The sequence below is a fragment of the Exophiala oligosperma genome, assembly GCF_000835515.1.
Source record: "Exophiala oligosperma strain CBS 72588 unplaced genomic scaffold supercont1.1, whole genome shotgun sequence".
Taxonomy (NCBI): Eukaryota; Fungi; Ascomycota; class Eurotiomycetes; order Chaetothyriales; family Herpotrichiellaceae; genus Exophiala; species Exophiala oligosperma.
Window position 1 is genome coordinate 2978291 of NW_015622818.1, and position 118061 is coordinate 3096351.

A 118061-nucleotide genomic window follows, 5' to 3' on the forward strand; every position below is an offset into this window, starting at 1 on the left:
TACGGAATAGCGAGCAAATTTAGAAAGGTAGGCCTTTATCGTCGTTGCTGTCTACAATCTCTTGCATCAGGACTAACGTGCAACACAGTCCGGCTTCTACAGCTTGAGCGTGCCCTTCTACGAAGGCAAGCCCCTCGACAACATGTTCACAGCCGTCGACCCCGGGCTGCATCGGGCTCTTCGAGCTCCGACGGTTCAGGTCTTCTCCATGACCAATCTGCGCAACTACGAGAAACCAATCGACGAATGTACAGAGATTCTGATGAAAATGCTCCATGACGTCGACGGTCAGGTTATCGATTATACCGAGTGGTTTCAATGGTATGCCTTCGACGTGATATCCAGCATAACGTTTCAGTCACGGCTGGGCTTTCTGGAGAAGATGGGCGATGTGGACGAAATGTTCGAGGGAAGCAGTACGTTTGCGTACTACTTTGGCGTGTTGGGTCAGTTACCATGGTTGCATCCATACTTGCTGGGTAACCAGCTTCTCTTGAAGGTGATGACCACATTGTTTCCCGATGCACCTGACCCGACTGGCAAACTGTTCACGGTAAGTGTCTGGAGAGACCTAGAGACATGTCGCTCGCAAAGACTAACCAAGATCGGCAATTGCTAGAACATTGAACGCGAGATCCAACGCTACGATCAGGAAGAGAAGCTCTCCGATCGTAAAGACTTTCTGTCTCAACTTCGAGCCAAAGACGATCCAGATCGAGAAGGGCACAAGCGAGATTTGATGAACTCCTTGTCTAACAATATGTTGGTTTGCCCTTGGACTCTGTTTCCGCCCTCCACTTCCAACATATGTCTTTTCACGTAAACTAGAGACTGACTTGGGGACGAACAGCCTCGCTGGAAGCGAAACAACCGCCATCTCACTCCGCTCGATATTTTACTTCCTTAGCAAAACACCACGAGCCTACAAGACGCTTGTCAGCGATATTCTTGAAGCCCAACAAGCAGGTCGTTTGTCGAGTATCATCAAATATGACGAAGCCCAAAAATTGCCATTCTTGTAAGCCTGTGTCGCCCCTCATCCCAAATATCGTGGGCTGACTTCGACGTATACAGACAAGCGGTGATAAAAGAAGCTCTGCGCCTGCACGCTCCAACCTGCTTCCCACTTGAGCGCATCGTGCCAGCTGAGGGTACCCAGATAGGAGGCTATTTCGTGCCCGGAGGCTGCGTCATAAGCACGATGGCTCCGTTGATGAACAAGAACAAGGAAGTCTTCGGCGCGGACGCTGAAGAATTCCGTCCGGAGCGATGGTTGAACCAGGATTCGGAGAGACTAAAATTGATGGAAAGGACATTCTTTACTGTATGTTGCTGCCCCTTGTCTTACGATGCAGTATTGAATGCCCTTACTTACCGGTCGCACAGTTTGGCCATGGCTCCCGTTCATGCATAGGCAAGAATATCGCCTTGTTGGAAATTACGAAGCTTGTGCCGCAGATCTTGAGGGAGTTTGATGTATCGTGGGCGTCGCCCAAGAAAGAGTGGACGACAGAGTCATATTGGTTCTGCATGCAGAAGGATGTGGTGTTTCGGTTTACTGCGCGGGATGGTGGTAAGGCGGAAGAATGAGAGAATATTGTTGGGAGTATTCAGTGCTCTGTACCAACTCTGATCAACATACTCCTGAATGGTGGTTGTCTCATCAATTGTGGTGACAGACCTGTATGTAATGCGTGTGATCTTCGCTCTGGTTGAGCCAGAGATACTCCGTATATAGAACCTCGTTGTCGTCGATGAACATGACTTGACTACAATCGAACCTACGACGGACACTACGAGTACAGAGTAAATGAAGTCATGGAAATGAAGTACAAGATGAAACAAGGCCACTTCAGGGCGATAGGTATTACGCACACGGACCTCTGCATTAAGCACAAGGCTATAGTTCTCGCTGGAGTTACCCCCAACTGCCATTCGCTATAGAGATACCTTTGTAAAAGGCACACGACTGAGTAACCAATAATTTAGTCGCTATTACTGTACTTGTTAGTGTCTCGGTGCTCGTCATTCACAATATTCTCAAGGATGTCTCTTGACCTAATTGGATCTTGTCGGTAATTGTTTCAGAGGTGGGTGTGCGTAATACCTACCGCCCTGAAGTGGACTGTAGGGAGGACTGTACAGTGGGGACGCGCTTATTCCCAGCCTCGCGTGGCTTGAGCTTCAGGCCCAGACGAGGCCCTAACAAAGGCTCCAAAGACCCTGGACAATCCACTCGAAACCCCACTAAGATGCCAACCACGTTGATTTCATCTTTGGACACTTGATTGTTTGGAAAATAGAAAGGCAGGCCATCGCACGGCCTCGTCTATGTCTCTTGCGCTTCTCCTCTACTCCGGAAAGACATTCGCTTGCGCATAGACGAACACCAACCTCATGTACTGTGGTTACACAGATCACCGGTTGAACATCTTCTGAGGATCTGTCTCCAAGGCGGGCCTTTCCGTTCGCTATCTCGTTATCTCCAACCCACCGTTCAGCTACTTGTACCTTGGCCGCTGTCAGGAGAGTGTCAGGGACAGCAGGAGGCACAAACTATTGGGCTCCGAGCAAAAGACACAAAGCACTTGACAGGACTCAAGGTGCCGATTCTGGCAGTGAGTCCAGGAAAAGGCGCAGATCAAAGACCACCCCCGAATCCTGCAGGCCTGAATCCGGCAAATTGCATCATCCGACATGTCTCGAGACAACTTCCAAGGTGGTCTAGGTCAACCACCACAACGCCTGTCGCCGTGTCTTGATGTGGACGATAATACCACTGCAATATCCCTTCCTCCTCCACTTCCCACCAGAGGTCATCAACGATCACGAACTGCCGTAGAGCTACCGCCTTTGTTTGCCCGAACCCAATCATCATCACCTACACGAGCCTCGACCTTTCTGCCTTTCCTACGCCCTCAAAGTACTCGCTCGTTGTCTCCGGAGAGGATTTCTGTCGCAGAGACCACTGCAGAGTCGACTGTCTCAGGAGATCCGTCAGTCACAAAGAAAAGAACAACAGGGGCAGTGGAGAGGCTGGCAAGTTGGTTCGAAGGAAGTTCAGAACCAGTCAATATAACATTGGTCCCATCGCCGAGGAAAGAGAAGACAGATCCCCTCGTCGAAACAGAAAATATGGACAATATATTCTCTGCCAGTCAAGGCTCCAGAGAAGACAACCTCACTCGCCGGCGCCCCCAGGAGAGGCCAACGAATGCGAGCACTTCGAGATTCAGTTTCTTTCGCAAGTCCACGGTCTCAGTACCACACGAGACTCTTGGAGAAGATGAGCTGGTGAATATGAACGTCGAGGAGGCGCTCTACCCACACGGGCGCCCAGATGAATATTCACCCGCCGCCTTCAAGAACCTGGAACAGAATGCCGAAGGCACCATACGTCGATTCCAACATGCCTATACAGAGCAGCAACTGTCTCTCAGGCAGACCACATCAACCAAGAATGTGCAATCGGATGAGCTGGAAGCCGCACAGACGAGGAATGAACATTTAAAAATGCAATTACAGGAGATGGCCGAGAGGGCGACAGAGCAGGAGAGAATGATCGCCCAGCTACGATCAGAACTGGCGGCACAACAATCATCGCTGGCTACATTTAGGTCTCAGCAACAACAAAGTGTCAGGATGGTTTCGGACGACGGTTCAAATGAGCCCGATTCCACCACGCCCAGGTCAAGGTATCGAAGAAAACGGTCATCCGATATCTCGACATCTGGTGAGTCCGAGCTGGGATCGGACGTCAGTTCTGTTGTGAGTGTGTTCTCGGAGCCACTATCGTCAGTTCCGTCACGGACGACTTCCATCATTGCAAGTCCTGTATCGAAAATTTCTACGATCGGTGGGAGGGAACAGGATTGCCCAAATTGTCATGGCATGCATACGAACGAGGCATGGGATGTTATGAACGTGATGAGAGCAGAGTCGACGGCATTGAAGCAACGAATAACCCAGTTGGAGAGCGCTCAAGATGATGCTCTTGATTTCTTGAGCGGATTGAGATTGACAGGAAGATGAGGAAAGAGGACATGAATTGCGTACCGCGCTCTGGATGCGGTACATTCATTCTGTCTGGGATTGGGGCGATGGCGATGACTTCTACCGTGTAAATCTAGCATTCATTATGCACATTTATGGCTATTATATACACAAGAGGTTTTGCAGACAATACCTGGAGTATTGCAGAGTGTATATGGAGTATCTATGTTTACCCTTTTCCTCATGCGTAGACTACCAGACATATCTAACTCCTGAGTTATTGTACTCTATACTGCGGCAAGGCTGCGCTCGCTGCGCCCCATTCCCCCCAGCCACCTAAACCAACAAACACCAGCCACATCTAAAGACGCGTTTGACGTGTATCCAATCAACAGGCACTTCAACCTCATCATTTCGGGTTGAATATCTTGTCACCACCAGGCAAACCACTTGCCTAACTACTTGCCTACGACAAGCCCATCTCGTTCTGGACCGAATGATATTACGGGGTACTCCGTATCCATCCTGCATTTTCTCTGCAAATCATTCCGAATGGCATACCCTGTATCTGTGTCTGCAGTTTGAAGACTTGCAGTATTTTGACCAGTGCTAACAATCCCACTTCCGCTTTTGCTTCAACAAGTACATTCACTTTTGACTTTGACTACAGACATCCAACATCTCACATTCTTCCTTTTGTTTTTACCTTGAGAACAGACTGATCCGACAGACAAGAAAGACTCCTTTGAACAATGTCCTTCAGTGGACGCACTCCTGAATCTCTACTCCCTCGATCTGACTCGAAGAACCCCGCCACGACATGCAGAGGCATAACATCCACAGGTCGGCCGTGTCGAAGAGCCCTGGCTGCATCCCCAAAGACTTCCCCGGCACCGTCACCGACGAGAAGTGCCGGTGTCCTCGCCGTGTTGGAGGAACAGAATGCAGCCGCATTCTACTGCTGGCAACACAAAGATCAAGCTGAACGATTATTAGCCTCCGCCAAACAACACAAAACGACCCTACATCCACTCAAGGAGAAGTCGAGTATTGACACCTTGGTTGAGAGAGTTGGAGTGTTAGATTTGGACGAAAGTGTACTGGATCAACGCAAAAGGCATCGTCGACGACACGAGTCAACCAAGCACAATGTTGGCGGCCCAATGACGACAACGAGACGTGAGACTCTCCCGGCTGGATGGACAGATATGCAGAGTCCAATTATGAAAGTACCTGAGAACATGTCATACCAAAAAATTCACCATAGACCGACACCGCCGCCGCCGCCGAGATCGAACGTAAAACTATCATGGGCATGTTGTATCCAGACTGCGGACGATGATGATGACTATCCACCTCCTCGAACGCATCGACCTCGAGAAAGACAGCCTTCAAGGCCTCACCCATCGAATAGTAGCCATGATTACGGCTACGCCAGACCATCTACAAGACCAGAACAATCTGCACCTGTACCTGCTCGACCGAGTATGACCCAACGCCCAGATAGACCACTCCACACCACCACACAGTCTTCACCGTCAGCTACATTACCGCGCCCACCACTTACTTCGTCGCTTCCATCCCACAAGACCAACTCGGAAACAAGAGCGTTGTTGTCTCTGATTCCATCAACACTCTCTCCACAGACCACATCACTTTTGCTTACCGAACTTTCCCGACCCATCTCCCCCGCCGATGAGACAGGATACATTTACATATTCTGGCTCACTCCGGCCTCGGAATCGTCGAAGCCTGACGATGAGACGGCATCTTCATTACTCGACGATGGCGACGCCGCCGAAGTGTATACGCGCTCGACACAAGCTCAAGCTCAAGCTCTTCAACGGTACGCTTCCGTCCGCCGGCCCTTGCACGGTCGCGTGCAACGAACCGTGATGCTCAAGATCGGACGGGCGGAGAATGTACACCGTCGTCTGACACAGTGGACGAAGCAGTGTGGTCAAAACATTACTCTTGTTCGATATTACCCTTATGCCACGACCGCCTCGCCTAACGGAGCCACCAAATCTCGATCGTCAGGTCCTGGCGGTGGTGAAGACCCAGGTAAAAAAGTTCCGCATGTCCATCGCGTCGAACGTCTGATTCATCTCGAACTAGCGGAGAAGAGGGTGGCCAACAAGGCCGAGTGTGAAGCCTGTGGTCGAGTGCATCAGGAGTGGTTCGAGATTGAGGCCACGAGGGCAGGATTAAAGGGTGTGGATGAGGTTATTCGACGGTGGGTAGGGTGGGCTCAAAGACAGTGATGATGATGATCATTTACGAACAGCATCCTTACAGAGTAATTCCTGCTCGCTGTGATGAGACAAACTTGAATGACTTGAACGACAGAAGATGAACATATTATGCATGACCATTTTCCATAAACAAGGAAATGAAAACAGAGATACAGTGACAAGAACATAAAAGACAGAGACAAATCCATACGCTAGATGCAAACATTTTACAAGCCATGTTGTACAGAGTAGCTATCCTACCACCATCAGTACATGTCCGCTTTCTTGATGATAATGTACAACTTTAGGCCACCTATATAGACAATATTGTCACCCCGATTTATTCTGATAGATACCAAGTCAATGCGACATTGTCTACCTTATATTTATAAACGAGGTTCAGGGAACGGCTTCTTGTCGGAACCGTCCACTGACGAAGACGAAGCATCCACGTTTTGGACGGGCTCGTCATAGTCCTCAAACTCCGCCATCTCATCCCCCGTCTCCTGTTGAGGTGGTGCTAGCATATCCTCCATGTTCCCCTGACCGTACAACATTCGGGCATCTTCCCATGACAATTGTCGATCGGCGAGGACGTTTCGAATTTGGTACATTGTTTTACGGATCTAGTAGTCGAAAGAAGCGATTAGCATCTTGGAAATGGAAAGAAAAGACGAGTTGGCTTGCTTTGTGACAGTGGGTTAGTGATATGCTATTGATAAAACGTACCGTTTTGACTCGTTCTTCATATTCGGCGACACCGTAACCTGCTCTCAGTCGTTTCCTCTCTTTTTCTCTGGTCATTACGACGTTTTGTTCCTTGACGCAGACCCAGTATAGCTTGTGTAGATCGTCGTAAGATTTTTGAGCGAGTTCGGTATGGGTCCATGACCGGCCTAAGATTGAGCGGTGATTAGCATAGTGTTGCTTCCGGCTTTACGTCGGGCAAGGGGAGTCAGAAGAAGGATAAGCATCCTTACCGTGACTTGACTCGACATCTGGAGCAAGCATAGGTTTTCTGTCGTTGTTGAAGAACCCCCATAGTCCGTGGTCATCAGATCCTGCGTATTGTGCGTCCGTTCCTCTGTGGTCCCTTGCGACGGGCACGGGAAGAGGGTGCATCCATAGACCTTGTGTCGTTCTTGGACCTGTTCGACGAATCGCAGAGACACCTCTTTGCTTGTTCTTCTCCCCACCTGCGGCCTGACCTATCTGGTGCGCCTTGTTGCGCTTCGGTTTGCTGGCGTACGATCGGGAAAAAATTGTCGCTGTAGGAGCTGCTGCTGCCGGTCTTGCAAAAGCTGGGGCGAGGAAGACCGGAACGCTTGTCGAGGTGGAAGAGGAGTAGGACAAGCTCCTGGCGATGGAAGCCATGGTTGAGGCTTCCAATGTGACCAATATTTACGTCCGTGGTACGACTAACAGGGTAGGTAGTGTGGGTGGTAAGCTATATGATATCCAGCGCCATGTATTGGTACTCGGGGAAATGTTTCTTGACGAAGCCTCTCCGGAGAAGAGCCAAATCGCGCCAAGGCTGCGGAATTGAGATCCTCGCTTCACCTGCTCAATTTTTGGTTTTTGATTGGAACTAACCCTGAATGGGAATGTCAACAAGACAAGACCACCATGAGGATGCGCAACATTCATGTGAGCGTGAATTTGGAATTACTGGTTCTGTTGTTTGTTGTTTGCGTGTCGACCAAGGGAAAAAGGGTAGACAGACAAGAAAGACAGCAACCATGAAGATTATCGAACTCATTATCGATGGGTATGTTTTCCGCGAGAGGGTCACTCACTGTTTTGCGACACCTGGCTAACGCGCGCATTCTCTACACAGGTTCAAGTCCTACAGTCAGAGAACCGTCATTTCTGGCTGGGACCAGAGTTTCAATGCTGTTACTGGCCTGAACGGTTCGGGAAAGTCGAATATTCTTGACTCAATATGTTTTGTCCTGGGTATCACGAACATGTCCACTGTACGAGCGCAGAACCTTCAAGACCTCATCTACAAGCGCGGTCAAGCCGGTGTTACCAAGGCCAGCGTGACCATTGTGTTCGACAACAGCGACAAGAGTACGAGTCCGATCGGGTTCGAAGAGTATGGACAAATCAGCGTAACTCGACAAATCGTCATGGGTGGAACGAGTAAATATCTCATCAATGGACATCGAGCACAACAAACGACCGTCCAGAACCTTTTTCAGAGTGTCGGTCTAAACATCAACAACCCGAACTTCATCATTATGCAAGGTCGAATCACAAAGGTCCTAAATATGAAGGCGGCGGAAATATTGGCCATGATCGAAGAGGCTGCTGGTACGCGAATGTTTGAGGATCGAAAAGAAAAGGCGCAGAAAACCATGGCCAAGAAAGAAATGAAAGTCGTTGAAATTGAGGGTTTGTTGAGAGAAGAGATTGAACCTAAACTCGACAAACTTCGTGGTGAAAAACGAGCGTGGCTAGATTACCAGAAAACACAGAGTGAACTGGAACGACTGACGCGTGTTGTGGTTGCGGCAGACTATGTTCGCGCCGGTGACAAGATGAAGTCTGCCAACGAAGAACACGAAACAAAGCGAGCCAAAGTTCAACACCTTGAAGAAAATGCCATCAAGCTTAAGCGCGAAATTGAAAACCTGGATGAAGACGCACAGAGAGTTCGGTCGGTCCGAGAAAAGGAGATGCGTAAAGGTGGCCGGTTCCAAGAGCTTGAGAATCAGGTCAAGGAACTCAGTCATGAACTCGTACGACTGTCAACTGTTCTGGATTTGAAGCAGTCGAGTGTGGCAGAAGAAGAGCAGCGAAAGAAGGACATTGCCAAGAACGTCAAGAACCTGGAAAAACAGGTCGCTGACAAGAAGAAGAGCTTGGAGAAGCTCCAATCCAAGTGGGACGGCGCAAAATCCGAACTCGACGCACAACATGCCGAAGTTGAAAAGAAGGAAGAGCTTTTATCGACGCTACAGACGGGTGTCGCGTCTCGAGAAGGACAAGAAAGTGGTTACCAAGGGCAACTTTCAGAAGCACGAAACCGTCTGACGACAGCCGGTACTGAACAAGAACAAGCGAAACTAAAAATCTCACATCTCGAAAAGCGCATCAAGGAGGATGAGCCTCGAGCGAAGAAGGCGAGGGAACAAAATGCTGGCCTGCTGAAAGACCTGGAGGTTCTACGAAAGCAGGCCCAGAAACTCGAAGCTGATCTACAGAAAATGGGTTTCGACCCTGGCAGGGAAGAAGCTATGCGAGAGCGAGAGGTTGCACTTCAGAAGAGCATCAGGAATCTGTCTCAAGAGGCGGATGGGCTCAAGAGGAAGGTTGCCAATGTTGATTTCCACTTCAGTGATCCTTCGCCCAACTTCGATCGATCTAGAGTCAAAGGTCTTGTTGCTCAACTCTTTACGTTGGACAAAGACAAGTCAATGGCTGGGACCGCCCTGGAGATTTGTGCTGGCGGAAGGCTCTACAACGTTGTCGTCGACACAGCCGAGACAGGTACACAGCTGCTGCAGAACGGGAAGCTCAAGAAGAGAGTCACAATCATTCCGCTGAACAAAATCTCTGCTTTCAAAGCATCAGCGGCAAAGGTTGGCGCTGCGCAACGAATCGCGCCTGGAAAGGTTGACTTGGCTTTGTCATTGATCGGATTTGACGATGAAGTTTCGGCTGCTATGGATTATGTCTTTGGCACGACACTTATATGCCAGGATGCAGACACCGCTAAGAGAGTCACATTTGACCCAGCTGTTCGGCTGAAGAGCGTTACGCTCGAGGGCGACGTGTATGACCCATCCGGCACCTTGTCTGGTGGCAGCTCGCCCAATTCAAGTGGCGTTCTTGTCATTCTTCAAAAATTGAACGAAGTCACAAAAGAGCTTGAAAAACATCAGGCTGAGCTACGAGAACTTCAGGAGACCATGAGGAATGAACAAGCCAAATTAGCCAGCATCAAGACCGTCAAGGAGGAGCTCGACCTGAAGACGCACGAAATTAAACTTGCCGAGGAGCAAATTTCTGGTAACTCGTCGTCTTCCATCATACAGGCCATTGAGGAAATGAAAGCTTCAATCTCGCAGTTGAAGCAAGACATGTCTACTGCGAGGACAAGACAAGAAGAGGCGGCCAAAGACGTCAAGCGGATCGAGAGAGATATGGAGGACTTTAGCAAGAACAAAGACAGTAAACTGAAGGAGCTTGAAAAATCCTTGGTAGAGTTGAAGAAGTCTCTAACCAAAACACAAGGAGCCATCAAAGCACTTCAGAGGGAACTGCAAGATGTCAGGATCGACTGTGAACAAGCTGAGAGTGATCTGAGTGCTGCCGAAGAACAGATGGTCGAGGTGACCAACGCCATTGAAGTACAAAAACAAGAGCTCAACACACTGCGAGAAGAAGAGGCTAGCGTCAAGAGCAACCACGACATTGCACAGGCTGAACTCACAGATGAACAAGCCAAGTTGACAGGCTTCGATGACGAACTCCGCGAACTCGAACAAGCAAAATCCAAAAAATCAAAACAAATCAGCGAAGAGGCGCTCGAAGCACAGAAACTCGGCCATGCCGTAGAGAAGGCTCAGAAGGACGCACAGGCAGCTTCGCAATTGGTGACCGCTCTGGAGAAAGAGCACGACTGGATTGAAGACAACAAGGATCAGTTCGGTCGGGCCGGGACACCGTACGACTTCCAAGGCAAGAATCTTGCCGAGAGCCGGGCCACGCTGAAGAACGTGACGGAGCGTTTCCAGGGCATGAAGAAGAAGATCAACCCCAAGGTCATGCCCATGATCGATAGTGTCGAGAAGAAGGAAACCAGCCTGAAGAACATGCTCCGAACGGTGATTCGCGACAAGAAGAAGATCGAAGAGACGATTGTCACGCTCGATGAGTACAAGAAGGAAGCTCTGGTCAAAACCTGGCGCAAGGTCACGGAGGACTTTGGCAACATCTTTTCAGATCTCTTGCCGGGCAACAACACGGCCAAACTTGTTCCTCTTGACGACGACATCAATCGAATTCAGCAGGGCCTGGAGGTCAAGGTGTGCCTGGGCAAGGTATGGAAGCAGAGTCTGACTGAATTGTCGGGTGGACAACGGTATGATTGATTTCCAATTTTTTCTTTGTCTTTTGCATTTGAATGTGGACTAACAAGGTAACAATAGATCGCTTGTTGCGCTCTCGCTTATCCTGGCATTGCTGCAATTCAAGCCGGCACCAATGTACATCCTCGACGAGGTGGATGCCGCACTGGATCTGTCGCATACGCAGAATATTGGTCGCATCATCAAGACGAGGTTCACCGGGTCACAATTTATCGTGGTCAGCTTGAAGGACGGTATGTTTCAGAATGCAAACAGAGTGTTTAGGACAAGATTCTCAGAGGGAACGAGTGTGGTGACTGTCATGACGCCTGGGGAGATCAAGGGATAGTTGACTGGTGTTGTTTTTGGTCGCCTTGTGTTTGTGGCACGATTTCTTGGAAATTTGTTCGAGAGTACCTTGGTCTTTGGTTGCTTCGGGTGGGCATGGGTAACGACTTGATGAGCGTACGTGTTTGTATATTCTTTTTTGATGGTCAGATAATGCTATCCATATGGGTCACCAACTTTGCCATCCCCTTGAAGGGGTTTCGAAGATGCGATATTTCCCCCATTGACCAATGTCCAATCCACGTGCATCTCTCAGCGAGGCTTCGAACGACGAAGGAGGGTTCCATGCCAAAAGGTACCTGGGTAGTCATGGTACGCAGATGGAAACGTCGAAAATTGACACGCGAACATGAAACGGGAAAAAAACTTCAGGGGATTGAACAAAAAAAGTCGTCTCATCTCCATTCGTGTTTTTTTTCTGGGTCGCTTATAGCTCTCCAAACTGTTGCTCGTACTTTGAAATATCGGCGACCTTGTCGGCCGAGGCGCTCTTTTCGTCGAACCTCAACTCGACCCACTCGTCGACGAGCTTCTTGGCCAACTCGAGGCCGATGACTCGCTGCCCGAAACACAGGACCTGGGCGTTGTTGGACAGGACGCTCCGCTCGACGCTGTACGGGTCGTGGGCGGTGACGGCACGGATGCCTTCGACCTTGTTGGCCGAGATGGCGACACCCAGACCGGTTCCACAGATCAAGAGTGCACGGTCGGCCTAGAACATTGTTTTAGAAGAAAAAAAAGAAAAGAGGTTGAGTAAGTGAGTGAGAATGAAGAAGATGGGAATGAGAGTGGGAGGGGAAAGAGAGAGAAGGAGAAAGATGAGGATATAAGTGTCCAAGGCGGTAACTTACCTCTCCTGATTTGATCTTTTTACAAGCATCAACCGCCAGATGAGGGTATGCTGTGGCATCATCGGCGGCCACCACGCCAACGTCGAGAACTTGAGTCACACCAGAATGTTTCTTGAGAGTCTCCTTGAGAGCAGTCTTGTAGGCGTGGCCGGCATTGTCTGAGCCTACGACGATGCGGAGGGGTGTTTTGGTACCGTTTGTCGTCATTTTGTTTTGTCTTTGTTCGCAGACCGCTATACTTTGTGATGCTATACGTGGCGGGGGTGGGAGTAAGTAGTGGGCGTTTGGAGGAGGTATGTATGTCGATACAAAGTCGCATAAAAAGAGGGCAAGAAAGATATTCTTGTAGGGGTATTGGAGTATTATTAAATCATGCCCAGATTGTTTCTCCATACAAAGGTCACTGAGTCGCCACACTGGTTCGTCGTTTGAAGATCTAGAGGTTGGTACGGGATGTTAGTTGAGTCCAGTACTAGAGACACGCAAATAATGCCGTGTCTTTGCCGGCGGCGAATCTGGCGTCATCTTGTAAAGTTGTAGCCGAAGTTTTTTTTTTCCTTTTCCCCCAAATGGTGGCTTCGGCTTGCCATCTTGGGTCCTTCCGGTCGGTCATTTTCAGCGGGACACACCAATTGAGAGGAGAGACGAGAACGGCCATGGAGTTCACAATCCCGATCTTGATATTCAATTTACTATTCTGTACTAGAGCTGTCAGTGCTGGACAGTAGGTGTTATGACCAAGATAGATACGCGACAAGTCTCCAAAGAATCAAAGGACGCAAGTGTTATTGTACTGTAAGAGGCACGAGTGACGACTGTTGGAAATACCACTGCCACCTCATACTCTTCCTCCTCCCTACAGAACCTGCTACTCTACAATCCCACACATACCTAGCAAACAACCTCACCGTCACCATGTCGTACCCCAAACTCCCATCAAAACTAGTCCTCACATCCACCAAAGCATACTTCTCCCCCTCGAGGACGATATCCTACTTAAAATCCATCCTCGACCCGACGGAAAACATCCTACCACCTCTTCAGAAACACTCCGATCAAGTTCTCTTCGTTCTCATCCCCGACTTCCTCACCATCTACCCTTGCTCCGAGGTCCTCTCGTCCATAAATTCGAGTCGACCGTCGTCGTGGCCTATAGCTCTCGGCGCCCAGAATTGCTACCAAAGCACGTCGTACGGCGCGTACACGGGCGAGATCGTCACTCCCGCCCTGTCGTCCCTGGGCGTCAGTATCGTCGAACTCAACCACGCCGAACGTCGGCGCCTGCTGCACGAGACCGACGAGTCATCCGCCGCCAGAGCTGCGGCGGTCTGCGCCCAGGGCATGGTCCCTCTCGTGTGCATCGGGGAGCTGGACCGTCCTGACCTCGCGGGACCAATGTCTCGGGCGGTCGGCGATGCAGTGACTCAGTTAAGCCCCCAGATCGGTACGATCCTCAAGGCCATCCCCAAGGACGCCCCGATCATATTCGCCTACGAACCCGTCTGGGCCATCGGGGCAGCACAGCCGGCGGGCGTCGGATACGTGGGTCCCGTCGTGCAGGCCATTCGCGAAATCGCGCGTGGTGTCGACAAAGGCCGGACGGGTGAGGTCAAGGTTGTGTACGGGGGAAGTGCTGGGCCGGGATTGTGGAGTGGAAAGGCAAACGGTGGGGACGGACTGGGAAAGTACGTGGATGGTTTGTTCCTGGGGAGGTTTGCGCATGAGATATCTGGAGTCAGAGGAGTGGTTGAGGAGGTGGTCGAGAGTCTTTGAGGCTCAGTCTTACTGTCCGTACCATTTTGATGACCACGTGCCCCCGAACAGGCATTGTCTCTTTGTGACGCACTACGGGATACGATCTCGGATCATTACCATGCTCTGATCACCCACATGGCCCTTTTCCTCTTGGTGCTTCATGGACGGCGAGACTCGGGGGGTGTTCGTGGTGCAGCAAGTCTATTGATGTCCTCCTCAGAAGGGAAAATATTCATGTCTGACAGCACATCTGACTAAACATCATCTATACCGTCCCGGTTGTCAGACAAACGATTTCGGCAGTTGCTTGGGTGACGAGTGACAGTTTTGAGTTGATCAATGGCCCCGCATCTTTTTCTCTTTCTGCTGCCTGCGTCTCGTAGAAACGTGGCAGTTCATTGTGTCGCCAACGAAGCCCAAGTCATTATTGAGGGAGTCACATTATTGTTCTCACCTTTTTACTCCGTTCCTTGTTTTCATACCCATCTCCGATCCATCTAGTCATCTACGGTGTATCCGTCGATTACCTCAGGGCAAATGCCATCAAACACCACGGCGACCTTCCTACACTAGACTTGAACTTCCAGCACTGCGATACAATCATGACCACCATCCTAGATACTCCTAGTCCTCTGCCGGGCTCTTTTCTGCCTGCCAACGAGGCCACCTTCCGATGTACCAACTTCAACGCCTCATTATTTCTTCCTCCGACACCTGATCAATCTAGATCGACCCCGACATCATCCAGTCTATCTCAAAGCCTCCGCAACAAGACATCTGCGCAGACCGCATCGAGGAAGCGACCACGTTTAGATCCCGTGTCTCGTCGCGACGCCACCTCTCCTCCCCCACTGGTCAACACAAATTACCGTATCGCCGGAGGACTCGACACGCCGACTTCACTCAGCGTGCAGAGGGAAGAAGAAGAAGACCGCGATGAATTCGAAGCAGATTGTCGGCCAAACAGGTACACAGAGACGACGAGATCGTCGTACTTTCCTCAAACGCCGGCGGTCAACGATGACAACAAATCCACGAATGGCAAGCGCAGACTATCTCAGTCCCCACAGACTCCTGGAGGTTGGGGCAAGACTGTCTGGGCCCTGACGGGAGGCATCGCCGGAAAAGTCATCAACTTTTGCTGGAACACCACATTCAAGGGTTTCCACGCAGGAGGCGGCAAAGGCTATGAATTCGACCTGAGCACTCCAGACGTATCTTCGCTCACGATACATGAAGTCGATGCGGCACAGGATGTTTTCCACGACGCCTACGAACGTCCAACCAGAGGAGATCGGGATAGGACACCCATTCCGGGTGGTTTCCCGGAAGAGCAAAGCTTCGTGTTTGAAGGTTTCGAAACGGCACGAACCAAGTCTTATGAAAGGCGGAATGACTGGGTCATTGTCGATGGTCCAGAGCACGACAGAGACGCCAGCCCGGTGAGAAAGAAGTCCAGAGCCAGTACGGCCAACCTGTACGCTCGGCAACCAAATACGCGGCAGGCAAGCAGCACTCAACATCCTCCTCGGCCTCGGCTCGCGTCTAGAACCTCTTCTCAGAAACCGTCGGCCTCATATGCCTCCCCGAGATCGTTGGCCGTGTCTGCGGCCGCCGCGAAACCGCAACACCGTCGGTCCGTATCTTCCTTTGAGCCAGCCTCCAACACCCCTCGACCGAACAGTAGAGCATCGATGGCGTCGCCGCGTCGGCAGTCTTCCCAGGTCCATACCACCGCCCAACCATCTCCTGAAGTTCGCAAATTCGAACAGAAAATGCGCCGGAAGGAAGCCAAACAGGATCAGACGATGAACCGTTTCAACGCACAATTGCAAGCCATGATCCGGGAGGGTCAGCAGGCGTTGGGATCAAAGATTGAGGTGGTCGACGGTGGTATGAGTGATGTCGATGTTGATGAGGGATACGAAGAGGGCGGTGAGATGATGGAAAGTTGGAGGAGTTAGTACCTAGTCGTCCCAGAAAACAAGAACAAAGGTGATCGGCCAAGTAACAACTGCATTTGGTGTCGATAACAGAAACAAGATACCCCTTAGTCGTTGTCTTTTTTGGTGGTCCAGACACTCGAGATGTCCGTATGAATACTCCATTCCATTCAATGTACAGAGAATTTTTACACGCTTATTCTTATGATCAACTTCTACTGTCGCTTACCCCGATCGTTTTGAATCTTTTGTCGAAAGTAAAAAATACGCTACCATCTTTTTGTACCCTTGCCCGTTCCTTTTCTTCTTTTCATAGAGGTGAAATGTCATATACAGTCATGATATCGTGATGTCGTGAGTAGTTGGGATCATCTTCGTCGTAGTGGTAGCAGTGGTACAGGTCTAAAAGTAAACAAGTTCCATGAGCGGGATAACCCTGCTTGAGCCCGAGAGAATCTAGGTAGAGAGGGCTCCTAAGTACAAGGCTTGATGTCTACCGAAACGCACTGTCTTTTGGGTATTATTATGGTTGACACTGGCCTCATCGTCATGTCCAGCATCGGCCAGAACAGCAGCAGCGGAGAATTTCCCAGAGGGAATGCTATGCCTCGTCGTCTCAACCGGTGGCGAGCGATGTACATTATCGCGAAGACGCCTCAATCGCTCAGTATGCGATCGTCGGTCCTCGAGCGACTCGAGAAGTTGTGTCATGGGTTCATTCGACGTGTCCGCGTCGTTTACAAACGTATCATTCCTTTTATCGTCTGGGTATTCTTGTGATGATGTGTCTGTATCGGACAAGGCCAGCCTAGGAGCAGTGGTGCCTTCAAGGAGGAACGTTGCCCATCGCCTGTCCATGGCAAAAGCATGATTCAGACGATCTTTCAGACCTTCGTCTTCGTCGTCATCCTCATTCCTAAACTCGTCCTCGGGCAGTGTATCTTGAGTCAGGCTTTGTATTCGTCTTCCAATATCCTCGCGCAATCGTCTTATCTCGTCCGTCTGGGTGGCCGCATTCTCTTTTAGGCTTCGTCTCTGTTGAAGTGTGTTTTGCAGAGATGTCCTGTGAGCCAAAAGTATTGGTATTATTTGTTCAGTGTTTTTGTTAACATCTCGTAGCTTTAGATTCTGGTTTGGGTTTGGGTTTTTGCTCTTCTTCCCGTCTCGATGGTCGTCATCCACTTTCTTTCGAAGAACGAGCATTCCGAACGAAGCGAGCAATTCTTCAAACTTGTCACCCTTGCACTCGTCTAGCATTGTCTTGCGTAGTACCGTTTCCTTGGGTAACGAGCCATTCTTTTTCAATTCCGTCAACGACTTGTACAAGGCTGCGCGTAGGTTGAGGGAATCCCTCGGTGTCGATGGTGGGAAGTGAGGTTGTAGTTTCTCCCTGGTCTCGACGGGATCGTAAGTCTCAAACAGTCGGTACAAAGCCCACTCGACACTCTTGACGCGTTGCTGCAAATTTGTTGGAGGTGCTGCTTTGGGCGAACTGTTGCGCAGAGTGGATTCGGTGAGTGTGGGTGGGAAGTCCGGGAGGAGGTCAAGGTCGAGTAAGTGCAGGGTGTGGATGAAGATGGAAATGTAGTCTCGAGGTCGATATGGGAGTTGAGATTTGTTTGGGCTCGAGGAGTCCATTGTAGAACATGTTTCTGTCGAAGAAAAGGCTGAGTATCCGTAGAAGGTTTGTTGTTTGAACTGTACGGACCAAGTTGTTGCAGTGGTGACCTTGTTAAGTTATCATGGAGAAATAATGGACGCCGATTGGCTCAAATGACTCGATGTGAGCCTTGCAGATAGAGTGACGAGGCTGAAGATAGCACGGAGCATGCACTCGAGGGTACATCATCTCATCCAACAATCTTCATCTCGTTTCACTTCTGATGTACTTCACCAAATCGTCTATGGTTGCCACATGGCTTTTCGAAATTTTTGAAATTCAACTCCACCGACAACACCATCAACAAGCAGTGGTAGGTTCAGAGATGAAAATGTTCTTTGCGAAGTTATTAGATTTAAAAACAATCATACTTCCAGGCCTGAAGAGTTTTGGCAGTCTGGAGAGATATGGGATTTTAATCAGTGAGTCAGGAAAACTATGTTCAATCAAAGTTTCCATTAGGATCTGCCTGTTGAATATTAAAGACTGGTACAACCCACACTTTTCACATACACACACGAAGAATTCCATAGATATTCAACCTCTCTTCTCCCTACTTCTTTCTTGTCATTATCTTGAATCCTTCAAAAGAAAGAATCAGTTTCTCGAAATTTCTCGACGCTACGCTTTACAGCAGTGCAAACAAACCCCGACCTCCTTGTTAACAACGTAAGACGATAACAGACGACAGCAGACGGCTCAAACTCTGCCTATATACTCGACACAAACGACAATTGACGACACAAGTTCTTTCTATATACATATCCTCGACCCCGGCGAATCAGATTCGAGTTCTCGCTTCAGACAATTCTCTTCTCGATTGACATAATCCAACATCACACATACTTATCAATCACAGCCAATTATTTCCTTTCTTCTAAAGAATATAGTTCAGAATGGGAGCGAGGACGACAATCCTAACCAGAATTCTCATTCTATCCGACACCCACGGCGAAGATTTTAAGCCCGAAGATCGACCTAGGCAGTATGCAGACGTGGCCATCCACTGTGGTGATCTCACTGATGGCTCCAAGCTAGAAGAATTCCGAACAGCACTCCAGACACTCAAATCCATCAACTCCCCTCTCAAACTAGTCATCGCAGGAAACCACGATTTCACCATGGACATTCCCGCCTTCGAGGCCAAGGTCGCAGAAGCAACACCACCATTGGACCCCGAGCTTGTAGTCAGAGAATACGGGACGCCAGGCCAAGCGAGACAAGTGTTCGAAGATGCGCGACAAGAAGGAATTGTCTTCCTAGACGAGGGAACTCACCATTTCGCGCTCCACAACGGAGCCAGACTGAAAATCTACGCCAGCCCCTGTACGCCCGCCTTGGGAGCTTGGGGTTTCCAATACCACCCGAACAAAGGCCGCCAATTCGATATCGAGCAAGACACAGACATCGCCATCACGCACGGTCCACCAAAGGGGATCATGGATTATACTCATGGTCGTGAACGGGCAGGGTGTCCTGATCTTTTTGGAGCTGTCGCTCGAGCCCGACCTCGCATCCACTGTTTCGGTCACATCCATGAAGGTTGGGGTGCGAGAGTGGTGACATGGAAGGATTGTGGTGGGATCGTTGAACCGTCTCATTTTACCGCCATTGACAACGAAAAGTCTCCGGTCATTGCAAGACTGGCCACTCTTAGAACGCACACGTCAGATTCCGAGGAGAGGGCTGAGGAAAAGAAAGCGGAACTGGAGGAACTGGAGCGCAACAAGTGCGCCGTGACGAGCCATCGCAACACCGTGGATCAGCATCCTCTCGAGTCGGGCAAACAAACCCTATTCGTCAACGCGTCCATCAAGGGGGACGGAGAAGAATTTGTGCAGAGGCCGTGGTTGGTTGACATTGATCTTCCGAAGCCGTGATTGGTACTGTCTTCAAGGCAAGAAGGGAGTTCATTTTGTTATATGTATAATGCTATTGAAGGTGAGTGAAAGATACTGTACGACTAACATAGAAACAATTGCCTGAGAAACGTAGTCGGTATGGGTAAATATTCGTGACATCAAAAAAGGACTACATCAGCACCAGCCACACGAGGTAGTGATGATGTTTGGGCCCTTTTGTAACAAAAGCAAAATATCAAATGAGCAAATGAAAACTTACATAAGTGTCAACAAAGCAAATAGACCCGACTCCGTGACACCCATTCCATTCCATACCAAACCATATCATACCATAGAGACCTTCCTCTCACACTCCACCGTCATCCCTCCATCCGAGAACAATTTCAATATTCCCTTCATCACCAGCCATGACCATCCCCGTCCCACCTCTCAATCAGCGTCGTCGGCCAGTACAGTGCCGGGTCGGCATCAGACTGACATTCCAGCAACGGGTTTGCCAGTCACGTTCCATTTCTATCTTGACGCCCATTTCGGCTATGAGGGCACAAAGTCCCTTGAGGTAATCCCCACGGAGAGCAAGGTAGGAATCGACCAAATCTGGAACCACCAGGTACTTCATCTCGTTCATGGCAGTGACCGCCCAGCTCCACGCGTTCCTGCCACGGAGCTGGAACTCCTTGTTGATCCAGCCTTGCGGATAGAGATCCACGCCGTTGACCCGTCGGTTCGCCACACCGGTGGCCTGGTCCATGTACAGCTGCGCCTTGTTGACGATCAGACACACCGGGTTGAATTCGACGTCGAAACCAAAGTAGACGACCCCGGCGGGACCGTCGTTCAAGTCGCCCGACAGGTCCAGAAAGATCCCTTGCTCGCCGTCGAGCATGTCGACTTTCCAACAGCGGCGCCCATCCTCGGCAAGTTCCGAATCACCGACATCACCGGAAGAGCAGCAAAAGTCAAAGTTGCCACTGCCGTCGACATCAACAAAGACGAGAGGGTTCGACACCATGGAAATTTGAAAGCCGTGGAAGAACCGCTGGATCAGCTGTTGTTGCTGATGCAGTTGACAGAGGCTGTTGCTGGGTCGGGGTTTGTTCAGAATCAGAATCCGTCGTCGCTGGAAGCCTGAATGGACAACCTGGAGTTGGTTGCTCTGAAAAATGTCCTCGCCGAGGTAACGTACACGATAGAATTGGCCATCTCTTCCGGCCGGACGGAGGTAAATTCCAATCCAGGTCAAAGGGGTCTCAGAAGAGTCGCCCGGTGTGCCGGTTGCGCCCACGATCGCAACGTACGTCTCGGTCGTCCAAGGCTTGGTGTACAGAGAAACGGAGAGTCCGAGGTTTGTCAGTGCCGAGGGTTGGGGACTGCTTGTATTTTCGACTTGAATGTCCTTGCACTCGTAAAAGAATGGAGGCTGATCAGCCAACAGCTTTCCAAGTGCATAATCGGGGCCGCTCCATGCCAATATGGTTTGGTCACTTGTCGATCGGATGATCTCTTCTTGAAGCCTTTGGAAAGCTCTCTTGCCCTCACCGTACATCACGGTCAGGTGCACGTCGAATATACCGAGAAGGCAATATGCAAGATCCTCAGGCCTGGTGGTCACCCGATTGGCCACCCAGGACATTTTCTGGGCAATGCTGCAATCACTGAGAGGATTACCGTTCAAATAGTTTTGTGGTATCCCTGTGAGGTTGCTGAGTCCCTCAACCATGTCAGACTTGGTTCCCAACGGCTGCCAGTGAGCATTGAAGAAGGCCATCTTTCGGGGAGCCTAGAGTTTGTCGTCGTTAGATATCACCTTTGTGTGAGTTGGAAGCTCGGGGGTGTACACATACTATGAGTTCCTGAAGAGTCCATCCTCGAGTGAACCAAGCACTCTTTGGTAGATCGTGAGTCGATTCCACATCAGACAGGTATGCGTAGCATTCCTCGGCTTCTTGATACCAATGGAACATGGAGTTGATGGCTTCCTGAAGTTCAGCACTACTCTTTTTGTCGATGCAGCAGCTATCGACCCAAACATAGTGAATGCCATTATCGGCCGCGGTCTTGCAGCACTGGTGGATCTTGAAGTTTCCTCGCTTTGGCGATGCTTCACTATCCTCTGAGCCATTGTAGATGTCACCAGAGAGAAATTGTTCGAAGCTGATTTCGTCTTCTTCCCATCGGTGAGAGAGGATGGCGTAGATGACATTTTCGCAGGTCTGAAATTCCTCCATCTCCATTGACTTGGTGTTGATGAGTCTGATCATCCTGAGGATGTGTGGAAGCCAGAGAGCCTATCTATTTGTCTCGTGAATGGTCAATTCTCAACAATATCGAAAGGTCTGGACTAGGAGACAAGTACGAAGGGATGGACCCGAGGAGCGGTGTCAAGTGTCCAGACATAACTTCCATGATGGGGGGATGGAAGTGATTATATGTCAATTCCACAGTCATGGGAGCAGTTAATCATCGAGGCTGCACATCCAAGCAATATAGGCAGGCTGAATGTTACCTACACGTCGGAGAGGCAGTATATTGCCTTTCTCCATGCTGATCCGTTGACCCTTGTGATGGGGGTAAGCAATGTTTTATTGCCTTTCACTGGTCATGGTATCTTAAGCGCTCGCTAAGCGCCAGCATGAACGGCCACATATGAGGTCAACCAGCACTCAGACCTGGAATCAGAACTAGAGTCAGGCTAGACCAAGACGTGCCGCTGAGTGACACGAGGTCCTTGTTGTGATTATATCCAGAATGTGCATATTGCTTTGGTTGTTGCGTTTCTCCTCCCAGGCAGGGTGTAGTCAGTCAATTCACTCTCACCACTTTGACTCCTGCACTGTACTCGGTATTCGTCTTTGATATATTATGATGTCTTTTCTTAGTTTCCTCGATATAATACGAGCGATTTTTGCTGTAGTGCCATGGTATCAACACAGAGAGAACAAAAATACAGAGTACTTGTGCAGATGAAATGAGGTAATCATCATTGGGTGGCATTCGCAAGGCTGACGAGGCTGTGTTGCTGCCCTACGAAAACTGGAACGAGGCTCCGTCGGCACAACGTCACTTGGTAAACAACAAACTTGCCCGGCATCAGCGGCAGTTTTTGCAGCAGACTTCCTGGCAGTTGGTTTTTCTTTGTCTCTTTCGCGCGCAAGTTTGTATATACAATCTAGAGATCAAGTGGGAAATATTAATTGTCCATTTCCTCTTTTCTCTGCTTGTTTCAATTCCCTCTTCCTACATTCATCACCACAACTCCTTTTTGCAATCAAGAATTTCTCATTCGTCCGATCAGCCAACATGGCTACAGATACACCACAAGGTAAGCAAACATTGTCACTCCGCAGATCCTTGCAACGTACTAACATTACACAAGCTCCTGAATATGTGACGAGACAAGAACACACCTCTCAGCTACCCAAGCCGAATCCCTGGTCGGTCAATGCGGTTCTGAAAGATCTCCCAAACCCGCCGACCGAAAACGCCTCTTCTCCGATCCCCTTCTTCCACTATGTCGAACGACTCAAGGTCGAGAAGCGCGAAGGATGGCGAAGATTTGGAATCTTAAAGGGCGAATCGATAGCAGATCACATGTACCGCATGTCGCTCATCACCATGCTTGCCCCTCCCGAATTAAGCAAACGACTAGACGTCCCGCGGTGTACCAAGATGGCACTCGTTCACGACATGGCGGAAGGCCTTGTCGGTGATCTGACCCCGGTCGACGGTGTGCCCAAACCCGAAAAGAACCGAAGAGAGGCAGCAACCATGGACTGGGTGGCGCAGTCTTTATTGGGGAAAGTGCACGGTGGTGTCAATGGGCAGGACATCCGTGCGGTTTGGCAGGAGTATGAGGACAGCGAAACCCTGGAGTCCAAGTTCGTGCATGACGTCGACAAGATCGAGCTTATCCTGCAAATGGTGGAGTACGAACGGGCCAGCGATTGCAAAGTTGACCTGAGCGAGTTCAGCTGGGTTGCTAGGAAGATCTATCTGGACGAGATGAAGGCTTGGGCGCAGGAGATTTTGGACGAGAGGGATCAGTTGTGGAAGAGCAAGCATATGGAACCGAGGCAGCCGTCTACTGCAGAGACGATCCAGAAGCAGCAGGATCAGTATTACGGCAATGGCAATGCAGAGACGAAGACGAACTGAACGAGAGGTCCCGACAAGTTCCAGTTGGACATTTTGCATGAGGATACGATGAGCAGGATAATGGAATGATGGAATGAGAAGAGTTGAGGGCAGTCATTTTGCAATTGCTGTGTACTTGTAGACAATGATACCCAGAATTCAATAGATAGACATTTTATGGTAGCAATCACCTTTAAGAAGCATTTCATGCCTATGTGATGTTTGCTCTAGGCAGCGCCTTTATGCTCAACGTTTTAGCATAGTATGTGGCGTCCCAAAGCCGGTAACGAGGTTCCTCTATCCCCCTTTGCTTTCATAGTCCCCCGCAGGATATAAATTTGGCTCGCAGGGTCCAAATTTTTGATTGTCTTGACAGGCAGAGATGCAAGTCTTTGCTTCTGACGACGTTTTCGACGGTGCATAAGATTGTACCTACGCCATGTATATCGAAGCGTCATGGTGATGGCGCTAGCAGAACTCCTTGAAGGTCTCTCTGACACGAGAACTTCGATCTTGTACAACGTGACTGAAGATGGTCAAATATCGGTAACAGTGTGAAGTATCAGTAGAGCGATTCCAGTTCAGCCTTCTTCATCGTCATCTGCTGTCCGGTCCTTCTCCATCTCACTCCTCAACCACTCTGCCTCTTTCTGCATGACATCTGCACTCCTTGGCTTTCTGTCACTGTCGGGTCCAGCTGAAAACTCCTTTCTGTGATTCATACGGTGACTCCTCTGGCTTTGCATCTCGAGAAAGGCCTTTCCAACATTTCCCTCTTCACCGTCCATCGATTCATAAATCTCATCGCCCCCTCCACGGTGGTCATAATCCCCTTTCTGTCTTGGGATGATGTGAACATGTACGTGTGGTACTGATTGGCCGGCATCTACACCATCTTGAATGGCCACATTGAGCGCACTGGCAGAGTAGACTCGTTCCAAGGTTCGCGAAACTATCCGTACAGTGTTGAATAGGTCGGAGGTCTCTGCAGCACTGAGTTGTGATATTCTTGGAACTACCCGCACTGGACAGATCAAGACATGCCCGGGAAGAATGGGTTTCAAGTTGACCAATCCGAATGACAATCGACTTCTTGACAGGTGAAACACCTGGGACGCAATGGGAAAAGGTCCGAACTTCAGATTGGGAGGAAGTGAAAGCTGAGGCATACTGTCCTGAGATTCCGAGGATATCTGATTCTCCTGTTGATCATCCACTTGCATGCTCATCGTATCTCGCCCATACGGACACGAAAAGGAACTGGGAAGTCGGCCACCTCGTCCTCCGTACCGCTCGCTCACAATGACTATTTACAGTCATACACGTTGCTCGGTGGTCGAACCCAGCCAAAATATCGCTCAAATTGAACTCGCGATGTCGCTTGCTACTTCATGTCAGCTCGTAAGAAAACACCAACTTCGTCCCTTTGTTGACGGACTGCTTTGGGATTTGCTGGGCGCCAAGAATACGAGGACAGTACGGAGTAATCATCGTGTCTATTCAGCATCAACTTCAACTCTGCTTCTCACACCCCATTGCAATAAATATTCTTGCAGAGTGAAGATCCAGCAATTCCATATGTCCAAATAAGGCCACCCTTATGCCTCGATGCGTCTAATTGATGTCAAGGCTGCGCTGGGTCACCGTCTGGCCTGGGTTATGCTTACGTCTCAAGCTGTGCCATTCGATTGCTTGTCGGCCATAGAACAAGCCCCGTCAGGCTGACAATTCTCCTTGAAAGGCCCGAGTCGATCTACATGCTCAATTCCTACAGAGGTAAGTGACTTTGACGATTTGAGATGAACGACGCAACGCCACCTCATTCCGAGGTCGCTGCATATCACACAAGTATGACCGTCGAGTACGCGTTCAGGGTCAATATTCCAGGTCCATGACGGATAATCTTTACGAACTTGTCCGGCATTTTACGGACGATGGATCATCAGGCCTCTTTCGAAACTCTCACATCCTGTCATGCTAGAAGCACAACCAACATCAAAGGTATAAGTAGAGGTGAGCCCCGATCACGTTCTGAAAGATTCAGTCTCATTCCGATCCATTGCCTCAAACTAGACTATCACTATGCATCTATCACTTCTTCTTATGCTGGCGCTACCTTACCTGGACACAACATCATGTTCTCCTTTGCTTGAACGTGCCCCAGACTTGGACACCAGTGGCTTTCAGCTACCCACCATATCAAACTCATTAGGAGGCAGTGCAATTTGTGTCTCTGGCCTTGTGGCCTTGAATGTCTCGACAAATGTCAATACCGAGCTCGACCTACCTATGAATGTCAGCCAAACTCAAGCAGTTGATCTTGTTCTCGGACTCAACACTGCAAATTCGACTTTGGCGACATCAGTGTCGAAGAATTCCCCGGACGTCGTTGACCAGACATTCAACATCGGCGCACAGCTATGCTATCCTGTCTCGCAACAGAATCAGACCACGATCCAGTTTTTGACCCACGGTATCGCCTTCTCAAAGACATACTGGGACTTTGCATTGCCGAACAACAGCTACATCGAAACGGCGGCCAAAGCAGGTCGGGCGACATTTTCTTATGACCGATTGGGAATCGGCAATTCTTCACACCCCGACCCTGTTCAAGTCGTGCAGAGTGGGATCCAAGTGGTTATTGCAGAGCAATTGGTCGGATTACTGCGTCAAGGACGATTAGCAAATCGCAAGTTCAGCCACGTTATCGGCGTGGGTCACTCGTATGGTTCGCTCATCACGACGTCCGTCGCAGCATCTTCGCCTGCTACCTTTGACGCAGTTGTCGCCACGGGGTTTTCCACCAACAGGACAGGAGGGAATCAATTTACATCGGCCCTCAACCTCCAGCCGGCCAACCTCTTTGCACCACGACGGTTCCAAAATCTTCCCTCCTCGTACTTGGTCCCCAGTACGAAATACGGCATCCAGTATTCTTTCTTCCGGGCTCCCAACTTTGAACAGTCCGTGCTCAACAAGTCGTTTGACAAGGTCGAAACGACCACGTTGGGCGAGACTTTTACCAGGTCTGCTTTCGCGACCAAGGCCGCCAACTTCACCGGACCAGTCTTGATCGCCAACGGTGGTCGGGATTTGGATTTTTGTGACGGTGATTGTTCGTACCCCAATGATATCAGTGCGGCTACACTGAAGACTTTTTTTCCAAATGCGAACAATCGATCATCAACAAGCTATAATCTACCTGATAGTGGTCACGGGATGAATCTCGCCATGAATGCGCCTTTGGCGTTTGACAAGATTCAAGAATTCATTTCGTCACTCGAGTTTTAGTATTTGAACTTTAGTTCTTGGGCGTGTTTCTCGAACTGCAGAACGAAAGGAATTTCTTGGGCAAAAGGTTTCTGTATAGGTAGAAATGAAACCATGTTTTTTGGTGTAGTGGTGTCTTTCGGGATGAACCACAAAGTACAGAATATTTATTTCCCCCCCTTCGACCTCGGACATCTCCATCGTCCATCGCATGTCGGTTTCTGTCTTTCCTAAACTTCAGCGTACATCTTTTGTTCTCCCCTGGGGGTTTATGTACTTTGTTTCCTTTACATTTATCCGCAGTCATTACGGTACCTCAGTAAACATTCAGACACCACTAGACGAATACTGTCTCTACGATACTCGACTTGGTCTGCCGATACAACATAGACACCCATATAAACGTACAACCCACTACCACAAAAGAGTATCCTTTTAATAAACAACAATGACACCTCAAATAAACAACAAGAACAACAACTACTACAGTGACGATAACGTTGGTCGTCTGACCACATCTTCCACGACGGGGACGTTTTATTTCGCCTACGGCAGTAATCTATCCCCGGTACAAATGTCACTTCGGTTGAGACATTCTCCGTCCTCGAGTGTCCCCGTGGCGATTGCCAGACTAGACAATCATTCTTGGATCATTTGTAAAAGGGGTTATGCGAATGTTGTTTCTCTGACGCAACCATCTCGGTCAGAGTCACAGGATCCTCTCAACGATTCATTACAACCTTTCAAATTTCCCGAGTCAGAGTCGGAGTCAGAAGAAGATTCTGCCGACTCGGTGGTTTGGGGTGTCTTGTACAACATGCATCCCGCGGATGAATCGAGATTGGACATGTACGAAGGTCATAATGAGGCGAGAAATCCGGAACCGCAGCCGAACCCGGACGAAGAAACCAAACATTTCAAATCACATTTGCAAGGTGGTTGGGATTACAACAAACATTATCTACCCGTCACCGTCACCAAATGGTTGACCGGCAACCCAAAAGATTATGGTGTCCAAGTGCCAAATCCCACCGAACCGGGAAACGATTCGACCACATCCGGTACAAACACGACCGCGACGGTGAGGGCGTTGGTGTACGTCGATGAATACCGTACGGAACCGGGGACGATAGTACACGAGTACATCGGTCGTATGAACCGAGGGATCCAAGAGAGTGTCGGTCTGGGTCTTCCGGCCCCATGGGTTGCAAAGGTCATGCGTAAATTCATCCCGGAGGGGATTCACGTCGAAGATTTGGCCTACGTGGGTACCGACGAAGGTTACGTCGAAGATGTGTAGACAGCAGACCCTTGAGAGGGAAAAAACCTCATCTAGACGGGCAAAGAAGTAGAATCTTCTCCGGGAATGGTTTGGTAAACACACACACACAAGGTGTTATACCTTGCCTCCCCAAGGGGGGTAGTACTCCATAGGTACCTCGAAGCATCCGAGTATTGATTGACCAAGTCTGTTCGTTTCAGAAGAAAATATCAACACGTTCGAAAATTCCCTACGGAGGGTTTCCCCTAATTTGATGTACCTTATTTACTCCTCACCACTCCGTATTACTCCCTGGCAAAAACCACAAACCCACTTTATCCGATCCTCGCTATGCTCATAGGAGAGGAACCCAAAAGGCGCGCACACACATCATATACATAAACGTACTCCCGTAAATCACACACCACACCCAAAATACCTTGCAAGTAAGGTGTATTCCAACAAGGTGTCCCTCCTTACTTCTTCTCTCTTCTGACTCCTCGTTCATCCATTACCACACCCTCGTTAAGACCGAACCACTTCTCACTTCTGTGGGTCTCACTCAATAACCAAATCTTCCAGGTGCACTCGCCTGGCTAATTTCCCTTCTAACATTCTCTTTATCCCTTCCAAACAATGATCCCATCACTTTCGGTTTGGTCGGACTACCACCACTACCACCCTTCAACCCACTGGCGACCCTATTCTCCTTCCCACTTGCAGACTTTAGGTTCACGCTTCTCGCTCGGTCTCGTCTTGCTCGGATCTGTGCTAGAGCCGCTTCTCGAGAAATCGGTGTACCCGGTACATTCCCCAAGATGGAATTCGGAATCATCCCCGCCTGTGACGCGCGGTTTGACCACGTGTCGTTGCCACTGGTGCTGCCGTTACTCGCTGTACTGCTCCTCAACGGGTTTGGTATTTGGTTCATGTCTATGTTGAGAACCTCGGTATGAGCATGACCTGGCTTCTCTAGACTAAACACATCGTCTACTCCAACAACATCTCCCAAACCCTTGAGTGGGACCCTGGTCGTGGTGCTTGTAGTCACGGGTCGAGGCTGTGATTGAGCATGTTGCGCCAGGTTCTGTGTCGACTTTGACTGCTTGTGCAGTGGTGTGATGGGAAACATTGTCCCTGGAGCTGGCGAGGCAGAAGGGGCACGTGATTCCGGTTGGTGTTCGCTCAAATGTGACGTGGCCGATGAGTGTAGGGGGGAATGACTTCGAAGGTTGGGTCTGGACTGAGACCGTTTGTGCAAGCTATTTCGCTCCGGCGAGCCTTTCAAGGCAACCTTCGTGGTCGTGGTGATTGTGTGGTTGTACTCGTACGCATGGGTCGGAGAATGCTCAAACGTTCTCACCGAGCGTGGTGAGTCAGGAACAAGGCGGATTGGGGAGTTCACCGTCAAAATACCCATGGCAGTAGACGGTCGGCGGGGTGGTGCTTGCTTGGGTGGTGAAAGATCGAAGAGGTCTCGTTCGAGGACGTCCGCTGCACTCTCGGCATGTCGAAGGGATGGAGTCGCAATCTTCAATGCCGGGTTGCTCGTGGTCGAAGTTGAGAAACAGAATGGTTTTGAAGTGGTGCCAGGCTCTACTATGACCTGCGTGATGTCTTCGAGTTGAGCGGTCAATTCTGGAGTGCAATCCCGAGAGTCGAGTTCCATGGGGTGAGGCTCAGGAAGAGGCACTTCAGCTGCTTCATCAAGAAGATTACACGATGGCTCTTCTGAGATTCTTGAAAGGTGTTCATTGGTCGGATCAGGGGGCAGCCTACCGGCTTCTGTACTTGTTGTCTCGGGTAGAAATTCAGGAACCTCCTGAGATGGCACATTGGGGGCCTGGTGGACATTCTCTGCAGTTTCGTCGGCAGTGCTCTGGGCAGGTTTCATCTCTTCGTGTTCATCAGACAACTTTCTTTTCTTTGGTGCTTGAACAATTTCGAGAGTCGTGTCGTAGGCGTAATCATGCACGAAACGTTCACCCTTCTCCTCAGCCAACCGGCATGGACAAGCCTTGAACTGACACTGCATGTGCATAAAGTGGATCATATCAGCATCCTCGGCGTGTTTCTGTCGAGCGCATCTCAATTCTTGCTTGAGGAACCTGATCTCTTCTTCTGGTGTGAGTTTCTCTCCCTGCATACGTTTGTCGTGAACGTCAACAAAGAATTTGAGCATGTCCCGTGAAGCCTTTAATCCAGGGACACGTGCTGGCTCTCCTGCAGCGTCCATTGGTCTCTTCAGCGACACTGGCGCTGCCTTTTCAGATTGTTCCGTTTGATTTCTTGGTTCGGGTTGCTCCTTCTGTGGTTGTTGCGAGACTGTTTCAGCCTTTTCATGTTGTGGTGGCAAGACAAACACTTCAACATCGTTCGTCTTGGCCTGTAGAAGAGCAGCGTCCCTCTCCCTCTCGACCGCCCTCAGACGGTCCTTTAATTGATCAACTTCGCCCACCATCCCAGCCAGAGCATATGCTCTCTCGAAACTTTCCTGTCTGCTCTTTTCCTTTTCCGCCTTCTCATGTTGCACTTCGGCCTGGCTTCTCTTCAACTCACCTCTCGCCTCTTGCAGGTCTTGCCGCACCTCGACGACAGCCAATTCAGCCCGATAGGCCTCTTTACGACATCTTTTCACCTCTCTCGCGTAGCTCTCCTGGTCACGGCTTCTTTTCTCCCTCTCGGCTTGAATTTCCCCCAACAGGTCTTCCACCCGTTGCGCAAGCATCCGTTCTCGCTTCTTCCTCGAGATAAGCTCCTCACGCACCCGTTCCAGATCTGCGGTCACCGTGGCCAGACTGGCCTGGGCCTCTTCGTACCCCATGACGGCCTGTTGAAGAGCGGTGTTGCTGTTCCCATTCCCTCTTGGGGTCCTCGTGGGCGACGACTGAGCGCTTCCGGTGCCATTGGCGAGACTGTTCAGGAAGGCGACTTTGGATTGAACTTCGGACGTGAAAGAGTCTCGAGTGCATGGTCGGTCGTTTTCGTTGAGGAGACCACCTCCCATCGGAGGCGACTGCGGTGGTAGTCGTTGTTGATTGACTCTCTCGGGAGAGAGCAGGTGCAGAGGTTGTGAGAGGTGAGGAGGGCATTTGAGAGGATTTGGACTCGCATGTTGTAGTGGTTCCATATCCTGTTCGATAAGTATTGCTGTGTCCATGCTGAGTGTGCTGTGGAAACTCAATGGACAATTCAAGAAAATGATGCTGCTTCTCATAAAACTCTCATGTTTTAATGCTTGTGTGACAACATACAGTCCAATCCAAGGCAAAGGTAAAGTTGCAACGCAGGCTAGTGTGAGTATCTTAGGTACTGTTGTCGTCCTGCACGGCTGGATTTGTTTACTCTTTACGTCCCAATGGGGTTTCTTCGGGATGGAAGCGCTCTTGGCAACTGTGGTCACGTGGGATACCTTTTCATCCGAAGGTCGACCCAAGTACTTCGTATGCTAGGAACTAGGGGCAACATCAGAATATTTCAAGCATATCTTTGATTTATTGTCTAGCACATCTCGTCGACCGACGATGATAATCTAGCATGATGGATGCATATTGCAAGCAAAATTTTCCGCCTTCTGCAGTGTGCGCCGACTCCTGCATTCTCACAGTATCCCTTTGTCTCAAGGGACTTTGCGACCTGTAAAGGTCTGTAGGTCTTCCTAGACTCTTCTCAGACTCTCCTCTCACTCGTGTACAATGACGAATTCCGTCCCGATGTCCAATAACAGTAATGTACAATTCGCAACCCGCATCTCTGGTCGGGTACTTCTCTCTCTTGTGCTGAAACCTGAGGCTTTCCTTCTGGACGGCAGCCTCTGACATCGAAAACCCCCTGGCCGTCAATTTAATAATGATAACAATAAAATTCATAAACACAATGCAATGCAAGACATGAATACAGTTTTAATCATGAAAAAAAAAGCCCGTGAACTTTTTTAACAAAGTCAAGAACAATCCATCTCGACGTCCTCTCGGCGCTGCAAAAATGGTGCCTCTCCAAAATCCATGGCTTCCATGCCACAGCTCATCATCCTCTTGTGGTGTCCGAAGCCAGCCGTGTTCTGAGGTTCAGGCTGTGGTGCTTGGAAGTTGGCAAATGGGTTGAAGGTAGAAGAAGTGGATGCTTCCGTTATTGACTGAGGCAGGCGATTGCGAGACTTGGGCATGGCGATCCGACGACCATTGTTTCTGTTATGATCACCGATTTGGGTCATCGGGCTCACTTCGCCCATGTTGTCCACGTCAATGGCGAGGTAATCAATGGGCATTCCCATACCAGAATCTGCGATCAGACTCGGGGTTTGTGGCTGCCAGTCCTGGCTCTCGTCGCTGTCCGAGTCGGCTTCGTATCCTCGCTTGTGGCTGGTAGAGTATGACCAGAGTTGTTGTTGAGCGACAGCTGGATCTTCGTACTGTGACAAGAAGGAAAGGCTGATCCCACAGAAAGTCGCGGTGCTCATGGGTTGAACCTCAGAGGCAGAATAAGGTGACAACTCGTTGCCGTTTGCGGCGTTGCCATTCGACAGTGCTGCCTGGGTTTCTGGGGACAATCTGTGTATGTCGAAGAATGGACGGGGGGTGAATTTCTTCGCCTGGGTCTTGTATCCTTCGGCAACCGATTTGCGCACGCGCATGCCCACCTGAAGCAACTGAGCTTCAATTTCGGCGCGATCGGGAGCTTGTTCGCACAGTTGGAACATCAACGGAGAATCAAAGGTGTGGTCTTCAATGGAGGTGTTGTCGGAGACAGGAATGATGGGAGGGAGACTCTGGGGACCGAAGCGACGGCGCTTGGTCTGAGGAGAGGTAGACTCGTTCGAAGGTGCAGCGAAAGCTGGGAAGTCTTGTGGGATACCCATGATGGACGGTAAATGTTGTAAATGTTTGAAAGAGAAAGAAAGTGGTGAGGCTGGAAGTAGATGGATGTGGATGTGGATGTGTAGGTAGGTGAGCTCCAGGGACAGCGAAGTCGAGGAGTAAGTAAGACAAGGCGCGACGAATAGAGAGAGAGAGAGAGAGCCGAATCCTGCTAAGTGAATAGCAAGATGTCTGGTGGTTTGTCGAAGGGTAAGGTAGGTAGGTGATTGAAGGTTCGAGAGATCAGTGTGAAGGAGAGGAAATTAGAAAGTAAAGAGGGAACGGACCGTGCTGAGAGGCTTTTGGTGAGCTTTTCCCTCCCCTCGTATTATTACTGGGTAGCGAGTAATGAGGCGCGCACGGGGCAGGGGAGAGGAGCAGGTTGAGAGGATGGAGGAGGATTCTGAATCCGGCTATCAAACTTATCTTAAGCCTCGTCAAATGGTGGAGTTTCCGGAGCGACTGGGCACAAGCGAGAGACAATCCACACAACTCCGTACCATACACAAGTATTATGTTCTTGTACGACTGTGAGGACAGAACATCCCGTACGGAGTACTCTGTACAGAGTAGCTATACAGAGTACCCTTTGATGTTGTTGGTCTTGTATTTTTCCATCTTCTCTCACTTGAAGATAGCATATCACTCCTAATAAGCAAACTACATACCTACAGCTAACAGAGGTACAAAATCTACGGAGTATACTGTACTGTATATCCTTCATAAGCCCTTCACAATAATAAATCCTCTCTGTCTCTCTCAACGCCACATCTTGGCTGTAATAATAATAAATCTCCCTTACTTTCGTAGCCTACGGACCCATACGGAGTACCTATTGCACCTCCATTACTCTATGTAGGCTTAGGTCTTGGGAGGTGGCTGCAAGGAGGATGGATATTAATAGCGTCCTCGCTTCCGCCGCTAACGACACAGCCATCTGGCATTAGTTCACGGACTCTGTATGCAAAAGTCCGGGGGCTGGGAGTGAAATGGGACTGTGAAACCAGTTCTTCCTCCCTTGATTGGGCCTCATTTTTCCTGCGTCCCTTGTTCCTGCATCTTCCTATTTAAATTATTCCCACATTGATTTGCCCATTTAAAGACACGACCATGACGCGCCTGTGCGCGTTTTGACAGCTTCTAGCCCGCAGAAATGGAGATTGCTTCTTAGCACTTCCCAAGGCAATCTCACCATACTCCTGTACGAGCGCACAGAATACCGAAAATCGCTGGGCACTCGTACTTTCAACGTACGGATTATGACCATCGTTGTTCTTGTCGTTCTGTCGTTCTCTATATCATCGATGATGACTGCGTCGACATCGTAACGCCCACCCACTAAAACTGTATGGCGCAATGGCAGGATGAAATTCGCTGCACCCGCCCAGGCCTGCACCAAAAAGAATAACGACAACAGCATCATGTTTACTCCATATTGAATAGATTCATCTTCTACGACACTTCTATCCTCGATTCCCTCGTTTTCCTCCTTTCTTTTGCCTGGCAGCATGCGCCTTCAGAATCTTGCGATGCTCGACCAAACTTCTCTTGCCCTTGGACTTGGCCTTGCCCAAAGTCATCAAGAAATTCTTCTTCCGAGCCTTCTCCTTGTTGGTCGTACTTTTACCCTCGCTCTCTTTCCTCTCCTTCTTCCGAGCAGCTTTAGACTTGTGATCCTCCCGATCCGCCTTGTGCTCTTCGAGGAGAGCCAACTTCTGGGCTCGAGTCGCTTTACCTCGCGACAAGGATGCCAGACCTTCAATCTCTGCAGCCGTCAGAGGATCATCAATATGTCGTTGGGCATTCGTCTGCTCCGCTCGTGCACTGTGGTGCGACTTGTGGTTCTTCATCAACGATGACACAGATGAGGTAGTCCTCAATTCCTGCAATTTTGCCAGGTCCGCAGGCGTGAGGATCCGGGTAGTGGCCAGATTCGATTTCGACTTCTCCGAAGCCTCCACGCCATCCGCCTTGTCTTCATCTTCGGCCCCATTCTCTTTGTCGTCGCTGGTCGAGACTTTGGCATCAAATCGTACCTTCTTACTCGAAGGCTTTTCATCTTCGCTGTCGCTGATGTTGATTTCGTCGTCACTCTCAACATTGATCCACCCACCCGAATCATCGCTATCGTCTTCTTGCACGTCCCAGGCATTCCAATCTTCTTCATCTTCGTCCTCCTCCTCATCCTCTCCATCCGCGGGAAGACCCTTCTCCAGCCGTTTCCGCTGTTTCTCTTCTTCTTTCCACTTCTCTAATAGTTCTAGACCTTCAATCTCACCGACCATTTCCTCACCAAATCGTTGTTGTTTCTGATCACCAGATCGGAGGCCAAGTGAAGCATCCTTTCCTCGATCACGCTTCTTCAGCATCTCTGCCCCAACTTGCCGGTACAAGCCCAGTAGTCCTTTGGCTGCCATCATGACACCCTTGTCCTTGCTCTTCCTGTACATGACCAAGTCTTGGAGCAGAGTGTCATTCATCGCCAACGGCTGCCGTACGCAAATTTCACGGATCGCATTCAGGCCCGCTGCTGCAACCTCCCCGGCTGCGGCTTCTGACACAAACTCGTTCGCAATCTTCTGCACAAGAGGCTCCAGCACATCAGGTGGCACAAGGTTATGTGTCGACTGTGCCAGACTTGCCAGGAAACTCGTCACGCTTGGCTGACGCGGTGTCAAGTACTTCAAAAAGTAACTGTAGAAACTGAGAACGGTCAACTTGTGCAACCCGATCAATCTCGATACAAGCTGCAGCACCAACAACTTTTGCTCGAGATTGAGCCTCGATTTGGCCGCTTGCAGGTGCTTCGTGAACAGCGTTTCCGCGAATCCCTGAGGGTCATGTAACAGGTGCAGTGCCGAAAAGTTCAACGGATGCGGTTGACCCTTTTTCTTCTCCTTCCTCCGCACTGTAGCGGCAGCCTTCTCGAGCCTCCGTTCTGCCTTTTTACTCTTCTTGTTGACCCCGATCTGATGCCGTAACCGACCCATATCCACCGCCTCGTCGTCCGAGCTCTCGTCCTCGAGTTCTTCCCGCTCCTTGTCGCCTCCCAAGAAGAAGCGCACACCGCCGACGACGCATTTCTCGTTATCACTGACCGCCGCCTCTTTCATAATTTCCACGGCCTTCGCATCCGTCCATATCTGTCTCTTCCACATCTCCCTCGTGATCTTGATGGCCCAGAGCGCTTTGGGACTCGTCCTGTCCTCCGTGACGAGATTATGCAGCGTCGTCTGCACGCTCTTGTTCAACTTGTGATTTGTCGTCTTTGCGTTCGCACCACGCAAATCACTGATGATTTTCTGAAACAGCAGCGCCCGTAGACTCTTGCTCGGAGTGGATATGAGGATCGGGAAGAAGCACTGTAGCAGTGTCAGGGAGTCTATGATCTCTTTCTTCCGCAGCAACACGAGGCTGCCCAAGATCTTCTCGCGCAGTTCGGGCTCGAGGCTCGCATGGTGCGTGGATAGGATCTCGATCAGTTGACCGGGAAAGTCTTTCGTCTCGATCTTGTAGCAGTCCGACACGTGGGCGACGAACTCGATCAGGTCTCGAAAGGAAATGACGCCCGTGTTGTCGGAGGCCGCGGTGGGCGCCTGCATGAAGATCTGCCGTTGATTCTCATACTGGATGTACTGGTGGGAGAAGTCGGTGTGGTAAGATCGAGGGTCGCGCTTGATTTTGTTTTGTAGATTCGCGAGGTCGGCGTCGACCTTTTCAAGGGCGCCCAACTTACGTTTCACCATTTTCCTCCCAGTATCGATGAGTTTGGGGAGGTCGTAAGTTGTGGCAGGTTGTCGTCGAAACTACTATTCATTGACCGCAGGCGAAACTTCTGAACTTTTTTTTGCCCGGAGTTGATCTTATCTTATCACTAGCCCGAGTTAGATCTCAGCCTTGTGCATTCATAGGGCCGCCGGCTGGAACTCGGGCGCCCGCCTCGCAGTGAACTGTTGAAAACTGTACTCTGTCAGTGAGGTAAATGTACAACCTAATACCGCTTTTAAGAGACAACGTTGATCCAAAGCATCAGTTTCTATATAGTAAGTTGTACAGATCATGTTCGTCTTGTCCACATGTGTAAATGTGTGGCGAAACCAATTCTACATATAACGCCAGTTCGTAGATTCTACGTAGTACGTCTCCTATGATTACAGCAGTAAATAACGATATGGAGAAGGGAGCGTCTGAGAGTACGAGGAGGGGTACCATGGTTGTCAACAAGAGCAAGCATTTTGCGTGCTTCCCCGTCCGAGTCTTACACACAGCCTCCCCAGACAATAAACTAGCATTATGGTGAATGGTGCTAAAACCCATACGATGTCAGTAATATGACCATCACCATCCAGACCAGGACGATGGCAAACATGTCTCAAGCGTCATGAGCTGTTGGATTAAGATAGGTCGCTGCTATTCATCTCTGTCATATGACCAAGGCCTCCAATTGTTTCACCGATCTGTTTTCGCAGATCAATATCGTCTTCACGCTCATCTAGCCAGATGTAATCGTGAACTAACTGTGTTCTTTGAGAATTGGGAATAGGAGTAAATCTGCTAAGTTGTACTGCCAAACGTTCCCGACCGCCTGACAGTTGTCGATTGAATACACTGGTATGTGTGTAGCGGCGATGTTCTGGTGGCCATACCCCGACTTCGGAAGTTTCCATCTCCACAGAGGTGTAAAGCCTGTCTCGACCTTCCTCCTTCAGAATAACCCTCTCTGCAACTCGGTCTGGAGTGATGAATGCCCATCGGCTCGTCGGTTGTGGAGCTACACGCATCAATTCGAGCGCTTTTCTCCTGAGCACCGGGTCTCGGCACTTCATGGAACAGAAATACAGCGGTGGGACGCAACCCGGATCAAGCTTGAGAGTCTGCTGGTCTGTGGTAGATTTCGCCGCGCAATGTAGATAGACTTCCGCGTGGTGAACGATGTCGAGGAAATGCTCCCTGTATTGGTCGTAAGTCGCTTCCAGGCGGCTTGAGCATGTAGCCAAAGAGACGTAACAGACCGCCCAATACATCGAAATGTATGAGTGCATCCATCCGGCTTCGGGATCAGGCGTTGGGCTCCAATCTCGTTGAAAGATGGTCTTCCAATTCAAAAGCTTCTCCAACAAAGCCCTTCTTGTCAACACAAATCTCTGAAGTCCTGGGTCGTTGGGATCATCTTCCGGGACCAATTCAGCAACTCGAATGACCTCGTAGCAATGGTATACTAGACTGTGGAACTGGACTCTAGCTTCGTTCAGTGCTGGTAGCCTTGACAACGCCATCTGTAGGGCCGAACTTGATTGTACATTCGCAATCCATTCAGCTGGCAAGACCGTGCCGAGCGTGGCCATGAGGACCGCTTTTCGTAAGACAAAAGGCCCGACCACCTGCTGGATAGCGAGACTTGTTGGTGAAGCCCGCTGCTGTGAAAGTATTTGGATCAATATTCGACAGCCCCGTTCGACCAAATCTCTCCCAGTCTTAATGTTTCTCTGTTGAAATTCCACAGTGGCGAATAGCACACAACTCAGCAGAGCAATAGAGTCATCCATGTCGTCTCTTTCAGCGAGGTCTCGCACGTGGGTAATAGCCTTGTTATAGAACTGCAGCGCATGGCGATGTTGGTGATTGGTGATTACTGGAGCCGAGACGGCATCGAAGACTGTCGTCAGTGAGCCATAAGGGACATGCTCAAGCAATGAGCTGATGCAAACTACCATGTTCCAGACGAACTCATGGCTGCGAGCGAACCGCGGTACCAGGTCTTTCCAGAAGCCGGTATCCGAAGCGCCTGCGAAAATGGGCGCAGCTCGATCGAGAAAGTAGTTGAACGCTCGACGCTCATACTCATTATGACCGGGTATTACGAGCGAGACTTCTGGCAGTATGATGGAAGTGTCCGATCGGTCTTTTGGGCGATCCTGAATGAAGCGGAATTGCTTTACAACAGGGCCTTCACATCGTCTCCCAGACTCAATACATCTCCGACAAGAAGGTCTTGTTTCATCGCACTTTATTCGCCGAACTCTGGCAAGATTTCAGCTCAGAGATAGGAAGCAGAGAGTGAGAACATGAACCTACTTGCAAGATAAACATCCATTGCGAGATTTCTGGTGACCAGCACGCCGCAGTCGTAATTGTTCATTATGCTGTACAGTCATTGGCCTGACCTGGGAAAAATATATGAAATGGAGATGTATATCACCAATCTGGGTGGAATGGTCACCCGCCCCTAACACGGGACCCGGTTATCTTAGGAATTCTTCAGGCGTAGATGCAACAGGACAGGGATGCTGACAGTTCGACCGGCGAGCTCTGCCAACATAGAAAATTACTTCAGAGGTGTTCCTGCCAAGAGCCTCAGGGATTGCTACAGTGTCCTGCATCAATCATAAGGCGAAATGCTGATTCGATCCTGCAAGGACGGAGTAAAGTTGGGAGGACTTGTGAACAAGTCAAATTTGCTGGGAGTTGTATGGTATGTGGAGCTTGTCGCCAGTCAAGGATGTTCCTCATTGGGCGTGTCGTGTTGCTGGCCATTTTGGGCTTAGTGGGAGGATAATCTTGGAAGGACACTAGCCATTTGCGGAATAGACGGCCGATAGTCGAGGGTGTTCGAGCCGCTGTAACAACGACAAGCATTGTTCCGTACTCCGTAGTTGATGTACCTGAAGGAAATGCTTGACGACGAGAGGACAGGATGTGCTTCGAAATCAAGTGACACATGGGTCTCAGGATTGCTTGTCGTGTGGGTCGGAATTGCCTTAACAAAAATGGACGTGAATACGAGGAAGTCGCATGGAGGGCATCACTACCATAAATGTCTTCGTGCCGTCAAAGCACGCTGCCACATTCAACCTCTTGTTACTGTTGCATCTACTTACGGTCTTCGCGTGTGGTTTGTTTCTACGCTTGTCTTGCATGACCTACTGATATCGTTCTCGTTATTTTACCTCAACATATATTTCACACTCGTTTCAAGAATTTCTGCGCACGCGGCGCGCATTGTCTACTTCGCCAGCTGAAAACAAAGCAGCCTCAAACGCCCACATTTCCGGTTCAGAACCAACGACCATAATCCCAGTCCAAACATGGGGTTACCAGATACAGTGGTGGTGCTTCTAGTCATCATAGGGGCCGCCTTCTCGGTCTGTATGGGTTATGCAGTCCATAGGACTTTTGCAAAATCCTTTTTTGGAGACGCTCCAACGTTCAATCACGGGCCATCTCAACAAGAATACATGAGAGAAGTGAGAAGCAGAAACCAGATGATGGCATTTTCCGACGCCAGGCCTCCAAGATATCCTCCCCCAGAAGTCTAAGACATCAACTTGGGTATACTGGAAGATCAATGATCGATGGAAGCACTCGTCAGACCACAATCCTGGATTACCGAAGGCAATCATATCTTGCAGCAACCTATGGCGGCTGAATGCTATGTGCTCCAACTCAGCCCAAGTTCTAGTTGAGTAGAATATTGGAGGAGACAAAAAATGCAGAAAAAAGTCAAACCTAGTCATATTGCGTCGGTGTTGGCAGGTCAAATGGCGTTTCAAGAAGTCAGTTCACAAGAATGACCCCATTCGCTTATGGCGCAGGGGCAAAAGCAAATGATCGTCGGTGTCGGGTTGAATGATAAACGATGGTGTGTATGTCTTTTAGCGCATGATGGACATGGTAAACGCGGGCGTCATCATCATCTCAGGCGTTGGGTTAGAGGGATACAATTTTGGTCACCTGCACGTCGTTGTAACAAACGGTTCCAGATTGTAGTGCCACCACACATGGTACTCTGGACGGCTAGTAATAGTTGATACGTCCCAAAAATTCACATTGTTCAGGGAGTAGCCCAGAGACATCTCGTGCGGCATTCTTTCGATCCAAGTAACTCACAGGCCTTACCTTTTGCTAAGAGCACGATTGAAATCGCACGATAAAATGCAGCCAACACTCGAAGTTGGTTGAGGAAATTCAGATCCAGAAAATATAAAACATGGGAGGAAAATTTGCCGAGAAAGGCTTGGATTGTGTTAATGTTCATTTTTTTTGGCACATCACCATGTTGCAAAGCGCTGCCATCTGGTTGACCCAGCCGAAATCATAACCGACCGGAGGCGACACTGCGTAATATCTGTAAAATAGGTAACACCACCTATCTTCTCTGCATAGGTTGCCATAAAAGCAAATCCGCCCAGTGCTTCTGTCCGTAAACCCCGAAATCTGATGAAACCTTTATCGGTTGCTCTTGGCCACACGCTCCAATTCGTCCTTCTTCTTAATGGCGTAGGAGTTGCTGCTTCCCTTAGCAGCGTTGATCAATTCTTCAGCAAGGCACTCTGCGATGCTCTTGACGTTTCGGAAAGAAGCCTCACGGGCACCAATGGTGAGCAGAGCGATGGCCTGGTTGACACGGCGAAGAGGAGAAACATCGACGGCTTGTCTTCGAACGGTACCGGCACTTCCAATTCTGGTGCTGTCTTCTCGGGGACCGCAGTTGACAATGGCGTCAACGGCAATTTGGATGGGGTTCTGATCGGTCATGATGTGAATCTGTATCATCGGTCAGACAATTTCTCAACGCTGTGCACATCCATTGACACATACGATCTCAAAAGCATGTGCGACGATTCTGATAGCCATGAGCTTCTTGCCGTTGTTGCGGCCGTTCATCATCAGGGAGTTTGTCAATCGCTCGATGATCGGGCACTGAGCCTTTCGGAATCGCTTCGCGGCATATCGACCAGCAGAGTGAGGAAGGTAGACGGGAGCTCGGATTTGGATGTAGTCGCTACAAATAATGTATTAGCACTCCCTCCAGTGATTCTTCGATCGGCGCGTGTTCCCTACGTCAAGGAGATATCTCTGACTTCAACATCGCTGTAATCCCACTTGTTGAAGAGACGGATGCTGCCCAGCTCAGCAGTAACATCCTTGGGAAGGACTTGGTAGCCCGAGACGGGGTTTTCGACTTCGACTTCTCCGGAATCAGACATCTTGAGTTGTCGAGATCTAGTGGTCGTTAGAAGGTGACTACAGGGAGTGAAAGCCAGGCGACAGGAGAATCGTGGCCTTGCGTTTGTGTGGTGCAATACACTTACTGTGTTGGCTGTCGAAAACTTGAAACTGGAACTTCGTGAGGCTGCGATAGTGGTTGCCAAATTTCGATGTGTGGTGCAGGATTGCCAAGATTGAAAAACGCCAAGTCGTGTATCACGTGCCCGAACCGACTTCCGATGTTCTGCCGGGCTTCACAGGACTAGCCTAGGCAAAGCCTTACCAATACATTCATGTCAGTGCTTTCTTTTCAATATGTTTGTTCACAGCAGCTATTCATATTTGCTTTGAACTATTAGTGTATGATAATGCGGTGAGAGTCTACTCAATCACAGGTACAGCAATCAAAGCCAATTAATCCCTCCATGTGCTATGCGCAGGACAACGCGCACAATGGAGGCTTTCGCCAGTCTAATACTACTACATCACACACTTGCTCTCTTCGTGGTGCTAGCTCTCCTTACTTGCTCAATCTCAGTGTTGATTCCTCCAGTGGTCTTTGGTCCAACATAGCGGCTCTCGCCAATGAACCACCAAATGGTCACCAGAACCGTCAAACCTCCCCAAATCAAGCATGCATAATTCATGGATTGTGCAGTTGTTGGCAGGGCAAATGGGAAGCAGTAAATAACGAACCATACCATCAAATACCCACAAGCGATGAAGTTGAGGGCAAAGCCGATCTTCTTCAACTGGAAAGGACCGAATTGAATATTTTTACGGCCTGTCAGCAAGTGTGGCAAGATTGCTGCAATGTATCTGAGTTCTGTCAGCAGTGTCACTTCTCTGAATATGAATATTCACTTACGAGGAGCTACTCATCAGCACGAAACTTCCGACAAATGCATTGAAGGCTGTTGTACTGCCAACGTAGATGCTAGCCAAACGGTGAGTCTGAGTTTCGACCATCAAAAAGAGGAGCTTACCATCCCAGGATAGTTGCAATACAGCCACAGGTCAGAGTTGCAATGAGAGGCATCCCCAGCCGCGGAGCCACCTTGCCCAGATGGTGAGGGAAAGGTGTTGCTCCATCCCGTGCGAGCGCCCACAGCGTCCGGCCAGCCGTGATATATACGCCTACCATGCATACTCCCACACAGAAGAGGAGTAGACAGAGCAGACCGATTGCACCACTAGCTGACCCAGTCGCCTGTCGATAGATCTCCGCAATGGGAAAGGCTGAGTCGAATAGAGCATCATAATCGCTGATGGCATACATCTACAACATGGTTAGAAAGCCGTTTCCAACTGCTTTGAGCTGAACCGGAGCATGATGAAGAATGAGAGACTTGCGATTGCAATGATATAGCACAACCCGGTGAAAAATCCGATTGCCATCTGGGTCCCGATCGCGATAGGAACATTCTTGCCCGGGTTAGGGACTTCCTCGGCAATGTGGCTGACGAGCAAGTGTCAGACTCATAGACGGTAACCGTCGCATATGTTTATGGGTGCTTACCTGACAGCATCTGGAGTTCCGACTGCATATGCTCCGTTCAACATACCGGCCACGAAGACAAAACTGCTGATGTCAGAACACTCCCAGATCTTGCAGATCTGTCTGCATATAACTCACCCATTGGGATATCCGATGTCTGCAGTCCAGTCCTTCCATACAAAACTTGATGTCGCATGTGGCGGACGTCCATCTGAGCCAGGCATGGCCGCACTATGACAGTTAGCACAGAATGTGGCGTCGACGAAGTCATGACTCACACTACGACGATTGTAATGAAAAATCCGGAGAGAATGAGGACTATCCCCAGAGTATTCAAATGCGGCATTCCACTGTTGAACAGACAGACGCATGCGCAAGCAATCCAAGTCGCGATCTTCACAGAGGTCAGCATGTCTGCGAACTTCCATGGACTGTCTAACAGCTAGAAGGCCGTGGAACTTACGAGGTAGGTGACGAAGACATGCCATTGCTTGGCCTCAAAGCCACTGTGAGTGACACCATACATCTGGACGATCGTGTTTGCTGCACTGCATTAGTTGCTGGCATGTTGCACCTTCACAGAAACCGACCGAAGATGAAGCTCATGGAGGCACATCCAAACACCCAAGCCAGCCAGTTCCAGTACCCAGCATAGAACCTGTGACAATGTTAGCCAAAGCTGTGGTATTTGAAGGACCACAAAGAATATCTTACCCGATTACACGACCCCATCTCTTCCCTGGTGTCACTGATGCCCAATGGTATATGCCGCCACTGGAAGGGATGGCCGATGCCAATTCAGCTATCGAAGCCGCAACAATCCAGTAGAACACCGAGACAGCGATGAACTCATAGATGACACCAGGAGGACCTCCATTGAAGATTGCAACCAGGATCGAACCTCCCACAGCGGGCCATACATTGCCAACCACTAAGCCGACACCGGCTGCAGAAAGCAGATTGAAGTTACGGTCGAGTTCTTGGACGTGACCCGATGCGTTGATTAGATCCGAGACTTCACCGTCCACTGTTGGGATGATTGCGTCCTCCGGCGCAGTACTGGGACTTTTTTCTGTTCTGCCCATGGCGATCCGATATCGAAGACGAGGAGACAATTAGGGACGGTAGGCAATTCGAGGTATAGGAGCAAGGGGCCGTTGAAGGCGTAATATACAGTAAAGACGATACTCTAAAGCACTGTACCCGACAGCGATATTGAACGAATCTGTGCTACCAATGCCACTCTAAAGGACAAGGATCATTAACCAGCCTGCGACGAAGAAACGTGTGCCGCTGCTTCGTAGATATAACACCAGCCGACATCCTGCCTTCATCGTAAGAAACGCCTAGAGGCCAATCTCCGAGCAAAGTCTCCCGTTGATTGGCAGAATTGCAACCGAAACACGAATAGACGTTGATAAGGAACAAAGAGCTGACAACAATCGACAAGTAAGAAAACGTCCTACATTCTGGTATGGACTATTTCGGATTCGTTCAACTAGCTCCAACGAGGCAGGAAGATAACAGGGCTCCATTTCTGGCCCAGGCGCTCGGTACTGTACTCGTCCCTGGGCATTCACGACTCGAAGCCCCAAATATGTACCCACGAGCGCCTATCTCCTTCGAGCGAAGTACCTAACTCACTGTGTCATACTTTCTAGCCCCGGTCAGACCACATGGCTTTGGCGCTTATCTTGAGATCAATATAAGCCGAACTATGGGTATAGCTGTCTCCAGAGCCTGTAGTGCCGCCAAAAGAAGTAACCGTGAAGGATTTCGTATTCAACCACGAGGTCAGAGTCGGGCCTTATGGCCCACTTCAGGCCCCTTCTCGAACATATTGGGGAATAGAAATATCAAAAAATATCGTTGGCGGATATGTCCGACGAACACGAGATCCCTCTAACTTGACTTCTTGAAGAGGGCCATAATTCTGGGACTTGGACAGCCGCCGTTGTTGATCATCAGCCGTGGCAATGTCTGAAGCGAGATATTCATTTCTGGGCCTCGAGAGGCTTCACGTGTTCGTGACCGGCGCAGGTGGTGGGATCGGTGGTGCAGCTGTCAAAGAATTTCTTGGTACGTGAAGACTGTTGTATGATGTGCGAGAAGCAAACATCATCTCTGACGCCATTCCAGCCTTGGGGTGCCGTGTCACAGGGTTCGATAAGAGGGCTATCGAGAGCTCGAGACTATGTTCGAGCCCGGAAGAGCAGTCCAGATTCAATACCGTGCAAGGTGATCTGACTGTTGAGGAGTCTATTGCTGCTTCTTTCCGGTCTGCAGTCGACAGGTTTGGCCCAGTGAACATTCTCGTGGCCAACGCAGGGATTACCGATGAAAGTGCTCATCCGCCAATCTGGGAGGTCGATGCCGCGCTTTGGGATAAGGTGAGAGGCAACTGTCGAATAATGATACGCACCATGAAACTTACGGGGCCAAGGTGAACACCAACAATGTCAGGGGCACATTTTTGACTGTCAAGCACTTCTTACGCTCGGTAAAACAAGCCCAAGAAAAGCAGGGCGGCGAACTTGACAACGTCGCTATTGTCATCACAGGCTCGGAGACCGGCAAGTTTGGTCAGGAAGGACACTCGGAGTTTGTTTTTACTGATCAAGATCGGACTAGAAGGAGGAATCGCTAACTCCATTCAGGTATGCCTCGGGAAAAGCAGGTCTGCAATATGGCCTTGTCCGAACAGTCAAGAACGAGATTGTCAGGTTGAACTCGAAAGCTCGCATCAACGCCGTAGCGCCTGGTTGGGTCAATACTTCACTCATTGGGGATCGCCTTGACGATCCCAAGGAGATGTGGTCTGAATGCCAGGCAACGGTTGCTCTCCGAAAAATCTCAGAGCCCGAGGATGTGGCGCGAGCAATGGCATTTTTAGCCAGCCATCGGGCTGCAGGCAACATATCTGGAGAATGTGTCTCCGTAGATGGCGGTATGGAAGGCAGGCTCATTTGGCGGGAGGAGCAGGTACTCGGTTCAGGCTCCAAGCCTGGCAGTAGCGGAAGCGCGATTCAGACGACGACTATTCCTACGTCTTTGAGTCCGCCAAAGAGACAGCGGCGTTTGCGAATCTGTCTGTCTGTTGATTTTGACGCCATCTCAGGATACCTGGGCACCGGTCATGACCCCAACAACACGCTTGCCGACTACTCGGCGGGTGTTTTCAGCGCCAATGTCGGTGTTGGCAGACTGCTGGGTTTGTTCAAGAAACACGGGATCTCTGACAAGCTCACCTGGTTCGTGCCCGGTCACAGTCTGGAGACATTCCCAACCCAGGCACAGGAGATAGTGCAGAGTGGTGCGGAACTTGGACTGCATGGGTACAGTCACGAAGGGGCCTATGCCATGACCGTTGAACAAGAAAAAGATGTGCTCGAAAAGTGCATCGAGATCATCACGAAACTGAAGGGGGGAAAGCGACCGGTGGGATATCGGGCACCGTTATATCAAATTCGCGAGACCACGGTACGGCTACTGCAGGATCACGACTTTCTGTATGATAGCAGCATGAACGCACATGACGCACTCCCTTACTTCCTGCCTAAGCCATTCCCCGATGAGCCACCGCATGTGCCTGATTACAGCAAAGATGCCAAAAGCTGGATGGTACCAACGCCTGTTCCACAACAGCCTGAGGCAGGTTCGGCAGAAGCAGAGAGAGCGCTTGTTGAGATTCCAGGAAGCTGGTATACCGAGGACATGACACCGGTAAGAATGATCGATTTGAAAACATGGAGCGTTTGCTAACTTCCACAGCTTGGATTCTACCCGTATGCAGCCAACACGCAAGGCTACATTAGCGTCGATGTAGTCGAAAAGATGTGGATTGATCGATTCAACTGGATCTGGGAGAACGAAAGCTGGTTGGACGAGGGTCCTGGCAAAGGATATGGATCCGTCTATCCGTAAGTAAGATCGATCTATGTGATGTGCTGATTACTGATTGAATGTCCGCCAGGATGATCTGGCATCCGGAATCAGCTGGACGTGCACACATTGTCGGCATGATTGATCAATTTATTTCCAAGCTGGTGGTACGAATGAAAGAAGCCGGCGAAGGAGAGATTACCTTTGAGCCCATGGAAAGTGTGGCTCGAAGCTGGAAACAACGAACATGAGCGGATTATCTCAGATCTCAGCTCAGCAGATGTGGCGGCGTGGAGAACGAAAAGCAGTAAAGGTTTTGAGAAGGGGTGTACTTGTAGTTTTTCGAATGAGCTTCCTACAGTACAACTGAGAGCATTCCATTCCTTCGTGGCAACGCTCTGTACCACTCAATGATGGTCGTCAGCGTGATTTAGCCTTAACGCTTGAATCCGACACCAATGCAGCAATGCCTGGGAGTCATTGAGAGGTAACATACATTATGGATACGGGCCAAGTTGACAGGTCAGTTGATTGGGCCTCGAAGGGCTGGAATGGTCGATGAATACGATACGAGAGTAAGGTAGTGGGTGGGAACAAAGGATTGAAGCAAGGGCGGAAAGGCGCAGGCTGATTAAGCGATGTGGTCATAGCAAAGAAATGCTGAGTGGACAATCAAGTCTCGTATGTGGTAATGATGCTAGTCGAAAGTGGCATTTGCTCGACTTTGAAAACGAACCGCCTTGAATCGCCCAAAGCCAAACAAGTTGGTGATCACTGATGATGATATTTCTTTCGCTGGCCCTCATGATGCAGCTTCACCTGGGATTTCACCCTTTGCCACGTTAGGTTTCTTCACCTTTTCCAAGTGCTTTTCTCTCTATCTGACCATAGGCATTTCTTCTTGTCTTTCCCCAGCTCATAGACACATCCTGTCCCTCGTCTTGGAAATTGTTCCTTTGGCCCCCTCCAATACACATGTTCTTTGTATTCTGTTGCCTGTCTCCCTTCCCTTGGAGATCTGCATGGCCCAGACCCAGTTACGCATGTGCATATGGTCCGAGCTTAGGATCTGTAGTCGACTTCGTTGTGCAAACGGCCGCTCTTACGAGTACACATTGAAACCTCCTATGAGCTGAACCAGAATCACCATGTCTACCTCCAACCCTCTCCCCGATCGGTCGCAACAGGAGGAACAGATTCCTCAAGTTGTCCTCGAGGAAGCCACCGCAGTGGCGGCAGCAAACCAAGAGGAGGCAGGCGACTTGGGAAACATAAACACCGCTGCGTCCTCGCCAGAGAGCCATGTTCGACATCATGGCGGCACATCTCCCCACCTAGACGAAGTTCCTGCGCCAGCCTACAATGCCGACCAGTACGAACACTTGGACATCAGTCAGAATGGGCTGGATACGTCCGCCCAAGTCAGCAGTAATGGCAGAATCAACATCAATATCAATCAGCGGAGCAAAAAGCTCACGAACCTCCTTATACCGGCCCTACGGCACCAATTGGACATCCAGAAGCAAAAGGCGACCGCTCAGCCGCAAATACCAGAGGGCCTCGGGGAAACAGACGATGGATTACCTCCATCTCCTATGAACATTGTGATCCAGATCGTGGGTAGCAGAGGAGATGTCCAACCCTTTGTCGCATTGGGCCAGGTGTTGAAGAACAAGTACAACCACCGAGTCAGGATAGCCACGCATCCCACATTCAAGGAATTTGTCACCGAAAATGGCCTCGAATTCTTCAGCATTGGTGGAGATCCAGCAGAACTCATGGCGTTTATGGTGAAAAACCCTGGGTTGATGCCTGGAATCGACTCTCTCAAAAGTGGCGATGTAGGCAAACGAAGAAAGGGCATCTACGAAATCGTCACGGGGTGTTGGCGATCGACTATTGAAGCTGGAGATGGAACGGGCGTGCAGGTGTCCGATGACACCCATTCATTCGACAGCGCCATCTCCTTCGGTGCAGATCCGAACTTCAAACCTTTTGTAGCAGATGCCATTATTGCAAATCCTCCCAGTTTTGCTCATGTCCACATTGCTGAGAAGTTAGGTGTTCCCCTTCACCTCATGTTTACAATGCCATGGTCTCCAACACAGTCCTTTCCGCATCCACTTGCGAACATTGTCTCCTCAAACACCGACGCCAATATGGCCAACTTTGTCACATATGCTTTGGTGGACATGCTGACTTGGCAAGGATTGGGAGATGTTATCAACCGATTCCGAGAGAGAAGTCTCGGCCTGGAGCCTATCAGTATCATGTGGGCGCCAGGTATGACCAGCCGGCTTCGGATTCCCTGGACGTACTGCTGGTCCCCCGCTCTTATACCTAAGCCGGCCGACTGGGGAAGCTATATCGACATCTCGGGCTTCTTTTTCCTGAATCTTTCCACCAATTATATGCCGGCGGAGGAATTAGCAAACTTCCTGGCTGCCGGTCCACCTCCTGTCTATATTGGTTTTGGCTCAATTGTCGTTGATGACCCCAATGCGATGACTAGGATGATCTTCGAAGCAATCAAGAAAACAGGTCAACGAGCCCTTGTGTCCAAGGGGTGGGGTGGCCTCGGCGCAGACCAATTAGGCATTCCAGAAGGTGTCTTCATGCTGGGCAATTGCCCGCATGATTGGCTGTTCCAGCACGTTTCATGTGTGGTTCACCACGGTGGTGCTGGAACAACTGCAGCTGGAATTCTTGCCGGTAGGCCGACTGTTGTGGTGCCTTTCTTCGGTGATCAGCCGTTCTGGGGCTCGATGACATATCGTGCCGGTGCAGGACCTAAGCCAGTTCCCTACAAGACCTTGACTGCGGACAAGCTTGCGGAGTCAATAATGGAAGCTTTAAAGCCTGCGTCTCTGGAGCAAGCGAAAGAGCTGAGCATGAAAATCAAATCGGAAAAGGGCACAGAGGCTGGCGCAGAATCTTTTCACAAGCAATTACACCTGTCTGATCTGCGATGCTCGCTAGCTCCGACTCGGACCGCTGTCTGGCGAGTAAAGCGAACGGACATTCGCCTTTCGCCACTTGCAGCAATCGTTCTCGGAAGCGAAGGTCTACTTGACTTCTCGGACCTGAAATTATACCGACCTCGAGAGTATGAAACAGAAGATGGTCCATGGGAGCCAATCTCTGGCGGCGCTGCAGCTTTGATGGGAACAATTGGAAATCTCTCTATGGGTGTCGCCGATTTCCCAGTGGAGATATTGAAGTCACTAAAGACAGCCAGTAGTGACCTAAAAGATCTACATGAGCGAAAAAACTCGCCCCCTGGATCGTCCACTCCTACTACAACTTCTGAACGCGTATCAAACGGAGATGTATCAAGCACAGTTGACGCCGCCTCTGAAGACCAGTCTGGCGTCGCCTCGAGTGCAACCACCCAAGTAGGGCAGGAAACCCCCTCTGGCTCATCACGACCATCAGCCATGTCGACTGTATACGCGCCAGATGGCAGCACAAGAAGCTCATCCCACCATCGTCATTGGTCTCGCAGTGGGCGCCATTCACGGTCCAACTCTGGTTCGCCGAAGCCTGGACATCGTACACATTCACCCGCTTGTGAAGAAGTAGGGCAGATATCACTAGACACCGCTATGACTGGAGCAAGAGCCGTGGGAAAGATTGTGTCTGCTGGTGTCAAATCGCCAATGGACTTCACCTTGTCGCTGGCAAAGGGTTTCCACAACGCTCCGAAGCTATACGGTGATGAAACGGTTAGGAAGAGCGAGAAGATTGTGGATCTCAACTCTGGTCTGAAAGCGGCTGGCAAGGAATTCGGCTACGGCTTCTACGATGGTATCACCGGCCTAGTGACCCAACCTCTGGCGGGCGCGAAAAAGGAGGGAGCCGCGGGCTTCTTCAAAGGAGCGGCGAAAGGCATTGGAGGCCTGGTCCTCAAGCCAGGCGCCGGTATATGGGGTCTTCCAGGATACACCGCAAAAGGCATTTATGCTGAAGTCGCCAAGCACTTTGGCAGTTCTGTACAAAACTATATCATCGCTGCCCGAACAGCTCAAGGTTTTGATGAATGGAAGAACAGTACGCCGGAAGAGAGAGAATCGATTGTTCGAGCGTGGAAGGATGGCAAGCTCGAAACCCGTAAAGGTGGGCGGTTGTACGGGGAGGAACGTAAAGTAGCCATCGAGCAACATATCCTCACCAAGACGCACAGCGATTCCGTTGAGTTGATCCACGGATTCAAGAACACCAAACATCTCAGCTGGGATGAACGGAAAGCTCTCGACGAGAAGCGGCAACAGCTCAAGAAGGAACAGAAAGAGCTTGAGCGTCGTGAGAAGGCAATCAAGAAGGAGGAGAGAAAGCAAACAGGCAGAATCAAAAGTCGGTGCAAGTTCTGCCCCTTCGATCACGAGAGTAGCCAACACCTCAACCATACTCGATCATTGTCGAGTATCAGTTCCAGTCTTGATCATCCTGCGAAGAGTCAGGAAAACATCGGAGATGATCCAGAATATGAGGAAGCCATCCAGAGAGCAATCACGGAAACCAGTAAAGGAAATCGCTCAGAGGATGCAGTCATTGAGAGAGCGCTGCGTGCCAGTCTGCGCGAGCTGCACAATGCGCCATACCGAGGTAGTATCCAAAGCGACGAAGCTTTCAAGACGGCAGTACGGGCAAGTCTGAAGGAGTTCAAGCGTGCACAGGCGGAACGGTCTTCTCAAGAGACTGGAGTTGTGCCCATCGAGGAAGGAGAAGACGAAGACGAAGCAGAAGCCGACCATCACGATGCTGTACTCGAACGGGTCTTGACGAAAAGTCTGGAAGAGTACAGGGCGGCTCAATCGGCCCAAGAGGGCTCACAGCACCCGTCTGCCGACCATCTAGACTACAGTGATTCGGGGATTGACACGGACTATGATGAGGACTTCAAACGTGCTATCGAAGAGAGCAAAAGACTCCACAGTGAAAACGAGCAAACGAAGAAAGATCTTGCCGTGAGGGAGGCGAGGCTGCTCGAGAATGAAGGTGGTGGAGAAGTGTCTTCGGGGTTGAATGCTGAGTCTGCCGAAACCCACGGTGATGAGGATGAGCTGAAGAGAGCCATCACTGCATCTGAAGAAGATGAAAAGGCGCGACGGGATGAGCTGACCAAGCAGCAGACCGAGGAACAAATTGTGTTGGAGTACGTCAAGAAGCAGAGTTTACTGGAGGAGGAGATAAAGAAGAACAAGGACGCCCAAAATGTCTCTACTACTTCCGAGTGAGGATGTTTCGAAAGGAACGTGGCTTGTTGTTTACTTTTTGTCGGGCTCGGAACGCGAAAGGAAAGGAATGCCAAATGCCAAATGACAAATGACGACGATACCCAACGAGCATATAGCAGTGCTATCCCTATTTTGCTTTTAGATATATACACGAGGGTCATGGGCATACGACGCGATCATGAACTAATAACGAATGAATTGAATGATGATGATGCTGCTAATGCTGAAAACGAATGTGATGTTTTGTCCTTGTTTGGTTTCACTAGACTGTGCGGAGCATGCTGTATTTTTTGTGTTGGTCGAGTTCAAGAAGTCTAGTACGCACCCACGCGCCGAGGGGAAGGGGCTCCCATAGCTATGGTTTCCAAGACTTGGGTTCGTCTCAGATCAGTTCATCACCCAGACACTGTCATGTTTTGGATACTTTTTTGAGGAGTTATATAACAAGCACGTGGGTGATGGGTATATCGTGTTGGAATCCACACTTTACTCATTTAATAAACACCGAGCGGATACTGGGTCGGTATGTTGTGAAGAGATTTCACTTTCGGGACTCGGGTGTAGGTGGTGGTGACTTCGACGGTCTCATTCAAGCCGTTGGTGACGGGCACCTTGCGGGCGTGGAGTCGATCGTCGATACTTTTGGCCAGCTTGAGTAGTGTCCCCTCGGCGAATGGGAGACCGAGCAGTTCCATGCCGATGGGGATCCCGACGGGGGCGGAGTCCGTGGCGGGAGAGAAACCGATCGGGATGGTGACGACGGGGCTACCCGTGAGGGCGGCCAGGATACCGTTCCGGCCGGACTGCGAAGGGGACCCCACGGGGACCACGAGGTTTTTTTGCTCCGGGTAGATGACGGCGTCGAGGTCGTCGGACAGAAAGGTCGAGTGGAGGGTGCGAGTCAGGTTGGCGATGAGGGATTGTTTGTTGAAGTAGCCAGGGTCGCCCGTGGACGAGCGTAGACTCGACTCGAGGTAAGCGTACTGACTCGGGATGACGAGGAATTCGGGTCTGGTGCGGTTGGGCGTGTACAACTCGGGCATGCTCGGAGGGTGCGTGCCCCCCAGGTCCGGAGAGGACAGGTAGGAGGTCAGACCCTCGCGGTACTCGAAACTCTGTACGTCCATCGCCGACGATATGGCCGTGGCGTTGTAGATGGGGTCGGTGATGTTGACGACGGTCGCGCCTTGAGACTGCAAAAGGCCAATCACCGCGGACATGGCCGAGGTGACGGGTGTCGTCTCGTTGGTGTCGGTCCGGTCGATGAAACCTTCGAGCACGCCGATGCGAGTGCCGGTGAGGTTTTGGAACGAGGTGAGAAAGCTCGTGTAGTCCGTCCCGACGGTCGAGGGAGGCGCCGCGGAGGTCACGTTGTCCCGTGGGTCGTAGCCCACGCTCGACATGACGGTCAGGGCCGCCGCGATGTCGTACAGGCACCGACCTATGGCGCCGACCGTGTCTTGGGTGTAGGAGATGGGGATGACCCCCGCGCGCGAGATCAGACCCCTCGTCGGACGGAACGAGAACAAAGAGTTTGCGCTCGCCGGGGACCGTAGGGAGTTGACAGTGTCGGTGCCGGTGCCGAAGACGGCAAACGACGCGGCGACGGCCGCGCCCGTGCCTCCGGAACTGCCGCCCGGCGTGCGGCCAAGGTCGTAAGGGTTCAGAGTCTGGCCGCCGAGACTGGACACGGAGAGCCCTTCCAACGCGAGTTCGTGGAGGTTTGACTTGCCCAGGATGACGGCACCGGCGTCGCGGAAGGCCGCGACGGTGGGTGCGTCGTGGGCCGGCGTGGACGAGTTGAGGGCGATGCAACCTCCTGTGGATGGCATCGGGGTGGCGTCGTAGTTGTCCTTGAGCAGTATGGGTATGCAGAACAGTGAGCCCGTGGCGTTCCCGCTGGACAAGGCTGCGTCGAGCGAGTCGGCAATCGACAGAGCGTCTGGGTTCAGTGTTATGATGGCATTGATGTCGGGATCGAAGCGTTCAACGCGAGCGATGAAGGAGCTCACGATGTCGCGGCATGTCGTGACGCCGGAGAACAATGAGGCGTGCAGAGATGGTATGGTAGCCTCGCGGACATCAAATGCCAGAGACTGTGAAATAGTGAAGGGTATTGTGCATGCGAGGATGCTGAGCAGTCGCATGGTGTTGGTACTATGCATTTTGTTTCCCCCCCTCTGCTTTCGAGACTCGTGGCCCAAAATATCTCAAGGTACCTTCTCGTCTCAGTATCCCTCGCAGATGTTCTATACCTTCATGCTCGTCTTCAACACCTCGAGCCAGGGATGAAATTTATCAGATCATGGTGTCCGATGTCAAAGGCCCTCACGAAATGGTTCAATGGAGATGCCCACCTTATCAATGGTGAGTTTTCGATACCTGTGACGGCTATGACCAAACACCTTCCTGATCAGAGCAGATCTTCCACTGATCAGTATAACCCTTGTATATGCATCAAGCTCGGCACCGGAATCTGACCGGATAACGGCGGAGAGAATATTGTAATTTCTTTAGGCGTTGTGATAAATCGTGGATGGGTATCCATACCTGGTAGGAAATGGTGGTTGATGTTGGAGCTACCGCAGCCTTGGCCGGATAAACCTTGAGCCGTTCCGACACCATTTCGTCTCAAAACTTCCTCCGTGGACTTGCTGTTCCATGCTCCTTGACGGTCATGATGGCCGCATCGGTTGCGACGCATTGTGCGCCTATGTCCGTGAGCTGATGATCAAGGGAAAATCGACAAGGTCCTCGTAGGTCCTTCAACCACCCCCCAGAATTCGTCGACAGAGTGCTATTAGAGCTGGATCCCGGCAGCATCTCCAATATCCCTTCACGTCTTATTGCTCCTGCTGGCTCTTATTTGCTTTGGATTCGTTCAACCGCTTTTCCGAGATCTCAATGAATCCATCTCGGGCCATGCGTCGAATACCTCTGCTCTTAGGCGTCTCCAGAGGCTGATGAGTTGTCCGAGGTTGCATTGATGGAGATATCTCGACCTCTAGAAGCTTACTCGCAGCCTTGAACCTCAAGGTCTCACCGGCCGTCAACACTTTCCCGCTCCTGGGTCTCTCAATGTCAAGTTGACGTTGTAACGGAAATTCCCACCGTCGAAATACTGGCCTTGATCTCCCTTCGCCTTTGTTGAAAATTGTGTGGGACAGACAAGCATGATCTTCACGGACCCGGATGGGTGTGAATCAGGTAAGCTCGCCAACAAGGAAGCTATGGCTTCGACTCGACGAGGCTGCGATATATGTGGGGCTTCACATTCACTGCCTTGAAAAAATGAGTGGTTATATATTGGAATAGTGAAATTATGTCCTCAATGGCGAGTCTGGCGTGACCTCTCAAGCCCCTCCTATCAAAGCTACTGTTCGGTAGAACCCGTTTAGCGGAGGCGAATTCGAAGTCACGTACTGAAACGGACCAGACTCCTGGTGAAGTGAGTGCTCGCAAACTCACAAAGTAACTCTGGATGAAGGAAACCGCCATTCGCAAAAAAAAACCGAGTCCAATGATAGCATCTTCTGAAAGAATCTCTGCTTAGGCCTTCTGTTTTCGCTTCCTCCCAACCTCTGGCACTAACCACCCAGGGCTTGGGAAGAAAGAGTTTTTTTGTCATTTTTCCGAACGGATATGATGTTCAAATCCCATCGTGGTCGATTTCTTTCTGTTTCTTGCCTTTCGGCATGGTATGCGTTACCAGCAGAAGCGGGCGGTCAGCCGGAGTGAAGTCATTTCGGCAAAGTATCAGACTCTGACCACTTCAAGCAGGATAAAGCAGTGGTGCGTGGACCGAGAACAGCATTCCTCCCACAACCACATAAAAAGGATATCCATTTCATACGCTCGGTTCTCTTCAGTCATCCTCGGACCCTCTTCAAACCTCGCCGTTTCTTGTCAAGATGGAGACCTTCTCCGAAAGCACGTTGCGAGTAACGAGTCAAAGCTGAGCAAACCTCAACGAAAGCAGCGTAGGGAGATTTGCTACATTGGAATTCCACTTGTTTCGAAGGCCCGACAGTCAGCGTGATGGCTACACAAGCGGAGACAACACTCGTCGATGCCACATTGAATAAAGAAACATAGAAGATGTTGTTGGAGTTTGACACTGTTTGATTTTTCTCTATGCAGTCTCCTCAAGGTAGATTGCTGTCCACTCCGACGTCGGGCTGACTTATGGGACTGAGGACTGCCTACTTGGAAGTGAAGACGGTGGTGCAGAAAGCCTGCGTTCGTCCAAATGAATTGAGAATACGCTATGGTAGTTGTACGAAGAATCTCGAGAGATATTCATCCTAGTTCGCCCCCAACGTGGTGTGTCTCGTAGCAAAAGAAGCCCCAGCAGCCACTTTAGCCACGGGGGTAACATTGAGCGGTGAAGGAGATTTGATGCATCTGGTGATACTTTGACGTCGGAAGCTTCCTTCTAGTGTCTTTGCGGGCCGGTGAGAAACGACAACCTTGTTTCAACAGCTGTATAGTAGTTGTCGCAAGGGTTTTTTCTGTCGGGAAGTAGATGTGACATGATCAAGTCTCTGGTGGTTTGAAGGTACGTTGGATACCTACAGTGCGTACGGATACGGAGTACTCTAGACTGCCGTGGCTGTGACGCCACTAAGTACTTGCTCCCTACGGAGTAAGTGCCTGTTGAATATGAGGGGGGCCCTTGCGTTTCACACGGGTCGGATTTGGGCCCCTATTTCCTCTTTACAATATCCCTTGGGCGAGAGGTTGAGCCTGATAGTAGGGTATGGAGTAATAGGGGCAGATAACTCTTTTCTATTTCGCCCATATACCGGGTTCTTCCTTGCTCTACCAATGCAAAGAGGCGTCACACTCCTGCGTACCCCTGTCGTTCAATGAACACAACGCGTGCCTGGGGAGCACAAAAAGAGGTGATGCAACCAGGCTGGTGGGTTCAAATGTCCCAGGCTCGTCAGGCCTATTACTGGGTTATGTTCAGCCACTATTTAAGCCCTTTGCAACCGTGTCTCTCGGTCGGAATTCAAGGGCCGAGATATTCCTCTGTCTTGTTGTCTCGTCCTCTCCAGTCGGTCCCTCGTCGCCTATAAACCACCAAACACGGACGGGACACTGTACGAGATCGAACTGCGAATCCGAAGCCGCTCCCCTCTCAATCATCCACTTCTCACATCCACCTCAGATCGTTATATCCAGCAGTCGTGTGTACACATGTCTAGGGTCACCGCTAACCCTGTCGCCGGCAACGCTTCTCTTCATTTGCAGCCAGACCGGTCGTGCAACGGAGAGCCCTCAGCGCCCCCCTCGACCGTTGTCTTCGGCAGCATCTTTAACATGGTCGCTTCTTCATCAGCCCCCGTCCCTTTCCCTGCCAGACGGTACAAATCCTCGTGCCAGCGGGTGAAGACGACGCCATGGCGGGGTAGTCCAGACCATCCGTTGCGTTCGCAATCATGTGTTCGCCCATCCGTCGTCTTCATTCGGCATACCAGGCTCTTCCCATGCATCAGCCCCATTCCGTGTCGTTTTCTTCCCACTCACTAATGCACACCGGGCTCATTCTTGCCTTACTTAATGGGCCTGACAAGTCATCTCTCTAACCACATGCCCATCTGAATCGCTTCTTGAGCGCTGGCCTATGATGCATTGGTCTCGGCAGCAGCATTGAAGAAACTGCCGCAATTGGCATCTTCCTTGGGTGGTTCTCACTGCTACAGCATCTCGTTTTCCCGACCCGTTTCTGCCTCTCTCTGGTCCATCGAATCGAGGTCCCACCTTGTCTCTTCCAAGCATGCTCATTCGGCCTTGTGCTGCGTCCTCTTCCAGTTCACTAGCCAGGCTGTGTTGTGACCGAGGCCCGTGGCAAGCTGGACCTTCGCCATTGATAGCCTTACCTGCGATCGCTACCGAAATCCCACGCAACCTGATATTAATTCAACGCCATGTCCAAACAGTCCTCCAACAAAAAGCAGAAACGGGGCGAACCGTCAGACTCTGACACCGACGATGATCTGCAGCCGATCCATTTCTTTGTCCCGGGGGAGAATATCAACGCCGCAGTGTTGGTGGATTACATCACACAATATGTCGACCGGACTGCGAGGATCACTTCAGCCCATCACCCAACGGTGAGAAGCCCACCGGGCGATGGCTAAGATTGCACTAACAACCTTCAGGATAAGTCGCGAACCGGGTTCAGCGTCCTCGCGAAGAAAACCCTCAATGCTGTGAGCGCCCCGAGTCGAAGAATCCATCCCATCTCGGGCTCGAACTGATCCCCTCCTTTAGGTTAGCCTCCGCGATATCATCAACGATTCGAAAGATTGGGATACAGAGTCACAAAGCAGTATGATTGATGTGTAATGGGTGTGAATTGTCATGTTGACGGTGACCAGAAAAGTTTCGGAAGGACCCGTATCGATATGCGGACTCAGACACTGCACGGCGGCGTGCCCATCAGGGCGCATCGAAAGGCGGCACAGCTCGACCAGCACCGCGGCGAGAGTCAACGGCAGACTCGGAGACGTCCAGACGAGATAAGATGGCCAGTCCTACGATGGGCAATGTTCCTGCACAGTACCAGTATCAAGGCTCGCAGACTCCAAATCCAGCAGGATATTATAAGGCTCCTCCAAGGCCAGATTATGGTTCGGGTAACTATACCATCTACAATACAGTGAATGCCACTTCTTACAGCGCCAACATACCTGCGAACCCCGCTTCATACTCGACGAGTCAATACCAGGGTGGTTATGCACCGCCACAGAAACCATACTCGGATCTTCCTCCACCTTCATACGAGCAGGCCGCTCCAAGAGGGCCACCTCGACCCCAGACCCCAGGTCAGCCCGACCCAGACACATTCGATAGAGAAGAGAAACCAAGGAGGGGACACGCTGGGGACGCTCCTGCCTCTCGTCAGGGCTCAGTCGTAGCGGGAGATGACCCGGCTCGTTCATACAATCCTCAAAGCCGTAGGCAGCCACCTTACGATGAGACAACGCGCAGATCTAGCCATCGATAGCCGGTGTGGAGTAGATCATACCAGAATTTGATGGATGCAAACCAAGGTTGCAAGCATGATGAAAAGATGGCAATAGAAACTTGCTGGTGACATGTCCGATCACACCAACTTCGTCCATCGCAAGGCCCGGTTGTCTGCCGATCGATTTTTTTTTCTTGAAAGCGGTAGTACAACTCAATCAAAGTTCCGACTTGCGTTCATGACTGTCAACTTGATGGATGCGCATCTAGGCGGTGCGGAGAAGTATTTGTGTTTTGAAGTCGTGTGTGTACCTCTTTGTGTCTTGGGTGTGCATTGTCAAAGGAGTCGCTCGCTTGTTCTTTGGCATCGGATATGATGTGATATATCTTGGAGCACGGCTATTGGCATGGAGGTGATTGATGGCGGTTCATGCTTCTCGAAAATGGTACACTTGACCCCAGCATAGATCGTGAGATACTCGATAGCGTCAAGGGGAATGCAAAATTGCATTTCTCGGCTGATGAAACAAATTGATACTTGCCCATGTCCTGACCCTTGCTGTTCCACCTGGTCAACAGCACTTTTTACAGCATCCTGATTGTTGTGGTACGGAAGAAGTCACCAGGAGCCATCGGCTGGCGGGAAGGTGCAGATGAGCAGATCTGTGCTCATACAATGATCAAGCCATTATTGCAAAGCGCGCGCATCAGCTGTTTCAAAAACCGTACCTTATTGCTTACCTGCGGCCGTCCACTTTGCCCTTTGTCCGAGTCACTTTGCATGCTGTCGGAATTGCTTTTTCGGCGCCAGTTGCATGGCAAAACTTCTCTCCAGTGTCTTGCATGCACGTACCATTGTGTCAGGAAGGCATCGGTCCCATCATCGACAACCACACCCTCATCGTTGATTACTAACGACAACATCAACCACTCCCAGCACCCCTCCAAACGCATACTGTCATATCCGTTGCAACGGTTCGGCCTCGCTCTGAAACGGGGGCAAGTCGTCCTTTGCTTTCTCCGCCTATGGGAATCTCTTCCTGTATGGCCGAGCTCTCCCTACCTAATCCTTTTAGATCGAGCGATCGGTCCCGGGCGGGATGCAGATTGACGCTGGGAATTCAAAAAAAACAACAACAGGATTATACGTCGGATCCCTGGACAGATGACGTGCGGTGGCTATATAAACAAGGCCTGGTGCCCCCAAGGTCCCGTTGGAAATTTTGTCAAGATTTGCCCCCATCTTCCACATTGTACTTTCTATCTAGCAACGGCTTCACCCGAAGCAGGATTGTTGGGGCACCTTTGATGCCCGCAATCTTACTGCCAGGCATAGGCGTTTGACAATCCACGCCACCGCCTATACACCCCTGCCTGATTGGCTCATAAGGGACTTTGCATATGCAGCAAGCTAATAAACCGGCCCCGTAGCGTCGAGAGATGCATGTCTCACGAAGGCCACGACACAACCTCAGACGAGCCACCGACGACTAACTACAGGCCACACCAACATCCCACACCCCTCTTCAACCGAGGGGTTTCTCCCTCGTGACGGGCCGCATTTGCAAGGCAAACATTCTCGCCCTGTCATACCGTGTCCACCTATTCGGACAAGGCGGAAATCCTCTCGGTGCATTGCTTCAAAGGCCAAACGATTCTCGGCAGTTTAATTCCAACCTCACTTTAGGAAGGGATGATCGTTGAGCAGAGCACAATAGAGTCGAGTCAATGGCCGTGAGCCTGGGGAACGCTCGTGGATGGATCGTCAACGACAATGTTGCTCAAACTCCTGCTCCGGCTACCGCTGCTACCACTACTCAACTTGAAGCACGCGAAGGCCCCGCTCCTAACCAGTGGCAAGCGGTGAAGGAGGAGATCCGGGTTCTGTACGAAAAGAAGCCCTTGAGAGATGTCAAGAGGATCTTGGAGCAACGGCATGGATTTCGCGCGACGTAAGTACCATGCAAGCTCCCGGCGCTGCACCTATTCCTTCCCCGGCCCTGATCTCCCTCTCTCGACTTTGAACGAGTATCACTGACCCAAGTCAACAGGGAGCGTATGTATAAAGCTCGTCTTGCACAGTGGGGGTTCAGCAAAAACTACTCCGACAAGGACTATCAAATATGTGCAGTATTACACCACGCTCGACAGAAGCACGGTAAACGAAGAACAGCCTTCATGATACATGGCCATAAAAGGTCGGTAAAGGACTTGCACAAGTACATCAAGGGTCGCAAGATGTCTGAAGATGCCTTTCTAGCCACTGCACTCAAGAATGTCAATCTCGATAGTCGTGCCGATCACGAACAAGCTCAGTATGCCCATGTGCGCGCCTACACTCCGCCTCCCGGCGGATCCAATACTCCAAAGGCAGAAGTTGAAGGCGATGAATCGATATCTTCACCGACGCACCTTCAGTCCTATGGTGCTGGCAAACATTCGTCTTCCCGACGAGACCCTTTGTCGAGATCAGGCTCTGGGTCTTTCTCTATGCGTCGAGATTCGCAACCTCAGAGGCAGGCAACATCGCCGGGATCATCATTACTTTTCCCAACATCTTCGACACAGCTGACGCCGCCCATGCGACATCCTCAGGTCCCATTGTTCTCACCGAGTAGGAATGGTTCCTCAGTCACATGGCCCTCCCCTTCCAATCTCCATCTTTCGACCTCACCACTAGAGGGATCTTTTACTTCAGCTGTACCCTCTCATCGATCTGGCCAGCGTCCTCAACTCGGCAGCCATGATGATCACAGCAACCAAGGTGGCTCGGTCCACAGCAGCCCTTGCCAATGGCTGGGTAGAGAGGTGGAATACATGGCTCTGCAGGTGACCGAAGCACCGTCGCTAAAATCTCTCTGCGGGCACGACGATATTCATTCTTGGCGTCTGTTGAGTGACAGCTCGTCCGAAGCTGGAGAGTACGAACATGTTTGTTGGAGATGCTACGAACCTAGTCGAACACATTTTGTCAGTTTGCCGAATCTCGAGCTGCCTCAGCAGTCACGTAGCATTTTGAACGAGAATGTCACAGGCGGCGACAGCACGATCTCCGTCCCAGCGTCTTCTCGTGATCATCAGCATTCTTGGAGATGGGTTGCTCGTTGTTTTGCGGCATGTATTTATCTCAGCAGAGGTGACAAAGATCTCTCAGAGCGGAGTCTAGCAGACGCCAATATCGAATTCGAGCAAATGTTGGTTCCAGTTCAGGATCCCAAGGTGGTGCTCGCCTTGAATCAGACGCTCCAGATCCTTCATATGCACGACCAAGGCGAAATTACTCGAGAGATTATGAGGTCGGCGAACAACGTGGCAACACGTGTACTGGGACCCGATGATCCGTTGACCGTTATCACACGCTGGATGGTATATGTAGCAGACTTGCAGATGCGTGATCGAGAAATCACGAGTTCGACGTTGCATGAGATCTACGGACATTACCTGCGGCTCCACGGCGCGGAGGATCCGAGATGTATCGCTGCACTGTACTGTTACGGGTTCATGCTTAACGTCGAACGGAAGCTAGAACAAGCGGAGCAGGTGTTAATGAGCGCCTATACCATCTCGTGCGCGAACCTCGGCCCAAGACATCTACAGAGCTTGTCCGCTCTGACAAATATGGCCAGGTGTCTAGAACGCCAGGGCAAATTGGACCAAGCGATCGCGATGGTAGAACGAGTCATCGATGACTCACGAGATACGTTGGGCGAAAGTCACCCTCGACGGCTTGAGACGATGCGCATCTTAGGAACCTTCCTCGAAAGGCGTGGAGATTTAGCCCAAACAGAGTACCTCTACTGGAAAGTCCTGGAGGGCCGAATCAAGATGCTGGGCGTGAATCACATGTTCACACTGGGGATGAAGGAAGATCTAGTGGAGCTGCTGAAGAAATTGGGCAAGTGGGGGGAGGATCCGAATGGGCAGAGTGAGGCTCAGATACGGATCCATGATTTGTTCGAATGGAACCCGTGGGAGATACCAGAAGATACTGGAGGGAGCGATGGGGATCTGAGCGATGGTGTGGGAAGTGACCACGATGCATTCTAAGAGTTCTTTATTCTGCATGTTCGGGGCTGGAAACCAACGGAAGAAGAAAAGTCAGTGGAGATGAAAGGGTTTGGCAGGATTTGCCGCAACAAGACACTATATGGCTGCACAACTGCAATGGCAAGGTCGGTACTTTTCCGAGTCCGAGTTGCCCTGGGGCCTATTGAAATTAGGTGAAGAAATGAACTGAAGATGCGTTGATCTGCAGAGAGAGGCATGACAAGGCTGTGGTTTGTGGGGGGGTGGTTGATCAGTGGAGTAACTTGTCTGCTCTGGCACTCGAAATCACTTAGTATGAGAACAGAGGTCAAGAAGGTCACCGTCACAGCATAAGACAGGGAACGAGGGCGTGGGAGGTATATTGATTGCAAGACATTGACATTTGACCAATACCCATGACAGAGAAGCATAATAGTAGAGAGACTATTTAGTTGGGTACCTACCGGGGGAAGTTGTATCATTGTCATCTCTGGAGTCATGTACTTGGATTCATGTTACGAACGACTTGGGAATTATGATGCTGACAGCGTAAACCGACGAATAGTACGGTTGTGGTAGACGAAGTGGACGGGTACATGTCATAAAGCTCGCGACGAAAAAAGGACTGTGCATACGGATACTGGGTTACAATCATCCGTACCCGCGTGCATTAGGTTGGTAGGCAAATGGTAATTACACCGCACCCTACGCCCGATTCCGTCAAGACTACCTTGGGTAAGTTAGATATGGTCTCGGTACTTGTGCCTTGAGGTACGGAGGTAGATACACTACCTGGAGGTACCTGACAAAGCGCATGGGTACGGAGTTACTACTACGTACAGGATGACCAAAAAGGGCAAGACAAGTAAATACTTAATGGCTGACAGGTTATCCCCGACACAAAGCTGATTCTATTCCACGAGCGTATGAGATTCCGTACTCTTCTAGGTTACCTAGGTGCCCAAGTAGTCTTTCTGTAACGCCTTTGCGTGGACCATTGGCTTCAATGACATGCCCGGGCTCACAAAAGGATCGTTCGCGTCATGAGACCAAGACGCACCGCATCGCATCGCAACGTCAAGAGGTTTATTGATTCTCAAACTTCAAGCCACTCTCCAGTCTCTTTGCACCGTAGATGCCGGCAATGTCGCCCTTGGCACCTTGTGTGTCTTTGACCACCTTCAGGTAGGAATCGGCCAGTTCCACATCCTTCATGCGACAACCGGCACTCTCGGCCAAAGCCATGGCATGCCTGGCGTCCTTCCGGGCGAGGTCGACGGCAAACAACGGCTCGTCGCGCTGGTAGTAGTCCCCGGACTTCAACCTGTTGGAGTAGGCCGTGTACGGTCCGGGAAACATGACCTCGATGAGCTTGTGCAATTCCTCGACCCCGAGGCCCGTCTTCTCGGCCAGGACGTGACCTTCGGAGAGGGCGGTGATCATGTTGGCGACAAAGGTGTTGCCGATGATCTTGAGGAGGGTCGCCTTGCGTGGCTCCTGGCCAGAAAAGTCGATGTTCTCTCTCCCCATGACGCCCTTGCAGTACGGCTTGACTCGGTCCACGGCCTCCACCTTGCCGGCAAGCACACAGACCAGTTGCCCGGCGTCCGCCATGGCCGGGGCGCCAAAGACGGGGCACGCGACGAAGCTGGCGCCCCTTGCCTCGATCATGTCCGCCTGTTTGCTCGTGGCTTCCGGGTGAACCGTGCTACAGTCGACGAGGATCTTGCCTGCCACGTCGTTTTGGAGGACGGTGTCGACCATGTCCAGCACGGAAGAGTCATCCCCCAGGCAGTAGAAGATGATGTCCGCCTTGGAGACGATGTCCGGTATGGATTCTGACACGGTCGAGTTGCCGATTTTCTGGGAGAGATCGTGGGCTCGCTGGACGGTGCGGTTGTAGATGATCAGAGGATGCGACAGGTTGCCCTTCTCGACGAGGTTCTTGCACATGCCCTGGGACCTCACCATCAGCACGTATGAACGACGTCGTCAATCGACCAACACAAAAAAAAAACTCACCCTGCCCATGTTGCCCAGGCCGAGCCACGCCAGTTGAGGTGCCATTGTGAGTTCTGGGGTTTGTTTGGTTTGATATCACGCCAGTCTGTAGGATATGAGAGATCCGATGTAATTTTTTTTCCCTCGTGATTTCTTTACCGTGCTTCAGGTCTTTTAAGTGGAAACTCGGGCATGGGGTTGTACTCGCATAGTAGCCCTGTACACATCGAAAGAAAGCGTCGCAGCGCGTTTGCAAACCGGCCGGTCATGATTGCGATTATGACGTGGGGCTTTGCATTTACCGGACGGCCCCCCCACGTTAAAAAGAAGCAGCGAGTGTGTAACACCCGGAGTGAGTGCCGTTTGCTCACTTATGGATTTGGACTCGACTCATCGGCTACATTGCGGCTCTGGTTGTGTCACGGTTGCACGATATTGTAGCAGAGACATGCTGTTGGAATGACCGGTGAAGACCCAGAGCAGAATGAAAATGTTCAGCAAGGACCGAGCGGCGATAGATAGGATGAACCACGTTGTTTACCTTTTCCAGTTCAAGGGCGCAGGTGGCCGGCCCTACGAGAGTGAGTACGGTGAAGCGGGTAGTCGTTCATCATCCCTACTACGGAGTACAGACTCTCAGAGCAGAGATGCACTCGGGCAAATTATTTGTGGCAGGCGGTGACTTCGACTGAATCCGCAATGATTCATACGGCAATATTTCGTATCTGCTTTTCCCCCTCTAGCAATGTATGAAACTGAATCTTTGCAAGGGCCTCACCACAAAGAGTCACTTCATGGCAACGACGTAGTACATGATCTATTGTCGCCTGGCTCCTCTTTCTGGCCCCTCTAACCCTCGCATCGTGCCCTCTGACAGCTTCTGCACCATGAAATATGAGCCAGACCGCCTTCGCCTCATCTGCAGCTTTTCTGCGGAATAATTACTCACAATGGCAGAACAGAAATGTTGCTGCTGATATACTGAGATCACATATAACATCGAAGACACATTCAACCCTCCTCCCTAGACGGTCACATTCAACTCGTTTTCACTCTACCGAGGCCTCTCCCAACTCGAACGAGCAGCCTCCTTCGCTGGACGATGGTATTGCACCCGAGCATGACAAGAGCAAGACGTTGGCTAGGTGGGGGAACCAGAAGCTGGCGAACAAAGAGTTCTTCACAAGCTTACTGAGCTCGGCTACAACCAAACGAGACGCAAAGGCCTTTATCACTAGACTCAAGTCTCCAAGAAAAACTGTCGCTGTTCCCAAGAACTCTCAACAGCCTGCTCCGACAAAGAATGATCCTGCAGTCAATGTTGGCAATCTTTTCGTCCGGAACCGAGCTGTGGAAGAGAGCCCAGTCTTTACTCAGTTTGAGGATGAGCTGTCACAACCCCTTGAAGAGCAGGAAACTCTACATGTTGCCATAATCAAGCTCAGTGATGTCAGTTCCATGTCCGATGGCATCCTCGGGGGCATTGCTCGGACCCTTGCTTCTCTGGCTCGATTGAGCATGGCTCCATGTGTTGTCTTGGAAGGGTCACTTGCCAGCGAAGAGCAGGCCAGGCGAGAGGACCTTGCTCGTTCGGCGGATCGGCTTGTAAATGCCATCGAACAAGTCAGTGACACCGGAGCCCGGAGGCTGGACCACTTATTCAGTTACAGACCGGATGGTCGGCCTGAAGTTTTCATCCGGAAGCTGCTGACTCGTCCCCTCCGCCGAGGACGAATACCCGTAGTGGTACCAACAGCATACTCTGAAGTCCGTCAACAAGTCGTACCCATCAGCGCCGATGAGGCTCTGCTGGCGCTTGTCAGAGAACTTGCGGGTCTCAACTTCAGCCCAGGCATTTATGATCCCCCTGAAGCCGCTTCACAGAAAGTGGACGCCATTCGAAAACAGATCTCCGTGGACAGGATAATTGTCGTGGACGAGAGTGGCTGCATACCAAGCACCAAAACCCCTGACCGAAGACATGTTTTCGTCAACCTGTTTCAGGAGTATCCCTCGCTTCAAGAAGAATTGAGAAGCTCCACAGACGGAAGTGTGTCAAAGAAACATGCCTCCAACCTCAAATTGTTCAGGGACGCACTTGGCTTATTACCACATTCGTCATCAGGCTTGCTCACCACTCCATGGGAAGCTGCAAATACGTCTAGAGCATCCGACGATGTTCCCTCGAATGTGGGCACGAGACGGCAAAAGAACCCTCTGATCCATAACTTGTTGACCGACAAACCTGCGTACTCGTCATCACTCCCCTCGGGACGCTTGGCCAATGACACACCTACAGCATCATCAACCACTTCGACCTTCATCAAGCGTGGAATGCCCTTGAAAATCTTACCCAACCCGGCAGCTCAAGTCTGGACCGCCGCGAGTAAACCTCGACTGAAATTGACTGACTCGAAAATCGATCTTGAACGGCTTACATACCTGATCGATGATTCATTCAATCGGACTCTTGATGTCGAAGCATACCTCGAGCGAGTAAATGATCGAATAGCCGGTGTCATCATCGCGGGAGACTACGAAGGCGGCGCAATCCTCACCTGGGAAACTCCGCCGGGTGCTTCTGACGACGACACGTCGCGATTAGTGCCCTATCTGGACAAGTTTGCAGTCCTCAAGAAGAGCCAAGGCGCTGGTGGAGTGGCCGATATCGTCTTCAACGCCATGGTCAGGACCTGCTTTCCCAACGGCGTCTGCTGGCGGAGCCGCAAGGACAATCCCGTCAACAAGTGGTACTTTGAGCGGTCTAGGGGGACTTGGAAAATCCCGGGCACCAACTGGACCATGTTTTGGACCACTCCTGGGCTAATGGCAGACCGAAGCAGCCAGGCCTTTCTCGACTACGAGGCGGTCTGTCGCTCGATCCATCCTACTTGGGCTGATGGGAAGAAACTGGTAGATTAAAACAAGTCGAAAGGGAATGAGGAGACGTTATTATGACCATCTATGACACATTTGGGGGGTATCTAGCAAAAAAAATATAGCAGAAATACAGCCACAAAATACATTTCCAGTTCGTGCTCCTAGGCACTTCCCCTGGAATCACGAGTATAGACCTCCCCGCTTGGGTCTTTTGGAAGTTGTTCCTTGTTCAAATTGTTCAACAGATGTGCACCCTCACCGGCCACCGTGTTGGACTGTTGTGGTGGTGCCGCCGACCTCTTCAACCTCCGCACGTCGCCGCGGAGCAAGGCGAGGATGTAGCTCGACGTGATGAACTCGACTCCCCTCGTCTCCTTTTCGTGGTTGGTATTATCGGCGGCACCAGCACGGCCGGCCGCGGCGTCTGACGCTGCCGCTGCGTGTCTGTGGCACGTGCCGTCCTCCCGGACCTGTTGCCACTCCTCACCCTTTTCGGCGGCGTCGTCGTTTGTCTGTTTGTCGTCTTCGCCCGACTTGCGGCGCGGGATCCAGACGTTGCCCAGGCCGGCGCTGGCGAAGAGGCTGAGCGCCAGGATGGGCAGGATGGAGATGAAACTCCACATGGTGGCGGTGGCGCCCTGGGCCCGGATGGCGTTCTGCTGGGCCGCGGGCAGGTTCTTGAGGGAGTCGAGCGAGGCCGAGTTGTGCAGGCTGAAGCCGTTGGAGCTGACGGCGTCGGACCCGAAGTAGGCGCTCATCTTGTTCTGGAACACGCTGCCCATGATGGTGAGGGCCAGCGTGCCGCCGAAGGGCATGGCGAACCGCAGCAGCGAGTACACGGCGGCGAGCTGGGAGCGGAACATGCCCGACAGGTGGAGGCTGGAGGGCATGAACCGCATGCCCGTCCCCGCGCCGGCGATGCCCATCATGACGTTGACGAGCGTGCGGTCGCGCACCTTGGTGGCGTACGCCAGCACGGCGATGCCGGCCGTCTCGACGACCGTGCCGATGAGCAGAGGGTAAAAGGTCTGGCGAGGGTAGACGTTGCAGATGAAAATGGCGAGGTAGACTCCCACGCCGATCCCCGGGACGTAGTACAGCAGCTGGGTGCCGGCGTGCGAGGACGAGTACGCCTCGACGAGGGTGAAGTAAATCCCGATGAAGTAAAAGACCGAGTACAGGGCGGCACCCGTCGCCGCGGCGATGAAGCAGACCAGGCTGACGTCCTTGGCGGCGAGGGCCGAGGAAGGGATCATGGCCACCGTCCTGGGCATGCGCCGGCTCAGGACGCGGCCCGGGGTGAGGAGAGATTCCCAAGCCAAGAACAAGAGTATCAACACCGCGCCCAGGACAATGCTCGAGATGACGGCCCCAGATGACCAAGGGAAGGTCGATCCGCCCCACGCGGTGCCCAGGATGATGAGGCCGATGCCGAAGATGAACAGGAAGATGCCGCCAAAGTCGAGAGTCGCGAGGCCCGACAACAGGGCTTGCATCCGCGTTTGACCCGACGGAGGATGTGAAAGTGAGATCCTACCAGGCTTCAAGTCGCTCCGGAGAAGGAAGATTGTGAAGAAGGAAACGACGGACATGCCGGCCGCGAGCACGAAGCAGTAGCGCCAGTCGGCGTTGGTGATGTAGCCACCAATAACTGGGCCAACACCTGCAGGAAAAGGTGGTTAGCAAGGTGTGATGGCTTGATTTTTGTCAGGTGTAGGGATGAGAAGGGTGATACATACTGTAGCCAACACCATTCATAAGCTGGAATATGCTCGTGTTGACAGCTTGCTCTTTGAGAGATACCGAGTCGGCCAAGACGATCATGGCCACGTTGGACACGCCAGCGGTTCCCACACCTTGAAGTGCTCGTCCGAGAAGAAGGACCGGCCAGACTGGCGCGGCAGCACAGAGTACGCCGCCGATTATCAAGGAGACAACGGCGATTTGCAACGCGAGATGCCGCCCGAAGACGTCCGAGAACTGACCGAAGACGGGGATGAAAGCGGTGGATGTCAACGTGAAGGACGTGACGATCCAGTTCAGTTGATTGAATCTGTCTGTGAAAAGGTCAATGCTGGTCGTTGGGGTCGGGTACGTCATATGTATGCAAAGGTCAACTGACCGAAGTGAGAAGCGATCTGAGGCAAGGCTGTCGCGACAATGGTCAAGTCGAGACTCGCGCAGAAGAAGGCCGGCAACAGGCAGAAAAGGAGTTTCCATCGGTACTTTCGACCGGCGCTTTTCTCTTGCGTACACTGAGGACACTTCTTCTTCGGGAGAGGTGGTGTCGTGGTCGGTGTTGTTGGTGTTGTTGTTGTCGTCTTTGCGACAGCAGTCGCTTCTGGACTTGATGGTTGTTTGCTGGCATCAGAGGGCTCGACAGAGACCGGAGCGGCAGTCGATGGCACCGAGGCTGCCGCTGCGACCTCTGCCGCCTTCTGAGCGCGGTGCTTCTTGATCTTTTTGTATGCATAATACATTGTTGTGGCCGCAGAATGTCAGTTGTCAAAGGGCGATGTGGGAAGGGTAGGAGATGAAGTAGGGGAGACGAATGGGTTACTGGCGCACGCATCGCAACATATTAAATACATTTTACTTTTTTTCTGCCCTAAACATTAAAACATGATAAAACTGTAGCAATGACCACCTTCGACCGTCCCCCGACAAAGAAATTGGGAGTCAATACGAGGGCGCAGGGCTGTGTGATTCTTCCCCCCCAGGAGACCCGTTCGCACATTGGACCGCATCCGGCAAGGCGTTGAATAGTCACGGCTGAGTCCATCAAAGTCTGGGCCGCTAGACCGGAAATGGTGCATACCACGAGGTCCCAGCGCAATGGTGACATTATTCGCGATCTTGAACCCAAGTTTGATCAAAAGAACACCGAAATCCACGTATGCCAGGCAGCAGTCACCGAGCTCGATTTGGTCCATATGGCGAAGCATCAAGAAAGTCAATCATCTTTGCCAATGTTACTGTCACTGTCACTTGTCACGATTGTGGACAGAACGGGTAGTCATAACCCTAAGATAACTTTGTAGAGTGTTTAAAAAAAGGACACGGGAAGAAGTCGCTAGTTCGCGCTCTTTGATCTGCCGTATGTACAGTATCTACCACGGCGGACTATTTAGCCATGAAGCACACGTGCGAAGTGGCTTGTTACTGGCGTCGTATGAGTGAATGAATAAACCACTTCGTATCTCGCGTCTTGCAATAGTCGACAAGCTTAAACAACCAGAGTTCTTCGTCGATCGCTTCGGCAAGCATGCCAATATGCATCACATGCAGTACGCCAGTCAAGAATCTATACACCGTCTACAGCAAAGCCGATGACCGGACGCTGGGGAAAGGGGTCCGACTGACCCAATGCCCCAACTGTAAGAGGTTTGCGGACAAGTACGTCGAGCATGACTTTGTGGTCTTGTTCATAGACCTGGTCCTGATCAAACCCCAGGTACGTTGGGGGCTCGAGGCCAAGGGACCGACCCAGGTTGGAAATCTGCTCACGTCGTGCAGGTCTATCGCCACCTCTTGTTCAACAGGCTTGGACGCTCCGACAACAGATTCGACCCCAGCATCCTCCGACTGGGCATCTTACTCATTCTGTTCGACGTCTACATCACATGGGCTCGGATCGAGAAGAGCAGTACCGTCAATGGAGGCAATGAGTACGGCTCGGGCTTGACCGGGATGCCCATCCTCACACAATATCTCTTCTTCCTCACCATGAATGTGTTGGCCACCGCCGCTCAGCATGCCATCATACGTTTTCTGGCCCGTGTTTTGGTCAAGGAGCGTGAGCATCCGCAGCAGCAGCAGGACGGAAAGCCCGACGGTCACAAATCACCTCAGTCTCCAGCGGCGAAGACGAACATCCAACCCATAGTGGTTCCGGGTCACGCCTCGCCGAGCGCGATCAGCACCGCCTTACTCGTGTCGAGTTGCACCAAGCTGTTCCCCATTTTACTCGTCATATGGCCAACGGAAGTCAAGGGCGGTGGCCCGTCGGGCTTTGCGTTTCGTGCGACAAACTATGTGGGATGGGCAGTCATGGTCAACAACATCGAGGCCCTGCTTATCTTGCTCAATTGCGGCTATGTCGCTGCCACTGGCATGGCGGTCTCTGGCATGCTCGCGAGGTGGGCCGTCGAGTATTGGGCTCTGAGTCTCGTAGGCTTGGGAACGGATTCCAAACCGCTGGGAGACCTCTCCTCGGCGGCCGTAAACGTTCTGAAAAGGTAGATCACCACAGACTTGTAGGCAATCGCCAGACCAGAACGACAATCAGGCCACCAAACGTGCACAATTGACGCTTCTTCTTTTGAACGGATTTTTTCAACCTATTCTATTCAAGTTTTGCCGTACTTTTTCCAGCCTGAACTTCAGGCAGAATGACTCGTGCTTCCCAAAGAATCCACATACAAGCTCCCTCGTGAAGAATGCAGACAGCCTGAACCGATCGACACCACCTTGACTAGCTCCGAACTCCAGAGCATTCGTCAGGGCTGGCGATCTTAGATAATCAGCATCCTTCTCATGCCAGAACAGAAATTCCCACTGGTATTTTCCCCTGAAAATTTCGTTGCGGTCCTCATTAGGCCTGGATAGTTTGCAAAGAGGCGTGTCAGTCCTATAGTCGCAGAATACGTCAAGCTTGAATTTTTGGTCCCAACCAGAATAGTGAAAGGAGAAGGCGAGCACCATGGGATAACTCGGACCCGAATGAAATTGATGCGGGCGAAGCACGATGCGGTCTGCGTGATCCCACAAAGGTACTGGTACCATCCCTTTGAATCTCAGTGGCACTTCCGACGTCAAAGGTATGTGAATAGCATGTTTCCGAGATTCAGATATTAGGCCGTGAATCCGAGAAGGGACGTCGGTAAGAACATAGCATTGGGAGTTCGTCGCTCGGTAACTTTCTTTCCTCGGTATAGTGTCTGGCCGTCCAAACCCTGCAAGTTGTCTTGTGCCGTCACGACACTTTCTCCGATTAGTAGAATCCTAGAAATGTAGATATGCAACGATGAGAAAGGGAGGTATAGTGTGTAAATATGTGAGAGGAGACTGCAAATCCTTATATACAGCGTAGATATCCGATAAAGACTAATCATATCAGGTGGAAGCCGCCAGTCTCTAGGAGAATATGAAAGAGTGCGAGGGCTCACAAAAAGATCGGGACCTATCTTCCGAAGATAGATCCCGCCAGAGTCACCGTGTTTCGTTATGACCCAAGAATAGAAGATAGGAATCAAACTCTAGGGAATACTTGCGTCCAAGGCGGTCACATGTTTCTGTAAAGACAGCCCGAATGTGCATATCGGAAGAGACCAGGATACCCTTGTTAGTGACGGAAAGGTTGGGAAAGTCCTGAGCAAAAGGGGTGGCTTGAGAGCCCTTGAAGGATGCAGGTGACGGCGCCCAGGCACCCAACAACTTCTGGTCTTGGGACAGATCATTCTCCCATGCGAATATTGTCGTGTCATTGTTGCGCTTGACGATCTCCTCCTGGAGTCGACGAAAAGCTGCGGTACCTTCACCGTAGATCAGAGACATGTGTATGTCGAAAATGCCTAGCAGACAGTATGACATGTCCTCAACACGAGTTGTCTGCCGTCTGGCAGCCCATGACATTCTCATAGCAACGGAGCAGTCGGAAATTGCCTTCCCCCCTAGAAGGACCGTTCGTTGAATCCCCGTGGTCGTCGAAATGCCATCCACAAAGTCGAGCTTTGTCCCCAGAAAGTTCCAATTCTTGTCATAAAGCTCGACATATCTGGGCGCCAGAAGTTCCTGCAAAGTCCATCCTCTAGTAAACCAACGACATCTTGGGAGGCTGTCTTCAATATCCGAGTCTGGTTCGAAATCTTCGAGGTACACATAGCAAACCGCCGCATCTGAGTACCAAGCATACATTGAGTTGATAGATGCTATCAGCTCAGCACTACTTGCTTTTTCAATACAGCAGGTATCGATCCAGATGTACTCCAGTCCATCCCGTACAGCGACCTTGCACGCCTGGAGTATTTTAGCATAGCCCTTATACCGCTGGCATCGTGCTGAAGACATGTCTTGAAAGGAAACTTCCTCTTCGCCCCAGGTATGAGAAAGAATCGCATAAGGTGGGATTTCACCCTGAGAGAAATCTTGTAATCGACATGTCCGAGTGTGGATCAGACGCATGTTGAAACCATTCACGCATGTCCTGAGAGGGAAGATACTCCAGACTCCAGTAGGCACCGTCACAATTTCGAGAAGTATGATCGAGCACTTGCCGCAATCGAATGGGAATCGTCGCTCTTCATCTTTGACATGGAACAATGATATGAGTTAAAGAGCGGAGGCAAGAGGCCATCAATCAGATTGATGAGCTGGCTAGACTCGGTTCTACCAGGCTGCAGCTGTCGACATGTGAAGCCTCACTAAACCTCCTTGGTAGACTTTTGTCAGACCAAACATTGTCAGGTACATTCCGGCCCCCCCACTTCGTCAGACACACATGTTATTTCAAACAACAGATCAGCTGGTTAAACATGAACCATTGAGTCTGACATCTATTCCTCCCGTCTCTTTACATCAATCACTCTGATCATTTGGACCACCCTTTGGCAACAATGGACAAGTTTTCGTCGTTTGGAAAGAACATAAGGTACGCCCATTCCCAGGTCGATGCAAGCCCAAGACTAGTCCTCAACCTCCCTACGCAGCATGATCCTGAGGCCCCTTTAACAAGTGCTAATTGAATGACTGTGTCGTCAATGTAGTTCTGCCTTCAATACCACCGTCTCCCCCTTCGTCCAGCGGAGTCAGCAACAGCTGAAGGAACAATTCGGCTCTGCAGAAGAGAAAGTAAGAGAAAGAGTCGACTTCACTGTACATGTAACTGACCTTGGCCTACAGACTCAACTGCCTGCGGACTACACTGAACTGGAGAAGCGTGTCGATGCGCTGAAGCAAGTCCACCAGAAGCTTTTGACCGTCACGTACGAAATTACAAAACAGCCGCCCACCAGGTAAATCTTGTTGACAAGTGCCATAGGAATCAATACCAGAATGAGGCATACGACTACCCTCCAAATATTCGCGAATCCTTCACCGATCTCGGTCGTAGCATTTCCGAGAAAGTAACTCTGCTATCTCATGCCTCGAGCACAGCCGAAGCCCAGGCTGCGTTCACCGCGCCTCCCTCCGCAAAGCCCCAACCGAAGACCTTTAACCATGCGATTGCGCGTGCGTCCTTGGCCAGCTCACAACTCCTTCAACAGACAAACCAGTCTGGCAGCGAGGATCCATTAGCCCAGGCGTTGGAAAAATACGCCCTGGCAGAAGAGAAGGTTGGAGAGGCACGACTGGCGCAGGACCATGCCATTCAGTCGCGCTTCCTTGCGGGTTGGAACACAACGTTGAACACCAACATCCAATTCGCGACCAAGGCTAGAAGAGCCGTGGAAAATAGTCGACTCTTGCTGGACAGCACCAAAGCCTCGAAGAAGAGCCAGGTGATGGGTCGTGGCATGAACCCGGATGATGAGACAGCGCTGAGTGAAGAGGCACGCGCCGAGATTGAAGCCAAGGAAGACGACTTTGTTTCACAAGTTGAGGAAGCACAAGGTGTCATGAAGAACGTAAGGAAAGCCATAATTGATCTGGTGACAATCGCTAACAAAGTTCTAGGTCCTAGATACCCCCGAGCCACTCCGCAACCTGGCAGACTTGATCGCGGCACAGTTGGAATACCACAAGAGGGCTTATGAAATTTTGTCTGAGCTTGCGCCAGAGATTGATCAACTCCAGGTTGAACAGGAAAGCAGCTATCGCAAGAGCAGAGAAGGCGCTTGATGTCGTCACCTGAATCAACCATGACAAGCTTCTGCTTGGGTTGGCCTGTATGTCTTTCGTTGGTGAGGGAGGGATTCCCTAATTCCATTTTCAAAGGAATGGAATGGTCATAAATCATTGAATGAATACCACTTTGCCTGTTTTACCAACGTCTTTCCACGTCCCACGTATTCATCCCTTGATTACTCTGCAGTACTCTCATGTACCTGTTTATTGTTGACCCCTGTCGGGGATAGGCACAAGAGGCTGTAATAGGAATCTTAGCCGAACACTCCCTCCTGCGTACAGTGCACCTGAACTTCGTCGCCTTGATATCGTCACAGCTACAGCATGGTACTCGTACTATTCCAACTTGCAACTTTGGGACAATAGACCCAAGTTTTCCCAAGAACCACCTCTCTCCTTCCATCCCGAAAGTTGGTTTGAGTCCCTACAGACCCGGAAACTGCGCACCCGTCGTACATCCACCAACCACCTGCGCCTCCGAAGAGGCGACGCCTACGCCGAGCGACCTGCTGCGTCCACGTTAAGACCAATCTACGAGGGGCAAAGCTGCACTTTCGAAGTACCCGGGGTGATCACTTTTTCGATTTGGGTGGGACCGAAAGAACACAAAACACACAGCATCATGGCCAACGGGTAAGTGGGCACTTCTGCCACGGAGAGAGCACATATCATCCAGTTACACGGGAGTGCCGAGTACGAGCAACTACACCGGAGGAACTTCATGCGAGAAGGCAAGGGAGTGTAATTTGTACACTAGAATTGAGCAAAGAGGCTGAATCTGTTTTGGTGGTGCCAACTACAACACTTTCAAGAGAGACGGGTTTCCAAAGGGGAAACAGGCAACATCCACATCTTTGCAAACCAATCACCACCGACCGCAGAAGGTGTTTCATACTGTCGCGGCACTTTCTTTCACCTTCTGAAGCCAGGCTGTATAATAATCTTGTCGATGTGTCCTTTTTTTTTCCAGAGCGTCATGTGGGAAAGCTGTCGATGGAAATTCTCCCTGTCCTCTTGACGTGTATCCTTCGACTCATTCCTCTCGCCGCAGGAACCCTCAATCAATGACTGGAAACCGAGACCCCTTCACTGACACCTTGTCTATCTCTAGATGGTCTCTTCTGATCGGCTTGATCGTCGTCGTCGCTCTCAGCGTCGGCGCATATTTCTTCAGCCCAAAGGGCGAGAATCAGACGTACGTCTCTCACATGCCCTGATCTCTTGCCTTGCCAAAAGGCCTTCTTGTCCCTTTTTCTTCCCTCTCTCTCTCTCTGTGAGCTCATCTCAGCTAATTTTCAAAATTCACAGGATATGGAGAAATACACTCATTCTCAGCTTCGCCAGTTGTTACATCATGTGGGGTGCGTTCTTCTCTGCTCTGCCACCATTTCGTCGAGGCTTGCAATGCTGACAGCATCCCTTCTAGCGATAACATTCCTTGCCCAATGGCACCCACTCGTCGAACCGCGGATGACCAAGTTGAGACCCGGATATTTGGGTGGTAGTTGAAATACCTTTCTCCATTCTGCGGATATTGAACGTCATGGGGGAGTTTTTCCAGCTGTGCAGTACAACAACATCAACGTGTTCGCTACTGCATGTACAATGCTGCCGGAAGCGTGTATATTTAGGCACTTCGACGCTAGGACGAAGTTCCATCTGAACTACAGAACAGCATAATCAGACGAGCCATTGTGAAACTACAGTTAATAACAATTTTGCGGCGAAGCGTGAAATAAGATTTGAGGTTCATAGTCTCTGCAATTTCTCTACACAAGAGCAGAGACACTCGTCACTTGCTGCATTCCTGGAGTAATTCTCCTTTGCATTTCATCCACGATTCTGTGATTTCAGGCTTGACCCACGTTAAAATCGCCGTGGTAAGCCCTTCTCTCGAATATTACTGTACATTTGGGGGTCGCAATAGTTTCCACACATCGCCACGCTCATTATGTTTTTGGAGTAAAGGTAGGACTCTGTGGTCTCAATAAGACCCCTGTTCGGTGGAGAAACCATCACTGGTCATCCTTATCCTCTCCCGCTTCTGTCTCGACGAGCTCTGCGGTCTTGCTACCCTGTGCTGTGTCGAGTTCATTGTCATCATCGTCGTCGTCGTCGTCCAGTTTCTCCTCGACTGCGACTCTGACGTCGACCTGGCGCGACAACGGTGACGCCAATGGAGAAGGCTGTGACTTTGCTGGACTTGTCGAACTCCGACCTTGTGCTCGCAAGATCGGACTGGGGAGTTCGGTGTGCTCGTCGTCGAGATGTCCTAAGATCGCCTTCAACACGTCAGGACCGCCTGTTCGGATACTGCCTCCAGAGGGAGATGTGACTTGCTCTTCTTCGTCCTCATCATCAGCAGTGCTCTTCTGCTTGACGGGAGTTTCTGTTTTGGTTGATGTGGTAGTGCTTTCGGGTACGGTTGTTTGACCGGCGGCAGCAAGGGGATCAGAACCATCTCCTGTGCCTGTCGGGGTCGGGTCTTCGGGTGCCCGAGGCTCGTATTGTGGTACGGTAGCACCAATGTCGAGTTTCGGCAATACTCGCTCAGGGGATCGATCTTTTCGTTCAGTGGCTGTGGTTGCTGACGATTTGGCGTCCGTTTCCGGAGCAAGCATTGCAGAGATATTGCTGGATGTGTTGTCTTCGTCCTCCTCTTGACCTTCTGGGATGATGGCAACGTGGCTCCCTGTACTGGGAGTGTGCTTGTGTCGACGAGCGGTCGCGCCAGTCGTCGCAGTCGTTGTAGCTGGACTAGCAGTAGACGTGCTTGGGGAGACGCTGTTCTCGGCTGGTGGGTTCTGGTTATCCTTGCGGAGTATCTGCATCCGTGAGCCTGCTTCTGGGTCGGAGGCGGATGATGTGCTCTGATCATTCGATTCCTCAGAGGATCCTTCCGCTTCCGCTGGAATTGTGTAGCTATCTTCAGGAATGAGATGATACTCATCGCAGACGGTCTTGAAGAACATGTAGAGTCCATATGAGGCCTCCACCGACCAAAACACTTCCCGATGTTGAAACCAAGCATGTGCGAAAATCCGGTACACCCGTCGGAAGATATTCGTGAGCTGGCGCATGCTCTGGATTGCACTTCCCGCCTCACCACCCAATGCTAGCCTTGATGGGAAATGTTTGGGACTAGTGAGGATATTCGCAGCCCAGTCTAACGTGTGGTTACAGTAGTCGATGGCACAGCAGGATTTTGGAGGTTCATGAACCGCGCAGAGATACTGCCACTCGCTGGCGCGCATTTCGGGGCACGTCTGAGCGGAGCATGGGGGGTTGTCGTTCATGAGAGAAATCGAGACGAGATTGGCCTTCATGGTCAGGAATCTGCAGAGTTCGTACAACCACAGATTCCTGTCCACACTTTCGTTGTCGTTGATTCGAGGGGGTGTGGCAAGCTGTAGCGCAGTCTCTTTTGATACGGGTATCGTGTGCGAGGCATCTGGGGTATGCGTGAGGTGGGAGTAGAAGGCTTTGAGATGTTCTTGAAGTTGAAAGGGCGAGTCGAGCTGGAACCGCCGAGTTAGCGCATCTGATCTGTGGCACAATGAGGTTATCCTGACCTGGCTCAAAGGGACAAGAGGAGGTCCTCTGGCCATGTCCGCGGCACGAGTGCCCGGTCTGATCCTGCGTGCAGCGCCCTCATCTGGCTTGCCGACCGCGTCAAGAGACAATTCTTTGGAGCTGTCGCCGATTCCCGGGCTCTTGGGTCCAAACTGGACTTCTGGAATGGGTGGAGGAGAGGGCAGCCGAGGCGAACTCGACGGCGAGACTGCCGCCATGCCGTCCAGCTCGTAGAAAGGCCTGAAGAAGGGATACGTGGGTGTGTCGTCCTCGAACCACTCCTCGTCCGAGAAGGAACAACAATGCGATCTAACCATGGTCTCGGCTATGTTTCCTTTTGGGGGTGAGAATGGAGCGGGAGATCGACGGCTAAACTTTGGTGCTAGAACGAAGTTGACGCCCCACGTCATTCACAGAATTGTACAAAGTACGGAGTACATACAAACAAATTATCTGTTTCCACACTTGAAGCCCTGTATTTCTAACTTCTATACGCCTCTCTTGTTTGTACCAATACCTCTTTGTTATCTGTCATTAATAACAGTCATGGACGACGACATTCCAGACCTTGTTGACCTCCAATCACAACAAGATTCCTCCTCTCAGAAGACCTCAATAAAAAAGGTACCCATCACAATAGTAACAGGTATATCATATTTACAAGAACCCCCCTTTTATCTTCCATTCAATGCTGATAATGCTGTCAACAAAAGGTTATCTCGGTGCTGGCAAGACGACATTACTCAACTACATCCTGACAGCTGAACATGGCAAAAAGATAGCAGTGATTTTAAATGGCAGGTCTCACTTCCTACCCCTGGGTGCATATGTACCTATATAGGCCTCTGGACGCCATGGCCACAGCACCCTGAACCCTCACTGCAACGGGAATCTAACATGTTTGAACCTTGATCACAGAATTCGGCAACACAGCGGACATTGAAAAGTCTCTCACAGTCAACCATGGCAACCAATCCTCCACGGAATGGATCCCTCTCGCCAACGGCTGCATCTGTTGCAGTGTCAAAGACAGCGGTGTCGCCGCCTTGGAATCTCTGGTCGAACGTCAGCAAGACTTTGACTACATCCTACTCGAGACGACTGGTGTAGCAGACCCCGGCAACATCGCTCCGATGTTTTGGATGGACGAAGGTCTAGGAAGCAGCATATACCTCGACGGTATCGTGACCGTCGTCGACGCGAAGAACATCCTGAAAAGCCTTGACGAACCTACACCTGAGGAACTGCCGGCGTCAGAGAGCGAAGGTCGCGCCCAGCACGACCACGAGAAGTCTCCTCTGTTGACGACGGCTCACCTACAAATCTCCCACGCCGACGTCATCATCCTCAACAAAACCGACCTCGTCTCCACGACCAAACTCTCCGAAGTACAGGCAAGAATAACATCGATAAACGGTCTCGCACGCCTCCTCCCGACAAGCCACTCGCACGTCGACTCCTTGAGTGGCACCGTCCTAGATCTCGACGCCTATTCGACGTTTCCTACTACCTCGACCTCCTCGCCGCCCAAAACGGCACCGACCCCGGACTTCTCCTCAAAGGGTCATTCACATCTCGATCCGACCATATCGACGCTCACACTCGCATTCTCTTCTCCCTTGGACCCGCCGAAACTCTCGCACCTGACATCCTGGCTCGAGACCATCCTCTGGGAAGCCGAGGACGACCAAGCCGACCAAGCCCGCAAGTACGAAATACATCGCACAAAGGGACTCATCCCGCTCCTCGACGGCACGGTACGGGTCATCCAGGGCGTCCGCGAGATCTTCGACATCATCGAGCCGCCCAGACCCACCGAGGGAAGCGACGCCCCGCGGGACGGAAAGATTGTCTTTATAGGACGAAACCTTGACCTACTACCTCCTTTTTCAGAATCACAGGTCTCTGGATGAAATTTCTAAATCTTTTGATCTCGAAATCGGAAATGACCGGTCACTGAACAAAAAGCCGCGCTGCATCTACATACCTGAGAGGCGGCGGCGGGGCGTCGTCCTCGTCACAGAGTCGACAACAGAAGACTTTGACGAATTATTACCAAATACTTGCACGTAATGCAAGCACCTCGAAAAACAAAACACCCTCGTGGTCCTCGTCTACTCCACAATACAGCGAGCGCGTTGGTGGGGGTCTCAGCAGTACATCGTTAAAGGGGAGATCTTTGGTTTACGAATACAAAACTATATTATTCGAACACCTACACTCACACTTGCCCGCCACCCGGCCGGCTACAACGCACGTGCACAATGAAGCAAGTCAAGCCTTCGGATGAGAAAGAAGAAGCTTTCGAGTCACGATTTTTAAGATCTAAGTAAAAGGAAAATACATTTGCAATTTCAAAAATATCCAATTTCCACCATCTTGAGTCCTGTCCGTTCCTCATGGATGGTGTTGTTGTTGTCGTTGCTGTAACTCCGTAGGTACTACCTAGGTACATAAGAAACACCCCTGGATTACCTGATCGTTCGTTCGTTCGTGTTGACGGTCGTTTGTCGTTCTTTCGTTCAGTCATTGCGCAATGTCAGTTCAGTTTCACTGCTCGCTTGCTTCGCTAGTTTCTTTATATGAGACAGGCTGATGGTCGAATCGATTTCGGTTTCGGTTTGGTTTCGCAACCATGAATCGTTGTTACCCCGAGAAGAAAACCTTCAAAATTTCAAAAACAAATATCCAAAACACCACCAAGTGACCGACGCGTACAAAAACTTGACAAAACAACAAAAGGCGTCCTCGTCCCGAAATTCCCCTCCCGGTGAAGAAAAAGGTCCCTCCTCATTCGCACGAATCACGGTACTCGTGTGAGTTGTTACTGCTCGCTAATAATTGAAAAACCAAAAAAAGACATTTGCCAGTTCCGGCTTCCTAAAACCTACTACACAAGTTCTGCTCGCTAAAGAATCAATGCGGCTTTCCTATGTGCGGAACAAGTTCAGAGCAAAATTCGTTTGTCATACGTCATTAATCGTTGGAATGGCGCCGCGTGGATGTACGCACGTATGCTTCGGCGACAGCATGTCGGGTCTCGGCCTCTCATCTCGTCCACCAGTATCTGTAGCCTTGTTGGATCCTACTGCTAGTGGTGGACTGTTGCGATGCGGCACATCTCCAGAGGATGGTGAACCAACACAAGTCGGTCGCCGCTTCAAGGTCCGACATGTTCAACTTCAGACCATATCATCAACCTCGTGGGGTACATCGCATGCGAAGTAGAAGTAGAGGGGGGTATGTGTAGGCGGGCTTAGGTCTTCAACCAACGCCCTGAGATTTATCGTGTAGGGTCCGGCTCATTCCTGTTTGTCATTGACTAGATCGCTCGGCTGTGGTCTGTCGAGTTCCGGTTGATGTGTCGTGTGAAAGTCCGGGGCTGCAAGACATTCCAGATCAGCAGGCTTCAGGTCAAGGTAAGTGTCGGCCTCGGGCTCATTGAAAACATCTCCTCTGCCCTCGGCATCCGGCATTGTACTGACTGCTGAGACGATATCAGGGACGGCATCATCCATCTTTAGCTCTTCGCGCTTTTCTTCTTGTGCTGTGGCGAGAGTCTGGACACTTAGGTCGAGATCCCCACCTGTAGCGAACGATTCATCATATCCACTATCCGCAAAAGGCAGTGTGGGTAACCTGCCCTGCACCGAAGAACCAGCTAGTACGGGTTCATCGGACTGGGTAAGGCAAGGCGTCGTAAAGATCTCAGTATTAGGGTTGTTAGATGGTATTGTTGATCCTTGAAAGGAGAGAACTTGATCCCTACTCTCTTCAGGCTCAGAAGCCAACTCACCACAAAGCTGACGAGTCGATGTTGGTAAGACTGCATGGCTATTACGCGGTGTACTGTCGGACGTTATGGAATTCGTAGTTACCAAAGAGGGACGTCGTGCTAACGAGGCAGGCTGAGTTTGGACGGGGTCGATCTGCACTGGTGTCACAGCTTTCGCTGGAGACACTGTATCGTCACTTGTTAGTCGCGCCTCTGCTGCTCGTTCCAAGATCTCCAACTCTTCATCGTTGAACGTCCTTCTAGGGACAAGATATGGGTGGCCATCCAGTTCCACTTTGTCGAATTCGCGGTCCGTCCCGGGTGAAATGGGAACAATGTTTGGCTCCGCATCATCAACCAACGATGGTCTGTCATCCTCGACAATCCAGTGATGTCTCTCGTTCCTGCCGAGATGAGCATAATTCACAGGTGGTGCTCTTCCTCTCGGACGGTCATAGGCAGAAGTCTCGCTGTCGAATTCATAGTTGGAAGACTTGGGATATGTGAACGTGTAGTCATCCCTTGAGCTTTCTGGAGAATAAGGCACATTTTCAATCTCATGTTGGTTGGAGAAACGCTCAATGTCATCCCTGCCTACCGCATCTGCAGGGTCAATGTACTCTTGTGGGGTCCGGAGCTTCAGTGTAGGCCTGTCATGACGTTCTTCTGGATGCAGAGCCTTTGTGTCGCCTTCTCGGAACATCTTTGCCAACGTCTTGGCTGAACACCGATCTCGAGGACGACGAGATAGACATATCCTTACAATGTCTTGATACCACTCTGGAACTTCGGATGGGAATTCCTCCACGCTCAATGGAGATACGTGGCGCTCGGGCTCATCATCGTCCATGGCCAACGCCCACAACGTCATTCCCAGCTGGTATAAGTCTGACTTTTCACCAATGTACATCGAGATCCTTTGACTGCTGGCAATCTTGGCCGCAATTTCGGGAGGTTCCCAGCCAACTGGACAACCCCTTCGGTTGATGTCGATGATCTTTGCATTGCCCTCCCCATCAACAACAATGTTGGAGAGGGTAAAATCACCTTGCACATAGCCTTCTTCATGGATCTCGCTAAGACCACAGGCGGCTTGTTCTGCCCACCTGCACCGATCTTCCCATGGGATAGCTCCCCTATGATCATAGAGGAGGTCAACAATGGCGCCCTTCTCGGCGTAGCTGATGAGAAGACCTTTGACGAATTGTTCCTCGTCATCGACAACAACAGCTTCTAGTCGTATGACATGACTTGAACCGTGAAGAGCGTGCAAGGCGTTGATTTCATATAGGAATTCGTCGACAGTGTCTGGACCTGGGATATCCTTCTTGATATAAACTCTGCCTTTGTGCTTGACCTTGTACACAAACCCGGAGATGTGAGAATCGAAAACCAATTCACTCTCTCGTATCTCCATTGGCTGAAACTCATCGTCATGTAGTATATGGGCCACAGTATGACGGGGTGGGTATGGGATGATCTCGTTGACATCTTCAGTGACATGGACATGCAGACGACCATCGGTCGTTTCCAGCTTCAGATTCGTCACAGTGTCGTAGAACTGGATCTCAGGCAGCGAGTCTCGTATGGATTCGTATATTTGCATGCTCTTGTCTCGTTGGAATTGGAGCTCCTTGAGGTCCATCTCGAGGGACCCTGGTTCAGCGTTGCGATAATCACATGAGACAGTCACCCGACGCCATCGACTTGGGGTCTCTGCGTACGTGACGAAGAACTTTTCTCGATCTGACTTGTCTCTGAAATGCATGCTCAGATTGAGAATCCATCGAGTGTCGAGCTCGTCTCTCAGGTCGGCTTTATCATCGACGAGAGGCATTCGAAGGAAGTTTGAGTCATCAGACGAGGTAGTGGACGGAGGGCGAGGAGGTCGAAAATTTTCCTGAGGCCAAATATCCTCAGTGGTTGGAACAAGATTGGGATCAAGGGACGAGGTTATGGCGTCAATGCCAGCATCAGTGGCGGGCGCATCGGCCCTGCTTGTGAGAGCTACGGCAGGGGCAGAGGTCCGACCCGGTTCCCAGCACGGCGGTGAAGAGGTCGCTCGAGGACGAGGGAGGCTGGTCGATGCATGTCTGACAGTGGACGAGGCACGTCGTTCGGCATGACAAGGTTCGACGGGCAGCAAACGATCCCGTCTCTCGGAATTTTGACGTCTGAAGGTGGCTTGCCGGGGGAGGCCGATAGCCAGCGGCCTCGCTGTCGAGTCTTGCCCGCTCGACTCATCGTTGTCGGGCCAAGTCTGAGGCCAGTGTCGGTCGCCCGGGAAGTCGACGGAACTATGGGTCGGGTCATCTTTGGCAAAGAAATTGTGAATCTTCTGCCACATTCCCGATTTGAGGGGATGCTTATGGAAATGCGGCTCTGTTTCTTCCAGTTGTCTCAAGGGCTCTTCAGCATGTTGAGGTCTGATGCCCATGTTGGGGAGGCCGCTCTAGCCCTTTGGTCGAATGAGGGGCAACCTCCACAAGTCAGCAACCTATGCTGTGTCCGAGGTCCCTACAACGAGAAGCAATGAATGAATAGCAATCGGACATTGGAGGTCGACGGTGATACAAGGAAGTCGAGATCAGTCTTATTGGTGTCGAGACATTGCACAGAGCCGGGAGGAGATGTTGCAGCGGTCCTCCTAAAGCGGTGAGCGGGCGGACACCACACAGCTGTCTGGCCGATATTGCTGTGGGCTGTTACACAGAAGGCGGAAAGGGCTGGTCTCTATGCGTGTTGAAAAGTCCAAAGGTCCGAGAGCAGCTGCGCAGTTTGAAGTTCAGAGACGCTTGCAGGATGATTGCAGGAAGAGGAGAACGATGGGTATTTGGGAGAAGCCGGTCGGTCCTTTTGCTGATGGTCGACGGTGGTGACGCTTGTGATGAAATGGTGCGTTTGACCCACGCGTTCGGAGACGGAGATGAATATGAGTCGACCTGACGTGGCAATCCTGTTCAATTGCAATATGCAACTTGTCGAGATCATGGATTGAGATGAGGCGTGGGTGTTGATGGAAGTGGACGAGCGAGCATGTTAAAGCAAAACAGTGGGATGGGATGCGTTCACCGCTTAAGCAGCCCCTGGTCAGCCACAAGGCCGCGCTGCATCTCAGATTGGGTTGTGGTTTCGACAGAGTTCAAGGCTCCGGAGGGTTTTAGGCGGCCTGGACAGCTAATGAGGCTGGGGGGGTTTCTCGGTGGGTTTAGGGGGGGTCGGGGGCTGGTTGAGGCAGCCAATTGCCCCCCCGTCTAGGGATGCCTAGTCGCCCCGGCTGCTGCCCATGATTCCGCGCGCCGGGCCTTCGTGCCTAAGGGCAGCTAAATTCTCCTGCCTCATTGCATGATTTGTTGAGCTCATGGATATACGTAGTATTGTAGCAGCAGTACTCGGTAGGTATTGTGTCCGTGGAAGCTTCTATGCTACAGAAGCTTCTTCGCATTCGTTCTAGGCAGATTACAGCAACCCAACGACGCCCATCAATGCAAGGCAAAGTCTGCCTACTATCCGACACTTTGAACAGCAATCTGATGCACTACCAGACGAGCCGAGCCCACGGACCGCTGCCAGCCACTGCGCTTACATTGGAGCCTCCTCGTCGACGTGTCTCTTGATTGCAGCTTCATCTTGAAAAAAGAATTTTGGTGACGCCGGATGAGAAGTGCAATCAACTTTGAGACACCAATTAAGCCGGCATGCTAAGGACTTCCGACTGTCACTGCCTCGAAGTCCCCCACAAAGCTACTGCAACGACGCTGCAGATGCCATCCAGCGCCTGCATCATAATCCACTCATCATGCTTGTTTCTGGCCCTTTGTTCTTCAATTTGTCGCCTCACCAGTTGGGCTTCAATATTCGCATGTTTTGGTCCTTCAATTGGCCCTTTATTTTCCTTTAAGCAGTCCTGCCTAGTTATCGCTTACGTCGTTTTGGCTCATTTTGCATCGGCGACGATATCGGAGCTTATGATCTCATGACATTGCTTCTTACCCCAGACTTCTTTGACTGACGTGGCCATGACAAGGTGGAATCATCTCTATCTTTACCAACCTACGCATTCGTCCGTATTCATCTCTGCCGTCGCTCGTCATCCCGTGTCCTCGATCACGATGACTATATACCCAAATTCTGATCACCAGACAAAGGTTTAGGTATCATTGTTGTCTGTCTCGGCCTTGCCGCGGAACCGCGGCCAACCTCATGGCACACCGCTCATTCCATCGAGGTCATGCTGAAACCAGGATCGCAGCACAGTATCCGTACTTGGCTCCACGTAAACGAAACTCCGATCGAACCCGCATCTCGAGTAACCCAACATTTTTGCAGACATATATTATGTTGTTTGTTGCTAACCTCAGTCTGGATCCGGTCAAACTCGAATCCGGATCCCCGACAATAATCCTCTTTGCCGGGAAGGACACATGTATGCAAGCTATTGTATGTAAGACGAGAGTTGATCGTCTTGACCTTTTAGCGTCCATTCGTGCTTCTCGTTGCCAAGGTATGCTTTCCTGCTCAGACAAAAGTGGCAGTCGATTCACTGGTGCTCATCAGTGAACGACGAATCGACTGCCACGAGTAGTTATGGGGGGCGACCAGGTGACATCGTTGTACTTGTTGCAGCTTGCTTTCACGGGACCCAAAGGCATTTTCGTATGGTAAGATCGCCTGGATGTGGACTGACAATGCCAACTTTGCGGCAATTATTAGTTACCCAGTGTGCATACCCGGAACGGATGTATCTAGGCCATCTTCAAGCTATGATCCATAATATTGGAACCGAATCCTCGACCGCAGGATATCCTCACACCGCTACCTTCGTGGGATGGGTTTCGGAAGCTTATCGTACCTCGGTCATCCGAGATTGAGAGAGACATTCTTTCGGATATGCTGATCTAATCACAAGGACCATGAAGTACAGAACCTGTCGGTGAAGAGGATCAGGAGAGCTTCATCGCCTTGATCAGGCTTCTATCAGGATTTTAATCTAGATGGGGAGCAAAAAGAAGAGGCTTGTCACAGCACCAGCGGCAGCGGAAGGAGAAGCAAAAAACAATCAAAATTCAGGATTCCCACCTGGTCACCCACGGTAGTACTGACTGAACGGCACGTGGTTTAAGTATGGCTGAGCGGACGGGAAGCCCTGTTTATACACGTCCTATGGTCGATTGCGAGGATGAATTCAAGTTGAGCGGTTCATATCCTGGTGTTTTGGTAAACGGGGCAGGGTTTGTTTTGTCCGGGACCGAATGCCCCATGTTCAATACTGCAAATTGCATTCCGTAACCCGTAAAGAACTCCTCATACACTAGGTACTTTTTATCAATACTCGTATATATTTCTTGGTCCAGTGTCCCAGGTCTGATCAGTTCAATGGGTATACGATGTGATAGGTCTTTCAGAATGTTGGGATATAAAGCAGAAACACGGAGATGAGGAGAAGGAAGAGAAGTGTCGAATGTGTTTTGAACAATCTGAGAATAAAAATACTGTATGAGTTCACGTGCTGCGACGCCCAATAGCTCATATCATACTGCCTAGGTATAACTCCATAACTCACGATATACCCTTTCGTCGTCTTGCTGCTCCATATGGGTTTTCCCAATGTCCACACCAGATGGAGACCACTTCGCAAAGGGGGCCTTTTTTTTTCTCTCAAGCATTTCCCTCAAGGTTCGAAATGTACTCCCATCGTCGATTGACCTGACCTCGGGCTCGGACATTTATGACCTGCACATGTAGGTTACTTGACTTCGTCGTCTTCGTTTGTAAAACAAAAAACACCCCCGCGATCATGTCAAGGTCTGAAGCGGAGCCTGAAGCCGACCTCTCCGCCGGGACCGTCTACCCTCCTGACCTGACGTCCGTGACTGCCCATCCAGTAACCCGTGCCGTCGCCGCCGGACCCTTCTGTCCTGACGGTGCGGCCGTTTTGCTGGACGACGTAGATGAAGCGGGCGACGGTGTCGGCCTCGCTCAGTTGCTGGGCGTTGAAGTGTTTCCTGACCGAGTTGGCCAGGTGAGAGGGAGGTTCCCGCGGTCCCAAAAACGTGGTCGACGTTGACGCTGCCGCGGCCGAGCCGGATGACGTGGACGCTTGTTCTTCGGAGGTGTGGTCGGGCACCGCTGTTTCATTCCCTCCACTGGACGACGACGTCGCCACCACTGCATCTTTCCCACCTCTCTCTGTACCTTTTGATCCTCCACCACCACCACCAGCATTCTTGCCACTCGTCGTACCGTTCGTTTGTCGTTGCAGGTTTGATTGCCGTCGTCGGTGTTTCTGCTCTCGTAACCTCCTGCGGGCTTGGACTGCGGACGGCGCTCGAAGGGCCACGGAGGAGGAATTGTAGGTCAGGTCGGCGTGTGGATGGTTCAAGGTGGAAGGGACGGAGAGACGGTGGGCGACTCGGTAGGTACGGAGGATGGACGTAGGGACTGTGTTCCAGTCGGTCTTGAAAAAAAGTAGTTTGTTCAGTCCACATTGTCCTTTTTTTTGCTCTCCCCAAATGAACAATGGTTGTCATTGAAGGAGGCCCAGGTCCGGAGCCATCATTGTGCGCATCAAATACTCACCTTGGGTAAATTGCCGTCTTTTTCGGTTCCCACGGGTGCTGCAGAGGACGAAGTTGCCGTCGCCGCCGCTGCAGCACCGCTGTTCGCGGCCGCCGCCTTGTTACTCGAACCGCCTGCGCCGTGTGCATTCGCCGCGGTCCGTCTGCTCTTTGAAACGCCGGACGACGAGTTTGTATGAGGGCCCAAGAGGGCCTTTTCTTTCTGGTTCGTCACTGTGCTAGACGTTTCTGATCGAGAGTCGTCGACGTTTCGGGCTCGTGGAGGCATAATGAAACGTTTGGAGTTGAAAAGGTCTGGGTCCAAAAAGAGATGATGGGTAAAAAAGCAAAGTCAAACAGGCCAGATAAAGGCCAACATTGGAGCGAGCACTCTTCGTTGAATTAACTGATTACATTGGTAGTCATTCTTTACAGGAGTTGAATCTCGAGATTTGGCCGGTGTCTTCACTACTTTCTCGGAGTCGACTTACGCGCAGCGCAGGGAAAGGGAACTGGCACGCGGCGGTGATATCATAGGAGACGGTTATTCCCGCCACTGGTGTCTTGGCGCATCTTCGTATGCAGGGGCTTCGTACTCGTACTCGTAAATCCCATATAACACGAACAGATGGTACTTCTCAGTCCATCGTAATCTCCCTCTCACATATTTACCGATTCAGACGAAGCCTCATAAAGTACAGTCGGGTTCATGTCAGACAATCTTGACCTCCATCCGGTGAGCTACTTGAAACCATGAAGCGGGACAGAATGAAACCCCAAGACGAGTATATGACGCTTCGCCAGGAACCGCCTGAAGCAGGAGGCATGTTCCCTGTCCGCTGTTGATTCGAGGGTGCCACCTTTCAATTGCAATGCACACTGCTTGTAAGCCGTTGACTTCTGCAGGCACATCCAGTTGAAACGGTTGCCAACTAGGACCGCGAGATTCAGGTTCAGCGCCGGGAGCACAATCGGGGTCTTCGTCTTCGAGGGCCGCCGTGTGGTTCGTGCCCGAGGATTGAGCAAGACTCATGAAACACTCTCGTGATTCCTGATGTCCAGATGTTTCTTCTTGATGGAGAGTCACAGAGACCGCGGGCCCTGCCAGAATCAAGAATGCCGACGTTACAGCCCCAAAGGGAACCCCAATCTCCTTCGGACAGGTTTGGACATCCACCACCTCTGCTACTATTTCGTTTGCAAAGTGCCAGCTGATGTGAGCTTCGATTCGAGCACGTACCGCGATCCACGACCATGACGGACCACAGTACTCCTTTGGACGTTGGGTCTGTGTCTCTCCGGGGGCCGCCCGTACTGCTCGCCACAACAGCCCCGAGGGGAATTCATACCTCCAGAGTCCGGCACAATACCCATCCAACTCCTTCGAAGCAATCAGTCTAGAAAACCCGGACAGCGCTGGCAGTCTGTCCGCTTCGTCATGTAGTGCGCATGCCGAGTATGGCTCTACCACCGAATACCAAAGCTCAATTCGAGAAGTGGGGCCCTTGACGTTGCTAAGCGTCTTCAGTGTCGTGGTCTTGAACGTTCCTGCACGGCGGTGACGTCTGATTTCCATGCACTCACAATCAAGATTGTTTCCGCACTCAAAGACAATCTCGTCGGCCGAGAAGTGCACCACTCTTCTCCCAAGAAGTCGCTCCTGAAAACACCAGGCCCGCTCAAATAAAGGCGTCGTGTTGAACCGGTAGGGGTCGTTGGTCAGAAAGGCATCGTGAGGAATGGTTTCCTTTACGTGGAGATAGGAACTCTTGCGAGGATTATCTTCGTGAATGATTAATTCTTGTGCCCCTCGTCGGCTGTGGAAAAGTCCCGCATCGCCGGTGTTCCCTCTGGTGGCGGCAATCACAACATGTGCCTGGCTATATATCAATGCCATGCGCGCGGCCTCTCGCGCAAAGTCTGCGCCATCGTCCTGTACGATGCAGAGCGAGTCTATCCAGACGTATCTCAGCCCAAGCCGACGAATAACGGTTGATGGTATCGCGAAAGGTCGGTGTCAGATCGTCCCATTCGATTTTCTCCAAGTGTCGTGATAACGTGGCCATCGTTGTTTTCGGGACTGCCTTGATTCGATCCTTTTTATCGCCCCAGCAGTGGCTGAGTGCCGCGAATGGAGTATCCTCTGCCAGAATTTCTGAGCCGATGGCGAGTCTGAGACCTTCGGTCCGGTCGTCAGGACTCACATCTACCAACCGTGTAGGAAGCCCTCTCTGAGCTATATCAAGTCCACATCCATGGTCCCGGATGCACTCGTCGATCCAGTGTTTGATCTTGTCAATACAAACGCCATCATCAGATCTAGTCGGTGGTAGTGTCCGACGGAAAAAGCCACGATCCATCTTATAACCTATCGAGGCATTAGTTTTCACCACAAAGAGGTCCCAAAAATCTCCCACCTTCGTCCGCATATAGCACGAGATCAATGGTCCTATATTCCTGAGATAGTTGAGCCAAGTACGGTTCCAAGGTCGGACCCGACCCATCTGGCAGCCACCTGACTCTGATCCTGGAGTAATCGCCTTGATAGAAATGACCCGTGTCTTTGATGTGCACCTGAATTTGCCCGGGGTCTATATCAGCATACCTTGATTCGAATAATGCGACGCTCCGTACGATGAACCAACATCTTCCACACCCAGCTGATGCCGTCCTCTGAAAGTCGCGCAGTGTAGGCCAAAAAGTGTGAAGCTTTCTCATGGCGACCAAATCCGTACACGAGCAAGCACCACGAAACTTGATGCGGTATCGGAATCCATCCCAAATATCCTGGGCCCAAAAATACGTCCGAGATGCTCTCTCTGCTGCCCAAGCAGCAGAATCTTCAAATCGGGAGCTATCATTGAAATACTTCCAGCCCTTGACGCGAGACACATACCCGATGAAGCTCTCATTTTTCCTGGGCAGTAGGCGCGTATCTCTTTTCCTGAAGCTGTCCCATTCATCAGCAGTGATCTGCACCACCCGAGGAGCAAGACCGGCGAGGCGGGGGGTGTTTGTGATGCTTGTGTCAAGGTCAGAGGTCGTCATGCTGAGCCACAGCCTGAGCAACGAGAGAGACAGACTGCTTCCTGGAGACTTTCATGAGCATCTAGCCTCTCGCTCGCAGACGTCCATAGCATACTGCATTAAACTGTGCTTGCATCGAATCAACGTTTTTCGAGATCATTGAGGCTCTCGTTGATGATCAAGAATACCTCGTGTTTGTGTCGGGCACGATTGCCTTGCCTGACTGCTAATGCATGTTGCTTTTGGGACTCCCTCAGCCTAATTTGTGCCAACTGACATCGGTGGTTTTCCATACAGAAGTGAGGGCGCGCGAAGTTTCCACCAGCACTGAAGTTCAGTCAAGTATCTACCAAGGCCGTTTGTGGCCAGGATACGCTCAGGCTCACCAGACTTAGGGTGGTAGATCAAGAACTCACCCCGGCGCGACACACAATGCGGCTAAGCGAAGCAGCCTCGATCACCGTCCAATTGGGGGGATTTACAGTCTAATGGGGGGTTTTCCCTTGCAAGAAAAGGGACTTTGAGACCTCAAAACTGTTCCTGCATACACTTGAACTGTCTTACCTAACGTGAGAACTTCGATAATGGCGAGGCGGATGTACGGTCGATTCCTTGTCCCACAGCCATTGTTGTGAATCTATAGCGACGCGTGCTGCTTCGAGATTCATGGCATTCCCAGCCCTTGTGACTCGTATGATCTGCTCCAGGTTGGCTGGTCATTCATGAATGAATTGTACACGTCGTCTCGGGCTGCGTTCAGAGCGAATCCGAATTAAACAGATGGCAGAGAGGCAAGCCTACCTTGCGGAAAGCATATCCGCGACCGCTACAATGTATTCAATGTGCTATCAGCCACGGAAACACACATACAGGGCACTGTGCCTGTAATTGGTGAGAGAAAAATAAATCTATTTTGATTCAGGTTGATCAAATTACTGACTCCTCTAACAAAACGCGGACGAAAATTCACTCGAGCGAAATGCATGTGAAAGCCAGGCAAGCAGGGCTCATTATTTTCGACCCGGAAGGACTTACGGCCGCGTTGCAATCGTGGAGTGCCATGCTAGCATTACATCAAGATCATCTACCGAAGAAGGTAACCGGACAAGATATCTTGTTGAGTCCAGTAATTTTTCCTGCCACTGAAGGGCTGGGGTTGTATCATCGTGGACCAATTCCACATAGTTTGAAACTGAGAATCCTTGTCAGAAAAATTCGACGCAACAAGCGGTGGGCATGAGCTGTGTCAGAGAACAAAAATTTCGAAGAGACGATGATAGAAGGTGTCCAGTGTGTCTGCCAATGGGTTTTCTAAACAATGGTGCCAGGGTGAAATTTCGGACAGTCTCCATCGAAAAGCAGCACCGAGGAAATGCCGACATTGATGACGGTGTGCATTATTGTGCGGCTTGTAACACTGCCTCTGTGTCTCGGGTTATCAAGGCCGTTGCCCTGGTCCATGGTTCCATCTTCCACATGCTGGAGCAATCGAAATTTGGATATGTGGATAGCCTGAAGATGAGTAGGTCATGGTACCGTACCAGCAGCATGGTTACTTTGGCATATGAGTTTTTTGGCTATATGGTGGAGTTTCTCCGTGAAAACGCCCATTGCGGGCATACCCGCGCGATTTTCTGCAAACTGGATCAGTAGAAGGTTCTTTCGGTGCAAAGTACTATTTGGATCTGTTGAGAGAATGGAAAATGCGTAGTCATATGCATACTGAGGTCTCGATGATGCCATGCTCGGTGCCGCGTGAAAATTGATGGGAATGCATACCAGGCTGTTTCGTGCGTAGTGAAGTCGACACGAGGTAAGACAAGTGAGTACTGTATTCTTATCTCGAAGCCGATCGCGGTATTCTCCACGACCCGTGAACCCCGTAGAACATGTGATACTCATGCTATGTGCTCGATTCAGCAGGCTTCGGCTCGATTTTCGAGGGACAGAGCGGGTGTCAGCAAGCCTGGTCGTTTGGCCGTGCAGAGATAGCTATCCTACTGGGTTTTGGTCGAGACGGCATATTGCACAGTCGTGGGCATCGGAGGTCGTACTGATTCACTTGACCGTTCTCCAGACATCCTGCCGAACTAGACTAGTAAGCGACAAGCCCGAAACAGCCAGACGACGCATCCTGGGTATAGAGAAGAGATGACAATGTTGACCTTGTCGCTGTTCCGCAAAAGATGGTATGAAAACAATCACATTAATCTGTGGCATGAAAGAGACGCATGCTGGTTGTGCAGCGCCCGAAAGCCAGGACCGCTGGCCAACATTCATCAAGTTACGAAGTTGCGTGACCTGGGAGTCCCATGTCAGATCGGCCACCAGCGGGATGTGGCGGAAGTTAGAAACAGCTTGCGATAGGATGTCTGGACTTCCGAGGATCAGTTTCTTGATGTCCCCCAAGTCGAATGTTTTCCATGTCAAGGAAGTTGGTCGAGTGATCCAAAGCCTGGCTCTTTACCTTTTCAAGAAGCAGCCTTGAATACCAGAGATCCCGTTTTGTTTCTCCTCCGGACGTCGGCTTCCGTCCCCAGGAAACAACTCCGGGCCACATATCAAGATGGAAACATTTGAGGTTGGACAAAACTAACTTGGATCTCATGATACGACTCGATCGTGGGGAAGTCACGGAAAGACACCATACATAGTCAGACCACAGGCTTAATCCACAGGCCTTTGGTACAGTCCTGCCATATTCTCAAGATGGGGAGGGTCTTTGACTGCGGCGCCGGCGGCATACCGGCATTTCAGCAGAGGTTGTTCTCAAGGCAGATAACGTGAAAGGTACCCGGATACAGTTGTGCGTGACAACAGCATACGTCCGCATGAGAACAGCGCAATTGCACTCTCTACCTTGAGGAAGGGGGGTTTACCGATAAGCGCAGGTCGATGAACTGATGTTTGCTTGCCAGATGGCATCCCGCGCAGCACGGGCCTAAGCTTGTTCCTCGCTTTAGAGAAATCACTCAATAATGCGTGTAGTCCTTCGCCACACAATCTAGAACATGTTTTGTCCCGCGAAATGCTCAGACTCCATCTGCGGTGGGGATCAATTTGATGCAAAGAAGTAAGATACTAGAATAGGTATCTTTTGGGTGTTAGCGAGGCCTGAAGACGGGCGAGCCTGAGATTCCAGACTTGTGGAGAAGTGGGAGTAGTCCGACCAGCCCTGTATGCTTGGAAGGCAAGACTTGAGACCGGAGTATGAAGTAGATGTTTCAACGGGGTCAGGAAGTTCAGGATTGTTTGGGCATCGCTCTTCCCCGTATTAGTCCGGAAGACGATGGTGATTATCAAATGGGGTCGAAATTGTCACAGCAAGTCGCAGACGCATAGCGATGACATTTGACATAGTCATGGATGATGCATGTTGACCGCGGAGGACGGAAGCCATTAGCGATTTCAGGGAGTGGGATGGACCTTGCATATGCATTCATCCTCCTGTTTCACTTGGTTGTCAATGTCAGCCATGGCTTGGTGTTCCCTCTTCTCACTCGCCGGGCCCCTGTCGCATGGGGATGAGTGCTCGTCTTGATGCTCGAGGCCTTACTGGCAGGCAGTCGTTTCGATCAACGAGATCCGGACATGCCTTATTGGCAATATCCTCAGTCTGAGGTTTGCACCATTCTCCGGGTATAGTGTGGGGACAAGTCGGAAATAAATTGCATGAACAAGTTGTGGTCGTAGTCAGCGGATGGTGACTACGATTAGTATTTCAGGTACCGGAACTTGTCAGGAGAAAGCACTGAGTGTCTCTCTCGCGAATTATTGTCTCTCCTTTTTTGTGCATGGCATCAGCATGCATGCTCAGATCCAGGTAGGTCGCCTCGACACGGCCTCGGAGGTACAGAACAGCTTCCTTCAGTAGTCACTTTGTTGTCTCGCAACCGGTACTTCACCCTGTCACATTCCAGAAGTGCACATGTAAAATTGCAAAGGCTCCTTCGGGCAGATCAGTCCGAAAGCCACACACATGCTCGTATCAAGCTTCCCCACTGGTACCGCCAAAGTCACATCTGTTAAAGCCCTGAGAGCGAGGTCCACAGTCCCGCAAAATCCGCAAGGCACCAGCCAGACTCGTCTTCTGGCCACATGCCGCTCTGGGTGAGTCCCCAAGGCCGTCGCCATACCCGGGAGCGACTCTGGGGACAGTATTTAGGCTGTGAACTAGGGCTCCGTTGGGCAACATTCTGGGCGTTACAAAGCGCTGAGCGCGCTGAGCGCGTCACCGGAATGCCCCTTCGAGGCAATTCTCAGGGCTTCTGTGGATGCTCCAGTGGATACCATCCCAACTTGTCCATCTGTTAGTGACAGTACCATAGGAATCGGAGCCCATCATCGCCGTAGTGGTCTTATAGATGGATCTGGCACCTGATAGTATTTTTGAGACCACAATATTATTGTGCCACAAATCACCGTTATCACATGTGATGACAACACTGCAGACCCCTTCACCGACTTCGTAGTAGGGTGTCTGGGGGTAGCAAAGTGAAGCATGACAGGCAAGGATCTTTGTGGCTTTACGAAGGAAGGGGATAGGTAGTGATGATGCCGCGGTTTCCCATTGGTTTGGGTTATTGTTCTGCGTGAGTTTGCCGCCCAAAAGGCTCGGGGAAGTAGGTCCGAAGGAATGAGGCACTGTTTCGCAGGACCTACGGAGTAATTAGATTAGCACTCGTACCTCTCGATCGACGAAAATGATCAAGCGAAGGGACCAAAAGGTGCTCCAAGTTCACCTCATCGCAGCATCAGTGCAATAATAGTATCCGTTGTATTGAATACCTTGGATCGGTGACTCCGTCCAAGCAAGGGTGGCAGCGTACAGTACGAGCACGGAGAAATGTGGGAGGGTTTGTCAGTTCCGAAGAATTTTCGCGTTGGGATTGTTTTCTGCCTGACGGCGGGTTGACCGCCTCCGCCTTGTCACTTTCCCGCAAAATTCCAGACCACAGGTACTTTGGCCTGACTCACTTTTTGCTCCCCCATCTTTTCCAGACGCCCAGACACACTCTCTGTACTGTAACAATACTGTATTGTCGGTGCCTCCATACCGCTTCCGATACCACACCCGAGCGCCTAAAGCCCAAGTTATGTGTACTGGGTACCCTGACCACCGCTGAAACCATACCTGGTCTCGCATCAATCTTTGCATGGCCACCTCGTCATCACCTCTACAATAGGTACTGTACTTTCCTCGGGCCACGGTACTCGGCCCGGTAATCCTGCTCGTTTTGTTGACAAGTCTCCTGGTCACCTCCTGCGGCGATCGGCCATCATCGCTGTGCCAGCGAGCGTCCGAAACATGTCAGACCCCCTGTTGCCTGGCCGTTGTCTTCCCCAGATCCCTGAAAAGGAGTTGTCAGGATACGAGAGGTACAGGGAAAGAGAAGGAAACAAATCAAATTGAGTGAAGCCGGCGGCAGCATTCGACTGGCCGAGAAAGAATACATTCCACTTTGGGCCGCAATCACCTCCATCCAATAAATCCTCACATCAGCAACCCGCGGGCCTCATCACCGAATTCGGGGCCGCGAAAAGAATTGATCCAGTCTCTCAGCCGATCCACCAAAAGGGCCTCTCACACCCTCTCAACAACACGGACGCACATTTCGTACGAGTACGACTACGACCATCAGCTCGTCATCTTTACACTTTTCAGACGTGGACCGATAAGGATTGCGCTAGTTGGGCTTGCCTTGCCCCGTGCCCACAGAAGAGAAGGAAAAGAAGGTGTCGCCGCTGGGGGGGCCTTTCTCGGTGACTCTCCCACTGTTACGATACGAGTACGGAGTATTGTACGCCTGGCACGGGCACCGCCAACCCACATTCCTAAGCACACTCGGCTGGACAAGCCTCGCCTCTTTCTGCAATCTTCCGGCAGGAAAAAAAAAATTCACAGGCACGACAAAACGCCGCAGACGCTCCAACCCCTGCTCCCCCCGGTCTCCAGTTTCTAGTCCGCATTGCCGGAATCACGTCGCACAGAACCGCGCAACCTCCCTCTACCCTTCTCCAACATCAGGCTCAATCCCTCCTTCGCAAATTACTGCATCTGACACTTCGTCACCTCCCTGATTTCTTTTCCTCCCTTCTGCCCCCCGAATTTCTCTGACCACACCATTACGAGAACCACACCACTCATCACCCTGTTTCGCAAACCGCCCGCGCTAGGACTGAATCCAACTTCCATTTCAATCTACCGCCCTTCCGACCCCAGGTCTTTCGTCACGCACGCCCGCCCACTGTCCGACTCTTCCAGTGGATGATTCACCCCCACGATAAGCGATCATCTTGGGGAATCACAAAGCCTCTCCCTCTCCCTTGCTCGCTCGAATGCAACCTTCTTCGTCTGCAGTAAACTTTACTGCTCTTCTCAACCCTTCTCCTTCCTCTTCCTCTTCCTCCCCAGCTCCCAACACCGTGGCCACCACGACATCGCAACCACCGACAGATATCGCCTCCGGCACCCAGACAACAAACACTTCGTCGAGTACAACTCAGACTGACGGTAACATGGCTGCCGCTGTCAGCCTGTTGCCCACCGCCATGGCTCCTCAAGCGAACACAGAAGAGAGACAGGATCTCCCTCGCCCTTACAAATGCCCTCTGTGCGATCGAGCCTTTCACCGCTTAGAACATCAGACAAGACACATTCGAACACACACAGGAGAAAAGCCTCACGCTTGCCAGTTTCCAGGGTGTAGTAAGCGTTTCAGTAGATCCGACGAGTTGACTCGACACTCGCGGATTCATAACAACCCCAACTCGCGCCGGAATCAGAAGACTCACCAGATTGCCGCCGCCGCCGCCCTCACTGGCCTCCAGGATGGATCGAACCACAATATGTCTGTCCATGCTCAAATGATGCCGCCGCCTAATAAGAACGGCATGCCACGATCTGCTCCGACCTCTGCGGCTGGATCACCCAATGTCTCACCTCCTCACTCTTTCGCGGTACACGCTTCGCATGTTCCAACCCCGTTGGGCCCCTTTGGGCGCCATGACGAGAGGAACAACATGGACATCAATTTGCTCGCTTCTGCTGCATCCCAAATTGAGAGAGACGACCACGTTACCCGTGTCCCTTACCAGCATCAACATCATCTGTTTAGTCATCGCAATCACAACAGCAATGGTCGCCTCCCGTCGCTCTCAGCTTATGCTATTTCGCAATCCATGTCCAGGTCACATTCACAAGAAACTCATGACGATGACCACCGACATAAGCGATCCAGGCCGAACTCGCCTCATTCAACCGCACCTTCGTCTCCCACTTTCTCTCACGAGTCGATCTCGCCTACTCCAGACCACACACCTCTGGCCACACCTGGACATTCGCCACGGCTCCGACCTCATGGAAGTGAACTTCAACTCCCTGGCTTACGCCATCTTTCATTAGGTCACACACCACTCCTGGCTCCGATGGAACCACAGGCCGATGGCTCTTACTCCCATATCCCACCCCCACAACATAGCGGACCTTCGATTGCAGACATTGTCACTGGTACGCAACGCAAGCTCCCCGTACCGCAACTTCCCAAGCTTGGAGTTTCCGACATGTTACATCCACCGAGTGGTCTGAGTTCGGGCGAGTCAAGTACAGCAGCCTCTATCAACGGAGACTTTTCAAGATGACTTGTTTAAAACAATCAGCCTGGTGCCTATTGTTTTGCCGGGATTGGCAGGAACGGCAGGAATGAAAGACGAGATATCTCAGTTTGGGTATGGAGTTTGAGTGTCACTGTCTTTTCTACATGCTTTGTTTGTTTTTGGTTTGATGGTGTTTTCAGTGGATATATTTTCTATAGACAAGTGTCGCGAGTTTGGGCGACCTGGTACAAGAACAGCAGCGAGGTGCAAGGTATAGACGGGAAGGAACAACATTGTGGTTTTTGCGCCAGATGGCGGCATCGAATAGAACGGGTTCTTCAGTGAGAGGGCATTGAATGCCAGGCTTAAGGCTGTGTGGAAGAAACAAATGGGTTATTGACTTTCAGCTCTATGTACGCAACTCTATCAAGCAGCCAATCCTACAGTTACATGTGTAGTCAGTCAGTTACAGATGACCACAATCAATGATTTTAGCAGCCAAATTTCCACTTTCGTTTCCCGACTGTTGCTTTGGATCTTCTGTTGGGAGCACACAATGTTGTGGCTTACTCTTGGTCCTTCTGTTTTAGCAGAAGTGCATTCAGCTTGTGATCATCATGCCGGAAGCTCGAAGCCGCTCGCTTCCCTGGGGTTGACCATGCTTCCTCGTTATGCCGGAGCAATTGGCAGCTGAGTCACTGTGCATGATGGGTGGCCAGGAGCCACATCACGCGAGCGATTAATTACCCAGGATCAATGTCTTATTCACTCTCAACCCCGGAGTCAAGGCCCAGTCAGAGCGACCAGGGTTGTTGCCTTTTGAGCGATCAGCAGGCCCCAGAGGTGCAACCAAAGGCAAACGACATGTCAATAATTGATCATTGACCGGCACACCTGACTCACTCCAGTCTACTCAGACGGTCAAGGAGACCTTATCAGCTCCGTGTAACATTGTCCCCCACACTATGTAGGCTGCATCTCATGCACCAATGTCTGGCTGATCGGCCTGACTGGCCAGAAGTGTTCAATCTACAAGCACAAGGGGGGGGCCTGGGAATCTTGTTCAGCGCGAACGAAGCTGGTGGTGACGGCAGGGGGGCCACTGGATCGCCCTTTTGGTCTCACTTACAAGACCAACGTAAAGCATGTCCTTTCGACCTTGACTGCTTCAGACCAGAAACCGGCAGCGAGCGTTGAGCGAGAGTGCATGAGACGGCAGCCCAGGATGCTGGGGGAATCGTGGAGTCCCCGGCATCTCGTGTTGTCCCACGAAATTCAGAGATGTGGGGACCGTGGTAACTCAGAGGTACACGAGTACAGAGTCCCTCCCCGAAAGGAGAGACAAAGTGCCCGTTCAATTCTGTTGGGATCACTGTCTCTCAAGGAGTACCAATACGAGTAACCCTACCCTGTACGAGTACTCCAACCAAAAACTTGCCGAAAATGCAGCCCGTTGCGCCGACTTGTCTCTCACGGCTGACCGGCTGATGTTTCGAACGAACCGATTCCCCAATTACCGCAGATTAAATCTGTCAGTGCTGATGATGATCCAGGCTCAATAATAACTATTGAAGGCCGGGGTCCGAATCAGATAGGACACAATAATGGTCCGTCAACGACTCCAGCGTCCAAGCCACTATTGACGCCGTGCCTGTTCGGGCTACGGATCCTACAATAGTCGAACTGCTCCGGGGGGGCAGATCCTCGGCCCACCCAGGTTCTGGGCTCTACTCGTACTATTCTATCGCTACGGGGATCTTGTCTTCTCCAAACACAGGTTTCACACAACTGTTTCGCTTGGCTAGAAGCGCTGTATTCCACATAGCTGAGGAGTTGACGACTTCGGGTACGTGATAACAGGCTAATACTACGGAGTACATACAACATGCCAGTTGAACCCACCATTGCGGAAAGGGGCATTGGATTTTCAGACCCATCGAGACCTCGCCGAACGGTCTGACAACGTCTCACTATGGATTGTCCCCGGGGGAGTGTTTACAGTCAATAACATCGGTCCGCGTTCGCCACCTTATCCGTGTCACAAATGCATGGAGTATTGTACGAGTTATGGAGTAGTTGCTTTTCGCAATGGAGAAGCAATAATCCTACCGTACCCAGGTAGGTAATGATTACGACAAGCAACGATCAAAACAAACCCCGGGCCCCCTTTCCCCGGCTCCATGCATCCCTTTTCTCCAGGGTTCAAAGGATACGGGGACAAAACGACAAATGGATTCCATGCCATAACATAACAAAATCGTCACAACCGATAAGCAGAACCAATTTATTTGATGCTTAGTCCAGTTTCCGATTTCGTGCCCTCCCCCCACATGCTATAGTGTACAAGGGGACGCAATGGGAACAATGAATAGCGAGCATGGTCCAGGGCATGGGTCAACTTCGATAATAAATGGCGTCACGGTCGGCATTATTGTTTGAAAAGTTGAGAATTCTTCGGCGTGTCGTAACAATAATGTTGTTTCCCACCTTGCAGGAGAAACCCACTACTGCAACTCTTAGGACTGTTTTTCGAACTCATCTCAACGCCTCCCGGGGGGGGGAGGGGCGGATCTGGGGCTTAGGCCTGCAACAACGGATTTGTTTGCTCGCCAAAACGGTAGATTTGCGGGGAAAGGGGAAGAAACGGCACTGATGGACGCAACGGAGAAGGCGGTGGTGAAGCGGCTTTTCCGGGGGTTCACTCAACTCACTCACGCCCTCTGGTAACCCTTTGTCAATCAATACCTTCTTCCAGGTTCATCTTCTCGCACCTTTTCCCCCCAAAGAGACTGTTTGTTTCACCGAGGGCGAAGGAGTATTGAGCGAGCTGCAGTAATCGGTTGGCTTTCAGTTATGCCAATGTTATCTGACTTTGAGCAAGACCGGCCCCAGACCAATGGAGGTTACGCCGCGGCGACAAACGCTAGAAAGGAAGTTTTTCACGATGATCGACAAATAACAACGGGGTCCACGAGTACAGAGTTATGGTCTTGTTGCGTTGTCAGTGGTCAAAAGTCTATATGTCGTGACGGGCCATCTGAGTCAAGGGATTCTACACCTGCGGAACACGAATACCGAACATACGAGTAAGTAATCGTACCTGTCCAGGGGTAGGAGTGCGAGGAAATATCTCCATGAACGATGATCATGAAAAATTTAATGAGCCTCGGAAAGCTGCCTGTTTGTTGGAGACATAATGATTACTTGTTGTGATCGTCGTCTCATCGGAACGCCCGAGACTGGATAACCAAAGGCAACTTTCAGCGTTAAATTGTTGGCAAGTTCCCATCGACGATGACACTGCAGGCGCTTATCAGCCATTCAGCCGATATGTACATCCTCGTACGTCCGGGGAGTGAAGCGATGAATTGTTCTCCAGCTTTTCGAGCTCTTTGAGCCGAAGATGGGCATTGAACAAAAGTCACTGATCGACGCATTGGACGTGGACCTCCATTACACTTTCCCATATTTTGCGAATAATTCCCCATGGAAGCAGAACTTGGGGGGTTGGAGTGCAGGGATCATGATACGACATTAACACCAGGTTTTTGTGCTTGCTTGCCCGTTTGTCCGTGATACCTCATCGTCACAACATCACTCTCTACGTACGATTGATCTGGAAACCCTGCGTTAAGACACACAGACACAGATTGTTGATCGAAAGGTGACGTCGGGTATATACCGAATGGTCCGACAATCATCCCGAATCGGCCCCTCATGGACCTCGGATGTTCTTTTTTTTTTCTGACCGCTTGCGGTTCCGAACCTCATGTAGGTGACTTTTTTGTCCAACTCCGTATACGGTTTACAGTTAACACGAGACGGAACGGACTGAAACGATGTGATTTAAGGATGACGAGATACTTGGCTGCTACTGCTACAGGTAAAAAACAAGACTTTCTAGAGAAAATCAAAAGTCAATGCCCCCAAAACGCAACGCAATATTACCCCGTCGGTTGTTTGGTCATTGTTTGAGGGCGACGATTGACCTTTGTGTATTATCATCAAAGGAGAATCTCCGAAAATAGTACGGGAGTAGTAGTTGTCCTGACAATTTGAAATCCTACGAGTATCGCGAACAAGCTACAGTTGGTGTATTGACTTTTAGATTCTCTTGATTCCTATACCAGGACCCTACCTACAAGATGTAAGATGTGGCGGGGTTGTGTTGTTCGTAATCAAAACCCTGACTCAGACTCAAAGAGCCTTGAGGTCGCATCGAACCGTGTTGGTATCGGTAATACGGAGTAGATTCCGGAGTATTAAAGGCACTTACTGTCCCTAGGTACCTTACAGTAGAGATACGATAGGCTATCTCTCGACTTGTGTACTCCGTGCCTATGTACTTGTCCCTTTACTAGTGCTCGGGGATGGCTGAAAGGAGAAGATCTATTTGACGATAAGCGCTCCTTTGTACGGGAGTAGTTTGTGACCGATCGGCATCACTACCTGTCTCTCTCCCTTTTCATTTCTTGTATCGGCTATCAAAACCCGCAAAAGAGAATCCCCCCCCAATAGCCGAAGTCTCCGCTCCGCAATCGTCGGCGCTCTTTTTTCCCTTATCTGTTTCCATAAAGCTCCGTCGAACTTTGGAGGAAGTTCCAAGCCAAAAGGTACAAAGTTACGATGCCCTCAGCTACTCGTAACTCGTACAAAGGGTATGTTCGAGTCAGGGTATCTTGTATCCCCACTGATAATGCTAATGCTTTCTTGGTTTTGATTCTTCTCCAGTCGTCGCAAAGTATGGAGTTCGAGTACGTGCGGGCTATGCACGGAGTAGTTCCATCTTGGGGAATTTAATGCTGACTCGACACACACACCCCCCCACCACTTTGCGGAAAAAGCCGAACAACATGGATCGGCAAACGGAAGATACGAGTGGTACGTTGATTACTTTACAGTACCTACTAGGGAGGTACTCATCTCGTACTCCGGACGGAAAAACAATCGGTGATGCAAATCCGAAGATTCCGAGACTGTACGGAGCATGAAGACTACCACACTACCTAAACTCGTACGGGGGGTAGTACTGTAGATGACCAATGAATTTCTTTCACCGAGGGGATCCCTGTCTGTGGCTTATTTTGTTCTTGTTGTGGACCTCAAAGGATGAGTACTTTCTAGTACTATGATACGTACTGTACATGAACAACACCCAAGAGGCGTCTGGGGGAGTAAGCCGTAGCTAAAGGCAAGGCATCAGACGGAGAAACCCTTTGATTCGATTGTGGTCAGGTTCCCCCTGTTCTACATCAAACTTTCACGAACAGGAAGCAAGTCGACAGAGTTATTCTCACATGCCAACAGTAATTCTTGGGTCTTCGCAGCCGAGACATTACTGACCACAAAACGCGTTCGTGGTACAATCCGAAGGTCAATCAAATGTCGCTTCAAATGTACAAAAGTACTGACTGATGACAATGACGGGGGTGTGGCGGGGGAGGAAGGAAACTACAAATTTCCAAGAGACATCGGCAACAAACTCCCTGTCCTGTGTCGACACGGTGAGAGTGAAAAAGCCGCCACAAAAGCCAAACAGGTTCGAAAACAAAGACAGGAGGAAATTTCACGCGCCGCCGCCGTCGCCAACATGAGAAAGGTAGATACTGATGCCTTCTCGCTTGAAAGAAGAAGAAAGCGAGAAACATGTGTTGTCAGAAACTCTCGCACGACCGATCCCTCCCCTGGGGAATGTTGAGCCCCGACCAAAGGATTGGTTGGTTGGTCCCTTTTTGATGAACTGTACAGCTGATGACATGACATTTCTCCGAAGCTGGCCATGGCACATGCTTCTTCTGCTTCTTGCTGCTGGCATACTCACACATACCCATTCCAATCTCACATGTGCGTTACGCGTTATGTGGTTCGGGTTGCAACCAATCGAGAAATGTCACTCGCGAACTTGTTCACGCCCAAACGACTGACCTGGGCACTAGATCGGTCATCATCATTATACGGTAGGTCCCCTCCCCCGTTGCACATGCCATTCACAACAGTCCCATGTCGGAAGCGGATCCAGCTGGATGGAGTCGGATACTGTGGCTACGGTAACTCAGGCCCTAAACATGGTAGCCAGCACGGCAGCAGTCTTCCAATACGAAATCAATTTTTTTCAAGGCTTTTCTCCTTGGTATCCAACTCGGATCTACGATGGGCGTTGGATCCTAGGTATGTCAGAGTCAATTCGCGACGACCTTGATCTCGCGGACCAGGTAGCTCAGCACCAATCTACGAAGCCACCACAAGGGCCGGGTTTTGGAGAGACAACTTCCAGGACCATGACTGACATTAGAGAGAAACGATCGAGAAGAATCAACTCTGACGGGTTTTGCGGTACCATGCGCTACCGCTCTCTAATTGTCACCGTCTACTTTGATCCAAGCCGGTCTCTCCTCGAGGGTAAGCCACCACCTGTTCACATTTGGACGCCTTTCGAACACTTCGGGGTACCACTTCTTGACCCAAGAGCCGACCGGCAAGTGAAACAGATCCGCCAATGTCAAGTGATCTCCTCCGAGATAAGCCTGTTTGGACAGAATCCACTCATACGCGTCCAACTTGGTCTCTAAGTTCGCCACCAGTTGTTTGCATTTCTCTTCGTCCGGATCCCCGAGTCCTTTGAGTCTGGGAAGAGGAGAGCAGTCAGTAGTGTGATCACGAGCGGATAAAACGAGGCTGGGGTTAAACCACTTCTTTAGCCTTTTTTCAAAGTTGATGGCGGCAGCAATTGGTTCGAATTGCGAAGCCTCAATGGAAGCAGCTTGTTCGAACATGGCATTTTCGGTGAGGCCTGTAGGTACAAGACGACTAGAAGATGTTCCGTCTGCTGCCACTGCTGCTGAAGGATATTTCGCTTCAATGTAACGACATATGGCTCGTGATTCGAACAGGGTCAGATCTCCATCGATGAGCAATGGGATAGAGCCAAAGGGTTGTTTGTTGACGTATCCTTGGGACTAGACGCAAAAACAAGTCAGGACACACGATGAGAACTGGAAAAGAAAAGAATCAATCGAATAGATGACGAGTTGAATCAAGGTCAGGACTCCAAGGGGGAAAGGGGGGTAGCTCACCTTTTGTTCCCCTTTTGCGGTGTTGATGGCAACGAAATCATAATCTATATTCTTCTCTTCGAGTACGAGGAGAACTCGGCGTGTCGATACGCTCAGTTTAGAACCGTAGATCACGGGCTTCGTGGTCATCTCGAGGGAGTTGTCGTCAGTCTCTTATGCGTGCTAAGACAAAAGAAAAGAAAAGCTCGAACATATCCAACAATAGACAGCTGCGACCAATGTAGTACAGATGTTTTAAGAATCGACCTTTGTTTGCCAGCCAGTTTTCTACTACCCATATTGTACCCTCGAAGAGTAGTCTTGAGTCTGGAACGAAGCGGGATGGTTCCGGATTTTCTATAAAAGTCATTACATACGGTGATGGTGTACACACATGTCGATTTGGGTCCGGAACCAGTTCGGAATGAAAGTAGCGTAGGATGTTGTTTTTTGGCGGGATCCTGCCTATCATACAGCAGACGCACAACCTATCGGCCTTGTTTCGATACGGTTGCGATGGACGTCTCTGTCGGCCCATACTAGAGATACATACCAAATATACCATCTCTCCGTACGTTGCGTTTGGAATCACTGGGCAGGTACATTGCTCATCCCAGAAATTGTCACCTAGACCAGCTTGTGCGACAACTACCGCCGTTTCAAAACAGGCTTGTAGACCTTCCCGGACTTGAAATCATCCAAGGCAGATTAAAAATCCTCGGCGTCGTAGTAGGTGATCAACCCGTCAAATGGGTAATTGCCTTGATCGTGTTGGTCAATAAAATTTGGGATCATCTGAGTAGGAAGTGTCAGCAACGTGTAAAGACAAATTTTGAGATGAACGAGTCTTTGGCTAACCTGTCCGGCGATAACTGTCACCTTGGGTAGAACCCAAATATTCTCTGCCAAGGTTGAGATGTGAAAAGACTTCAATCTCAATTTTCGTTCCTGGTGAAGGTGGACCTATCGAGACAGCTTTGCCTCTAGTACCCAAACATTCAATCATTTCCCCAATCACACGTGGGTCGGAAGTGGTGTCGATGGCATTCATAAGTCCAGGTGGAAGCGGAACCCGGGGACGAATCTGCTCAGGAACATCTGGTTGCGAGCCTTCGACACTGAAATGTGCTCCTCCCAATTCGACAGCAAGTTCACGTCGATGTTCAAAAAACATCGACGGCGATGATGAGACCGGTTCCTCTGGTCTTTGTCGCGGCCATGATGGCACTCATCCCGACGGCACCCGCACCAAATACGACAAGGCTGTCCCCCCTTTTGGATGTTCAAAGTGTTCAGAACGACACCCGCTCCGGTTTGGAATCCGCCCATGCCCTAACACCTGTGGAAGTGGTATCGGCAACTTTCCTGTCATACATGCAACATCAGTATGACATATTCCTGTGGCGTGGATATCGACGAGTAGTTCGTCCGGTTGCAGAGGTCCCAGTATTACATTGTTGCCCCCCTCCAAAGGTTCCCCTATCTCCGTGAGATACATTGCATCAAGATACTTTGACATTTCGCTGGAAAGTATGTTCTGAGGGCCGAAACTGTACGAGGAGGCCCTTGGGATGTCTATACACTGCTATGCACGATGATGGTTTCTGCAGGGAACTTCTGCGGGCCAGCAGTTCCCAGGTTCTCCGCCACAACCAAGGGTGGGTCCAGCCTCTCTCAAGCTACATCGTTCAAACATACTCCTATTCAATATCATGTAATGAGGACACCTGTTGGTCTAATAGCATCGGATATACGTCCGAATCCGATATTGCTAACAAAAGCTTTCACCCACAGGGCTCTGAATCAAGCTGCAATAACTCTACTACCACCCTACATACGTTGCCACCTAACAACATGGGGCCAGTCTCAGAGACTGTACTGAGGGAGTCAGACTGTAACCATCATATTGAGATGCGACTTTTCATTGATGGAACCTTTGTGGACTCTATTCAAATCAGGAAGATCCGAGTCATTAGTCCAACGACGAACGAATGTGTCGCAGAGGGTTAGCGAAGCCACCGAAGAAGACGTCGAGAAAACAGTCCAAAGTGCCAAGCGAGCGTTTCCTGCCTGGCCCTCTGTCGATGGTAAGGGAGAAATGCGCCACTAAAGTACAAATGTGTTTTGACGTCTGAGAACACTCACTCACTGACTCTTTGTATAGCTTCAGAAAGACGAAATTGTTTAAACAGGTTGGCGGATTTGATCGAACAAAACGTTAAAGAGTCCTGGACGGGACATGTTGCAGGCGGATGCCATAATGCGGCAGCTAAACAACCAGTTTTATTTTGATTCTGCGGGATGGTCGTTTCCCGAACAGGTGGCGGGATTGTTGCAGTATGTGAGTTTCGAAAGGATCCTACATGGTACGGATTTTCCATGGACACCGATCATGGTGGTCACAGAGTTATCTCGGGATGATGATCAGTTTGTACCTGTGGTTTTTAAGCAGCAGGGTGCGAACCAGGAATTGTGGGAGTGGCGAAATGCCGAGAGATTGTTTAAGAGAACGGATGGGAGGATTAGTGGCGGTAATGAGAATAGGACGATGATTGGAGTAGATCATGAAAATGCCGATACAGGGACACGTCTGTAGATGAGGACATTAACTCATAACGTGCCTTAAGAAGCAACAAGCGTTCTGACAGCTTCTGCATTTCTCAAATCGAGCGACGACGCCAGTAAACACTTGCTGGCAGGTTGTGATTGTCATAGTCAGTTCTCAAGTCAGTGTGTTTTATCATTCAATATCTGATGTTCGTGTTGTGCTTGTCCATGATACCAGAATATCCAACATATCTTTAGCAATTCCCCATTGCGATGCCATGGTGCGTAGAATTATCTGGCATTGATAGAGCCCTTGACGTAAATTTACCGTCCTATAGTCAGATTTCACAGGTCGACCCAGCAGGTAGTCATGTAATGTCGAGCTCTTCTGAGCGGCCTGCGTATCTAAAGCACGGGCTTTGGAAAACATGTACGCATGCACGTCCTTACATTCATAGCGCGCCGGAATGCGAATTTCGTGATCTCCTAAGCCGAAGAATGCGTAGTATATTGTGGCCGAAGCAAATACTGCAGCTGGCATGCTCAGTGCATGAGCTCGACCAAGATGAAGACGTTGGGCAAGATGCTGAATGGTGTTGGCATGGAGCAATGCAGCTCGAGCTTCCGCCGATCGCGTCCAGGATTTGATGTCGCTACGGGTTCCAGGCAAGCCTTGGCCGATACAGAAGATTTTTTGAGACGTATTGCAGATATTCCTGAAGAGCTGTACACTGTCGGTAATCGCATCTATGCATAGGGTATGCCATCGAATGCGCAACTCCACAGCATCGATGGTGTCCCCAAGCCGAGCAAGACACGACTGTTGTATATGGCCCAGTGCGTCGATAATTTCAAGTTGGGAGGGTGTGCCTACCGTACCGGCTCCAGCGGCATTACTTTCGGAGATTAGGGCTTGAAAGCCCTCGAGCAAAACGAGGGTTGAGAATGGAGATAGTTGAGGTAATGTACAAGCAGAGCGGGTTCGGAAAAGGGTCAGAAATATCTCTCGAAAGGTAGGGGTATCCTCCAGAGCTTCCTCCATCTGAGATATCCACGCTTCTGGGGTACTGGCGGTGAAGATAGCATCACTGGCAATGCAGTGTAAGGGGTTCGAAACGTGCCTCCCGAGAGGCACTCCCCTTGCATATCTCGCCAATTGAGCATCAACGACGAAAAGACCGCATACGATCCTGCGTTGCATTTCGACATCGGCCCATTGTTGCCACGCAGCGTGCTTCGCTTGCGTAGTTTGGGCCCGATCGGGAAGGCCTTCCAGGCCACGGAGTGTCAGGTCAAACATGCCGAGAGTTCGCGCCCAGCTGAGTGCCCAACCATGAAGTGTTTGGGCCATATGTCTCAGCTTAGCGGACTGCGAGAGTTGAGTAATCAGCTTTGGTGGTATAGGACTTTGGTTCTTACCTTTGACATCATGGCATAGACTTGGCCGAGCAGAGCACAGCCGACAATCTGTGTGTTGGGATAGTCACCAGCGACATGCCGAAGAGTGAGTTCGTAACTGTAATTCCACTGCGTGGATGCGGCTGCCTGCGCTATTTCCCACAGCAGTTCACCTTTAGAAATTGCATCGCTGTTTCCGAGGAAGAGAGACCCGATGGCCACCATATTGAGTAGGAGAAATGGACCAGTGCTCTTCAACTTCCATGTCGCCTCGTGCATAATGGGGAAGGTAGGGTTGAATTGTGAAAAGAAAAGTGAAATACAAGCATCAAAGAAGACCGAGTTGATGCCCTTTTCTCGAATTCTTTGCTTGTACCTGGCGGACTGATAAATCTCGCGTATGAGAGAATGGCCCAGAACCAGAGCAAAAGAGCGTGGACTCACATTTTCATGTAACATGGCATTGAGTTGCAACAAAGCGGGCGGACTTGGATCAGCAGCCTGGCTTGGTCCCTTGTCGAGATCTGCCACGTCCTGAGGAGGATTGGCTTCAGTCGCAATGCCCGAAAGGTTCTGACTCGGGGACAATGGCATCATGGCGTCTTGTGGACTGGGGAATATATACTGGAGAAAGTCTTCGGTGCCAGTACTGCCAAAGGGAGAGAAATTAGGAAGCTCACTGTTATCGTTCTCAAAAGAATCTAGCTGAGTAAATGGCAGCGGCTGAATATGCGACTGTTCGGATGTCTGAACATGAGACCAATCGACATTGTTATGACCGTTATCGTCCAGGTTCGAGGGTGCCATGGACATAGATAGGTAACCAGGCTCATCGAACGCTCGTCTTCGATGTGTCCTTCTGTGCCTTGACAGTGTGTCGAGCCGAGCGAAAGATCTGTTGCACTGCTCACAATGGAAAGGCCTGTCGCCAGTATCTTGACGAACGCTTCAGCATCATCTCAATGACTATTACCTGGCGATCAACTTACGTGTCCGTTCGTGACGCTGCCAATGTTGCTGTAAGTATTTATGCTCTCAGAAGGATGAAGGCTCAGGTACTAACGATGAGATGCTCGTGCTTCTGATACATTTGGGTACAGAATCGACATTGCTGCCTTTTCGCGGAGGCGGGCTGCGTTGACGCCGCCATGAGCGTCGAAATCGCGAGAGGCGGTGCAAAGGCTGTTGATTCTTTGCGCTCTTGATGTGATGGTGGGACAATGATCAAGAAGCATCCTGTCCAATGCAAGAATCCAGCAGAAGGGGTGCGAAGACAGGAGAGCTCCTTAACTTGAGATGCGGGGGATGCTGCGTCTAGGCCTTGATATGGGCTTGGCTAAATCCACGGGCGTGCGGACTGGGCTGAGTTCTGGGTAAGGTAGGGCCTTACCTACCGAGGTATAGACAGCCTAAACCCCCGAAACCCAGCCTAACCCAATTCATGTCAAAGCCTATTTGAATCCTTCCCATTTTATCCCTTCTGAAAGTGTCACGAGCCTCAAAACGGCGGCATGCAACGTTCATATTTTCATATACCACCTGGATATTAGGGAGATACATGACTCTCTATGAGCTTATTGACCTCGGAACTTGCAATTATGTGCGGCCAGTGTCCCTGGGCGTCCACGATCTTTACGCTTAGCTGTGATGCACTGGCTTTCAATGCCGTTTCCATGAAACCCGGGACACTGGCTTTGTCTGGCTGTGAATCTATCGCAAGCACAGGTACCTGCACGTGGCTTGACATACGGCCAGCAGCCAGATCACTGCTTTCCTGGCTCAAGTGTATGTTCTCTAGCAATGCACGATACCAGTTTGTTGGTCCTCTGAATCCGCCAGACCGGAACTCGGCGAGCCAGCGCCATTTTTCCTCCTCGTCGACGATGCTCTGCCGGCCAAACCGGTTGGAACTTAGCCAAGCTTCAAGCTTGCCTGGTGGATAGAAGTTTTCCGCTTTCAAGTCTGCATCTTGTTCGTAGACGAGTGAATGGAACGATTCCAGCTACGACGGGTCAGCTAGCTGTCTATGTCCGAAATTGTATCGCAACTTACGTGGGCCTCGACTATGGGAGGACTGTCACTCGAAGCGAAGAAGTCCATGTAAGCGAACTTCTCCATCCCGATCAAACTCTTCACCCTCTTGTTTACTGCTTCCAGGTCAAAGCGAACGCCGGGCTGCATGAACGGCACTGAGATGAAAGTCAGACTCAGCAGTCTTTCTGGATGATAACAGTACAGTCGAGACATGAGATGACTTCCAAAGTCATGCGAAATCCCGTGGAAGCGATGTATCTGCTCATGATCGAGGATTTTGATAACGTCGTCGACCATATCTCGGTGATTATACGCCGATACATCGTCAGGCTTCGAGCTTCCGCCATACCCAAGCAAGTCGGGAGCAATGACACCAAACCCCAAGTCCGCAAAGTGCTCCAGTTGTCGTCGCCAGTCCTTTGAAGTCGATGGAAATCCATGGAAAAAGGCCAGTGTAGGTTTCTTTGTGCTTTCCGATGGGTGCCAGAAATATTGATACGTGAAGTCTCGTCTGCCCGCCTGAAGAGTTTTCGTTGTGAACTTTTCCGAAATCATGACGAGAGGTTTGTGTTGGTTAGGTTCTCCAGTGGTGAAACCAAATACCTTGCGACTATTGACAGTATGATGTCTCAAGGGCGACGTGCACGCAGTACCCGGTGCCGCAATCAATTTGCGGGACGAAGGTCGTGTCTGCGGGACGATTGCGGGACGCCGGTATGATCCTGGAGCACCGCATAGCAACTCCGTAGCAGTTGCATCAGCCATTCCAGAAAAGGCATCGACTTATGTCGATGCTTAAATCTACATTGCCATGTCATGGCTCTGTGTCCAGGAGCGCGAACCGTCAAGCCACTTCCAGGTAACCAGGAAATTTCACCAGTAACACAAGCAGCACGCATATGTCTATGGGAAGCATGGCGGTCACTACATCCATCTTATCATTTGAGACAAGACAGCGTATCGAGAGCGACAAATTGAGACATTGCCGTGGGAAAGCCCAAGGAAAGCTTCTTTTCGCAGAACGACATGTTAGAATCATCTGCATTGGAGCAGGAGCCTCGGGCCTATGCTTCGCGTACAAGTTGCAAAGGTCATTTCGAAATTTCACCCTGAATATCTATGAGAAGAACGAGGATCTATCTGGGACATGGTTTGAGAACAGATACCCAGGGTCTGTATATAGCCAAGTCGTTGTGAATGTTTTTGGGGTGCTTCCATGGCTAATGTTTCTCTCTCTCGATAGATGTGCCTAATGTGCCCGCCTGTACGTCTATGGGTTGGACAGATATATGCCGCTGACAGAATGTCACATTAATGAAAAACCTCTCTAGCACAACTATACATACTCATGGGGACCATCACCGACCTATAGCGCCGTCTATGTCTCTTCCCAGGAGCTTTACCAGTACTTCAAGAACTTTCGCGCGAAACACCGACTCGAGAAGTATATTCATCTGCAACACAAAGTGGTCGGTGCCACCTGGGACGGAAAAGCATGGAAAGTCCAAGTTGAAGAAGTCCAAACTGGTCGCTTGGTCGATGCAGAGTGCGATATACTCATCAACGCCAACGGCATTCTCAACAATTGGAATTGGCCTGACATCCCAGATCTGGACAAGTTTCAAGGAAAGCTATTGCACAGTGCCAACTGGGATACAACTGTGTCGTTGGATTACAAATCCGTCGGGTTGGTTGGTAACGGGTGCGTAGTACGCCCCTCGACACATACTCAAATTTTCCACGATACTGATTCAACGATACTAATGAGTGAGATCAAACAACAGATCGTCCGGCATTCAAATCCTACCTGCAATCCAACCTAGAGTCAAGAAACTGACCACTTTCATCCAGGGCTTGACCTAGGTCCCACCGAGTCCTAGTCTTCAACAACACATTACACACCTTCCGAGAAGGCCGTCTTCTCTTCTTCCCCTTCCACCCTCCGCGCCCTCCGCAAGCTGAACGAAACTTCGACCAGTTGTCTGTTTGGTACTTTCGTCAAGAACTCGGCGACTCAACATGATACCCGCACCGACCTCACCCAACAGATGCAGAGTCGCCTCAACAATCCCCAATTGGCTTCCGCTCCGATCCCGTCTTGGTCACCCGGCTGTCGCCGCCTCACTCCCGACGTCAACTACCTCGAATCTTTGACAAAACCCAACGTGCAGGTCTGTCTGGGTGGGATCCGCAGCGTCACCGAAACAGGCGTGGTAGGACCAGCCGGCGCCCATCCCGACTTGGACGTTCTGATATGCGCCGCGGGTTTCAATGTCTCCTTTCGTCCTCGTTTCCCCGTCATCAATGAGGATGGCACAAATCTGCAAGATTTGTGGGCAAAGGACCCCGGATGTTATTTCGGCACCGCCGTCGCTGATATGCCCAACTACATGTTGTTTCTCGGTCCCAATTGCCCGGTCGGCGACGGTCCTCTGTTGCCCGTGATTGAGACTCAAGCCGATTACACGTTGAAATGGATCGACCGATGGCAGACTGAAAACAACATGCTCTGTTTCCACCCGGAAGCGGCCGCCGTGGACGAATTCGTGGACCACGTCGACACCTACATGCCCAACACCGTGTGGACCGAAGGGTGCAGGTCGTGCTACAAAAGTGATGTCAACGGCAGGGTGGTGGCGCCGTGGCCGGGAAGTTCTCTCCATTTCATGGAAACCACGCAGGAGGTCAGAGGGGATGACTGGAACATCGAGTACCGAGGCAACAGGTACAGTTGGATGGGTAATGGTTATAGTTCCCCCGGACCCCCGTTCACCGCGGGACCTTTTGCCTGCCTCCCGCAATCCGTACCGGTCTAGTAGATTTGCGCGTGGGCCACGAGAAGCGGTAGCGGTTGGTTTACCGGTGCATGTACGGCCGCGTGCGACGATGTGCCCCAAGGCCAAGGGGTTGTATATCGACATGAAAATTAACGGTTGGTGACAATCATGGATCCTGAAGCTTGGAAGCACCTTTGGCGGTTGCAAGTGGTTAAGATCTGATGTCCTGTTGACAGCTCGGTGCTACCTTTGGTATCTGGACATGTTGGCCTGTCAACCATCATCAAGGCGCAGTGGACAACCAGCAAGTCCCCCTTGTTGGCGACTATTTCTTTGCCTGGTCGTTGGAGGAACGGCAGGACAGGTTGAATAAAGAGGGGGTTTCTGACTTCTGATACGACGGACGTTGTGTGTGTCAGGCTGTGTTTCAAGGGACCCCCCCCCCATCAAGTAACCCCGGACCCCCATGGCGGTTGTGATTGGGTAGAGAATAATGTCGACATTTTTTCAACTTCATCCCGACACAAGTATACTCTGCGCGAGGTTGTAGTGAACCGGCGAAAAAAAGGTACAGTATGCTGGACAAAAACTTCATTTTCAAATCTCTCGTCAATTCAAAAGCTCAAAGAAAAAAAAGGCTTCCGCGTTGGTTATACACAGTTTCTATATCATCAAGGAAAATCGCCAGGGCCCAAAAACGAAGACCAAATCATTCGTTCCATCCCTCCTTTTCTTTGGTCGCGAAATCGCAACCTCCCAAAAATCCAACAGGTTGGTCATCACGCTTGTTTACATCCATCGAAGTTCATCAATAGATTTCACTAGCTCTTTCCTGTGGTCGTTCATCTTGCCTCTTTTTGATGCTTTCTCTGCTCCTTTTTCCCTCAAGTCGCCTATTGGATAAAGTCTCGTGCTGCGAATCTTCCTCGTCCGAATCGGCCACGGCCACGGCCACCTCTGAAGCCGTTACCACCTCCGTTGCCTCCAGTGTTGCCTCCGGTGTTGCCACCATTGTTGCCACCGGCGTTGGCTCCTTGTCCAGATGTTCCGTTGTTGCCACCAGTGTTACCACCATTGCCTCCAGCATTGCCGCCCTTGTTGCCATTGTTTCCACCAGTGTTACCAGCGTTACCACCGTTGCCTCCAGC

The 118061-nt window shown here is 50.8% G+C and overlaps 36 protein-coding genes and 1 non-coding gene across 40 annotated transcripts in view; 16 read left to right on the plus strand and 21 right to left on the minus strand.

Moving 5' to 3' along the window:
- The first annotated feature begins 2306 nt into the window (after positions 1 to 2306).
- Positions 2307 to 4227, plus strand: PV06_01030 (uncharacterized protein). Its single transcript, XM_016401612.1, has one exon. The coding sequence runs from the start codon at positions 2698 to 2700 to the stop codon at positions 4030 to 4032; it is 1335 nt and encodes a 444-aa protein (XP_016268665.1). The 5' UTR covers positions 2307 to 2697; the 3' UTR covers positions 4033 to 4227.
- Positions 4228 to 4418: 191 nt separating this feature from the next.
- On the plus strand, positions 4419 to 6464 carry PV06_01031 (uncharacterized protein). The gene has a single exon (XM_016401613.1). It carries the CDS (start codon positions 4746 to 4748, stop codon positions 6255 to 6257), a length of 1512 nt encoding a protein of 503 aa, XP_016268666.1. The 5' UTR covers positions 4419 to 4745; the 3' UTR covers positions 6258 to 6464.
- PV06_01032 (uncharacterized protein) lies at positions 6437 to 7701 on the minus strand. The gene is made up of 3 exons (XM_016401614.1): positions 7208 to 7701; positions 6957 to 7123; positions 6437 to 6853 (listed from the first exon to the last, which is right to left on the minus strand). Exons 1-3 carry the CDS (start codon positions 7599 to 7601, stop codon positions 6614 to 6616), a joined length of 801 nt encoding a protein of 266 aa, XP_016268667.1. The 5' UTR covers positions 7602 to 7701; the 3' UTR covers positions 6437 to 6613.
- A 200-nt stretch (positions 7702 to 7901) lies between these two features.
- Positions 7902 to 11826, plus strand: PV06_01033 (uncharacterized protein). The gene is made up of 3 exons (XM_016401615.1): positions 7902 to 7995; positions 8065 to 11319; positions 11387 to 11826. Exons 1-3 carry the CDS (start codon positions 7967 to 7969, stop codon positions 11652 to 11654), a joined length of 3552 nt encoding a protein of 1183 aa, XP_016268668.1. The 5' UTR covers positions 7902 to 7966; the 3' UTR covers positions 11655 to 11826.
- Positions 11774 to 12982, minus strand: PV06_01034 (ribose 5-phosphate isomerase). The gene is made up of 2 exons (XM_016401616.1): positions 12505 to 12982; positions 11774 to 12365 (listed from the first exon to the last, which is right to left on the minus strand). Exons 1-2 carry the CDS (start codon positions 12895 to 12897, stop codon positions 12081 to 12083), a joined length of 678 nt encoding a protein of 225 aa, XP_016268669.1. The 5' UTR covers positions 12898 to 12982; the 3' UTR covers positions 11774 to 12080.
- Positions 12983 to 13368: 386 nt separating this feature from the next.
- On the plus strand, positions 13369 to 14582 carry PV06_01035 (uncharacterized protein). Its single transcript, XM_016401617.1, has one exon. It carries the CDS (start codon positions 13420 to 13422, stop codon positions 14275 to 14277), a length of 858 nt encoding a protein of 285 aa, XP_016268670.1. The 5' UTR covers positions 13369 to 13419; the 3' UTR covers positions 14278 to 14582.
- On the plus strand, positions 14564 to 16379 carry PV06_01036 (uncharacterized protein). The gene has a single exon (XM_016401618.1). The coding sequence runs from the start codon at positions 14862 to 14864 to the stop codon at positions 16221 to 16223; it is 1362 nt and encodes a 453-aa protein (XP_016268671.1). The 5' UTR covers positions 14564 to 14861; the 3' UTR covers positions 16224 to 16379.
- A 279-nt stretch (positions 16380 to 16658) lies between these two features.
- On the minus strand, positions 16659 to 17840 carry PV06_01037 (uncharacterized protein; the record flags this gene model as incomplete). Its single annotated transcript, XM_016401619.1, has 1 exon — positions 16659 to 17840. The coding sequence occupies one exon, from the start codon at positions 17838 to 17840 to the stop codon at positions 16659 to 16661; it is 1182 nt and encodes a 393-aa protein (XP_016268672.1).
- A 4980-nt stretch (positions 17841 to 22820) lies between these two features.
- On the plus strand, positions 22821 to 24056 carry PV06_01038 (uncharacterized protein). The gene is made up of 2 exons (XM_016401620.1): positions 22821 to 23046; positions 23101 to 24056. The coding sequence occupies exons 1-2, from the start codon at positions 23025 to 23027 to the stop codon at positions 23877 to 23879; spliced, it is 801 nt and encodes a 266-aa protein (XP_016268673.1). The 5' UTR covers positions 22821 to 23024; the 3' UTR covers positions 23880 to 24056.
- Positions 24057 to 24439: 383 nt separating this feature from the next.
- Positions 24440 to 25081, minus strand: PV06_01039 (uncharacterized protein; the record flags this gene model as incomplete). Its single annotated transcript, XM_016401621.1, has 1 exon — positions 24440 to 25081. One exon carries the CDS (start codon positions 25079 to 25081, stop codon positions 24440 to 24442), a length of 642 nt encoding a protein of 213 aa, XP_016268674.1.
- A 3558-nt stretch (positions 25082 to 28639) lies between these two features.
- Positions 28640 to 31662, minus strand: PV06_01040 (uncharacterized protein). The gene has a single exon (XM_016401622.1). The coding sequence runs from the start codon at positions 31604 to 31606 to the stop codon at positions 28952 to 28954; it is 2655 nt and encodes an 884-aa protein (XP_016268675.1). The 5' UTR covers positions 31607 to 31662; the 3' UTR covers positions 28640 to 28951.
- A 208-nt stretch (positions 31663 to 31870) lies between these two features.
- On the minus strand, positions 31871 to 33504 carry PV06_01041 (uncharacterized protein). The gene has a single exon (XM_016401623.1). The coding sequence runs from the start codon at positions 33245 to 33247 to the stop codon at positions 32333 to 32335; it is 915 nt and encodes a 304-aa protein (XP_016268676.1). The 5' UTR covers positions 33248 to 33504; the 3' UTR covers positions 31871 to 32332.
- Positions 33505 to 34667: 1163 nt separating this feature from the next.
- Positions 34668 to 36991, minus strand: PV06_01042 (uncharacterized protein; the record flags this gene model as incomplete). Its single annotated transcript, XM_016401624.1, has 1 exon — positions 34668 to 36991. The coding sequence occupies one exon, from the start codon at positions 36989 to 36991 to the stop codon at positions 34709 to 34711; it is 2283 nt and encodes a 760-aa protein (XP_016268677.1). The 3' UTR covers positions 34668 to 34708.
- Positions 36992 to 37473: 482 nt separating this feature from the next.
- Positions 37474 to 39486, minus strand: PV06_01043 (uncharacterized protein). Its single transcript, XM_016401625.1, has 2 exons — positions 39321 to 39486; positions 37474 to 39266 (listed from the first exon to the last, which is right to left on the minus strand). The coding sequence occupies exons 1-2, from the start codon at positions 39398 to 39400 to the stop codon at positions 37640 to 37642; spliced, it is 1707 nt and encodes a 568-aa protein (XP_016268678.1). The 5' UTR covers positions 39401 to 39486; the 3' UTR covers positions 37474 to 37639.
- A 1985-nt stretch (positions 39487 to 41471) lies between these two features.
- On the minus strand, positions 41472 to 42232 carry PV06_01044 (40S ribosomal protein S5; the record flags this gene model as incomplete). The annotated part of the gene is made up of 3 exons (XM_016401626.1): positions 41472 to 41789; positions 41844 to 42027; positions 42087 to 42232. The coding sequence occupies 3 exons, from the start codon at positions 42230 to 42232 to the stop codon at positions 41472 to 41474; spliced, it is 648 nt and encodes a 215-aa protein (XP_016268679.1).
- A 3457-nt stretch (positions 42233 to 45689) lies between these two features.
- On the plus strand, positions 45690 to 47864 carry PV06_01045 (uncharacterized protein; the record flags this gene model as incomplete). Its single annotated transcript, XM_016401627.1, has 6 exons — positions 45690 to 45810; positions 45871 to 46121; positions 46175 to 46332; positions 46389 to 47454; positions 47503 to 47651; positions 47705 to 47864. Exons 1-6 carry the CDS (start codon positions 45708 to 45710, stop codon positions 47862 to 47864), a joined length of 1887 nt encoding a protein of 628 aa, XP_016268680.1. The 5' UTR covers positions 45690 to 45707.
- A 525-nt stretch (positions 47865 to 48389) lies between these two features.
- Positions 48390 to 53059, plus strand: PV06_01046 (uncharacterized protein). The gene has a single exon (XM_016401628.1). The coding sequence runs from the start codon at positions 48762 to 48764 to the stop codon at positions 52848 to 52850; it is 4089 nt and encodes a 1362-aa protein (XP_016268681.1). The 5' UTR covers positions 48390 to 48761; the 3' UTR covers positions 52851 to 53059.
- Positions 53060 to 53178: 119 nt separating this feature from the next.
- On the minus strand, positions 53179 to 55372 carry PV06_01047 (uncharacterized protein). The gene has a single exon (XM_016401629.1). It carries the CDS (start codon positions 55013 to 55015, stop codon positions 53345 to 53347), a length of 1671 nt encoding a protein of 556 aa, XP_016268682.1. The 5' UTR covers positions 55016 to 55372; the 3' UTR covers positions 53179 to 53344.
- Positions 55373 to 58545: 3173 nt separating this feature from the next.
- Positions 58546 to 60304, plus strand: PV06_01048 (uncharacterized protein). The gene is made up of 4 exons (XM_016401630.1): positions 58546 to 58969; positions 59018 to 59068; positions 59130 to 59187; positions 59237 to 60304. Exons 1-4 carry the CDS (start codon positions 58784 to 58786, stop codon positions 59863 to 59865), a joined length of 924 nt encoding a protein of 307 aa, XP_016268683.1. The 5' UTR covers positions 58546 to 58783; the 3' UTR covers positions 59866 to 60304.
- A 952-nt stretch (positions 60305 to 61256) lies between these two features.
- Positions 61257 to 64335, plus strand: PV06_01049 (uncharacterized protein). The gene is made up of 2 exons (XM_016401631.1): positions 61257 to 61777; positions 61877 to 64335. Exons 1-2 carry the CDS (start codon positions 61554 to 61556, stop codon positions 63870 to 63872), a joined length of 2220 nt encoding a protein of 739 aa, XP_016268684.1. The 5' UTR covers positions 61257 to 61553; the 3' UTR covers positions 63873 to 64335.
- A 340-nt stretch (positions 64336 to 64675) lies between these two features.
- On the minus strand, positions 64676 to 66352 carry PV06_01050 (uncharacterized protein). Its single transcript, XM_016401632.1, has 2 exons — positions 65874 to 66352; positions 64676 to 65807 (listed from the first exon to the last, which is right to left on the minus strand). Exons 1-2 carry the CDS (start codon positions 65916 to 65918, stop codon positions 64938 to 64940), a joined length of 915 nt encoding a protein of 304 aa, XP_016268685.1. The 5' UTR covers positions 65919 to 66352; the 3' UTR covers positions 64676 to 64937.
- A 210-nt stretch (positions 66353 to 66562) lies between these two features.
- PV06_01051 (uncharacterized protein) lies at positions 66563 to 68890 on the plus strand. Its single transcript, XM_016401633.1, has one exon. It carries the CDS (start codon positions 66747 to 66749, stop codon positions 68772 to 68774), a length of 2028 nt encoding a protein of 675 aa, XP_016268686.1. The 5' UTR covers positions 66563 to 66746; the 3' UTR covers positions 68775 to 68890.
- Positions 68891 to 71950: 3060 nt separating this feature from the next.
- On the plus strand, positions 71951 to 73049 carry PV06_01052 (uncharacterized protein). Its single transcript, XM_016401634.1, has 2 exons — positions 71951 to 72186; positions 72249 to 73049. The coding sequence occupies exons 1-2, from the start codon at positions 71998 to 72000 to the stop codon at positions 72972 to 72974; spliced, it is 915 nt and encodes a 304-aa protein (XP_016268687.1). The 5' UTR covers positions 71951 to 71997; the 3' UTR covers positions 72975 to 73049.
- Positions 73050 to 73252: 203 nt separating this feature from the next.
- PV06_01053 (uncharacterized protein) lies at positions 73253 to 75068 on the minus strand. The gene has a single exon (XM_016401635.1). The coding sequence runs from the start codon at positions 74913 to 74915 to the stop codon at positions 73944 to 73946; it is 972 nt and encodes a 323-aa protein (XP_016268688.1). The 5' UTR covers positions 74916 to 75068; the 3' UTR covers positions 73253 to 73943.
- Positions 75069 to 75299: 231 nt separating this feature from the next.
- PV06_01054 (uncharacterized protein) lies at positions 75300 to 76718 on the plus strand. The gene is made up of 5 exons (XM_016401636.1): positions 75300 to 75381; positions 75497 to 75581; positions 75633 to 75715; positions 75772 to 76357; positions 76407 to 76718. Exons 1-5 carry the CDS (start codon positions 75347 to 75349, stop codon positions 76569 to 76571), a joined length of 954 nt encoding a protein of 317 aa, XP_016268689.1. The 5' UTR covers positions 75300 to 75346; the 3' UTR covers positions 76572 to 76718.
- A 1596-nt stretch (positions 76719 to 78314) lies between these two features.
- Positions 78315 to 80467, minus strand: PV06_01055 (the record flags this gene model as incomplete). Of its 3 annotated transcripts, XM_016401639.1 has the most annotated exons (3): positions 78315 to 78859; positions 78918 to 80095; positions 80150 to 80467. In XM_016401639.1, the coding sequence occupies 3 exons, from the start codon at positions 80465 to 80467 to the stop codon at positions 78850 to 78852; spliced, it is 1506 nt and encodes a 501-aa protein (XP_016268692.1). In that variant the 3' UTR covers positions 78315 to 78849. The 3 variants fall into 3 exon arrangements, with proteins under 3 accessions (XP_016268692.1, XP_016268691.1, XP_016268690.1); XM_016401638.1 differs by having other exon boundaries at positions 78315 to 80095; XM_016401637.1 differs by having other exon boundaries at positions 78315 to 80467.
- A 117-nt stretch (positions 80468 to 80584) lies between these two features.
- On the plus strand, positions 80585 to 82480 carry PV06_01056 (uncharacterized protein). Its single transcript, XM_016401640.1, has 3 exons — positions 80585 to 80796; positions 80864 to 80947; positions 81069 to 82480. Exons 1-3 carry the CDS (start codon positions 80697 to 80699, stop codon positions 82061 to 82063), a joined length of 1179 nt encoding a protein of 392 aa, XP_016268693.1. The 5' UTR covers positions 80585 to 80696; the 3' UTR covers positions 82064 to 82480.
- A 17-nt stretch (positions 82481 to 82497) lies between these two features.
- PV06_01057 (uncharacterized protein) lies at positions 82498 to 87049 on the minus strand. The gene has a single exon (XM_016401641.1). The coding sequence runs from the start codon at positions 86360 to 86362 to the stop codon at positions 83453 to 83455; it is 2910 nt and encodes a 969-aa protein (XP_016268694.1). The 5' UTR covers positions 86363 to 87049; the 3' UTR covers positions 82498 to 83452.
- Positions 87050 to 88978: 1929 nt separating this feature from the next.
- Positions 88979 to 89096, minus strand: PV06_01058. The gene has a single exon (XR_001622151.1). It is a non-coding gene; the product is annotated as a 5S ribosomal RNA (ribosomal RNA).
- Positions 89097 to 91194: 2098 nt separating this feature from the next.
- PV06_01059 (uncharacterized protein) lies at positions 91195 to 93530 on the minus strand (the record flags this gene model as incomplete). The annotated part of the gene is made up of 3 exons (XM_016401642.1): positions 91195 to 92435; positions 92473 to 92850; positions 92900 to 93530. The coding sequence occupies 3 exons, from the start codon at positions 93528 to 93530 to the stop codon at positions 91195 to 91197; spliced, it is 2250 nt and encodes a 749-aa protein (XP_016268695.1).
- An 875-nt stretch (positions 93531 to 94405) lies between these two features.
- PV06_01060 (uncharacterized protein) lies at positions 94406 to 95892 on the minus strand. Its single transcript, XM_016401643.1, has one exon. The coding sequence runs from the start codon at positions 95409 to 95411 to the stop codon at positions 95037 to 95039; it is 375 nt and encodes a 124-aa protein (XP_016268696.1). The 5' UTR covers positions 95412 to 95892; the 3' UTR covers positions 94406 to 95036.
- Positions 95893 to 98542: 2650 nt separating this feature from the next.
- On the plus strand, positions 98543 to 101608 carry PV06_01061 (uncharacterized protein). The gene has a single exon (XM_016401644.1). The coding sequence runs from the start codon at positions 99849 to 99851 to the stop codon at positions 101148 to 101150; it is 1302 nt and encodes a 433-aa protein (XP_016268697.1). The 5' UTR covers positions 98543 to 99848; the 3' UTR covers positions 101151 to 101608.
- Positions 101609 to 108865: 7257 nt separating this feature from the next.
- PV06_01062 (uncharacterized protein) lies at positions 108866 to 109331 on the minus strand (the record flags this gene model as incomplete). The annotated part of the gene is made up of 2 exons (XM_016401645.1): positions 108866 to 108918; positions 109016 to 109331. The coding sequence occupies 2 exons, from the start codon at positions 109329 to 109331 to the stop codon at positions 108866 to 108868; spliced, it is 369 nt and encodes a 122-aa protein (XP_016268698.1).
- Positions 109332 to 110897: 1566 nt separating this feature from the next.
- PV06_01063 (uncharacterized protein) lies at positions 110898 to 113039 on the minus strand (the record flags this gene model as incomplete). The annotated part of the gene is made up of 3 exons (XM_016401646.1): positions 112547 to 113039; positions 112124 to 112486; positions 110898 to 112073 (listed from the first exon to the last, which is right to left on the minus strand). The coding sequence occupies exons 1-3, from the start codon at positions 112913 to 112915 to the stop codon at positions 110898 to 110900; spliced, it is 1908 nt and encodes a 635-aa protein (XP_016268699.1). The 5' UTR covers positions 112916 to 113039.
- Positions 113040 to 113648: 609 nt separating this feature from the next.
- PV06_01064 (uncharacterized protein) lies at positions 113649 to 114901 on the minus strand (the record flags this gene model as incomplete). The annotated part of the gene is made up of 2 exons (XM_016401647.1): positions 113649 to 114104; positions 114155 to 114901. The coding sequence occupies 2 exons, from the start codon at positions 114899 to 114901 to the stop codon at positions 113649 to 113651; spliced, it is 1203 nt and encodes a 400-aa protein (XP_016268700.1).
- On the plus strand, positions 114797 to 117357 carry PV06_01065. 2 transcript variants are annotated; one of them, XM_016401648.1, is made up of 4 exons: positions 114797 to 115307; positions 115380 to 115400; positions 115468 to 115838; positions 115921 to 117357. In XM_016401648.1, exon 4 carries the CDS (start codon positions 116185 to 116187, stop codon positions 116950 to 116952), a length of 768 nt encoding a protein of 255 aa, XP_016268701.1. In that variant the 5' UTR covers positions 114797 to 115307; positions 115380 to 115400; positions 115468 to 115838; positions 115921 to 116184; the 3' UTR covers positions 116953 to 117357. The 2 variants fall into 2 exon arrangements, with proteins under 2 accessions (XP_016268701.1, XP_016268702.1); XM_016401649.1 differs by lacking the exons at positions 114797 to 115307; positions 115380 to 115400 and having other exon boundaries at positions 115442 to 115838.
- Positions 117358 to 117806: 449 nt separating this feature from the next.
- Positions 117807 to 118061, minus strand: part of PV06_01066 (uncharacterized protein) — a gene marked incomplete at both ends in the record, with an annotated part of 1552 nt that continues 1297 nt past the window's right edge. The window contains one exon of the mRNA XM_016401650.1: positions 117807 to 117991. Within this exon, the coding sequence (XP_016268703.1) occupies positions 117807 to 117991 (185 nt within the window). The remainder of the gene's footprint in view (positions 117992 to 118061) is intronic.

What these genes read in the sequence shown, in the direction of transcription:
- PV06_01040 (XM_016401622.1), bottom strand. Translation starts at nt 31,606, where the DNA reads ATGAGAAGCAGCATCATTTTCTTGAATTGTCCATTGAGTTTCCACAGC.
- PV06_01035 (XM_016401617.1), top strand. Translation starts at nt 13,420, where the DNA reads ATGTCGTACCCCAAACTCCCATCAAAACTAGTCCTCACATCCACCAAA.
- PV06_01030 (XM_016401612.1), top strand. Translation starts at nt 2,698, where the DNA reads ATGTCTCGAGACAACTTCCAAGGTGGTCTAGGTCAACCACCACAACGC.
- PV06_01036 (XM_016401618.1), top strand. Translation starts at nt 14,862, where the DNA reads ATGACCACCATCCTAGATACTCCTAGTCCTCTGCCGGGCTCTTTTCTG.
- PV06_01060 (XM_016401643.1), bottom strand. Translation starts at nt 95,411, where the DNA reads ATGAGTATCACATGTTCTACGGGGTTCACGGGTCGTGGAGAATACCGC.
- PV06_01049 (XM_016401631.1), top strand. Translation starts at nt 61,554, where the DNA reads ATGGCCGTGAGCCTGGGGAACGCTCGTGGATGGATCGTCAACGACAAT. An exon ending in CGGCATGGATTTCGCGCGAC is followed by an intron (nt 61,778 to 61,876) that starts GTAAGTACCATG and finishes CCAAGTCAACAG; the next exon opens with GGAGCGTATGTATAAAGCTC.
- PV06_01065 (XM_016401648.1), top strand. Translation starts at nt 116,185, where the DNA reads ATGCAGAGTCGCCTCAACAATCCCCAATTGGCTTCCGCTCCGATCCCG.
- PV06_01043 (XM_016401625.1), bottom strand. Translation starts at nt 39,400, where the DNA reads ATGACTGTACAGCATAATGAACAATTACGACTGCGGCGTGCTGGTCAC. An exon ending in AATGGATGTTTATCTTGCAA is followed by an intron (nt 39,267 to 39,320) that starts GTAGGTTCATGT and finishes AAATCTTGCCAG; the next exon opens with AGTTCGGCGAATAAAGTGCG.
- PV06_01032 (XM_016401614.1), bottom strand. Translation starts at nt 7,601, where the DNA reads ATGGCTTCCATCGCCAGGAGCTTGTCCTACTCCTCTTCCACCTCGACA. An exon ending in AGATGTCGAGTCAAGTCACG is followed by an intron (nt 7,124 to 7,207) that starts GTAAGGATGCTT and finishes GCTCAATCTTAG; the next exon opens with GCCGGTCATGGACCCATACC. An exon ending in ATGAAGAACGAGTCAAAACG is followed by an intron (nt 6,854 to 6,956) that starts GTACGTTTTATC and finishes TTCGACTACTAG; the next exon opens with ATCCGTAAAACAATGTACCA.
- PV06_01050 (XM_016401632.1), bottom strand. Translation starts at nt 65,918, where the DNA reads ATGGCACCTCAACTGGCGTGGCTCGGCCTGGGCAACATGGGCAGG. An exon ending in GCCTGGGCAACATGGGCAGG is followed by an intron (nt 65,808 to 65,873) that starts GTGAGTTTTTTT and finishes GTGAGGTCCCAG; the next exon opens with GGCATGTGCAAGAACCTCGT.
- PV06_01047 (XM_016401629.1), bottom strand. Translation starts at nt 55,015, where the DNA reads ATGCATAGTACCAACACCATGCGACTGCTCAGCATCCTCGCATGCACA.
- PV06_01034 (XM_016401616.1), bottom strand. Translation starts at nt 12,897, where the DNA reads ATGGAGAAACAATCTGGGCATGATTTAATAATACTCCAATACCCCTAC. An exon ending in AAAAGATCAAATCAGGAGAG is followed by an intron (nt 12,366 to 12,504) that starts GTAAGTTACCGC and finishes ACAATGTTCTAG; the next exon opens with GCCGACCGTGCACTCTTGAT.
- PV06_01051 (XM_016401633.1), top strand. Translation starts at nt 66,747, where the DNA reads ATGAGCCAGACCGCCTTCGCCTCATCTGCAGCTTTTCTGCGGAATAAT.
- PV06_01061 (XM_016401644.1), top strand. Translation starts at nt 99,849, where the DNA reads ATGCAACCTTCTTCGTCTGCAGTAAACTTTACTGCTCTTCTCAACCCT.
- PV06_01054 (XM_016401636.1), top strand. Translation starts at nt 75,347, where the DNA reads ATGGACAAGTTTTCGTCGTTTGGAAAGAACATAAG. An exon ending in TCGTTTGGAAAGAACATAAG is followed by an intron (nt 75,382 to 75,496) that starts GTACGCCCATTC and finishes TCGTCAATGTAG; the next exon opens with TTCTGCCTTCAATACCACCG. An exon ending in CACAAGGTGTCATGAAGAAC is followed by an intron (nt 76,358 to 76,406) that starts GTAAGGAAAGCC and finishes ACAAAGTTCTAG; the next exon opens with GTCCTAGATACCCCCGAGCC.
- PV06_01053 (XM_016401635.1), bottom strand. Translation starts at nt 74,915, where the DNA reads ATGCGTCTGATCCACACTCGGACATGTCGATTACAAGATTTCTCTCAG.
- PV06_01031 (XM_016401613.1), top strand. Translation starts at nt 4,746, where the DNA reads ATGTCCTTCAGTGGACGCACTCCTGAATCTCTACTCCCTCGATCTGAC.
- PV06_01046 (XM_016401628.1), top strand. Translation starts at nt 48,762, where the DNA reads ATGTCTACCTCCAACCCTCTCCCCGATCGGTCGCAACAGGAGGAACAG.
- PV06_01052 (XM_016401634.1), top strand. Translation starts at nt 71,998, where the DNA reads ATGCCAATATGCATCACATGCAGTACGCCAGTCAAGAATCTATACACC. An exon ending in TGGTCCTGATCAAACCCCAG is followed by an intron (nt 72,187 to 72,248) that starts GTACGTTGGGGG and finishes CACGTCGTGCAG; the next exon opens with GTCTATCGCCACCTCTTGTT.
- PV06_01038 (XM_016401620.1), top strand. Translation starts at nt 23,025, where the DNA reads ATGGCTACAGATACACCACAAG. An exon ending in GGCTACAGATACACCACAAG is followed by an intron (nt 23,047 to 23,100) that starts GTAAGCAAACAT and finishes ACATTACACAAG; the next exon opens with CTCCTGAATATGTGACGAGA.
- PV06_01048 (XM_016401630.1), top strand. Translation starts at nt 58,784, where the DNA reads ATGTCCAAACAGTCCTCCAACAAAAAGCAGAAACGGGGCGAACCGTCA. An exon ending in CTTCAGCCCATCACCCAACG is followed by an intron (nt 58,970 to 59,017) that starts GTGAGAAGCCCA and finishes AACAACCTTCAG; the next exon opens with GATAAGTCGCGAACCGGGTT. An exon ending in GGATACAGAGTCACAAAGCA is followed by an intron (nt 59,188 to 59,236) that starts GTATGATTGATG and finishes GACGGTGACCAG; the next exon opens with AAAAGTTTCGGAAGGACCCG.
- PV06_01056 (XM_016401640.1), top strand. Translation starts at nt 80,697, where the DNA reads ATGGACGACGACATTCCAGACCTTGTTGACCTCCAATCACAACAAGAT. An exon ending in ACCCATCACAATAGTAACAG is followed by an intron (nt 80,797 to 80,863) that starts GTATATCATATT and finishes TGTCAACAAAAG; the next exon opens with GTTATCTCGGTGCTGGCAAG. An exon ending in GATAGCAGTGATTTTAAATG is followed by an intron (nt 80,948 to 81,068) that starts GCAGGTCTCACT and finishes CCTTGATCACAG; the next exon opens with AATTCGGCAACACAGCGGAC.
- PV06_01041 (XM_016401623.1), bottom strand. Translation starts at nt 33,247, where the DNA reads ATGGGTATCCCACAAGACTTCCCAGCTTTCGCTGCACCTTCGAACGAG.
- PV06_01033 (XM_016401615.1), top strand. Translation starts at nt 7,967, where the DNA reads ATGAAGATTATCGAACTCATTATCGATGG. An exon ending in ATCGAACTCATTATCGATGG is followed by an intron (nt 7,996 to 8,064) that starts GTATGTTTTCCG and finishes TTCTCTACACAG; the next exon opens with GTTCAAGTCCTACAGTCAGA. An exon ending in GAATTGTCGGGTGGACAACG is followed by an intron (nt 11,320 to 11,386) that starts GTATGATTGATT and finishes AGGTAACAATAG; the next exon opens with ATCGCTTGTTGCGCTCTCGC.
- PV06_01057 (XM_016401641.1), bottom strand. Translation starts at nt 86,362, where the DNA reads ATGGGCATCAGACCTCAACATGCTGAAGAGCCCTTGAGACAACTGGAA.